Here is a 144,179-nt window from a genome sequence, read left to right as displayed (position 1 = left end):
GAGAGAACAAGCGAGAGAGCGAGAGAGAGAACAAGCGAGAGAGCGAGAGAGAGAACAAGCGAGAGAGCGAGAGAGAGAACAAGCGAGAGAGCGAGAGAGAGAACAAGCGAGAGAGAGAACAAGCGAGAGAGCGAGAGAGAAAACAAGCGAGAGAGCGATAGAGAGAACAAACGAGAGAGCGAGAGATCAGGCGAGAGCAAGAGAACAGGCGAGAGCGAGAGAGAGAACAGGCGAGAGAGAGAGAGAGAACAGGCGAGAGAGAGAGAGAACAGGCGAGAGCGAGAGAGAGAACAGGCGAGAGCGAGAGAGAGAACAGGCGAGATCGAGAAAGAGAACAGGCGAGATCGAGAAAGAGAACGAGCGAGAGCGAGAACGAGTGAGAACGAGCGAGAAGCGAGTGAGCGAGCGAACAAGCGAGCGAGAGAACAAGCGACAGCGAGCGAGAAAGCGAGCGAGAGAACGAGCGAGAGCAAGAGAACAAGCGAGAGCGAGAGAACAAGCGAGACCGAGAGAACAAGCGAGAGCGAGAGAGAACAAGTGAGAGCGAGAACAAGCGAGAGCGAGAGAGAGAGAACAAGCGATAGAGAACAAGCGAGAGTGAGAGAAAGCGAGAGAACAAGCGAGAGCGAGAGAACAAGCGAGAGCGAGAGAAAGCGAAAGAGAGAACAAGCAAAAGCGAGAGAGAACAAGCGAGGCGAGAGCGCGAACAGGCGAGAGTGAGAACAGGCAAGAGCGAGAACAGGCGAAAGCGAGAGCGCAAACAGGCGAAAGCGAGAGGGGGAACAGGCGAGAGCGAGAGAGAGAACAAGAGCGAGAGAGAGAGAACGAGAGAGAGAGAGAGAGAGAGAGAAAACAAGCGAGAGCGAGAGAGCGAACAAGCGAGAGAGCGAGAGTGCGAACAGGCGAGAGCGAGAGAGAACAGGCGAGAGCGAGAGAACAGGCGAGAGCGAGAGAACAAGCAAGGGGAGAGAACAAGCGAGAGCGAGAGAGAACAAGCGATAGAGAACAAGCGAGAGCGAGAGAGAACAAGCGATAGAGAACAAACGAGAGCGAGAGAGAACAAGCGATAGAGAACAAACGAGAGCGAGAGAGAACAAGCGATAGATAACAAGCGAGAGCGAGAGAGAGTACAAGCGAGAGTGAGAGAGAACAAGTGAGAGCGAGAGAACAAGCGAGAGCGAGAGAGAGAACAAGCGAGAGCGAGAACAAGCGAGAGAGAACAAGCGACAGGGAGAGAACAAGCGAGAGCGAGAGAGAACAAGCGAGAGCGAGAGAGAGAAGCGAGAGAACAAGCGAGAGCGAGAGAACAAGCGAGAGCGAGAGAAAGCGAAAGAGAGAACAAGCAAAAGCGAGAGAGAACAAGCGAGGCGAGAGCGCGAACAGGCGAGAGTGAGAACAGGCAAGAGCGAGAACAGGCGAAAGCGAGAGCGCAAACAGGCGAAAGCGAGAGCGCAAACAGGCGAAAGCGAGAGGGGGAACAGGCGAGAGCGAGAGGGAACAGGCGAGAGCGAGAGAGAGAACAAGAGCGAGAGAGAGAGAACGAGAGAGAGAGAGAAAACAAGCGAGAGCGAGAGAGCGAACAAGCGAGAGAGCGAACAAGCGAGAGAGCGAACAAGCGAGAGAGCGAGAGTGCGAACAGGCGAGAGCGAGAGAGAACAGGCGAGAGCGAGAGAACAAGCAAGGGGAGAGAACAAGCGAGAGCGAGAGAGAACAAGCGATAGAGAACAAGCGAGAGCGAGAGAGAACAAGCGATAGAGAACAAACGAGAGCGAGAGAGAACAAGCGATAGATAACAAGCGAGAGCGAGAGAGAGTACAAGCGAGAGTGAGAGAGAACAAGTGAGAGCGAGAGAACAAGCGAGAGCGAGAGAGAGAACAAGCGAGAGCGAGAACAAGCGAGAGAGAACAAGCGACAGGGAGAGAACAAGCGAGAGCGAGAGAGAACAAGCGAGAGCGAGAGAGAGAAGCGAGAGAGAGAAGCAAGAGAGCGAAAGAGCGAGAGAGCGAACAAGCGAGAGCGAGAGAACAAGCGAGAGAGCGAGAGAGAGAGAGAACAAGCGAGAGAGAGAGAGAACAAGTGAGAGAGAACAAGCGAGAGAGTGAGAGAGAGAACAATCGAGAGAGCGAGTGAATAGGCGAGAGCGAGAGAGAGAACAGGCGAGAGCGAGAGAGAGAACAGGCGAGAGCGAGAGAGAGAACAGGCGAGAGCCAGAGAGAGAACAGGCGAGAGCGAGAGCGAGAGAACAGAACATGCGATAAAGAGGACATGCGAGATCAAGAGAGTGAGAGCGAGAGAGAACGAGCGAGAGAACGAGCGAGAGAACGAGCGAGAGAACAAGCGAGAGAACAAGCGAGAAGCGAGAGTGAGAGAACAAGTGAGAGCAATCGAGAGAACAAGCCGATCGAGAGAACAAACGAGAGCGAGAGAGAGAACAAGCGAGAGAGAGAACAAGCGAGAGAAGAAGCGAGAGCGAGAGAGAGAACAAGCGAGAGCGAGAGAGAGAAGCGAGAGCGAGAAGAAGCGACCAAGAGAGAGAGAAGCGAGAACGAGAGAGAGAAGCGAGAGCGAGAGAGAGAAGCGAGAGCGAGAGAGAGAAGCGAGAGAGAAGTGAGAGCGCAAACAAGCGAGAGCGCGAACAAGCGAGAGCAAGAGAGCGAACAAGCGAGAGCGAGAGCAAAAGAGCGAGAGAGCGAACAAGCGAGAGAGCGAGAGAACAAGCGAGAGAGCGAGAGAACAAGCGAGAGAGCGAGAGAACAAGCGAGAGAGCGAGAGAGAGAGAACAAGCGAGAGAGAGAACAAGCGAGAGAGAGAACAAGCTAGAGAGAGAGAGAGAGAGAGAGAGAGAGAGAGAGAGAGAGAGAGAGAGAGAGAACAAGCGAGAGAGAGAGAGATAGAGAACAAGCGAGAGAGCGAGAGAGGGAACAAGCGAGAGAGCGAGAGAGAGAACAAGCGAGAGAGCGAGAGAGAGAACAAGCGAGAGAGCGAGAGAGAGAACAAGCGAGAGAGCGAGAGAGAGAACAAGCGAGAGAGCGAGAGAGAGAACAAGCGAGAGAGAGAACAAGCGAGAGAGCGAGAGAGAAAACAAGCGAGAGAGCGATAGAGAGAACAAACGAGAGAGCGAGAGATCAGGCGAGGGCGAGAGCAAGAGAACAGGCGAGAGCGAGAGAGAGAACAGGCGAGAGAGAGAGAGAGAACAGGCGAGAGAGAGAGAGAACAGGCGAGAGAGAGAGAGAGAACAGGCGAGAGAGAGAGAGAACAGGCGAGAGCGAGAGAGAGAACAGGCGAGAGCGAGAGAGAGAACAGGCGAGATCGAGAAAGAGAACAGGCGAGATCGAGAAAGAGAACGAGCGAGAGCGAGAACGAGTGAGAACGAGCGAGAAGCGAGTGAGCGAGAGAACAAGCGACAGCGAGCGAGAAAGCGAGCGAGAGAACGAGCGAGAGCAAGAGAACAAGCGAGAGCGAGAGAACAAGCGAGAGCGAGAGAACAAGCGAGAGCGAGAGAGAACAAGTGAGAGCGAGAACAAGCGAGAGCGAGAGAGAGAGAACAAGCGATAGAGAACAAGCGAGAGTGAGAGAAAGCGAGAGAACAAGCGAGAGCGAGAGAACAAGCGAGAGCGAGAGCGAGAGAAAGCGAAAGAGAGAACAAGCAAAAGCGAGAGAGAACAAGCGAGGCGAGAGCGCGAACAGGCGAGAGTGAGAACAGGCAAGAGCGAGAACAGGCGAAAGCGAGAGCGCAAACAGGCGAAAGCGAGAGGGGGAACAGGCGAGAGCGAGAGAGAGAACAAGAGCGAGAGAGAGAGAACGAGAGAGAGAGAGAGAGAGAAAACAACCGAGAGCGAGAGAGCGAACAAGCGAGAGAGCGAACAAGCGAGAGAGCGAGAGTGCGAACAGGCGAGAGCGAGAGAGAACAGGCGAGAGCGAGAGAACAGGCGAGAGCGAGAGAACAAGCAAGGGGAGAGAACAAGCGAGAGCGAGAGAGAACAAGCGATAGAGAACAAGCGAGAGCGAGAGAGAACAAGCGATAGAGAACAAACGAGAGCGAGAGAGAACAAGCGATAGAGAACAAACGAGAGCGAGAGAGAACAAGCGATAGATAACAAGCGAGAGAGAGTACAAGCGAGAGTGAGAGAGAACAAGTGAGAGCGAGAGAACAAGCGAGAGCGAGAGAGAGAACAAGCGAGAGCGAGAACAAGCGAGAGAGAACAAGCGACAGGGAGAGAACAAGCGAGAGCGAGAGAGAACAAGCGAGAGCGAGAGAGAGAAGCGAGAGAACAAGCGAGAGCGAGAGAACAAGCGAGAGCGAGAGAAAGCGAAAGAGAGAACAAGCAAAAGCGAGAGAGAACAAGCGAGGCGAGAGCGCGAACAGGCGAGAGTGAGAACAGGCAAGAGCGAGAACAGGCGAAAGCGAGAGCGCAAACAGGCGAAAGCGAGAGCGCAAACAGGCGAAAGCGAGAGGGGGAACAGGCGAGAGCGAGAGGGAACAGGCGAGAGCGAGAGAGAGAACAAGAGCGAGAGAGAGAGAACAAGAGCGAGAGAGAGAGAACGAGAGAGAGAGAGAAAACAAGCGAGAGCGAGAGAGCGAACAAGCGAGAGAGCGAACAAGCGAGAGAGCGAACAAGCGAGAGAGCGAGAGTGCGAACAGGCGAGAGCGAGAGAGAACAGGCGAGAGCGAGAGAACAAGCAAGGGGAGAGAACAAGCGAGAGCGAGAGAGAACAAGCGATAGAGAACAAGCGAGAGCGAGAGAGAACAAGCGATAGAGAACAAACGAGAGCGAGAGAGAACAAGCGATAGAGAACAAACGAGAGCGAGAGAGAACAAGCGATAGATAACAAGCGAGAGCGAGAGAGAGTACAAGCGAGAGTGAGAGAGAACAAGTGAGAGCGAGAGAACAAGCGAGAGCGAGAGAGAGAACAAGCGAGAGCGAGAACAAGCGAGAGAGAACAAGCGACAGGGAGAGAACAAGCGAGAGCGAGAGAGAACAAGCGAGAGCGAGAGAGAGAAGCGAGAGAGAGAAGCAAGAGAGCGAAAGAGCGAGAGAGCGAACAAGCGAGAGCGAGAGAACAAGCGAGAGAGAGAGAGAACAAGCGAGAGAGAGAGAGAACAAGTGAGAGAGAACAAGCGAGAGAGTGAGAGAGAGAACAATCGAGAGAGCGAGTGAATAGGCGAGAGCGAGAGAGAGAACAGGCGAGAGCGAGAGAGAGAACAGGCGAGAGCGAGAGAGAGAACAGGCGAGAGCCAGAGAGAGAACAGGCGAGAGCGAGAGCGAGAGAACAGAACATGCGATAAAGAGGACATGCGAGATCGAGAGAGTGAGAGCGAGAGAGAACGAGCGAGAGAACGAGCGAGAGAACAAGCGAGAGAACAAGCGAGAAGCGAGAGTGAGAGAACAAGTGAGAGCAATCGAGAGAACAAGCCGATCGAGAGAACAAACGAGAGCGAGAGAGAGAACAAGCGAGAGAGAGAACAAGCGAGAGAAGAAGCGAGAGCGAGAGAGAGAACAAGCGAGAGCGAGAGAGAGAAGCGAGAGCGAGAAGAAGCGACCAAGAGAGAGAGAAGCGAGAACGAGAGAGAGAAGCGAGAGCGAGAGAGAGAAGCGAGAGCGAGAGAGAGAAGCGAGAGAGAAGCGAGAGCGCAAACAAGCGAGAGCGCGAACAAGCGAGAGCAAGAGAGCGAACAAGCGAGAGCGAGAGCAAAAGAGCGAGAGAGCGAACAAGCGAGAGAGCGAGAGAACAAGCGAGAGAGCGAGAGAACAAGCGAGAGAGCGAGAGAACAAGCGAGAGAGCGAGAGAGAGAGAACAAGCGAGAGAGAGAGAACAAGCGAGAGAGAGAACAAGCGAGAGAGAGAACAAGCTAGAGAGAGAGAGAGAGAGAGAGAGAGAGAGAGAGAGAGAGAGAACAAGCGAGAGAGAGAGAGAGAACAAGCGAGAGAGAGAGAGAACAAGCGAGAGAGCGAGAGATAGAGAACAAGCGAGAGAGCGAGAGAGGGAACAAGCGAGAGAGCGAGAGAGAGAACAAGCGAGAGAGCGAGAGAGAGAACAAGCGAGAGAGCGAGAGAGAGAACAAGCGAGAGAGCGAGAGAGAGAACAAGCGAGAGAGAGAACAAGCGAGAGAGCGAGAGAGAAAACAAGCGAGAGAGCGATAGAGAGAACAAACGAGAGAGCGAGAGATCAGGCGAGAGCAAGAGAACAGGCGAGAGCGAGAGAGAGAACAGGCGAGAGAGAGAGAGAGAACAGGCGAGAGAGAGAGAGAACAGGCGAGAGCGAGAGAGAGAACAGGCGAGAGCGAGAGAGAGAACAGGCGAGATCGAGAAAGAGAACAGGCGAGATCGAGAAAGAGAACGAGCGAGAGCGAGCGAGAACGAGTGAGAACGAGCGAGAAGCGAGTGAGCGAGCGAACAAGCGAGCGAGAGAACAAGCGACAGCGAGCGAGAAAGCGAGCGAGAGAACGAGCGAGAGCAAGAGAACAAGCGAGAGCGAGAGAACAAGCGAGAGCGAGAGAGAACAAGTGAGAGCGAGAACAAGCGAGAGCGAGAGAGAGAGAACAAGCGATAGAGAACAAGCGAGAGTGAGAGAAAGCGAGAGAACAAGCGAGAGCGAGAGAACAAGCGAGAGCGAGAGCGAGAGAAAGCGAAAGAGAGAACAAGCAAAAGCGAGAGAGAACAAGCGAGGCGAGAGCGCGAACAGGCGAGAGTGAGAACAGGCAAGAGCGAGAACAGGCGAAAGCGAGAGCGCAAACAGGCGAAAGCGAGAGCGCAAACAGGCGAAAGCGAGAGGGGGAACAGGCGAGAGCGAGAGGGGGAACAGGCGAGAGCGAGAGAGAGAACAAGAGCGAGAGAGAGAGAACGAGAGAGAGAGAGAGAGAGAAAACAACCGAGAGCGAGAGAGCGAACAAGCGAGAGAGCGAACAAGCGAGAGAGCGAACAAGCGAGAGAGCGAGAGTGCGAACAGGCGAGAGCGAGAGAGAACAGGCGAGAGCGAGAGAACAGGCGAGAGCGAGAGAACAGGCGAGAGCGAGAGAACAAGCAAGGGGAGAGAACAAGCGAGAGCGAGAGAGAACAAGCGATAGAGAACAAGCGAGAGCGAGAGAGAACAAGCGATAGAGAACAAACGAGAGCGAGAGAGAACAAGCGATAGAGAACAAACGAGAGCGAGAGAGAACAAGCGATAGATAACAAGCGAGAGCGAGAGAGAGTACAAGCGAGAGTGAGAGAGAACAAGTGAGAGCGAGAGAACAAGCGAGAGCGAGAGAGAGAACAAGCGAGAGCGAGAACAAGCGAGAGAGAACAAGCGACAGGGAGAGAACAAGCGAGAGCGAGAGAGAACAAGCGAGAGCGAGAGAGAGAAGCGAGAGAACAAGCGAGAGCGAGAGAACAAGCGAGAGCGAGAGAAAGCGAAAGAGAGAACAAGCAAAAGCGAGAGAGAACAAGCGAGGCGAGAGCGCGAACAGGCGAGAGTGAGAACAGGCAAGAGCGAGAACAGGCGAAAGCGAGAGCGCAAACAGGCGAAAGCGAGAGCGCAAACAGGCGAAAGCGAGAGGGGGAACAGGCGAGAGCGAGAGGGAACAGGCGAGAGCGAGAGAGAGAACAAGAGCGAGAGAGAGAGAACGAGAGAGAGAGAGAAAACAAGCGAGAGAGAGAGAGAAAACAAGCGAGAGCGAGAGAGCGAACAAGCGAGAGAGCGAACAAGCGAGAGAGCGAACAAGCGAGAGAGCGAGAGTGCGAACAGGCGAGAGCGAGAGAGAACAGGCGAGAGCGAGAGAACAAGCAAGGGGAGAGAACAAGCGAGAGCGAGAGAGAACAAGCGATAGAGAACAAGCGAGAGCGAGAGAGAACAAGCGATAGAGAACAAACGAGAGCGAGAGAGAACAAGCGATAGAGAACAAACGAGAGCGAGAGAGAACAAGCGATAGATAACAAGCGAGAGCGAGAGAGAGTACAAGCGAGAGTGAGAGAGAACAAGTGAGAGCGAGAGAACAAGCGAGAGCGAGAGAGAGAACAAGCGAGAGCGAGAACAAGCGAGAGAGAACAAGCGACAGGGAGAGAACAAGCGAGAGCGAGAGAGAACAAGCGAGAGCGAGAGAGAGAAGCGAGAGAGAGAAGCAAGAGAGCGAAAGAGCGAGAGAGCGAACAAGCGAGAGCGAGAGAACAAGCGAGAGGGCGAGAGAGAGAGAGAACAAGCGAGAGAGAGAGAGAACAAGTGAGAGAGAACAAGCGAGAGAGTGAGAGAGAGAACAATCGAGAGAGCGAGTGAATAGGCGAGAGCGAGAGAGAGAACAGGCGAGAGCGAGAGAGAGAACAGGCGAGAGCCAGAGAGAGAACAGGCGAGAGCGAGAGCGAGAGAACAGAAAATGCGATAAAGAGGACATGCGAGATCGAGAGAGTGAGAGCGAGAGAGAACGAGCGAGAGAACGAGCGAGAGAACGAGCGAGAGAACAAGCGAGAGAACAAGCGAGAAGCGAGAGTGAGAGAACAAGTGAGAGCAATCGAGAGAACAAGCCGATCGAGAGAACAAACGAGAGCGAGAGAGAGAACAAGCGAGAGAGAGAACAAGCGAGAGAAGAAGCGAGAGCGAGAGAGAGAACAAGCGAGAGCGAGAGAGAGAAGCGAGAGCGAGAAGAAGCGACCAAGAGAGAGAGAAGCGAGAACGAGAGAGAGAAGCGAGAGCGAGAGAGAGAAGCGAGAGCGAGAGAGAGAAGCGAGAGAGAGAAGCGAGAGCGCAAACAAGCGAGAGCGCGAACAAGCGAGAGCAAGAGAGCGAACAAGCGAGAGCGAGAGCAAAAGAGCGAGAGAGCGAACAAGCGAGAGAGCGAGAGAACAAGCGAGAGAGCGAGAGAACAAGCGAGAGAGCGAGAGAACAAGCGAGAGAGCGAGAGAGAGAGAACAAGCGAGAGCGAGAGAGAGAACAAGCGAGAGAGCGAGAGAGAGAACAAGCGAGAGAGCGAGAGAGAGAACAAGCGAGAGAGCGAGAGAGAGAACAAGCGAGAGAGCGAGAGAGAGAACAAGCGAGAGAGCGAGAGAGAGAACAAGCGAGAGAGAACAGGCGAGAGAGAGAGAGAGAACAGGCGAGAGCGAGAGAGAGAACAAGCGAGAGAGCGAGAGAGAACAAGCGAGAGAGCGAGAGTGCGAACAGGCGAGAGCGAGGGAGAACAGGCGAGAGCGAGAGAACAAGCAAGAGAGAACAAGTGAGAGCGAGAGAACAAGCGAGGGGAGAGAACAAGCGAGGGGAGAGAACAAGCGAGGGGAGAGAACAAGCGAGGGCGAGAGAACAAGCGAGAGCGAGAGAACAAGCGAGAGAGAGAGAGAGAACAAGCGAGAGAGAGAGAGAGAGAGAACAAGCGAGAGAGGGAGAGAACAAGCGAGAGAGGGAGAGAACAAGCGAGAGAGAGAACAAGCGAGAGAGAGAGAACAAGCGAGAGAGAGAACAAGCGAGAGCGAGAACAAGCGAGAGAGCGAGAGAGAGAACAAGCGAGAGAGCGAGAGAGAGAACAAGCGAGAGAGAACAGGCGAGAGTGAGAGAGAGAGCAGGCGAGAGCGAGAGAGAGAACAAGCGAGAGAGCGGGAGAGAACAAGCGAGAGAGCGAGAGTGCGAACAGGCGAGAGCGAGGGAGAACAGGCGAGAGCGAGAGAACAAGCGAGAGAGAACAAGTGAGAGCGAGAGAACAAGCGAGGGGAGAGAACAAGCGAGGGGAGAGAACAAGCGAGGGCGAGAGAACAAGCGAGAGAGAGAGAGAACAAGCGAGAGAGAGAGAGAACAAGCGAGAGAACAAGCGAGAGAGAGAACAAGCGAGAGAGAGAACAAGCGAGAGAGGGAACAAGCGAGAGAACAAGCGAGAGAACAAGCGAGAGAACAAGCGAGAGAGAGAACAAGCGAGAGCGAGAGAGAACAAGCGAGAGCGAGAGAGAAAACAAGCGAGAGCGAGAGAGAACAAGCGAGAGCGAGAGAGAAAACAAGCGAGAGCGAGAGAGAGAACAAGCGAGAGCGAGAGAGAGAACAAGCGAGAGCGAGAGAGCTAGAGCGAACAAGCGAGAGCGCTAGAGCGAACAAGCGAGAGCGAGAGAGCGAACAAGCGAGAGCGAGAGAGCTAGAGCGAACAAGCGAGAGCGCTAGAGCGAACAAGCGAGAGCGAGAGAGAGAACAAGCGAGAGCGAGAGAGAGAACAAGCGAGAGCGAGAGAGAGAACAAGCGAGAGCTAGAGAGAGAACAAGCGAGAGAGAGAACAAGCGAGAAAGAGAACAAGCGAGAGAGAGAACAAGTAAGAGAGAGAACAAGCGAGAGAGCGAAAGAGCGAAAGAGCGAACAAGCGAGAGCGAGAGAGCGAACAAGCGAGAGCGAGAGAGCTAGAGAGCGAACAAGCGACAGCGAGAGAACAAGCGAGAGCGCGAGAGAGAGAACAAGCGAGAGAGCGAGAGAGAGAACAAGCGAGAGAGCGAGAGAGAGAAGAAGCGAGAGAGCGAGAGAGAAAACAAGCGAGAGAGAGAGAACAAGCGAGAGAGAGAACAAGCGAGAGAGCGAGAGAGAGAACAAGCGAGAAAGAGAACAAGCGAGAGAGAGAACAAGCGAGAGAGCGAGAGAGAGAACAAGCGAGAGAGAGAACAAGCGAGAGAGAGAACAAGCGAGAGAGAGAACAAGTGAGAGAGCGATAGAGAGAACAAACGAGAGAGCGAGAGATCAGGCGAGAGCAAGAGAACAGGCGAGAGCGAGAGAAGAGAACAGGCGAGAGAGAGAACAGGCGAGAGCGAGAGAACAGGCGAGAGCGAGAGAGAGAACAGGCGATAGAGAGGATATGCGAGATCGAGAAAGAGAACGAGCGAGAGCGAGAACGAGTGAGAACGAGCGAGAGAGCGAGCGAGAGAACAAGCGAGCGAGAGAACAGGCGAGAGCGAGCGAGAGAACAAGCGACAGCGAGCGAGAAAGCGAGCGAGAGAACAAGCGAGAGAACAAGCGAGAGCGAGAACAAGCGAGAGCGAGAGAGAGAACAAGCGATAGAGAACAAGCGAGAGTGAGAGAGATCAAGCGATAGAGAACAGCGAGAGCGAGAGAAAGCGAAAGAGAGAACAAGCGAGAGCGAGAGAGAACAAGCGAGAGCGAGAGAACAAGCGAGGCGAGAGCGCAATCAGGCGAGAGCGAGATCGCGAACAGCCGAGCGCGAACAGGCGAGAGCGAGAACAGGCGAGAGCGAGAACAGGTGAAAGTGAGAACAGGCGAAAGCGAGAGCGCAAACAGGCAAAAGTGAGAGCGCAAACAGGCGAAAGCGAGAGGGGGAACAGGCGAGAGAGAGAGAACAAGCGAGAGAGAGAGAGAACAATCGAGAGAACAAGCGAGAGAGAGAACAAGTGAGAGAGAGAACAAGCGAGAGCGAGAGAGCGAACAAGCGAGAGCGAGAGAGAGAACAAGCGAGAGAGCGAACAAGCGAGAGCGAGAGAGCGAACAAGCGAGAGCGAGAGAGAGAACAAGCGAGAGAGCGAACAAGCGAGAGCGAGAGAGCGAACAAGCGAGAGCGAGAGAGAGAACAAGCGAGAGAGCGAACAAGCGAGAGCGAGAGAGCGAACAAGCGAGAGCGAGAGAGAGAACAAGCGAGAGCGAGAGAGCGAAAGAGCGAACAAGCGAGAGCGAGAACAAGCGAGAGCGAGAGAGAACAGCGAGAGCGAGAGAGCGAAAGAGAGAACAAGCGAGAGCGAGAGAGAGAACAAGCGAGAGCGAGCGAGAGAACAAGCGAGAACGAGCGAGAGAACAAGCGAGAGCGAGAACAGGCGAGAGCGAGAGAGAACAGGCGAGAGCGAGAGAGAACAGGCGAGAGCGAGAGAGAACAGGCGAGAGAGGACATGCGAGATCGAGAAAGAGAACGAGAACGAGTGAGAGCGAGAACGAGTGAGAACGAGCGAGAAGCGAGTGAGCGAGCGAGAGAACAAGCGAGCGAACAGGCGAGAGCGAGCGAGAGAACAGGTGAGAGCGAGCGAGAGAACAAGCGACAGCGAGCGAGAAAGCGAGCGAGAGAACGAGCGAGAGAACAAGCGAGAGCGAGAGAGAACAAGCGAGATCGAGAACAAGCGAGAGCGAGAGAGATCAAGCGATAGAGAACAAGCGAGAGCGAGAGAAAGCGAAAGAGAGAACAAGCGAGAGCGAGAGAGAACAAGCGAGAGCGAGAGAACAAGCGAGGCGAGAGCGCAATCAGGCGAGAGCGAGAACAGGCGAGCGCGAACAGGCGAGAGCGAGAACAGGCGAGAGCGAGAACAGGCGAAAGCGAGAGCGCAAACAAGCGAAAGCGAGAGGGGGAACAGGCGAGAGCGAGAGAGAGAGAGAGAGAACAAGAGCGAGAGAGAGAGAGAACGAGAGAGAGAGAGAGAGAGAAAACAAGCGAGAGCGAGAGCGAACAAGCGAGAGCGAGAGAGCGAAAGAGCGAACAAGCGACAGCGAGAGAACAAGCGAGAGAGCGAGAGAGAGAACAAGCGAGAGAGCGAGAGAGAGAACAAGCGAGAGAGCGAGAGAGAGAACAAACGAGAGAGCGAGAGAGAGAACAAGCGAGAGAGCGAGAGAGAGAACAAGCGAGAGAGCGAGAGAGAGAACAAGCGAGAGAGAGAACAAGCGAGAGAGCGATAGAGAGAACAAACGAGAGAGCGAGAGATCAGGCGAGAGCAAGAGAACAGGCGAGAGCGAGAGAAGAGAACAGGCGAGAGAGAGAGAACAGGCGAGAGCGAGAGAGAGAACAGGCGAGAGCGAGAGAGAGAACAGGCGAGAGCGAGAGAGAGAACAGGCGAGAGCGAGAGAGAGAACAGGCGAGAGCGAGAGAGAGAACAGGCGAGAGCGAGAGAGAGAACAGGCGATAGAGAGGACATGCGAGATCGAGAAAGAGAACGAGCGAGAGCGAGAACGAGTGAGAACGAGCGAGAAGCGAGTGAGCGAGCGAGAGAACAGGCGAGAGCGAGCGAGAGAACAAGCGACTGCGAGCGAGAAAGCGAGCGAGAACGAGCGAGAGAACAAGCGAGAACGAGCGAGAGAACAAGCGAGAGCGAGAACAAGCGAGAGCGAGAGAGAGAGAACAAGCGATAGAGAACAAGCGAGAGTGAGAGAAAGCAAGAGAGAGAACAAGCGAGAGCGAGAGAAAGCGAAAGAGAGAACAAGCGAAAGCGAGAGAGCGAACAAGCGAGAGCGAGAGAACAAGCAAGGCGAGAGCGCAATCAGGCGAGAGCGAGAGCGCGAACAGGCGAGAGCGAGAACAGGCGAGAGCGAGAACAGGCGAGAGCGAGAGCGCAAACAGACATAAGCGAGAGCGCAAACAGGCGAAAGCGAGAGGGGGAACAGGCGAGAGCAAGAGAGGGAACAGGCGAGAGCAAGAGAGGGAACAGGCGAGAGCAAGAGAGGGAACAGGCGAGAGAGTGAGAGAGAGAACAAGAGCGAGAGAGAACGAGAGAGAGAGAGAGAGAGAAAACAAGTGAGAGCGAGAGAGCGAACAAGCGAGAGAGCGAACAAGCGAGAGAGCGAGAGTGCGAACAGGCGAGAGCGAGAGAACAAGCGAGAGAGAACAAGTGAGAGCGAGAGAACAAGCAAGGGAGAGAACAAGCGAGAGCGAGAGAGAACAAGCGAGAGCGAGAGAGAACAAGCGAGAGAGAGAACAAGCGAGAGAGAGAACAAGCGAGAGAGAGAACAAGCGAGAGAGAGAACAAGCGAGAGAGAGAGAACAAGCGAGAGAGAGAGAACAAGCGAGAGAGAGAGAACAAGCGAGAGAGAGAGAACAAGCGAGAGAGAGAGAACAAGCGAGAGAGAGAGAACAAGCGAGGGAAGAGAACAAGCGAGGGGAGAGAACAAGCGAGGGCGAGAGAACAAGCGAGAGAGAGAGAGAACAAGCGAGAGAGAGAGAGAACAAGCGAGAGAGAGAACAAGCGAGAGAACAAGCGAGAGAGAGAACAAGTGAGAGAGAGAACAAGCGAGAGCGAGAGAGAACAAGCGAGAACGAGAGCGAGAACAGCGAGAGCGAGAGAGCGAACAAGCGAGAGAGCGAACAAGCGAGAGCGAGAGAGCGAACAAGCGAGAGCGAGAGAGAGAACAAGCGAGAGCGAGAGAGCGAAAGAGTGAACAAGCGAGAGCGAAAGAGAGAACAAGCGAGAGCGAGAGAACAGCGAGAGCGAGAGAGCGAAAGAGAAAACAAGCGACAGCGAGAGAGAGAACAAGCGAGAGCGAGCGAGAGAACAAGCGAGAGCGAGAGAGAGAACAAGCGAGAGCGAGAGAGAGAACAAGCGAGAGCGAGCGAGAGAACAAGCGAGAACGAGCGAGAGAACAAGCGAGAACGAGCGAGAGAACAAGCGAGAACGAGCGAGAGAACAAGCGAGAGCGAGAACAGGCGAGAACGAGAGAGAACAGGCGAGAGCGAGAGAGAACAGGCGAGAGAGGACATGCGAGATCGAGAAAGAGAACGAGAACGAGTGAGAGCGAGAACGAGTGAGAACGAGCGAGAAGCGAGTGAGCGAGCGAGAGAACAAGCGAGCGAACAGGCGAGAGCGAGCGAGAGAACAGGTGAGAGCGAGCGAGAGAACAAGCGACAGCGAGCGAGAAAGCGAGCGAGAGAACGAGCGAGAGAACAAGCGAGAGCGAGAGAGAACAAGCGAGATCGAGAACAAGCGAGAGCGAGAGAGATCAAGCGATAGAGAACAAGCGAGAGCGAGAGAAAGCGAAAGAGAGAACAAGCGAGAGCGAGAGAGAACAAGCGAGAGCGAGAGAACAAGCGAGGCGAGCGCGAACAGGCGAGAGCGAGAACAGGCGAGAGCGAGAACAGGCGAGAGCGAGAGCGCAAACAGGCAAAAGCGAGAGCACAAACAGGCGAAAGCGAGAGGGGGAACAGGCGAAAGCGAGAGAGAGAGAGAGAGAGAACAAGAGCGAGAGAGAGAGAGAACGAGAGAGAGAGAGAGAGAGAGAGAGAAAACAAGCGAGAGCGAGAGCGAACAAGCGAGAGCGAGAGAGCGAGAGAGCGAAAGAGCGAACAAGCGAGAGCGACAGAGCGAACAAGCGAGAGCGAGAGAGCTAGAGAGCGAACAAGCGACAGCGAGAGAACAAGCGAGAGAGCGAGAGAGAGAACAAGCGAGAGAGCGAGAGAGAGAACAAGCGAGAGAGCGAGAGAGAGAACAAGCGAGAGAGCGAGAGAACAAGCGAGAGAGAGAACAAGCGAGAGAGCGATAGAGAGAACAAACGAGAGAGCGAGAGATCAGGCGAGAGCAAGAGAACAGGCGAGAGCGAGAGAGAGAACAGGCGAGAGCGAGAGAGAGAACAGGCGATAGAGAGGACATGCGAGATCGAGAAAGAGAACGAGCGAGAGCGAGAACGAGTGAGAACGAGCGAGAAGCGAGTGAGCGAGCGAGAGAACAAGCGAGCGAGAGAACAGGCGAGAGCGAGCGAGAGAACAAGCGACAGCGAGCGAGAGAACAAGCGAGAACGAGCGAGAGAACAAGCGAGAGCGAGAACAAGCGAGAGCGAGAGAGAGAGAACAAGCGATAGAGAACAAGCGAGAGTGAGAGAAAGCAAAAGAGAGAACAAGCGAGAGAAACGAAAGAGAACAAGCGAAAGCGAGAGAGAACAAGCGAGAGCGAGAGAACAAGCAAGGCGAGAGCGCAATCAGGCGAGAGCGAGAGCGCGAACAGGCGAGCGCGAACAGGCGAGAGCGAGAACAGGCGAGAGCGAGAGCGCAAACAGACAAAAGCGAGAGCGCAAACAGGCGAAAGCGAGAGGGGGAACAGGCGAGAGCAAGAGAGGGAACAGGCGAGAGCGAGAGAGGGAACAGGCGAGAGAGAGAGAGAACAAGAGAGAGAGAGAGAGAGAAAACAAGCGAGAGCGAGAGAGCGAACAAGCGAGAGCGCGAACAAGCGAGAGAGCGAGAGTGCGAACAGGCAAGAGCGAGAGAACAAGCGAGAGAGAACAAGTGAGAGCGAGAGAACAAGCAAGGGAGAGAACAAGCGAGAGAGAGAACAAGCGAGAGAGAGAGCGCAAACAGACAAAAGCGAGAGCGCAAACAGGCGAAAGCGAGAGGGGGAACAGGCGAAAGCGAGAGGGGGAACAGGCGAGAGCGAGAGAGAGAGAGAACAAGAGCGAGAGAGAGAGAACGAGAGAGAGAGAGAAAACAAGCGAGAGCGAGAGAGCGAACAAGCGAGAGCGAGAGAGCGAACAAGCGAGAGCGCGAGAGTGCGAACAGGCGAGAGCGAGAGAACAAGCGAGAGAGAACAAGTGAGAGCGAGAGAACAAGCAAGGGAGAGAACAAGCGAGAGTGAGAGAGAGAGAACAAGCGAGAGAGAGAACAAGCGAGAGAGAGAACAAGCGAGAGAGAGAACAAGCGAGAGCGAGAGAGAACAAGCGAGAACGAGAGCGAGAACAAGCGAGAGCGAGAGAGCGAACAAGCGAGAGAGCGAACAAGCGAGAGCGAGAGAGCGAACAAGCGAGAGCGAGAGAGAGAACAAGCGAGAGCGAGAGAGCGAAAGAGCGAACAAGCGAGAGCGAGAGAGAGAAGCGAGAGCGAGAGAGAGAACAGCGAGAGCGAGAGAGCAAAAGAGAGAACAAGCGAGAGCGAGAGAGAGAAGCGAGAGCGAGCGAGAGAACAAGCGAGAGAACAAGCGAGAGCGAGAGAGAGAACAAGCGAGAGTGAGAGAAAGCAAAAGAGAGAACAAGCGTGAGCGAGAGAAAGCGAAAGAGAGAACAAGCGAAAGCGAGAGAGAACAAGCGAGAGCGAGAGAACAAGCAAGGCGAGAGCGCAATCAGGCGAGAGCGAGAGCGCGAACAGGCGAGCGAGAACAGGCGAGAGCGAGAACAGGCGAGAGCGAGAACAGGCGAGAGCGAGAGCGCAAACAGACAAAAGCGAGAGCGCAAACAGGCGAAAGCGAGAGGGGGAACAGGCGAGAGCAAGAGAGGGAACAGGCGAGAGCGAGAGAGAGAGAGAGCGAGAGAGAACAAGAGCGAGAGAGAGAGAACGAGAGAGAGAGAGAGAGAGCGAACAAGCGAGAGAGCGAACAAGCGAGAGAGCGAGAGTGCGAACAGGCGAGAGCGAGAGAACAAGCGAGAGAGAACAAGTGAGAGCGAGAGAACAAGCAAGGGAGAGAACAAGCGAGAGCGAGAGAGAGAACAAGCGAGAGAGAGAACAAGCGAGAGAGAGAACAAGCGAGAGAGAGAACAAGCGAGAGAGAGAGAACAAGCGAGGGGAGAGAACAAGCGAGGGGAGAGAACAAGCGAGGGGAGAGAACAAGCGAGAACGAGAGAGCGAACAAGCGAGAGAGCGAACAAGAGAGAGCGAACAAGCGAGAGCGAGAGAGAGAACAAGCGAGAGCGAGAGAGCGAAAGAGCGAACAAGCGAGAGCGAGAGAGAGAAGCGAGAGCGAGAGAGAGAACAGCGAGAGCGAGAGAGCAAAAGAGAGAACAAGCGAGAGCGAGAGAGAGAAGCGAGAGCGAGCGAGAGAACAAGCGAGAGAACAAGCGAGAGCGAGAGAGAGAACAAGCGAGAGTGAGAGAAAGCAAAAGAGAGAACAAGCGTGAGCGAGAGAAAGCGAAAGAGAGAACAAGCGAAAGCGAGAGAGAACAAGCGAGAGCGAGAGAACAAGCAAGGCGAGAGCGCAATCAGGCGAGAGCGAGAGCGCGAACAGGCGAGCGAGAACAGGCGAGAGCGAGAACAGGCGAGAGCGAGAACAGGCGAGAGCGAGAGCGCAAACAGACAAAAGCGAGAGCGCAAACAGGCGAAAGCGAGAGGGGGAACAGGCGAGAGCAAGAGAGGGAACAGGCGAGAGCGAGAGAGAGAGAGAGCGAGAGAGAACAAGAGCGAGAGAGAGAGAACGAGAGAGAGAGAGAGAGAGCGAACAAGCGAGAGAGCGAACAAGCGAGAGAGCGAGAGTGCGAACAGGCGAGAGCGAGAGAACAAGCGAGATCGAGAACAAGCGAGAGCGAGAGAGATCAAGCGATAGAGAACAAGCGAGAGCGAGAGAAAGCGAAAGAGAGAACAAGCGAGAGCGAGAGAGAACAAGCGAGAGCGAGAGAACAAGCGAGGCGAGCGCGAACAGGCGAGAGCGAGAACAGGCGAGAGCGAGAACAGGCGAGAGCGAGAGCGCAAACAGGCAAAAGCGAGAGCACAAACAGGCGAAAGCGAGAGGGGGAACAGGCGAAAGCGAGAGAGAGAGAGAGAGAACAAGAGCGAGAGAGAGAGAACGAGAGAGAGAGAGAGAGAGAGAGAAAACAAGCGAGAGCGAGAGCGAACAAGCGAGAGCGAGAGAGCGAAAGAGCGAACAAGCGAGAGCGACAGAGCGAACAAGCGAGAGCGAGAGAGCTAGAGAGCGAACAAGCGACAGCGAGAGAACAAGCGAGAGAGCGAGAGAGAGAACAAGCGAGAGAGCGAGAGAGAGAACAAGCGAGAGAGCGAGAGAGAACAAGCGAGAGAGCGAGAGAGCGAGAGAACAAGCGAGAGAGAGAACAAGCGAGAGAGCGATAGAGAGAACAAACGAGAGAGCGAGAGATCAGGCGAGAGCAAGAGAACAGGCAAGAGCGAGAGAAGAGAACAGGCGAGAGAGAGAGAACAGGCGAGAGCGAGAGAGAGAACAGGCGAGAGCGAGAGAGAGAACAGGCGATAGAGAGGACATGCGAGATCGAGAAAGAGAACGAGCGAGAGCGAGAACGAGTGAGAACGAGCGAGAAGCGAGTGAGCGAGCGAGAGAACAAGCGAGCGAGAGAACAGGCGAGAGCGAGCGAGAGAACAAGCGACAGCGAGCGAGAGAACAAGCGAGAACGAGCGAGAGAACAAGCGAGAGCGAGAACAAGCGAGAGCGAGAGAGAGAGAACAAGCGATAGAGAACAAGCGAGAGTGAGAGAAAGCAAAAGAGAGAACAAGCGAGAGAAAGCGAAAGAGAACAAGCGAAAGCGAGAGAGAACAAGCGAGAGCGAGAGAACAAGCAAGGCGAGAGCGCAATCAGGCGAGAGCGAGAGCGCGAACAGGCGAGCGCGAACAGGCGAGAGCGAGAACAGGCGAGAGCGAGAACAGACGAGAGCGAGAACAGGCGAGAGCGAGAGCGCAAACAGACAAAAGCGAGAGCGCAAACAGGCGAAAGCGAGAGGGGGAACAGGCGAGAGCAAGAGAGGGAACAGGCGAGAGCGAGAGAGGGAACAGGCGAGAGAGAGAGAGAACAAGAGAGAGAGAGAGAGAGAAAACAAGCGAGAGCGAGAGAGCGAACAAGCGAGAGCGCGAACAAGCGAGAGAGCGAGAGTGCGAACAGGCGAGAGCGAGAGAACAAGCGAGAGAGAACAAGTGAGAGCGAGAGAACAAGCAAGGGAGAGAACAAGCGAGAGTGAGAGAGAGACAACAAGCGAGAGAGAGAACAAGCGAGAGAGAACAAGCGAGAGAGAGAACAAGCGAGAGAGAGAACAAGCGAGAGAGAGAACAAGCGAGAGAGAGAACAAGCGAGAGCGAGAGAGAACAAGCGAGAACGAGAGCGAGAACAAGCGAGAGCGAGAGAGCGAACGAGAGAGCGAACAAGCGAGAGCGAGAGAGCGAACAAGCGAGAGCGAGAGAGAGAACAAGCGAGAGCGAGAGAGCGAAAGAGCGAACAAGCGAGAGCGAGAGAGAGAACAAGCGAGAGCGAGAGAGAGAACAGCGAGAGCGAGAGAGCAAAAGAGAGAACAAGCGAGAGCGAGAGAGAAGCGAGAGCGAGCGAGAGAACAAGCGAGAGAACAAGCGAGAGCGAGAGAGAGAACAAGCGAGAGTGAGAGAAAGCAAAAGAGAGAACAAGCGTGAGCGAGAGAAAGCGAAAGAGAGAACAAGCGAAAGCGAGAGAGAACAAGCGAGAGCGAGAGAACAAGCAAGGCGAGAGCGCAATCAGGCGAGAGCGAGAGCGCGAACAGGCGAGCGAGAACAGGCGAGAGCGAGAACAGGCGAGAGCGAGAACAGGCGAGAGCGAGAGCGCAAACAGACAAAAGCGAGAGCGCAAACAGGCGAAAGCGAGAGGGGGAACAGGCGAGAGCAAGAGAGGGAACAGGCGAGAGCGAGAGAGAGAGAGAGCGAGAGAGAACAAGAGCGAGAGAGAGAGAACGAGAGAGAGAGAGAGAGAGCGAACAAGCGAGAGAGCGAACAAGCGAGAGAGCGAGAGTGCGAACAGGCGAGAGCGAGAGAACAAGCGAGAGAGAACAAGTGAGAGCGAGAGAACAAGCAAGGGAGAGAACAAGCGAGAGCGAGAGAGAGAACAAGCGAGAGAGAGAACAAGCGAGAGAGAGAACAAGCGAGAGAGAGAACAAGCGAGAGAGAGAGAACAAGCGAGGGGAGAGAACAAGCGAGGGGAGAGAACAAGCGAGGGGAGAGAACAAGCGAGAACGAGAGAGCGAACAAGCGAGAGAGCGAACAAGAGAGAGCGAACAAGCGAGAGCGAGAGAGAGAACAAGCGAGAGCGAGAGAGAGAACAAGCGAGAGCGAGAGAGCGAACAAGCGAGAGCGAGAGAGCGAACAAGCGAGAGAGCGAACAAGAGAGAGCGAACAAGCGAGAGCGAGAGAGCGAACAAGCGAGAGCGAGAGAGAGAACAAGCGAGAGCGAGAGCGAAAGAGCGAACAAGCGAGAGCGAGAGAACAAGCGAGAGCGAGAAGAGAACAGGCGAGAGAGAACAGGCGAGAGCGAGAGAGAACAGGCGAGAGAAGACATGCGAGATCGAGAAAGAGAACGAGAATGAGTGAGAGCGAGAACGAGTGAGAACGAGCGAGAAGCGAGTGAGCGAGCGAGAGAACAAGCGAGCGAACAGGCGAGAGCGAGCAAGAGAACAGGTGAGAGCGAGCGAGAGAACAAGCGACAGCGAGCGAGAAAGCGAGCGAGAGAACAAGCGAGAGCGAGAACAAGCGAGAGCGAGAGAGATCAAGCGATAGAGAACAAGCGAGAGAAAGCGAAAGAGAGAACAAGCGAGAGCGAGAGAAAGCGAAAGAGAGAACAAGCGAACAGGCAAGCGTGAACAGGCGAGAGCGAGAACAGGCGAGAGCGAGAACAGGCGAGAGCGAGAGCGCAAACAGGCAAAAGCGAGAGCACAAACAGGCGAAAGCGAGAGGGGGAACAGGCGAGAGTGAGAGAGGGACCAGGCGAGAGCGAGAGAGAGAGAGAACAAGAGCGAGAGAGAGAGAAAACAAGCGAGAGAGCGAACAAGCGAGAGAGCGAGAGTGCGAACAGGCGAGAGCGAGAGAGAACAGGCGAGAGCGAGAGAACAAGCGAGAGAACAAGTGAGAGCGAGAGAACAAGGGGAGAGAACAAGCGAGAGCGAGAGAGAGAGAACAAGCGAGAGAGAGAACAAGCGAGAGAGAGAACAAGCGAAAGCGAGAGAGAACAAGCGAGAGCGAGAGAACAAGTGAGAGCGAGAGAACAAGCGAGGCGAGAGCGCAATCAGGCGAGAGCGAGAACAGGCGAGAGCGAGAGAGAGAACAGGCGAGAGCGAGAGGAAAGGCGAGAGCGAGAGAACAAACGAGAGCGAGAGAACAAGCGGGAGCGAGAGAACGAACAAGCGAGAGTACGCACAGGCAAGAGCGAGAGAACAAGCGAGAGCACAGGTGAGAGCGAGAACAGGCGAGAGCAAGAACAAACGAGAGCGAAAGAGAGAACAAGCGAGAGCGAGTGAAAACAAGCGAGAGCGAGCGAGCAGAAGCGAGCGAGAGAGAGAGAGAACAAGCGAGAGAACAAGCGAGAGCGAGCAAGAGAGAACAAACGAGAGAGAACAAGCGAGAGCAAGGGAGAAAACAAGCGAGAGCGAGAGAACAAGCGAGAGCGAGAGAGAGAACAAGCGAGAGAACGAGATAGAACAAGCGAGAGAGAACGAGAGAGAACAAGCGAGAGAGAACGAGAGAGAACAAGCGAGAGCGCGAGAGAGAACAAGCGAGAGTGAGAGAACAAGCGAGAGAGAGAGAACAATCGAGAGAGAGAACAAGCGAGAGATGGAGAACAAGCAAGAGCGATAGAGAACAAGTGGGAGAGAGAGCGAGAGAGAACAAGCGAGAGCGAGAGAGAGAACAAGCGAGAGAACGAGCGAGAGCGAGAGAGAACGAACAAACGAGAGCGAAAGAGAGAACATGTGAGAGAGAGCGAGAAAGAACAAGCGAGAGCGAGAGAGAACAAGCGAGAGCGAGAGAGAGAACAAGCGAGAGCGAGAGAGAGAGAGCAAGAGCGTGAGAGAGACATAAGAAATAGGAGCAGGAGTAGGCAATAAGGTCCCTCGAGCCTGCTCCGCCATTCAATAAAATCATGGCTGATCTGATCATGGACTCAACTCCACTTCCCTGCCCGCTCCCCATATAACCCTTTATTGTTGAAGAAACTGTCTATTTCTGTCTTAAATTTATTCAATGTCCCAGCCTCCACAGCTCTCTGAGGCAGCGAATTCTACAGATTTACAACCCTCTGAGAGAAGAAATTCCTCCTCATCTCAGTTTTAAATGGGCGGCCCCTTATTCCAAGATCATGCCCCCTAGTTCTAGTCTCCCCCATCAGTGGAAACATCCTCTCTGCATCCACCTTGTCAAGCCCCCTCATAATCTTATACGTTTCGGTAAGATCACCTCTCATTCTTCTGAATTCCAATGAGTAGAGGCCCAACCTACTCAACCTTTCCTCATAAGTCAGCCCCCTCATCCCCAGAATCAAGTGAACCTTCTCTGAACTGCCTCCAAAGCAAGTATATCCTTTCGTAAATATGGAAACCAAAACTGCACGCAGTATCCCAGGTGTAGCCTCACCAATACTCTGTATAACTGTAGCAAGACTTCCCTGCTTTTATACTCGATCCCCTTTGCAATAAAGGCCAAGATACCATTGGCCTTCCTGTACATGCATACTATCCTTTTGTGTTTTATGCACAAGTACCCCCAGGTCCCACTGTACTGCGACACTTTGCAATCTTTCTCCATTTAAATAGTAACTTGCTCTTTGATTTTTTTCTGCCAAAGTGCATGACCTCACACTTTCCAACATTATACTCCATCTGCCAAATTTTTGCCCACTCACTTAGTCTATGTCCTTTGCAGATTTTTTGTCCTCCTCACATATTGCTTTTTCTCCCATCTTTGTATCGTCATCAAACTTGGCTACATTACACTCAGTCCCTTCTTCCAAGTCATTAATATAGATTGTAAATAGTTGGGGTCCCAGCACTGATCCCTGCGGCACCCCACTAGTTACTGGTTGCCAACTAGAGAATGAATCATTTATCCCGACTCTCTGTTCTCTGTTAGTTAGCCAATCCTCTATCTATGCTAATATATTACCCCGAGCAAGTGCGAGAACAAGCAAGCGCACGAGAACAAGCAAGAGCGAGAGATAGCGAGAGAAAACAAGCGAGAGCGAGCGCGAGAGCAATTAGCATAGCAACACTTAGTGTGTTCGGTTCAATGACCAGCTTATTGAGCAAGACCTTGGGGTTGAAACTTGGAAGTGCTGCCTGAATGTTCAGCCTGTTACGACGACGGCAATGCAACTGTAGCTGTGTTTACTGATGGTTGAAGATGGGAAACACTCGAGTTTGCCGAGGACAAATAGTGAACAAGAAAGCTGCGAGAGAATGCAGGTCTACATTGGACTCTTGGTCCTACTCCGCTGGTAAATTGCTTTTTATGCTGAAGCAATGAATGAAGTGACTGCCACCCACGGCAACTCCTTGTTGCTCCAGCGACCGCAGGTTTATTCCAGAACAGATAGTAACCATGACACATGGGAAAAGTCGGCTTGATGGGAGTCGTGTGTGCCACATCGATTTGAAGCCTGGTACATGAGTAGGCTTGCGGGCCAGGCCAGGCCATCTGGCTTTCAATGTGAGATGTAGGGCCCTGTGCGCGTGTGTGCAGGATTGGCCTCTTCCACCAGGAAACCCACAGCATCCGAGACCCAGCTGTACATTCCATTCATCTTCAAAATGCTGCTTTTATACACGATACAGCTCAAATTGTTTTGCTCCTGTTTATACAGAAGAGATGGTGTACAAGAACTTTAACCTGGAATAAGATCTCCACGAGTTTCCTCAGCCAATTCTTGTCCTCGGTGATTTCAACTAACATCTCAACTCACCTTGTCCTCCCGTCGGGAGTTAACTCCCTCCTTTAACCTCAATCCCACGTAAACTCTCCCCGCACACACTCACCCCACCCCTCCCTCCTCCTCCTCCTCCTCCTCCTCCTCCCCCCCTCGCCCCCTTACTATTTAAATTATTTCTATTCCCATCATCTCAGTCACAGACAAGACCGACTCGGATCATTTCTTTGTGACCCTCGCCAGTCACAACCTAGTTCCTCTGCATCCGCTCCCGGGGAAAAACCCTCTCCCTACAAGTCACATGGGGTGCTTTTTTTTTTAAAGTGCTTCTTTAAGTACTGTATACTTAGTAAATCTGTGACAGCTGATAGTCAATGTTTACAAACCCTATTGATTTCAGGAGTAAATTGTAAGGAACACACCTTTCCTTTCTCAGTGGTTGGTGGTCACAAGACTCATGCACTGCCCTTGTGTCTAGACTAAAGGCACGCGAACTAAGGTAATGAACGATGAAATCAGTCACACAAACGCATTCCTGTGGCCAAGCTGGCAGACGGCTGTTAGCTCAGCTCAGAAAGCTCAAGAGGCAGAACTCCAAAACCTACATACACCCCAACACGTGATGATTGGAGACTACTTAGTGGGAAAGCTACCCACATAATATTCCAGCTTAACACTCTGTGTACTGAACTTAACATTGTTCACCACAGCCAACATATTGTTCTATACCAAGACATTATAAATGGAGCAATAAATTGCTTCCCAAATCACACTATTTTTCTAAAAAGTAGTTTCCTGAACATTATTTTGCTTTCTGTACGTGATTAGGCAATGAATTAAATATTCTAACTTCTCCGACCCGGTTCAGAGTCCACGTGTCTCAGTAAGGATTCTTCAAGCTGATTCATTAAGGAGACACACCGCTGCTTGTCCTGCTCACACAGGCCCCAGATCCCCTGTAGAGGGCACCGCGGGGTTTGGGATTCCGAATCACAGCGAGTTGCAGTGCAAAAGCCCACAGAAAGTCTGAGAGCAAGTGTACGTGTGATGAACACCGAGCGCTGTTTGTTCACCACTGACTGCAGAATCCGGGGTGTTGTGCTACTTATGGCCAGTCGATGTCCGAAATTAGGACCCGAGCTGATGTCTCCACAAGTGTCAAGTGGGCTCAGTAGCACGCTTGCACCCGAATCAGAAGGTCGTGTATTCAAGACCCCTTTTTTTTTTAAAGTCATTGAGCACATGATCCAGCCTGACACTTCAGTGCATTGCTGAAGGAGTGCTGCATTGTCAGAGGCGTGGTGTTAAGCTGAGGCACAGTTCAGATGGACATAAAACTGATTGGCTTGGAGTTCTCCCAGTGTCCTCAACCACCGCCATCAACTGTCATTCACCTTACAGCTGTTACAGCGGAATCTCATAGAAACATATAAAATTCTGACGGGATTGGACAGGTTAGATGCAGGAAGAATGTTCCCGATGTTGGAGAAGTCCAGAACCAGGGGTCACAGTGTAAGGGTAAGGGGTAAGCCATTTAGGACCGAGATGAGGAGAAACTTCTTCACCCAGAGAATTGTGAACCTGTGGAATTCCCTACCACAGAAAGTTGTTGAGGCCAGATATATTCAAAAGGGAGTTATAGATGTGGCCCTTATGGCTAAAGGGATCAAGGGGTATGGAGAGAAGAATGGGGTACTGAAGTTGCATGATCAGCCGTGCTGCAGGCTCGAAGGGCTGAATGGCCTACTCCTGCACCTATTTTCTATGTTTCTAAAAGCAATGAATTGGCTGTGAAGCACTTCGGGACATTTTAAGGACATGAAAGGTGCAATATGAATAGAAGCCTCTTTTTTTCTATCTGCCAAACATCTGTGCAACAACAACTTGTATTTATATAGCAACTTTAACATAGTGAAACATCCCTAGGCGCTTTCACACGAGTATAACGAGATAAAAATTTGATACTGAGCCACATAAGGAGAAATTAGCGCAGGTGACCAAAAGCTTGGTCAAAGAGGTCGGTTTTAAGGAGCGTCTTGAAGGAGGAGAGAGAGGTAGAGGCGGAGAGGTTTAGGGAGGGAGTTCCAGGCAACAGAAGGCACGGCCACCAATGGTGGAGCGATTATAATCAGGGTTGCTCAGGAGGGCAGAATTAGAGGAGCGCAGACATCTCGGGGGGGTTGTGGGGTTGGAGGAGATTACAGAGATAGGGAGGGGCGAGGGCCATGGAGGCCATGGATGAGAATTTTGAAATCGAGGCGTTGCTTAACCAGGAGCCAATGTTGGTCAGCGAGCACAGGGGGTGATGGGTGAGCGGGACTCGGTGCGAGTTAAGACACGGGACAGCGAGCACAGGGGGTGATGGGTGAGTGGGACTCGGTGCGAGTTAGGACATGGGGCAGTGAGCACAGGGGGTGATGGGTGAGCGGGACTGGGTGCGAGTTAGGACATGGGGCAGCCGAGTTTTGGATCACCTCTAGTTTACATAGGGTAGAATGTGGGAGGCCGGCCAGGAGTGCGTTGGAATAGTCCAGTCTAGAGGTAACAAAGGCATGGATGAGGGCTTCAGCAGCAGATGAGCTGAGGCAGGGGCGGAGACGGGCGATGTTCCGGAGGTGGAAATAGATGGTCTTAGTTTATGCTGCGGATATGTGGTCGAAAGCTCATTTCAGGGTCAAAATTTAATCTGTTCAACTCAGTTTTGGCAGAGATTCCCCTCGCAGCCGAAGTTAGAGCAGCAAAACGCCTCGCAAAGTAAACCTAAAGCGTCCTCGAGACAATCAAAGATTCACAGGATTAGGATTCTCAGCTGAATTGCTTGTGACAAAGCTAGTTCGGTTATCCAACGCTTCACAGCAAAATGGGGCCTTTTCAGGTACAACATTGAAAACGCAAATTTCTGCACTGCAATGCTCCCTTTCATTTCGTTTTGGGTGTGCGTGCAGTTTGTTATTTAAAAGCCGGAGAGCCAGACAAAGGCCTCCTGACAAAGGAAACAATGCAAGAGTGACGACACTCCCAAAAAAACAGGGCTTCATTGGCTGAAAAGTGCCAAGACGTCCGGTGGTCGTGAAAGGCGCTATATAAATGCAAGTCGTTCTTTATTTTCCTTACGCTGCTCCTTGGCACTGTACTAGGGCTGACAACAGCAGCCCCATCACCAGCAGTTCTCCAACAATTTGCATCGTCTCACAGGAGTTGCATTAATCCCAGTCCTGTTGTCGGAGCAGCACATTTCAACATGCCAATTTGATTAATTCCCAGTGCTCGTAAATTGTAACAAATAAGCACCACGTGAGATATTTTATACTACACAAAGCAAGATCCCTTCACTCTTGACTTGCAATAAAAATTCTGAAATCGAATGCACCCATTACTTCTCAACCTGTCTTTTTGTATTTCAACAACTTTCATTTATATAGTGCCGTTAATGCAATTAAAAAATCCCCAAGGCGCTTCACAGGAGTGCTTATCAAATAAGATTTGTCAGCGAGCCACAAAAGGAGACATTAGGACAGGTGACCGAAAACTTGGCCAAAGAGATAGGTTTTAGAACGGAGATGAGGAGGAATTTCTTCTCTGAGGGTCGTAAATCTGTGGAATTCTCTGCCCCAGAGAGCTGTGGAGGCTGGGTCATTGAATATATTTAAGGCGGAGATCGACAGATTTTTGAGAGATAAGGGAGTGAAGGGTTATGGGGAGCAGGCGGGGAAGTGGAGCTGAGTCCATGATCAGATCAGCCATGATCTTATTGAATAGCGGAGCAGGCTCGAGGGGCCGAATGGCCGACTCCTGCTCCTATTTCTTATGTTCTTATGTTTAAAGTAGCATCTTAAAAGGAGGAGAGAGAGGTAGAGAGGAGGAGAGGTTTAGGGAGGAGAGAGAGGTAGAGAGGCGGAGAGGTTTAGGGAGGAGAGAGAGGTAGAGAGGCGGAGAGGTTTAGGGAGGAGAGAGAGGTAGAGAGGCGGAGAGGTTTAGGGAGGAGAGAGAGGTAGAGAGGCGGAGAGGTTTAGGGAGGAGAGAGAGGTAGAGAGGCGGAGAGGTTTAGGGAGGAGAGAGAGGTAGAGAGACGGAGAGGTTTAGGGAGGAGAGAGAGGCGGAGAGGTTTAGGGAGGAGAGAGAGGTAGAGAGGCGGAGAGGTTTAGGGAGGAGAGAGAGGCGGAGAGGTTTAGGGAGGGAGTTCCAGAGCTTGGGGCCTCAAGGCACAGATGCCAATGGTGGAGCAATGGGTCCAGAAGTATTCCTGTTACTAGAGTGAACGAAATGGGTGACAGGCGTAGTCAGCGGGTAGCTGTCAGTAGCCTGCCAATATTTTAAAATTTGTCAGTTTGGAAAATGTCCAATTCCAGATTTCACATTTCCCTGGGAGTCCCGGCCACAGATATACTGTACAAACGTTTAAAAGGAAATAACATTCCGATAAAGCACAGATATTCAGTGCCCGGCAATCAGTTGACTCAATAATCGATTAAAACTCCAACCGGACAAATGGTACTAAATTCCATTGCATGAAACTAGTGAAAACGTTTACATCTGAAGGTTCCTAGATATGAACTTTATTTCCCAAACACAATTAAATTCTCTGTCTATAAAGTGTACTATCTCATTTTATTCCAATTTGGCGCAATAGCCAATAAATTACATAAATCATACAGGATCTTGTAGCTCATCAATACAGCCAATAGATGTAGAAATAAATCTTTGCTTGTAGTATTGTCTGCAAATAATAAGTTGACATTAAGAATTACCTTTAAATACCTGTAATTCCAAACTGTTCAAATGTTGTACAGTTATTAACTTTACAACACATGTTTCATGGCATTGTCGAATTTTGAGGGACAGAACACAGCTTTTGACCAAGGTAAAGGCACACTAGATCCTCCCTGGGTGATAGACTGGTGCAAGTCAGAGAGCCAACCAGCTCAGCCACCTAACCAGCACGTGGCCTCGACTCAGAAAGGCCATGAAACTTTGGTGTGCCCACAGATCCAAACTGAAGGCACAATGCCCCCCATACCAACAACACAAAGGTTGGCAATACAGACGCTCCACACCTCGCTCCAACAGCACACTTGATAGGTGCGCAGTGGTTTCTGTAAATTGATAAAATAACTGGTAAAAGGTAGCTATCAAGATTCAATCAGTTCCCTTCACAGAAGCGTTGTGTAGAACATCTAGTTGCCCTGATTATTGGACTGACATTCGGGCCATTTTTCTCCAGGGTCTGCTTTTAAACTCCGGGTTGGTCTGCAACCTCCCACAACAATGCATTCTCTGGGCATTTCTTTCGAAAATACAACATGTTGCAACACTTGATTTAGTTTAGATTTTCGTAAGGCTGCAGGTTATACAAGCATAACTGTAGACTAACGTTTGTCAACTATTCTTCATTCTCTGGCAGGGAGTCTGCGTAGTGTGTGGGGGGCGGCGGGGGGATGCTTTCAATTTATTTTTTCCTTTAAATGGAGAAAAACAACTTTGCTTTGTTAAAACTTTAATGCTTTAAAAATTAAAAGTTTCTGTCCTACCTGGTGAAGGAAAATTCTTTAACTGGTAGAAGATACAATAAACAGATATTTCAAAACCCCGTTCCAAAAAAAAACATCGTTAAGTCTGCTTCTACATTACGCTTTTTGTGGTGAACAAAGCTTTGACCCTCTTTGCATTCTATTGCCCTATTCTGCCTGTGTGCAACTGTAATACGATTCATGCAGTTAGTCTTCGTCGTCATCATCGTCCTCTTGGTCTGCAGACTCCAGGTCATCCTCATCCTCAACCTGTACAAAACAATAGACATCGTTTGCCACGTCATGTATTTGCTTCATGGGTTCTTTGCTTAAGAATTTATAGCAACACATTGCTATTAAGAACTAGTTGGTTTATTAGCAAAGGTTTAACAATCACACCACACATTACCGGTTCATCTACCGGGCTCACAACCACCTGCCCCATCGTGGATCCCCCGAACCCAACTGGTTGGGGTTTTATTGAGTCTTGTGAACATCACATGACTGGTGTGGAAATGTATTTTTATCTAAGCTGATACCATACTGTATTTGTGTGCCCTTTGCAATATATATATATAACAAAATGGAGTCCTGGCCCTTCCAGAACTTTCTGCATTTTAGCAGTCAGCTTGCATAAACAGCTAAACCTGGTTTGAGATGGCTGATGGCCATCAGACAGCTAGGAGACAAGTCATGCTGAGACAAGTACCCCCCCCATGGTGCTCTCCTATTGTCTACATGACAAGAGTTCTATGTCACCCCACCCTTTCTTATGTACTCCATTCCACCAGCCACTATCTCTTGTAGAGACCTCATCCTTTTGATGTAAATGATAAACTGACCAGGAAATTGAACAATCCTGACACAATACAAGACAGGTGATAGCCCATTACCTATGACTCATGGAGTAATGGCCGGCTGGCCAACTGATAACCCTGACAAAAGGAAATATCTGTAAACCATGTCAGGACAGGATATAGTAATTAACTCTTTATCTGTATTCACTGACTGTGAGACAGAGCAATACACAGGGAGAGGCCATAACTTGGGTTTTACTGTATAAATATCTTGTGAAACTGTACCTTTTCGGAGGTGTTCACTTAGCCCTTGACTGAGTGTAACCTGCCCCTTGCTAGCAAGCGAATTAAAGAAGCTTCTGCCGGAGCTGTAAGTGTCGGAGTCATTCTTTTCGGAGCTCGAGATTTCGACAGTTACTTCTTGGAGGTTTCGCCGAGATGCATACTCTCTGTCCTGTGAGTAAAACGGATACAGGCATAGTGCCTCTCCAGTGAAAGGCTTCAGTGGTCAAACAAGGTGAGCCTTTTGCTCACAAGAGGTTTCTTCACTGTTGAATCGCATATGTAATCTGTTGTCCACAGGGGAGGTACTGCAATCTACAAGACTCGGCATTTAAAAGCTAAAGGTATTTTTTATAACCATTTCTTTCTCAGCTCGCCAGAAGAGAACAGGTTCTGGAAAAATCTCGAAACAGCCCGGGGAAGGTTTCAGTAGGTAAGGGAGCGCTAGTCGATCAAAAAGGGTTCCAGGTTCTTATGTGATAAGATTTTTATTGTTTTTAATTCAGAAGGGGTTCTTATGTGATAAGAGTAGAAAAAAAAAAGAAAGCGCAATCGATCAAAAGTTCTTATGTGATAAGAGTTTGGGTATGGAACCATAAGTTTTATCAGTTTTTTTATTAGGATAAGTTAAGGACTCGGTCTGTAGTGGCGTACAACGCAGACTGAGAATATTGTTTGTTGTCCTTGTTATACTGCTGTGTGCAATACCTTTGTGAGAGATTGCCATTAGAGAAACGGGAAGAGTCACTAGGGAAAATTGTGATTCGGGAAAAAAAAAACACAAGGATTGATTAAGAAAAGAAACAGTAACTGATTGATCAACTACGGTTGGTTCGTGCCAACATATCTCACACACCCAGACTGAGCCCGAATTAAGAGCCTTTTCAGGCCACGTAACGGCCAGGAGAAGTGGGCGTAGAGAACTCGGTTGGCCGAAAGGATTGTGAGATCAGAAACTGTGGAAAATGTTGATCATCCAGAATGGGTGCCGGAGCAAGTTAAAACACCACAAAAGGCACACCAGCCTATGTCATGCTCCAGAATTGTGGTCAGTCTTCAATTGACCACCTAAGAGAATGGGTAAAATGGACTACGGGTGAAAACAGGCCATTTCTACTCGATGGTTCATTTAATTTAGAGAGAACAACATATCTAGAGGAGTGTCTTATAAACAGAGATCCAGGTAGAAGAGGAAAAAAAAGGAAAGTAATAGAAAAGGCCTGGGTTCCGATTCTTCAAGCCCATGTAAAATTAACAGAGGAAGTAAATCAAATGTTAAATTTTAAAAAAAGAGAACCTGAAAGTGACTTATGGATTCAAAAAAAAAATAAAGCTAGCCAAAAAAAGCTTTATTGAATGGAGAGAGACTTTTGTGAATGTCTTGTCTTTGAATGAGAGTACGTGAATGTCTTGTCTTTGAATGAGAGTGCTTCTGTGTTTTTTCCTTGTGTCTGGAAACCTGTTTGGAAAGGTTGTGGAGCTGCCTGTTTGTTTTAGCTCCACCCACTTTTTCAAACAAAGTGAAGTTTTTTAACCCTTCATAGTGTTGTCCTGTATGTGGGAAGTTGAAGACATTTTAAGTTAGAAGCGCAGGTGTGGATTTATTCGGATGAGAGGTTACGGAGCTAGGAAATGCACAAAGGATAGGTTTGTTGAGACATGGTCCCGGTGGTTAAAAGTTGTAATGCCTTTTTTTTTCTTAAAAAGCCTTTGTGGGTCTCTCGAGGTGCAGGCTGGGGGAGTACACTCTCATTGTCCTTGGTGTAAAATCTTGGTACAAAAGCTTCTAGCTCAGTAAGAGGATTTGTTTTTGATAAAGAGTGGCAGTACAATAGTTGAATTGGGATTTTGAGATATTTCAGGTGATCAACATTTTGGGTGTATTGGAAAAATCTTGGGTTTGGAAGCCTTTTAATAAGATTAGAAAACAAGTACTTTTCATTCTGTGATCTGTGAATCACTATAAGCATAAATGAGAAATCCGTGTAACACACCGATTCATCCAGTTCAGAAGCCCACACAAATGAAGGTTTGTCCATGACCTACGAGCTGTGAATGAATCTACTATATTCTCACAATGCTTAAAGGATGTGGAATGAAGTATCCTGGAATGCTTTCCAGAGTCTTAAGCAGTCCCTCACTTCAGCACCAGCCTTGGGATTACCAGATTACACTAAGCTATTCAACTTATTTGTGCATCACAAGTCGGGTTTTGCACAATCTGTTTTGACTCAGTTACATGGGGACAGGCAGCGACCAGTAGCATATTTCAGTACCCAACTAGACCCAGTGGCACGCAGACTACCAGGATGTCTTCCTTCGTTGGCAGCAGCTTATTATGCTATGCAACAGGCTCAGACAATAACTCTAAATCATCAGACCATTTTGTATATCCCACACTCTGTCGAGATTTTACTTACTAAATGTGCCACCCAACACCTAACCTCCGCAAGAACCACTAAATACGAGGTCGAACTGTTATCAAATCTGAACCTTATCATCAAAAGATGCACTACCTTAAATCCAGCCACTCTACTCCCCACGGAAGAAGACAGCGAACCCCATTCATGTGAAATGGTAACCGAATTAGTGACTAAACCACGTATCAATCTAACAGATGTACCAATGTGTAACCCTGATCTAGTGTATTATGTTGACAGATCAGCCCTACGAAATGATAGGGGCCAACCTAGAGCGGCTTATGCAATTGTAACTCAGTTTAATGTTGTCGAAACAGCCTCTCTTCCAGACTCCTTTTCAGCCCAACAAGCCGAATTGTTTGCGTTAACTCGAGCCTGTATTCTGGCTGAAGGACACACAGTTAATATCTACACTGACTCCAGAAATGTTTTTGGGGTATCACATGACTATGGACAAATTTGGAAGATTCGCGGGTACCTGACTTCTTCAGGAACCCCTATCAAAAATGCAGAACAAGTGGAAAATCTCCTGCGAGCCATTCAATGCCCCTTGAAACTTGCCATTATCAAATGCCAAGCACATACAGGCCAGTCGAATGAGGTGGCACTTGGGAACGCCAGAGCTGATAATGCAGCTAAGTCAGCAGCTCTGTCAAAAGGGGGGATGCAGGTGTCATTGTTCCCACTAAGGAAAAATAATTGCTCAGACCCGCCACCCACTATTACTCAGACCCGCCACCTACTATTAATGACGTGCTGACTTTTCAGACACAGGCCAGTACGGAGGAGGTGTTGACCTGGACGAAGGATCAATGTTATAAAAATCCAGAAGGAATATGGGTTCACCACGACGGCCGCGTGATGGCGCCCAGATCCTTACTTCCATGGATTGCCCGATGTGTTCATACATTCACACATGCAGGCAAAGGGGGATTGGCAGATTATATTTTGGCAACTTGGTATGCACCAGGTATTTCGGCAATTGCAAAGCAAATCATGTGAAAATTGTGTTACCTGTCAGACAATGAATCCGGGTAAGACGGAAAAAGTAGAATCTGCCTCCCACCCAAATCCAGTGGGGCCTTTTGTACATTTACAAATGGATTTTATTGAATTACCTATGTGTATGGGATTCAAGTATGTATTAGTTATTGTAGATGTGTTCTCTAGATGGATTGAAGCCTTTCCATGTAAAAAGGCCGATGCCACTACTGTTGCTAAATGTTTGTTAAAAGAAATCGTACCATGCTTCGGAATCCCTGCTAAGCTTTCTAGTGATAACGGGTCACATTTCACGGGAACTGTTATAAGAGAAATGTGTAAAGCTTTATAGATTAACCAACGTTTTCATTGCAGTTATCATCCACAATCAGCTGGACTTGTTGAAAGATATAATGGAATGCTTAAAAATAAGCTGGCAAAACTATGCAATGACACTGGACTGAAATGGACAGAACTGCTGCCCTTAGCTTTGATGGTAATGCGATCTGCAACCAACAGAACAGGCCTGTCACCGCATGAGATAGTTATGGGACGTCCCCAACGACTACCTTTTACAGCACCATTTACTGCAAAACAAATGGACATCCACAAAATGGAGGAAAATATGTTGAATTATTGTATTGCACTAACCAAATGTATTTCCAGCTTTCATTCACAGGTAAAGGAAGACCAAGTCAAGCCAGCGGAAGGGAAGTGTCATAACCTGGAGCCAGGGGAATTCGTTTACATCAAGATTTTTAAAAGAAAAAGCAGTCTACAGCCAAGATTCGAAGGACCATACCAGGTCTTGCTGGCGACTAATACTGCAATCAAGGTAAAGGAAAGACCAACATGGATCCACGCATCCCATTGCAAACGGGCACCCGACCAGGAGGAAGGGACGAAGGAATCAGAGGAACAGAAAAAGGAAAACTGAATAAGGAACTGTATGGACTATGGGGACTGATGGTGCTGGGCTTGACAGGGTTTTACTTTACATTATTGATTACACCAGGGGTACAGACCCGCCACCGAAGGGAATTGCACGTAAACGTATTTATGGCACTGAGTCATAGGTATGCTCAAGAAAGAAACTTGTCGAGTTGTTGGATATGTTCCCATGCACCTGTCCACTCCGAAGGGGGTATTCCCCTGAGATCTGTCCCCTTTAACGAATCAGAAATGGTAGAATGGTTGACAGTGCAAAATAGGACAAACCTAACTAAGGGGCCAGAAACGAAGGAGCAAACAGAATGGAGGACCGCAGGGTATAAACTTACAGCCTTCCAGGGATGGTACCAGCCCAATTATGATAATAACCATCAGCCTCCCTTCCTAAGCATTACTCCCAGAATAGGAAATCCCGAAGGTATAATATTCCTAATGAGTAATGAGACTAAAGGACCAGAAATGGGACGCAGCAAGTGTTCCCAAATGATTAAATGGCAAGCCACAACTAATCCCACTGAGAGAAAGATAGCAACCGTTGGCTGGACAACGGCTCATAACAAAGCCCCAGGTAAAGGGTGGGAAGGTGAGACCACTCGAGTAGGGATAGTGCGAAAGGACCAGGAGCTGACGTCCTATAATTGCACCTACTTTATTTATGGCCATAAAGCCTACCCATGGTTACCAGCCAACTGGACAGGGTCCTGTTACTTAGGATATGTGGTACCCCTTATCAGATCAGTAAAGACTCTAAGGGATGCCTATGGAAGTCACAGATTTAAACGGGATTTGACAGGGCTAAACGGAATATTCAAGGTAATGGTGCCACCCTATGGAATAGCATCGACCGAATGGCAGTTACAGGAACTGGCTAACTTAGTCGAATCAGTAGCCAACGCAACTTCCCAAGCCTTTGAAGGGATAAATGACGAAATGGTACCTATTCGAACAGTGGCTCTCTAAAATCGTATGGCCGTAGATTATCTCCTAGCCAAGGAGGGAGGGACATGCGCATTAATAGGTGAAGAATGCTGTACGTATATCCCGGATAAATCAGAAGATATCGGCAGTCTAGCTGAAAACATCAGGAAAAAGGTAATAGAGTATAAAGAGACAGTTGGGCCAGGACGGTATCACATTGTGGGGTTGGGCATCAGGATTGTTGGGAGCCCTGGGAAAATCTGTGGTACAGGGTTTGATCATATTCCTGCTGATAGTCTTCGCCCTGTATCTATTATTTGTCGTCATTAAGTGTTGCTGTGCCAGGGTGGGAGAAACTATGTTACCTACCGAGACCACGGCTAGAGTTATGGTAGCAACAACTGCTGAAGGCTCTTGTGTGGAAATGGAAATGGAGAGACTGCACAAGATCAGAATGGATTGAGTTGTCCTTGTGAAGGACAAAATGGGGGAATGTGGAAATGTATTTTTATCTAAGCTGATACCATACTGTATTTGTGTGCCCTTTGCAATATATATATATAACAAAATGGAGTCCTGACCCATCCAGAACTTTCTGCATTTTAGCAGTCAGCTTGCATAAACAGCTAAACCTGGCTTGAGATGGCTGATGGCCATCAGACAGCTAGGAGACAAGTCATGCTGAGACAAGTACCCCCCCATGGTGCTCTCCTGTTGTCTACATGACAAGAGTTCCATGTCACCCCACCCTTTCCTATGTACTCCATTCCACCAGCCACTATCTCTTGTAGAGATCTCATCCTTTTGATGTAAACGATAAACTGACCAGGAAATTGAACAATCCTGACACAATACAAGACAGGTGATAGCCCATTACCTATGACTCATGGAGTAATGGCCGGCTGGCCAACTGATAACCCTGACAAAAGGAAATATCTGTAAACCATGTCAGGACAGGATATAGTAATTAACTCTTTATCTGTATTCACTGACTGTGAGACAGAGCAATACACAGGGAGAGGCCATAACTTGGGTTTTACTGTATAAATATCTTGTGAAACTGTACCTTTTCGGAGGTGTTCACTTAGCCCTTGACTGAGTGTAACCTGCCCCTTGCTAGCAAGCGAATTAAAGAAACTTCTGCCGGAGCTGTAAGTGTCGGAGTCATTCTTTTCGGAGGTCGAGCCAATCCCAATGCAACAGCTCTACAACTATCCTGTGAGCATCCTCATAGGTGCATACATTACTCCACCGTACGTTATAGTCTCAGTGGATATAAAATTAAGATTTTATTCTATGGTCAACACGTTGCAACTACTCAATTATCAATTGGCTCAATATACCACATTTCAAAAGTACTTCATTGGCTGTAGAGCACTTTGGGACGTCAGGTGCTGGTGAGCATCGCTGCATAAATGCAAGTGTTTCTTTCTTATTCTCAAAAATATTTACCTGAACCAACAATAGGATTGGCCTTATGTACAACCCAACTGTCACTTCTTTTATTAATTCTCAGGATATGGGCTTCGCTGGCAAGGCCGGCATTTATTGCCCATCCCTAATTGCCCCTTGAGAAGGTGGTGGTGAGCCGCCTTCTTGGATATAACTGAGTGTCTTGCTGGGACATTCCAGAGGGCAGTTAATGGTCGACCACATCGCTGTGGGTCTGGAGACACACATCGACCAGACATGGTAAGGGCGGCAGATTTCCTTCCCTGAAGGACGTTAGTGAACCAGATGGGTTTTTACGACAATCCGGTCATTTCATGGTCACCATGACTGGCAGTAGCTTTTAATTTTAGGTTTATTTAAATTCCCCAACTCGTGTCTCCGGATCATTAGTCCAGCCCTCTGCATTACTGGTCCAGTGACATCACCACTGTGCTACTGTACTGGGCACCTAAGCAACAAAGTGTTTTGTTTAAACCAGTGTCATACAATTATGACTAAGATACTGCTGGCACATTTTTCATTTGTACGCCAGTCAGATAGAATTTGAAGCACAGAAACAGGCCATTCGGCCCTACTCGACATGAACCTCCTCCCACCCGACCTTTACATCCTTCTATCCCTTTCTCCCTCATGGGTTTATCTAGCTTCCCCTTAAATGCATTTGAGCTATTTGCCAAGCGGTAGCAAGTTCCACATTCTCACCACTCTCTGGGTAAAGAAGTTTCTCCTGAATTCCCCATTGGGTTTATTAGTGACTGTCTGATATTGATGGCCCCAAGTTTTGGACTCTCGCCCCACCCCCCTCCCCCTTGTGGAAACAGCATCTTTCCTATCAAACCCCTTCATAAATGTTTTAAACATTTAAAATTCTGCTCAACTGCAATGACGATGACTCATACTGCAGCAGGGCCATTTAACTTTAATTCGTTCCTGTATTTGAATAATTTAAACTAATTTTATTTCTAACTGGCTAAGTAATGAAAGACTTGGGATTTATGTAGCGCCTGTCACGACTACCAGACGTCTCAAAGAACTTTACAGCCAATGAAGTACTTTTGCAGTGTAGTCGCTGTTGTGATGTGGGAAACGCGGCAGCCAATTTGCGCACAACAAGCTCCCACAAACAGCAATGTGATAATGATAAGCTAATCTGTTTTTGTGATGTTGATTGAGGGATAAATACTGGTCCCATGACACCGGGGATAACTCCGCCGCTCTTCATCGAAATAGTGCCATGGGATCTTTTACGTCCACTTGAGGGGGCAGACAGGGCCTCGGTTTAACGTCTCATCTGAAAGATGGCACCTCCGACAGCGCAGCGCTTCCTCAGCATTGGACAGTCAGCCTTGATTTTTTGTGCCCAAGTCCCTGGAGTGGGACTTGAACCCACAACTTTCTGACCCAGAGGCGAGTGTGCTGCCCCCACTCAGCCACCGTTGACAAGTAACGTAACTATGATCTCAAGCAACTGTCAAATGATAAATACACAGCTAAATGTGACTAGGGCTTCAGGGGTTTACACTGCATTGGCCTGAACATGTTCATGTGCTTGCCTCGTCTAATTCGAGCAATTTCAGATTTTCTGCGGGAACTGACGAGGCCAGATAAAACATGCTTGCATAGTCTGCACTACACCCGCATTAACTGGCTTCGCAAACGCCCATTTTAGTCACTAAAACATCAACGCTGTTGCATCATACATACTGGCTCGCCAAGCTCTTTGAGCTTGTTCTTCAATCCAAAGATTTTCTGGTCCTGGTCCGCCAGAAGTACCAACAGATCATCCTGCTCCTTCTTTGATTCCACCACCTCTTGCTGGAGCTTGCTCTTGTCAGTCTGAAGAATGGCAACTGTACTGTTTGTCGAGGCAAGCTGCTGATCCAGGGAGCTTCTCTCCTCGCTCAGGACCTTTACCTGGCCCTATGCGTAAAAGCAAAACAGAATGATCCCAATGGAGCTGCAACGTTAACACTCCCCTTGGCCCTCAAACATTTATAAGAACATAAGGAACAGGAGCAGGAGTCGGCCATTAGGCCCCTCGAGCCTGCTCCGCCATTCAATAAGATCACGGCTGATCTTCAACCTAATCTCCACTTTCCCGCCCGATCCCCATGACTCCAAAAATCTATCGATCTCTGTCTTGAATATACTCAATGACTGAGCCTCCACAGCCCTCTGGGGCAGAGAATTCCAAAGATTCACAATCCTCTGAGTGAAGAAATTCCTCCTCATCTCAGTCCCTAAATAGCCGACCCCTTATCCCGAGACTGTGACCCATTTCTTACACTGAGCAGTTAGTGGAGGATGAAGGCTCTTTTCGAGATGAGAGAGAGGAGATCTGATAGAGGTGTTGAAACGAGAAAGGCTGAGAATGTGCGGTGGGTAATAACAGCGAACGAATCTGACCCCAACATCAGGATGTAGCGCACGTGCATCCTAATGGGGAAATCCTGTAGTTGGGGTCTGTCAGTCACCGCTCCGATACTGGCAGCACTGTGCCACCCCCCCAACACCCAACAATTCGTGAAATCAGCGAAACTGATGAAAACTTTAGCTTTTCCGCGGGAATATCACCGCTAAATATCCCATTAAATGTTCGCCACTTTTGGATTAGGTGTAACTGGGATTTTAACAGCGTATTAACTGATTGTAACAAACATTATGGCCCTGAAAAACTCAATTTGAATTTTGTGGCCCTGAAAAACTAATTTTAATTTTGTGGAGTTACAATTTAAGAAACTTAAAAAAAAAAATGTTTTAATAAAGTTTGTTCATCTTGATTTCAGGTTTGCCTTCTCCCCGTGTCAGACCCCGATCTCTGGTCTCCCCGTGTCAGACCCCGATCTCTGCTCTCCCCGTGTTAGACCCCGATCTCTGGTCTCCCCGTGTCAGACCCCGATCTCTGTTCTCCCCGTGTCAGACCCCGATCTCTGCTCTCCCCGTGTCAGACCCCGATCTCTGTTCTCCCCGTGTCAGACCCCGATCTCTGCTCTCCCCGTGTCAGACCCCGATCTCTGTTCTCCCCGTGTCAGACCCCGATCTCTGGTCTCCCCGTGTCAGACCCCGATCTCTGTTCTCCCCGTGTCAGACCCCGATCTCTGGTCTCCCTGTGTCAGAGCCCCGATCTCTGGTCTCCCCGTGTCAGACCCCGATCTCTGTTCTCCCCGTGTCAGACCCCGATCTCTGTTCTCCCCGTGTCAGACCCCGATCTCTGCTCTCCCCGTGTCAGACCCCGATCTCTGCTCTCCCCGTGTCAGACCCCGATCTCTGCTCTCCCCGTGTCAGACCCCGATCTCTGCTCTCCCCGTGTCAGACCCCGATCTCTGCTCTCCCCGTGTCAGACCCCGATCTCTGCTCTCCCTGTGTCAGACCCCGATCTCTGCTCTCCCCGTGTCAGACGCCGATCTCTGCTCTCCCCGTGTCAGACCCCGATCTCTGCTCTCCCCGTGGCAGACGCCGATCTCTGCTCTCCCCGTGTCAGACCCCGATCTCTGCTCTCCCCGTGTCAGACCCCGATCTCGGGTCTCCCCGTGTCAGACCCCGATCTCGGGTCTCCCCGTGTCAGACCCCGATCTCTCTTCTCCCCGTGTCAGACCCCGATCTCTGGTCTCCCCGTGTCAGACCCCGATCTCTGTTCTCCCCGTGTCAGACCTCAATCCCTGCTCTCCCTGTGTCAGACCCCGATCTCTGCTCTCCCCGTGTCAGAGCCCGATCTCTGGTCTCCCCGTGTCAGAGCCCGATCTCTGTTCTCCCCGTGTCAGAGCCCGATCTCTGTTCTCCCCGTGTCAGAGCCCGATCTCTGGTCTCCCCGTGTCAGAGCCCGATCTCTGTTCTCCCCGTGTCAGAGCCCGATCTCTGGTCTCCCCGTGTCAGAGCCCGATCTCTGGTCTCCCCGTGTCAGAGCCCGATCTCTGTTCTCCCCGTGTCAGACCCCGATCTCTGTTTTAACATTTTTTTAAAGTTAGAATTAAAGGAGCTTCTTCACTTCCTGTTTCCCAGTCTGTGAGAATTCTGCATTGTGATTGGCTGCTAGACGACTTGTCTCTGCCACAGCAGCTCGCGTTAGGGATTCCCCATTAACTCGCACCGATCTCAACCGAGCGTCAGAAAAGCCGAACTTCTCGCCGCACAGATCGCAAAATGAAAATGAGATCTTTGCAGGAAGCTTACTTCGGGTGCCAGCAGAGAACAACTTTTGCTTCACAGCTGACCACAAGTTACGGGCAAGTTATAGGGGGAAATGGGCGGACTCTATCGACACTTGTCACTGAGCCAGTAACAAGGGGGCATCAATTTTGAGTTCATCAAAAGAACAGAAAGTGTAGGATTTTTAAAATATTTTAAGCAGAGGGTTGTTAGGACAGAGGTGGAAACAGATCCAGAATAGCTTTTAGAAAAGCAGTGGATATTTTTTTTTTAAATAAGACGGCATGGGACGAAGTGAATGGCTCATTTCGAAAGCTGGTGCAGGCCCCCTGGGCTGAATGGCCTCCTGCTGTGTACCCTTAAAAATAATTTCACTGGCCTAGGGTCTATGTAAAATGATACCGCCGTTCCTTCATGGTCGCTGGGTGGAACTCTCTCCCTGACTGCACTGTGGGAGCACCTTCACCACACGGGACTGCAGTGCTGGCGGTTCAAGGCGGTGGCTCACCACCTCCTCCTCCTCCTCCTCCTCAAGGGGCAATTAGGGATGGGCAATAAATGCCGGCCTTGCCAGCGACACCCACATCTCGTGAATGGAAAAAGATAAACTCAGTACACAGCGTTGGTAACTGAAGTGCATCGCTGTTACGTCATGGTTTTGCTAATCTACTGGAGCTGCTTTGATGCGAAATGCATCACATCTCAAATATCGCAAAATGCTAAAAATATGAATACCACCAAGGCAGCACTTGTCAACACAAATTAATAATTTTCAGAAGGGTATCAGAGTCTTAAATCAGTGAAAGGATGAAGTGTGCAATGGACAGTCACCACAAGACAGATCCAACGTATAAATATATACAACATACATGATAAGATTCAGTTTTTGGTAAAAATTAAACCACAACCATAATGTATAATTCAAGCACCACTCGTGTCATATAAACAGATCGCAGTTTGAAAGCTGTGCAGTTCAGTGAGAGCTGGAGGTAGTTAGAATGGACTCATTTATAACTAACCTTTAATTTGTGATTTTCAGCATCCAGTGCCGATAGCCTGCTTTCCAGCTGTGTGATCTTCGTCAGTGCAGAAGCACCATCATTATCTCCAGCTGCCTCAGCTACGGTTGCAGGCTTTAAATAAGGTAAGTGAACATGTTTAAATAGTTGTACAATTAATTCGCAAAAAGAATGCTGTTGCCATCACCGTGTAGTATTGAACGTAAAAACTTCTCAGTGCAAGTTGAAAGTTTTTTCAATGACGCATTACTTTACAATCATCTTGCACTCGACATCACAACAGCTTTTGATGGAAGGTGCTCTAAAGCTTTATGGTCCCTGCTATCAACAGTCGTAAGCCCAATGCTTATAGTCATGCTCTTGTATCATCATCATCATAGGCAGTCCCTCGGAATCGAGGAAGACTTGCTTCCACTCTAAAAGTGAGTTCTCAGGTGACTGAACAGTCCAATACGGGAATTACAGTCTCTGTCACAGGTGGGACAGACAGTGGTTGAGGGAAGGGGAGGGTGGGGATAAAAATGGGCGCCTGTGTTTGCAAGATTCCTTTGTATATGGAGGTTTACTGAATGAAGACAAATCTAAGCTCATCTATCTTGTTTTTCTTCTTGTATTTTTTCAATGCATTCCTCAATGGGGTGATAACAACATAAGAAATAGGAGCAGGAGTCGGCCATTCGGCCCCTTGAGCCTGCTCCGCCATTCAATAAGATCATGGCTGATCTGATCGTGGACTCAGCTCCACTTCCCTGCCCACTCCCCGTAATCCTCGACTCCCTTATCGCTCAAAAATCTGTCCATCTCCGCCTTAAATATAATCAATGACCCAGCCTCCACAGCTCTCTGGGGCAGAGAATTCCACAGATTCACAACCCTCAGAGAAGAAATTCCTCCTCATCTCAGTTTTAAATGTGCGGCTCCTTATTCTGAGACTATGGCCCCTAGTTTTAGATTCCCCTATGAGTGGAATATCCTCTCTGCATCCACCTTGTCGAGCCCCCTCATTATCTTATGTTTCGATAAGATCACCTCTCATTCTTCTGAACTCCAATGTGTATAGGCTCAACCTGCTCAACCTTTCCTCATAAATCAAACCCCTCATCTCCGGAATCAACCGAGTGAATTTTCTCTGAACAGCCTCCAATGCAAGTATATCCTTCCTTAAATACGGAGACCAAAACTGCACGCAGTACTCCAGGTGTGGCCTCACCAATACCCTGTACAGTTGTAGCAGGACTTCTCTGCTTTTATACTCTAGCCCCCTTGCAATAAAGGTGATGGCTCGAATTGAGCAAAAACCCTTTCATGGAAAGACGTGCTCCAAGTTGTCTCTTACCAGATTCTCCAGCTCTTGTTTCTTGGCCTGCAGCTGGATAATCTCCTCAGCCTGTGTCTGTACTCGAGTCCTCAACGTTTCCAACTCCTTTGGAAAAAGTGCGGAAATCTAGTCACACTGTTGACATGAACGCAATTCCTAAAAATTGCTTTCCACCACCATTGCCGCCCTTCCGGGGCGCTAACAGGGGCGGCAGAAGACGGAAAATCCAGCCCCATGAATTGCTGTTGGTTACATATACAGGCAACTCTTGATTATCCGGGCCCCTCGGGGATTGGGCTATTCCAGGTAAACGATTTTACCCCGAGGGCGAGCGCACGTCTCAGAGCTGAAATTTGATGATAATAGAACCAACCACGAAGACTTAGTTCGTGTTATCATAGCGTGAAGGTAATAAAATACATGACAATGGATTCACCTGCTTCAATTTGTGTGTGCTTGACACTTGAGGTGATCGAGGTATTCACGTGTGCGACAGTTTTTAAAAATGCCGTTAGAGGGTTCTCCGTTAGATCAGTGTACAGATAATCGAGAGTTGCCTGTACTAGATTACAGCGTTCAAAAACTTAATCCTAGTGCCATGCTCTCAAGTTTTAAAATCTACATACACACCAATGTGCACATTTATAAATAAAATATACAGGAAATAAAAACCCACCTTGCGCAGTTCTGCTGTCCATTCACCAGCATCACCCGTGGAAACGTCTCCATCGCGGTTTCCTGCTGTCTGATTATTCCTCTACATAAAACAGATACCACAGACTTCTCTCAGTTCTTTGCATTTCTTCTCTATAGAGCTATAATGCAGTGTTAATAGGTACAGACTGATCAAGTTCAAAAAACAATTTAAATGCACTCTCGGTAATGAATTTAAAATTCATAAAGTCTATCGCCAAACCCTTTGCCTGCCCCTCCCCGCCCCCGCCCGCCCGCCCCCCCTAACCCCAAAACATCAACCAGATACGCAAAAAATGCCACTTTGTGAGTGGAAGCAACAATCACCCGGTCAGGTCAAATGGCCCACAACATGAGGCTACACTGTATATCGTGAAGTCTCAGAGTTTGGAAGCATAAGCAGTAATATGGAATTCTGGTGAGCGAACAGTGGATTAACGTATGTTCAATCCCCCACAGCCTGGGGTTCAGAGCAGCCCAGACCTATATGAACAGAGCCTGACCAGCCGTGATTGAATTTCAACTTACCACGGGCTCACGGCACCAAATGTCCCATAAATTTTTTTTTATTTTATTCGTTGCCAATCTTTCCAATTCTTTGTCAAATCACAAACGCAAGAGGTCACCTTGCACACATCAAGGATCATTCTGCGCCAATGCTCTTAGCCAAAAGGCCTAGAGCCACTGCATCATTCCTGGAAATACTGCAATACCAGGTTCGTGCCATGGAGGTGGATGGGTCAGGCCCCCCACACACCTCCTCCTATATATTAATGTCCCATAAATTGGCAACAGAGTAGCCAACAAAATCACAGAATGGCTGGTGCCAGGCCGGTGCGATAGAAGTATTCTGGTGACTCAAGTCAAACCGTGCATTGAATGAGTGTGGCCACCTTCAAACCAATCCCTCGGAGCACTGTACACAGGTTTGGTCTCCGTATCTAAGGAAGGATATACTTGCCTTGGAGGCGGTACAATGAAGATTCACTAGACTGATTCCTGGGATGAGAGAGTTGTCCTATGATGAGAGATTGTGTAGATTGGGCCTATACTTTCTGGAGTTTAGAAGAATGAGAGGTGATCTAACAGAAACATAGAAGATTCTGAAGGGGATTAACAGGATAAATGCGGAGAGGTTGTTTCCCCCGGGCTGGAGTGTCTAGAACCAGGGGGCATAGTCTCAGGATAAGGGGTCTGCCATTTAAGACAGAGATGAGGGGAATTTCTTCGCTCAGAGGGTTGTGAATCTTTGGAATTCTCTGCCCCAGAGGGCTGTGGAGGCTGAGTCACTGAATATATTGAAGGCTGAGATCGATAGATTTTTGTAGACTCGGGGAATCAAGGGATATGGAGATCATGCGGGAAAATGGAGTTGAGGTCAGTGATCTTATTGAATGTCGGAGTGGCTCGAGGGACTCCTGCTCCTAATTCTTATGTAAACACGCACCACAAAACGATCCATAATTCAGCACTAAAATCGCAGCGTTACTCAAAGAATGGACTGTGTTCATGTTGATGGGCAAGTGTGCTCTTCAAAGATCGGCCAACGGCAGGTTACTCAGGCAAAGTGGTAGGGTTTAGTATGCAGGAGGCCTGTGATTATACCTGAAGTTCCTGTAAGGAAATAAGGGGGGGTGGGGTAGTGTTGATTCCCAGCAGTTGCATCGCTCATCTTGATAATTGGGAGAACTGGAGCAATCACCCAGTGATCCCTTCGCTAGAATCGTGGCATCTTACAGCTCAGAGAGAGGCCCTTTGGCCTGTCGGGAAAGAGCTGTCCAATTTAGTCCCACATCCTAGCTTTTTGCCCCAGAACACTGAAAATTAGACATGTTCAATTGGGTTTTGAAAGCTGCTATGGAACCTATTTCCACCACTCTTTAGTACAGCGTTCCACATCTGAACAAGCCTGTGTGTGTGGATAAAGTTTCTCATTCCCCCTCTAGTTCTTTGCCAATGATGTTAAATCTATGTTCTCTGGTTACTGACTCACTTGTCAGAGGAAATGGTTTCTCCCTACTTGCTCGATCAAAACCCCTCGTAATTTTGAACACCACTGTTAGGTCTCCCCTTAACCTTTGCTGCTGTAAGGAGAACAATCCCTGCTTCTCCAGTCTCTCCACATAACTGAAGTCCCTCATCCCTGGCATCATCCTGGTAAACCTCCTCTGCATCCTCTCCAAGGCCTTCACATCCTTCCTAAAGTGCGGTGCACAGAAGTAGGCATTACTCCAAATGAGGCTTTACCAGTGATTTGTAAAGGTTTAGCAGAATTTCCTTGCTTTTGTATTCAATGGCCCTATTTACAAAGCCAAGTATCCCATATGCATTCTTAATTGCCTTATCAACTTGCCCTGCCACCTTCACCTGTCACCTTCAAAGATTTCCTCTTTTCCATTCAGCGACGAGAAAATACACATTCAGACATCGGGCGAGAACAGGATTGGTCAACTGATATCCCGCATCCTCCCATCAGTCAAGTCGGCCTGTTGACTGTCTCACTAATAAACCCAACAGGGAATTCAGGAAAAACTTCTTTACCCAGAGAGTGGTGAGAATGAGGAACTCGCCACCACAGGGAGTGGTTAAGAACATAAGAAATAGGAGCAGGAGTAGGCCATTTGGCACCTTGAGGTTGTTCCACCATTGAATAAGATCATGGCTGATCTGATCTTGGCTTCAACTCCACTTCCCTGCCTGTTTCCCATAACCCTCGACTCCCCTGTAGTTAAAAAATCTGTCTATCTCCGCCTTGAATATATTCAATGACCCAGCCTCCACAGCTCTCTGGGGTAAAGAATTCCAAAGATTCACGACCCTCTGAGAAAATAAATTCCTCCTCATCTCTGTCTTAAATGGGCGACCCCCTTATTCTAAGACTATGTCCCCTAGTTCGAGATTCCCTCACAAGGGGAAACATCCTCTCTGCATCTATCCTGTCGAGCCTCCTCAGAATCTCATTCTTCTAAACTTCTAAACTCCAATGAGTACAGGCCCAACCTGCTCAGCCTCTCCTCATAAGAGTTGAGGCGAATAGCATAGATGCATTTATGGGGAAGCTGGATAAACACATGAAGGAAAAAGGAATAGAAGGATATGGTGATGGGGTGAGATGGAGAGGGGTGGGAGGGAACTGGTGTGGAGCATAAACCCCGGCACGGACCAGTTGGGCTGAATGGCCTGGTTCTGTGCCATACATTTGATGCAAGACTGAAAATGCCACTGAACAATTAGCATATTCTCAGTTTATAGTCTGCAAACAAACACTCCTTCGGCTCTCACGTATGCAATCTGATCCGTGGCCCAAATCGGAGGCAAATGAGAGCGTTACACTTAATGCATAAAGTAATGTTAAACAGTTTGTACCAGTTTATCGATCACAGAGTCCTTCTCAGCCAGCTGCCCTTGTAATACATCATGCTGCTTTTTCAGTTCTTCAACCTCTTCTCGTAACCTTCCGATTTCTTCCACATCAGCCTTGGGCTGGATACCATTGAACTGCGCTGCCTCATTGTGAATGTGATGTTGGCTGTCTAGGGGTTTACCTAAGGAACAGAAACAATGCGTTAGGTTCCTGAATTTGTATTAATCAAAGCAATATCTACAATGCACGCGTATCATGCCGACAGTGAAGTGGACAAGAACACAATGGCCCAGGAATTGCTGTCAGATGCCTCCCACCTGAAAATTTTCCACAAATCTACTTGGTGGTCCGGTAGATTTGGAGACTCGCAGTCCTGGGCCTCTCGGCGAAGGCCTGCAGAGAGGCCTACGTATGCCAGGAACGCAGGCGCTTCGTACTCATCCCTGGGATCATGTGGGCCAGTCCAACCAATCAAAGCAGGGGCATTCCCATTCATATCTGTGGTGAGTTCCTTACGTTCGGAATGTCCATCAGTATGAATGGGAATCCCCTCAAAAACACGCACACACTTTAAATACATTTTTAACAAACATCACATTTAAAATTAATCAAAATGGAATTTAATTATTTAAAACAAATTCATATTTAAAGGGTCTAAAAATAAACTTAGATCATTTAACAGGATTTTAAATGTTAAAATTAATGAAAAAAAGTGCCTTTTTCTATCTTTTAAAAGTCTTATGCTGATCACTTTTATCAGCCGTAAGAATTCCAAGAGCATTCACTGGGCAGGAGTTAGTCCAACTCATCATCATCATAGGCAGCCCTTCGGAGTCGAGGATGACTTGTTTCCACAGTAACAATGAGTACTCAGGTGACTGATGAGCTCATTTTAAACGGTGGAAGATGCCTGTGCATGAATTCTTTTAACACGGGGTGGTCGTTGCACATCGGCCCAACCTGCTGCCCGCGGAGGCCCTTTACCTTCGAATGCGTGCGATCGGTCAAGAGGATTCTTGACAGATCGCAAGCTCCGGGTTTAGGCGCATGTGCTTCGCATACCGAAACCCAGAACTTGCCCCTCGCACGCGCCTGTAGGGGCCGCGAATAAGGGCCAATGTAATTTTGTAAGTGACGGCAAGCGTTAAGCTTCGCAATGCCTTAATAACACGGACTTGAAACATTCCAACTACTCTGTGAAGTGGGAAGAACGGCCTGGTTTTCATTTCCGTCGCTATCTCCCTCCCTTGCAGCCAAGCTTCTCATCACCAACTTCCAACACACGCGGATCTGGAACAGAAGCTCAGCCCCTATGCCTTTTGCTTTCCTTCCACCAATGCACAACTTGAAAATGGGTCTTAATGAGAAAAAAAGAGAAGATATTCTGGCTCAAAATGCAAAAAAAAAAAATCACTCCCGAAAGAAAAACACACTCCCACTGATTGAGGATTGTGTGACGAAACAACATTTTCTTTGGAGGGGAGGCGAGGACGTCCGACTGGCTTGTTGCTTTAAAATGGTTCAAAGCAGTGTCAACAGTGGATTTTTACTTAGATTTGTGTGGTTGCAAGCTTCAAATGCAATAGTTTTCTGCACAATTATTTACACAATGCTAAAAATGGATTGCAAAAAGTTCCCACAGCTATTGGCAACAGCTGCAAAAACAGCTGGAAGCTCCATAATATTATTGTGCACACATATCGCAGTATGGGCTGGCCCATGCTGCCCCTGGGCCCTCGCCTCTTCTGGGCCCCGAACTCTCGCTAGGTCCGTGCAACAGAGCTGGTCTCCAGTCGTCCTGGTTAACCCTTGCCCCTGGACCAAGACCTCGCTCTGTTAAGCCCGTGTGGTGGCTGGTGTGCAACGGTCACTCCACATTAAAAAAATCCACGCACAGGCATCTTCCACCCTTCAGGATGTAGTTCAGGATCTGGAATATCAGGTCCTTCATTGAAATACCTGTGACTTTTTGGCGTGGAAGCAAGTCATCCTCGACTCGAGGGACTGCCTATGATGATGATAAAAATTATTGATATTCCTTCCTCCCTCCTCCCAAAAAAATCATACTTTACATTTGCCGCTTAGCACTTGTGTTTGTTGCGGCTGCTTGTAATTCTACTAAATCTAGCGGTAAATTAAGAAATCAATTATAAAAAAACTTTAATACAAAAGCAAAATACGGCGGATGCTGGAATCTGGAATAAAACAGAAAATGCTGGAAATCTCAGCGGGTCGGGCAGCGTCTGTGGAGAGGAAGCAGAGTTAATGTTTCGGGTCGATGACCCTTGGTCAGAACTGGAGAGTGTTCGGAAAGAACAGATTGTTAACCAGCCCTGAGAGGGGGCGGGGAGAAAGAGCAAAAGGGAAGGTCTGTGATAGGGTGGAAGACAGGAGAGATTAGAGACAAAAGTGATCATGGCCCCAATTCAAATGGTAATGCCAAGAGTTGGAAAAACATGAGTTGAGATAGGGTGTGAATGGTGGGATAATGACCAGCTGCCATTAGAGACATGGAGAAAGAAAGAAACAGGCTCTAAGGGGTCGGGGGGGGGGGGGGGAGGAGAAGGGAGAGAGAGAGGAAAGGGAGCCAAAGATGGGCAGTGGTTACGCTCTGAAATTGTTGAACTCAATGTTGAGTCTAGAAAGCTGTAAAGTGCCTAAACGAAAGATAAGATGCTGTTCCTCGAGCTTGCGTTGAGCTTTATTGGAACAGTGTAGGGGACAGAGAGGTCAGAGTGCGAGTGGAGCGGAGGATTAAAGTGACAGGCGACCGGAAGCTCGGGGTTACACTTGCGGACTGAACGGAGGTGTTTCGCAAAACTTTACAGTGTATAAGCAGTGTTATTTTTTTAGTGCTTTACTAACAATGGTTGAAGAATTTGTCGCGAGCGAGGGGCAATGTTCCCTGGAAGCTGCGCTTTGCTCTGCGCGGCCCGTTTCTTTCAGTACGCGGGCCCTGTAAATCTCCGCGTACTTACATCAGAGAAGCCAGTGAGCAGCGTGCATGGGGCCCTTCCCATTCACGGCCCCACAGCTTCGAGGAAACGTTGCCGAGGGGAGTAGGAGGAACACCAAGCTATATCGGAATTGTCCATAACCTTTCCTGACAATCTGCACTTCCTAGAGCAGTGTGCCATGTATATTAAAAACGGGGAAAAGTAACAGACAGGATAAGAACATAACATAAGAATTAGGAGCAGGAGTCGGCCATTCGGCCCCTCGAGCCTGCTCCGCCATTCAGTGAGATCATGGCTGATAATCCAACTCAACTCCACTTTCCTGCTCGATCTCCATATCCCTTGAGTCCCTTAATGTCCAAAAATCTCTCGATCTCAGTCTTGAATATGCTTAACGACTGAGCCTCCACAGCCCTCTGGGGCAGAGAATTTCAAAGATTTACTTCCCTCTGAGCAAAGAAATTCCTCCTCATCTCAGTCCTAAATGGGCCAACCCCTTATCCTGAGACTGTGACCCCTGGTTCTAGACTCCCCAGCCCGGGGAAACATCCTCCCTGCATCTAACCTGTCAAGCACTGTGAGAATTTTGTATGTTTCAATGAGATCACCTCTCATTCTTCGAAACCCTAGAGAATATAGGCCTAGTCTGCTCAATCTCTCCTCATAGGACAATCCCCCCATCCCAGGAATATCCCGGGATGGTTTAACGCTGTATGCGATACCTTGTATTTTGAGAAGATTGTACTGGTCCCTCAGCTGTTGAATCTGTGATGCCTGTTGTGTTATAGTGGTTTGACTCTGCTCATTCAGACCAGTCATGGCAGTTACTTGTTTCTTTAATTCGTTCAGCTGTATATCCTGCATTTCAAAGAAAAAAATGACTGTCAAATTTTCATGTATATATAAAAGAGTAGAATCGTACAGCACAGGAGAACATAAGAAATAGGAGCAGAGTTGGCCATTTGGCCCCTTCGCCATTCAATATCATGGCTGATCTGATCTTGGCTTCAACTTGCTATCCATAACCCTTTACTCTCTTATCGCTCAAAAATCTATCTATCTCTGACTTAAATATATTCTGGGGTAGAGAATTCCAAAGATTCACAACCCTCGTGCCCTCAGTACTGCCCCTCCGACAGTGCGGCGCTCCCTCAGTACTGCCCCTCCGACAGTGCGGTGCTCCCTCAGTACTGCCCCTCCGACAGTGCGGCACTCCCTCAGCATTGCACTGGAGTGTCAGCCTAGAATTGTGCACTCAAGTTCCTGGAGTGGGACTTCAACCCACAATCTTCTGATTCAGAGACGAGTGTGCTGCCCACTGAGCCACAGCTGACAGTGATACTGGTGGTTGTACCACCAAATACAGAATTATTTCAAAAGGGAAAAATCGTAAGCTGAACAGTGATGTAGCCAAATTGTTTATGCTGGATATGAATTGCACTGGAAACTGGGAGAATCCCAAGTAAAGTTATTGATTCCAAAGAAAGACTTGACATTAGGGACAGCTGTGTGCCTGCAATTGAACAGCTCAGAGTTAACTTGTACTTGATTTAGTAATACCTCATAGCTCGTCTTCAGAGTAACTAAAGGTTCTTTTTTTTGCTTGCTTGCAATTTATTACACCTGCTGCTATTATCGCAATCTTGTCATTACTACAATTCAACAGCTTATATCTTCTTTGTTACTACAGAATACTCTGCCTCAAAGGCTAGCGCAACATTACGCTTTATTATTTTTATAATCAGTCTTTTAATCCAATTTTGGTTACCAGCAACATAAAAGCCAATATCTTGGGGTAATACAGTAGTTACCAGCACTTTATACCAGGTGAACTATTTATCAGCACTTTATATCAGGTGAAACAATACAGTCAGTATCTTCATCCCTGCCTTTGTTACCTCTAGACTTGACTTTTCTAACACACTCCTGGCTGGCCTCCCACGTTCTACCCTCTGTAAACTTGAGGTCATAAACTCGGCTGTCCGTGTCCTAACCTGCACCAAGTCCCGTTCACCCATCACCTCTGAATTCACTGACAACGACTCGATTTTTAAATTCTCATCCTCGTGTTCAAATCCCTCCATGGCCTTGCCTTGCCCCGCCCCCCCCCCCCCCCCCCCCTCCCTATCTCTGTAACCTCCTCCAGTCCTACAACTCTCCAAGATATTTGCACAATCCAATTCTGGCCTCGAGCATCCCCCGATTTTAGTCACTCCACCATCGGTGGCCATGTCTTTAGCTGCCTCGGCCCCAAGCTTTGGAACTCCCTCCCTAAACCTCTCCGCCTCTCTCTCTTCGTTTAAGATGCTCCTTAAAACCGACTTCTTTGACCAAGCTTTTGGGCATCTGCCTGAATATATCCTTTGTGGCTCGGTGTCAAATGTTGTTTTCTAACTCTGTGTGAAGCACCTTGGAACGTTTTATTACATTAAAGGCACCATATAAAGACAAGCTGTTGATGCTGAGTATTCTAGCACTGGTTGTCCCAGGATCATTCCAATTCCTTTGCGCATCGAATGCATTTCTTCGGTAACATGGCAGCTGAGTTGCAAATGGGCTACACAAGTGGCCGCAATCACACTGCTGACTTCTAGCAAACTTTACCTTTTGTATGGATACAGGTTGATCAGGTCCGACAGTAAAGCTGCGCGAGAGAAAGATGATCATACTTTACTGGTGGCCTTTTAAGAGCGGCCGAAAGGCACAATATCTTCATACCCTTTCCCAACCTTTAGATAGTTTCCAACTATGTCATCTGAAATGTGTGCGAAGTTATCGTTACCTGCTCACGAATAAGTTCCTTGTATTGATTGACTATACTGTCATGTTGCTCCAAAGACTTCTTCACTTCCTCTTCCTTCTTCTCATCCTCACTGGATTTCTGGACAGCCTTTATTATAAGCACTAGATTGGAAACAGAAATGGAAGGAGAAAATTACTCGGCTGCTACAAAGAAAAAACATTTGCAGAGTAGCTTTCACATACCGAGCATGTCACAGAGCACTTCACGTCTGTAATGTATTTGCTTCAAGGGTTCTTTACTTAGAATTCACAGCAACACATTGCTATTAAGAACTAGTTGGTTTATTAGCAAAAGGTTTAACAATCACACGACACATTACCGGTTCATCCACCGGGCTCACAACCACCTGCCCCATTGTGGATCCCCCGAACCCAACTGGCTGGGGTTTTATTGAGTCTTGTGAACATCACGTGACTGGCTAAGGCACTCCCAACTCTACAAGCCTGTGAGCATACTCGCAGGTGCATACATTACAACATCCAATGAATGACTTTTGAAGTGCGGTAACTGGTCCTTTGTAGTCAAAGCCAAGGCCGGAAATGACCACTTATTCTGCTTGAGTGGGATTGGTTGCTGGGTGAGCGGGGAAACGGTGAGGGTGTGATACATAAAGTGAAGGTGTCCTGTTGAACAGCTTCTTCTGAGTACAACAGCTAGCTTTACATGAAATTAAAAGAATGATAACCATAGGCAATGAAGGTTACCTTCTAATTCTTTAACTAACTTGGTGAACTCGTGGTCAAACAGCATTTGTTCCGGGCTGGAGTAACTGGGCTGGGGCTTCTGGCCAGCACGAGAGTACAGCTCATGTTTGCTGATGTAAGCCAAATTCTCAATGAAAATCTCTTTTCCGATCCTCTTCTCTATGAGTTGTTTTAGTTTTTCCCTGTATGAAGAGAAAAATAAGTTGAAGGCCAAGTACTAAATTACCGTATTCATTTACCCCGTTTCAAGTCCGTCGTTATAAACTGCTACATCTAGAAAGTGCAAGCTTCCTCAACACACTCCAGCGAATATTCTGGACAGCATTCACGGCTTTGGTCTTCAATATATTTTAGCAGCACTATTCCTCTCGTTATTGGGAGCTTCATTTCAACACAACAATAAAACATTACGTGTTATAGAGGGTAAACAAACACGGATATGTTAGAACATCCATCAACCATTCAATGGGACCCGAAAGCCCAGAGGAAACTGCAAAAATACTTCATTGGCCGAAGAGCATTGGGATGTCCCGAGGTTGCGGATCGTGATCAACACAACTATTATCAGATCACATAAGAACATTAGAAATAGGAGCAGAAGTCGGCCATTCGGCCCCTCAAGCCTGCTCCGCCATTCAATAAGATCATGGCTGATCCGATCATGGACTCAGCTCCACTTCCCTGTCCGCTCCCCAGAACCCTAGAAACCCTTACCATCCAAAAATCTGTCTATCTCCACCTTAAATATATTCAATGACCCAGCCTCCACAGCTCTCTGGGGCAGAGAATTCCACAGATTCACCACCCTCAGAGAAGAAATTCCCCCTCATCTCCGTTTTAAATGGGCGACCCCTTATTCTGAGACTATGCCCCCTAGTTCTAGATTCCCCCACGAGGGGAAAAAGCCTCCCTGCGTCTACCCTGTCAAGCCCCCTCAGAATCTTAGACGTTTCAATAAGATCACCTCTCATTCTTCTCAACTCCAATGAGCACAGGTCCAACTTGTGGTAGTATTACAGGTTTACCTTTTCTAAACTGTTAATGATCTTGTGTAACTATAAATTCACCTCTCAGATGCCTTGTTTTAAGTTTGAAAAGCCCAAGTTTCTCCAGTCTTTCCTCACAGTTGAGAACACCACGATTCGGAGTGGTGGTGCCTCCAGTGCTTGAACTGGGCACAAAGTGTGGTCTGACCAGACGTACTGTACACGTTCAGCATGACATTCCAACTGGCCATTTACGCTATATATAGTTCCGCACTCTACTGGCTTTGTTAACTGTTATGCTGCATTGGTGGACAGTATATTGAATGAATTGAACAGTAAAGCGAATGAAATTCTTTCAGATGGCAGGCTGGTGATGCTCAAATCCCAGCATGGTGCAGGCAGGTGATGGGAGAGTTCCATGAGGGTTACACACTGCATGGGTTCATTTGTGAAAAAACTGATCACTGATCTGGAGGAAACTAATGTAACAAAAAAAAACGCTTCCATGATGGTAATGTGAGAATTGACAGCCAAAGTGCGAAGAGTTAAAGAGGTCAGATGACGGTCAAGTGCCTAAAAAAGCAACATCTGGTGACTTGAAGGTGGTCTTCATACCTGGAATACTGCGTACAGTTTTGGTTTCCGTATTTACGAAAGGATATACTTGCTTTGGAGGCAGTTCAGAGAAGGTTCACTCGGTTGATTCCGGGGATGAGGGGGTTGACTTATGAGGAAAGGTTGAGTAGGTTGGGCCTCTACTCATTGGAATTCAAAAGATTGAGAGGTGATCTTATCAAAATGTATAAGATTATGAGGGGGCTTAACAAGGTGGATGCAGAGAGGATGTTTCCACTGATGAGGGAGACTGGAACTAGGGGGCATGATCTTAGAATAAGGGGCCGCCCATTTAAAACTGAGATGAGGAGAAATTTCTTCTCTGAGGGTTGTAAATCTGTGGAGTTCACTGCCTCACTGTGAAGCCGTGGAAGCTGGGACATTGAATAAATTTAAGACAGAGATAGACAGTTTCTTAAATGATAAGGGAATAAGGGGTTATGGGGCGTGGGCAGGGAAGTGGAGCTGAGTCCATGATCAGATCAGCCATGATCTTATTAAATGGCGGAGCAGGCTCGAGGGGCCGTATGGCCTACTCCTGCTCCTATTTCTTATGTTCAGTATTTGTAGGAAGAAACCAGAATACAACAGCACAAGCGGCGAGCCATCGAAGGTTAAAGACAGGCGAGTGTTTATACAAGAGAATCACAGAACGGTTACAGCACAGGAGGCCGCCATTGGGCCCGTCGAGCCCGTGCCGGCTCTCAGCCAGTCCCACTCCCCTGCCCTTTCCCCGGAGCCCTGCACATTTTTTTCGTTCAGATATTTATCCAATTGCCTTTTGAAAGCCACAATTGAGTCTGCCTCCACCACCCTCTCAGGCAGCGCATTCCAGATCCTAACCACTCGCTGCGTAAAAACGTTTTCCCTCGTGTCGCCTTTGGTTCTTCTGCCAATCGCCTTAAATCTGTGTCCTCTGGTTCCCGACCCCTCCACCAATGGGAACAGTTTCTCTCGATCTACTCTGTCCAGACCCCTCATGGTTTTGAGCACCTCGATCAAATCTCCTCTCAACCTTCTCTGCTCCAAGGAGAACAACCCCAGCTTCTCCAGTCTATCCACGTCACTGAAGTCCCTCATCCCTGGAACCATTCCCTTAAACCTTTTCTGCACCCTCTCTAAGGCTGTCATATCCTTCCTAAAGTGCGGTGCCTAGAAATGCACAAGAAAACTAGCAGGAAGACTTGCTGACTGCACTGAGCTGGCTAACTCGTGAATATTCGACATTTGCAAGAACTAGGCATGAGAATGAGTCTGGTCACACTGGAGGCTGGAAAGGGCCGACGACAATGCAAGGAGGAGAAAGCTGCTGGAGCCAACAAGGTGAAAGAGCAAAACGACAGCAAAGAGAAAGAAGGTAATCCAGGTGGATGCACAAGATGTGCTGGTGTGTGGAGCCCACAACGGATACAAAGCATAACAGACTGTCAAAGTGTGGAGGGATCGACAATTGTGACTACGGGAGATGTGCGACAATTTTCTTTACAATCAGTGTTGGGAAGTGTTCAGCACAGTCCTACGCAACAAACAACACTTGTATTTATATAGCACCTTTAACGTAGTGAAACGTCCCAAGGCGCTTCACAGGAGTATTAGGAGACAAAAAATTTGACACTGAGCCGCACAAGGAGAAATTAGGGCAGGTGACCAAAAGCTCGGTCAAAGAGGTCGGTTTTAAGGAGCATCTTGAAGGAGGAAAGAGAGGTAGAGAGGCGGCAAGGTTTAGGGAAGGAGTTCCAGAGCTTGGGGCCCAGGCAACAGAAGGCACGGCCACCGATGGTGGAGCGATTATAATCAGGGATGCTCAAGTGTTACTCAGACCCGATTCAAGATCAAGGATGAAGCATTAAAAGAACACAGGCTTCTTCCCCAAAGATCTTGTAATGACTAGCGCGTCATCCTGGGAAGGATAGCAAATATCTCTGACAGCATTTAATGGGGTTCATTCTGGACTATTTTAAAAGCCTGCAGCACTCCAAAAGAGGCTGCAAATGTTATGGTTTTGAAACAATAGGAACTGGACAAGGCTGAAGAGGAACTGGACAAGGCTGAAGTCCCTTTGCTATTGGAAATGATTGGATGGTAAGGGAACGAGATGATAACGTCAGCATCAAATGGCGAAAGACCATTAGTCCTGTAAATTTTAATTGTTTTTTTAAGAACACTGCTCCTACAAGAAACGATTGGAAATCGAGAGGTTTCCCCAAAGGCTGTTCTGAACCTGCCAAAATCTCGCCATTAGCAATACCATGAGGACTAAGACAATGAAGGCTAGCCATCAACATGGAAATATCAGTCTGTAGGGCGATCCTAGGGAATAGGTTGCATTTTTTAAACCATCTGGAATCACCAATAGTTGGGAGCTCAAAGGCGAAGGCAGGAATCAGCAAGGCTGCTGAGACTTTATGGCTTCTATCACGATCTGGATCTTGGGCAGTATTAACCTGAATACTAAACTCAATCTACAAGAGGGACAATGTAGGCAGTGCATGTTAAAAGTCTGGATAGTTAACATAAGAAATAGGAGCAGGAGTAGGCCATTCGGCCCATCGAGCCTGCACCACCAACCAATAAGATCATGGCTGATCTGATCATGGACTCAGTCTCACTTCCCTGCCAGCTCCCCATAACCCACTTTCTACCTCGATCCTCAAAAAGAATCAGGAAGATAAGGGAAGACCACCCAAGTACATATCAGGACTGCACTGGGCAGAGAGGTTAGTCAGCAATACAGAGAATTAAGGCCTAGATATCTGGAACATGTTGAATCTACCCAAGGGTTCCAAGGAAGGTACGAGGCTAAGCCAGAGGACTGCAGGTGATGGGTGGGGAGGTGATAATGCCCAACTTGGAGAAGAAAGATGGAAAAAGATGTGGAGCCTGACACGAGACAGATCCAATCATCTGCGGCATGTTACGCGGAAATATAAAAGTCTGAGAATGTGGAGAGGTTTAGGGAGGGAGTTACGGAGCTTGGGGCCCAGGCAGCTGAAGGCACGGCCACCGATGGTTAGAAACATAGAAACATAGAAAATAGGTGCAGGAGTAGGCCATTCGGCCCTTCTAGCCTGCACTGCCATTCAATGAGTTCATGGCTGAACATGCAACTTCAGTACCCCATTCCTGCTTTCTCACCATACCCCTTGATTCCCCTAATAGTAAGGACTTCATCTAACTCCTTTTTGAATATATTTAGTGAATTGGCCTCAACAACTTTCTGAGGTAGAGAATTCCACAGGTTCACCACTCTCTGGGTGAAGAAATTCCTCCTCATCTCGGTCCTAAATGGCTTCCCCCTTATCCTTAGACTGTGTCCCCTGGTTCTGGACTTCCCCAACATTGGGAACATTCTTCCTGCATCTAACCTGTCTAACCCCGTCAGAATTTTAAACGTTTCTATGAGGTCCCCTCTCATTCTTCTGAACTCCAGTGAATACAAGCCCAGTTGATCCAGTCTTTCTTGATAGGTCAGTCCCGCCTTCCCGGGAACCAGTCTGGTGAACCTTCGCTGCACTCCCTCAATAGCAAGAATGTCCTTCCTCAGGTTAGGAGACCAAAACTGCACACAATACTCCAGGTGTGGCCTCACCAAGGCCCTGTACAATTGTAGCAACACCTCCCTGCCCCTGTACTCAAATCCCCTCGCTATGAAGGCCAACATGCCATTTGCTTTCTTAACCGCCTGCTGTACCTGCATGCCAACCTTCAATGACTGATGTACCATGACACCCAGGTCTCGCTGCACCTCCCCTTTTCCTAATCTGTCACCATTCAGATAATAGTCTGTCTCTCTGTTTTTACCACCAAAGTGGATAACCTCACATTTATCCACATTATACTTCATCTGCCATGCATTTGCCCACTCACCTAACCTATCCAAGTCGCTCTGCAGCCTCATAGCATCCTTCTCGCAGCTCACACTGCCACCCAACTTAGTGTCATCCGCAAATTTGGAGATACTACATTTAATCCCCTCGTCTAAATCATTAATGTACAGTGTAAACAGCTGGGGCCCCAGCACAGAACCTTGCGGTACCCCACTAGTCACTGCCTGCCATTCTGAAAAGTCCCCATTTACTCCTACTCTTTGCTTCCTGTCTGACAACCAGTTCTCAATCCATGTCAGCACACTACCCCCAATCCCATGTGCTTTAACTTTGCACATTAATCTCTTGTGTGGGACCTTGTCGAAAGCCTTCTGAAAGTCCAAATGCACCACATCAACTGGTTCTCCCTTGTCCACTCTACTGGAAACATCCTCAAAAAATTCCAGAAGATTTGTCAAGCATGATTTCCCTTTCACAAATCCATGCTGACTTGGATTGAGCGATTATAATCAGGGATGCTCAAGAGGGCAGAATTATAGCAGTGCAGAGATCTCGGGGGGGTTGTAGGGCTGGAGAAGATTACAGAGATAGGGAGGGGTGAGGGCCATGGAGGGATTTGTAGATGAGAATTCTGAAATCAAGGCGTTGCTTAACCAGGAGCCAATGTCGGTCAGTGAGCACAGGGGTGATGGGCGAACGGGACTGGGTGCGAATTAGGACACGGGTCAGCAAGCACAGGGGGTGATGGGTGAGCGGGACTTGGTGCAAGTTAGGACACGGGGCAGTGAGCACAGGGGGTGATGGGTGAGCGGGACTTGGTGCGAGTTAGGACACGGGGCAGCGAGCACAGGGGGTGATGGGTGAGCGGGACTCGGTGCGAGTTAGGACATGGGATGCCGAGTTTACGTAGGGTAGAATGAGAAAACGTTTTCACCGTAGGCTACATTTGCAAACGACCCCAAATTAAGGATGAGATCATCAAGACTCAGCCTTTTCAGGTGGTAACCTCGTTCCTAATTTTTTTTTTTGAAGTGTTCTGCATAGTGTCTTTGCAATGAACGATGTTCCTTGAACTTGCCCTGCACTCCGGGACAGTGGAATCACTTACTTAGTGTAGTTCTCCAGCGAGTTCTCATTGTAGTAAATGCAGATGCCCAATAAAAGGGCGCAGAGACCTTGCACAAGCTGTTCCTCCTCCCCAAGGTTCTCCGATATCTGGGCCGTTAACTGAACAACGTCGTCAAGGGCAATCTTAAAACCAGCAACTTGCAAATAAAGTTGTTATGAAAGTAAAAATGGTTACAGAAATGAGTGTTTATTCAGGAACTATTTCCCTTCAGCAAATATATAGTGTACAAAATATATTTAAGAGTTCTATTTTCAGATTAGACATCTTCATTATTACCATCTGCTTTTAAATATACAGGGCAACATTTTTCTGCTAAATGCGAATTGAAAAGTACAACATAAAGTAATGAAAAAAATGTTCCCAAATGAGGGAGGAATATGATTCGGTGAAGTATAAGCACAGCAAACTAAAACTGTCAAATACACAACAATAATATGTCGTTCGGGTCTTTGAGGCTCATGCCGGGCTCCCACACACAAGTACACTCTTGAAAAACCTAATGAAGAGCAATCACCACTTAGGGAGTGACATGTGTACATCTGCATTTAACGCACCGCTCAGGAGAACTGTCCTTTCAAAGTGGGTGCAGCCTCGTCTATACCTACCCTCAGCGGAGGCAAACCAATACCAGCTCGGACTTCTCAAACAACATACAAAAGGATACAAAAGGGACATTGGTTTGGTTATGCAAAAAGTGATTCACAGCGATGGGACAATTGGTCATCCACGTCGACAGCAACATCAGCAGGCCAACCCGTGTCTGCACCTTGCTTCCCTGAATTTGAATAGTAAAACGTTAGCAATTATATGGTTATATAATACAGCTTGCAAATTTCAGCTGAAAGCTTTGAGCCGTTAATTGGGTTTGGCACACAGTCTGTATCACAAGCGATTGCAATATTACGACAATATTTAGTACTGCACCAAAAGCAAAGCTGGGAAAACAGAAATACCGCTGGTCTACTTAAAAAAACATGAATTGTAAACTGCACGCAACTTAAAGGAGAGACACCTGATTCAAGTTTGGATCTAGCCTGAGATGCTCTCTGGAGGTACAGCTGCATCTGTCACTTCTCTAAGCATCCTGAGTAAAGGGATGTGCCCCCATACTGCCCAGTATCTAACTAGAAGACAGTGTAACCCAGGAGTGTAGCTGCACCTCTTCTGATCCGAATCAAAATCTTCTGTGTTTCACACTTGTGCCTCTGCTGTCGAATGTGGATTATAAACACGTGGCAAGGCGATGCTATGTACAAATTGTTAAGCTGCTTTATTTCATAGCAAGTGAACCGAGCACCAGTTACGATCAGGCTAACTTCGTTCAATCAGCACAACTTGGCTTCACGCAATAATACAAACTAATGGATACCCTAACCTTCCCCACATCAGTGGATCACTTTGCTTGCCAAACAAAATCATTTCTAACTGTACTTCTGCATTCGAACCTTCTGCCCTTGCAACTTCCTTTTTAAAAACCTATCAGTGAGTATTTCTCTGTCTTTATTTCCATGATCACATCCAGAGGGGGAAGGGCCTCTGTCATCAACACCTGGTATGTGCCCAGGAATAGGGACACCTCAACATCATGGGCTGCAAGTGTGTACAATTACCAAGGCAAGTGTCTTCATACAGATCACATTCCACCACACTACCTCAGTGAGAGATTACTCAGTTACTCGAGTGTCTTGGGACTTTTTACTACGTTAAAGGCACGATATAAATGCAAGTTGTTGTTGTTCTGAATGAGACAGATCATCGCAAGAGTCACCAATGACTACACTGTGTGCAGCACACAACTCCTACAAGAGGACCCAAACAGGAAACAGTACTGGAGCTGGGGAGAATCCAACTGGACGATGACAAATGTGACATCCATAAAAATCGAGTAAAGTCCAGCACAGGAACAGGCCATTGGGCCCCACCGCTCCGTGCCGGGGTTTATGCCCCACCGCTCCGTGCCAGGGTTTATGCCCCACCGCTCCGTGCCAGGGTTTATGTCCCACCGCTCCGTGCCGGGGTTTATGCTCCACACCAGCCCCCTCCCACCCCTCTCCATCTCACCCCATCACCATATCCTTCTATTCCTTTCTCCCTCATGTGTTTATCCAGCTTCCCCTTAAATACATCGACACTATTCGCCTCAACCCCTCCCTGTGGCAAGTTCCACATTCTCACCGCTTTCTGGGTAAAGGTGTTTCTCCTGAATTCCCCAATGGATTTATGAGGGACTGTCTGATATTGATAGCCCACAGTTCTGGTCTCCCCACAAGTGGAAGCATTTCCTTTAAGTCTAACCCATCAAACCCTTTCATTATCGTAAAACCTCCAGGTTACCCTTTAGCCTTCTCTTTCCTGGAGAAAAGACCACCAGCCTGCTCAGCCTTTCATAGGAACATAGAAATTAGCAGGAGTCAGCCATTCGGCCCCTCGAGCCTGCTCCGCCATTCAATAAGATCATGGCTGATCTTTGACCTCAACTCCACTTTCTTGCCCTATCCCCACACCTCTCGATTCCCTTAAACACATTTAAAAAAATTTTTTTTTGATTTATCACGAAGGAGCCTTAAAGTAAAAAAAAATTAACTGCACATTGATCCCAGATGTTCTTTTGATGAAGAAAATTTATCCTAATGAGGCAACTTAAATTTCTACTGTTTTGAAATTGAGAGGCAGTCGCAAAATTCAGCAGGCCCAAAAACAGATTACATCCAGACCTTGAATTACTCTGTTAACCCTGCTGCAATTGTCAGTTTCAACAGTACATTGCCTAAAGGTCGCATGAAATATTTTGAATTAGACCACAAAATTCAACCGGGGAAACTGAGGGAGCTGCAATATCGGAGGGGCAGTGCTGAGGGAACGCTGCACTGTCGGAGGGGCAGTGCTGAGGGAACGCAGCTTTGTCAGAGTGGCAGTACTGAGGGAGTGTTGCACTGTCGGAGGGGCAGTACTGAGGGAGTGCCGCACTGTCGGAGGGGCAGTACTGAGGGAGTGCCGCACTGTCGGAGGGGCAGTACTGAGGGAGTGTTGCACTGTCAGAGGGGCAGTACTGAGGGAGTGTTGCACTGTCGGAGGGGCAGTACTGAGGGAGTGCCGCACTGTCGGAGGGGCAGTACTGAGGGAGTGTTGCACTGTCGGAGGGGCAGTACTGAGGGAGCGCTGTACTGTTGGAGCGCAGTACTGAGGGAGTGCTGCACTGTCGGAGGGGCAGTACTGAGCTGCACTATCGGAGGGGCAGTACTGAGGGAGTGCTGCACTGTCGGAGGGGCAATACTGAGGGAACGTTGCACTGTCGGAGGGGCAGTACTGAGGGAACGCTGCACTGTTGGAGGGGCAGTACTGAGGGAACGCTGCACTGTTGGAGGGGCAGTGCTGAGGGAACGCTGCACTGTCGGAGGGGCAGTACTGAGGGAACGCTGCATGGTTGGAGGTGCCGTCTTTTGGATGAGGTGGATGTAAAAGATCTCATAGCACTATTTCCAAAAGGAGCAGGGGAGTTATCCTCAGTGTCCTGGCCAAAATTAATTCTCAATCAACATCACTAAAAAACAGATTATCTGATCATTATCACATTGCTGTGTGGGAGCTTAATGTGCGCCAATTGGCTGCCGCATTTGCCACATTACAACAGTGACTACACTCCAAAAGTACTTCATTGGCTGCAAAGCACTTTGAGACGTCCGGTGGTCGTGAAATGCGCTATAGAAATCCAAGTCTTTCTTTCTGTATGTCAATACAAAGATTTTCAAGTCCGTACAAGTCTCAGAACCAGGAGGTTCTACAAACTACTACATATATTGAACTCCTTCTAAATAACATTTATTTAAATATGATATAATTGACAATTCCTCCCCTAATTTGGCTCAAATTACATAACTAAAATATTTGAATGGTGAAAAATTAGGAGCAACCTGTAAAGTGCCTTTGTCGTATATACCTACATACGTAGGATTAGGATTTGGCTTAATCTCACATGATTGAAGTTTTGGGTTTCTTGTTACTGAACGAAATGGTTAAAGTTGTTCATCCCCAGGGTGCTCTCGGGTTTGATGCGTCAGGGAACTGTTTTAGCTGATGCTACAGTTCAACTATTTGCTGAGACACAGGATGTAAGATTCGTGACTTGTTTTGTGGCCATTTAAGAGTTAGCCATGATCTGGAACAATGGTTAAACAGGATGAAAACAAGTGGCATCGGTTGTGTTTGAAGGAACGATATCCTTTTCCAGGGGTCTCTTTAAATAACGCTCAACATAGATGTTACTGACAGTGTTTTGTGAGAATCCCACTATAAAGATCCTAAGCTTTGCTGCACAATTTGCTGAGAGAATCAGCAGTGGGAGGATCATGGGTTCGCTACCTGGGGAAAGAGCACACGATTGTTTGTTTTATTTCTATGTCTGATGGTTAAAGAAAGTGTGTATTTGGACTTGGTCTCATACAATAAATGGATTTTTGAATCCATAAGTCAGGTAAGCAAACTTGTTACAAACCTGAAATATAAACGTACATCAGATTACCATCAAACCTCTTTAACAGTGTATTTCCCCTCGCTAACATGCGCCCATTTAAGAACATAATAGGAGCTGGAGTAGGCTACACGGCCCCTTGAGCCTGCTCCGCCATTCAATATCATGGCTGATCATTGATCTCAACACTTTCCTGCATTATCCCTTGATTTTCCGAGAGTCCAAAATACTATCTCTCTCAGCCTTGAATATACTCAGAGACCCAGCCTCCACAGCTCTCTGGGGCAGAGAATTCCACAGATTCACAACCCTCAGCGAAGAAATTCCTCCTCATCTCTATCTTAAATGGCCGACCCCTTATTTTCTCTATGTACAATCAGTGAAGGACAACCCTATAACTAAAACTGGAAATCAATCGAGATAGGACACACTGCTAAATACTGGAGAGACAAGTACAAAGCAAATACTCCAAACTCCCTTGGCCAGCCCTGCAGGCTTACTCTGCAAACTTACATTTGCTGAGTGACTGAGCTGACCCAGTGTTAGTTGGTACAAGTCAGACTGACCTGCATGGTTATAGCGTCCACGAGCACAGACAAATTCCACCTCCGCGGCTGTGAATTTAACACTTGCAGGGAATAAAAGGATTTTGCCAGAAAATCTACAATCTCTTTATCAGGTGTCAATTTGAAGAAATAGCCATTTTTATTTTTTTTAACTAAGCAATAGAACTTTAAAAATACCAGACAGAAATATCTCAATGTCAATATTCTGAAATAGTGGAAATTGCTTCTTTAATCAACTGGGGTTGATTGCATTTAGGGTGAGGTTGAAAGTCATTTCTGCACTAAAACAATTTGAATTATTTCATAATTTTAATGCAGCAAAGTGAGCAATTGAGAGAAAAAACTGTCCAGATCGTTTGAATTATGAGTGGACTGTATTCTGTCTGCAGCTGAGCATTCAAGTATTCTTCAGCAGTTACAAAAAGAGATGTGTGTCTGGAATTCTCTCTCTTCTTGGGCAATCCCTTGGAATCGAGGATGACTTAAACTTACTACATTTATGGTGCACAAGTTGAACTTATGTTCTAACCCCTGAATATCAACAGCTTCATCTTTTTGGCAGTCATTAAACTTTAAATTTCATGGTGCAGATTTTCCTGCACTGGTGAGTTTACCGATGTGCTTCGTTAAGTTTAGCTGTCGAGGGTGTTTCTCTCGCCGTTAGCAAGTCCCCTCCATACTTTGCTGCAATTTTAATGGGAATATACCACAATGGAGGGTAGCGGTGAATCAGAAGCGGCGCGGCCATTTATTCCCCATGATTCGAGAATGTATAACCAGGACGACGCTTGCCAGTTGAAGCAGCAAAGTTCAGCTGACTACCAAATGCAAGCAGCGAAAAATCTGCAAACCAGCACTCCTCAGAAGATTGCACCACAAGCAACACGCACCCAAACCGACATCCAGCCACCGAGGGTTACTGACACACAGCAAAACACAGACTTTTCAAAATGCTGCACAGAAAGTCACAAGGATTTTACAAATACAACTGCAAGCCCAGACATAGGGTGGGGGAATAAGCTAGTGTTCTTAAAATACCTGCCAAACTGGGCTCAGATTGGATGTTAGTGCTGGAGGAGCGTAACATTCCCCAGCATTTTGCGCTGCATTAACCTGCATCAAGCACTTGCACGTCAGGTAGATGATGGGTCGCATAGCGCTGTTCCCCCAACATGCATCAATCTCCGGGACACCAGTGCAACCCACTTCCATTCCCCACAACAACCACCGCCGGTGGTCAAACTGCCCCAGGTGTCACGTATCTCGGGGGGCAGTCTGTGAATTGCAAATGGCAAAACGCTGGGGTTTGGTAACAACCTACGAGTTAGACGGCAGATGATGCACCTTGAATGCAGCAGAGCACACAGAGGCGGACAAGGAGGAGACAGGACCAACATGATGTTAATCGGGATTGTTTGATTGACAGCTGCAATTTGACGAAGAATCAAGGTCTAGTTTATATCTGAATGCACGTGAACTGTACGCAGGGTTATTGTATATTCGCATGTATCTGTGAGGTATTGCAGAGGGGGGGGTTGGAGAGAATATCCATCACCCATTGAGTAGAGTCATACAGCACAAGAGGAAGCCATTTGGTCCAGCATGCCTCTGCTGGCTCTTTGTATGTGAGCGTCGCTGGCAGGGCCGGCATTTATTGCCCATCCCTAATTGCCCCTTGAGAAGGTGGTGGTGAGCCGCCTTCTTGAACCGCTGCAGTCCGTGTGGTGAAGGTGCTCCCACAGTGCTGTTAGGGAGGGAGTTCCAGGATTGTGACCCAGCGACGATGAAGGAACGGCCGATATATTTCCAAGTCAGGATGGTGTGTGACTGGGAGGGGAACGTGGAGGTGGTGGTGTTCCCATGCGCCTGCTGCCCTTGTCCTTCTAGGTGGGAGAGGTCGCGGGTTTGGGAGGTGCTGCCGAAGAATTCAGTCCCACACGACAGCCTTTTCCCCATAGACCCATTATCCAAAAAGCCTGAATGTGTTTTTTTCGGCACTAATAAAATCCCAAATGATTCCTTGTTGCACACCGCCACCTGGAGGAAATGAAGATCAGTGACATCCTCTTTCCCACAATCCACACCGGCTTTAACGTACAGCAGGAGGAACTCAATGTAAACTCCTGTGTTACAGCTGCAACGCCCTAAACATAAAATACACAGACACCCAGGACAGCGTTGAATCACTCAATGCAGTTAAAGAAAAGCTTAAATGAAGGCAAGAGGGAAGAACTCTGCTGCAACAAGCAAATGTTCTCTGTGCCAAATAACTTACCCGTCTGTTGATCTTATCTCCCTGTAAATCACACAGCAAAAATGAATCATATAAAAGATACTTCAAATCAGCATTTTATTCAAGGACTTTTTGAAAAAAAATGTTAAACCTAACATTTAACTGGAAAGATGTTTGAGGATCTATCCATACACAACTGTTTTATTCCTGAGGGTCATAGACTTGAAACATGGACTGATTGACTGCTGTCTCTCCACAGGTGTTGCCTGACCTGCTGAGTATTTCCAGCGGTTTCTGATTTGAGAATTCTGTTTCTGAAGGCAGGGACTCGGTCTGCATGTGGTTCCACAGACCCTGTCATCGTGCCTCAGTCTTAATGCCCAAACATCATCCCTCTTGGTACCACATTCCCATAATTGTGCCATCAGATGATGAATGAGGAACAGTTTGGTGTTACAGTGACTCACTCACTGAGGGGCAGTGAGCGGGCTCCGACACAGCACCATCTTAAACGGGCAGCAGAGTTAGGGATGATCGTGGCTTGGGGATAGTACAGATAAAGGGATGTCCCTCCACACTATAGCTTACTTAACTATTCGGATACTACTGACAAATTTTCAAATGAAAGGCTTCTAGATACAGTAAAACTAAAGGCTACAGGAATCCAGGGAAGAACACGGGACTGGATTGGAAACTGGGTAAAGAAAATAGGGCACACTTTGACATCATTGGGCCGTTTCTGCAGGAGATACATCCACTGGTTTGTGTTGCTGTTGAATGCCGGCTTATACAGTGCACAGTTATACCCAGTCGGGAATACAGCTTGCCCAGTCTGGCTGCAGACCTTCCCTGTCGGGGAGAGAAGTACATGGGGCGGTGCTGGTCTGGTGGGGGGGGGGGGACAGTTAGGTCCCAGGAGGACAAGCCATTGCTGCGCAGTTTACATCAGTCACCACCCAATGGATTGGCGGCAACAAGTGTCAAACTCCATGTTGGGAGGTTCCCGCTGCCTCCAACATCACCAGCAGTGAGACATTTGTCCTGTCGCTGGATGCAAGCCTGTAGTATGAGGAGGGCGAGACTGTTGTGAGTGGGTAGTGCCCGACGTGTGTTGGGTGGGGTAGGGCTGATGGGGAAATTGAACGTCAGTCACACGGGGGGCAGGAGCTGCTCATTACAGCCGCACAACGGCCGATGTTTAGTTTCCTCTTAGTTCCCATCTATAGAAATGATCTGGAAATGACCGAAATAAACCGTAAACTGGTGAAATCTGCTGAGAGTGCAGACCGACTGGACAGAAGATCCAACTGAAGACTTGCACAAGGGTTCTGATTGGTTCTGTAACCAGACAGACACAAGGCAAATTAAATGTAACCAACGGGTGGCAAATAACACACACTCGTTCAAAGCTGACAGGCTGTAACTACAGACTGAATGGAACAGAATTAACACAGGGGGGGGGGGGTTCAGTGAGAGTCCTGGTATCGATAGCAAACTTCACTTTCAAAATCCAGACAATGTGGTGAAGCAATTAAACAGCTAATCGGATGTTTGGGTGCACAGTCAGAACTTTAGCGTGTGGGTGTGGTGTAATCTTGCTAGAGCGTCACAATCACATCAGAATCAGCTAAACAGAGGCAAACCAAAGACATTTGGATAGATTGGAATAAATGGAGGAATAATTCTGTTTTGACTAAGATTAAGTGGCCGAGGATTGTGACAGAAATGCACTTCCAAACTTCCTGCTGCCTTGCCACTTGCCCACACTTTTGCTTCAACCGTTGGCGTTATAGACCCGTGTCTGTTTCCCACTCAATTTCCCCACGGTCTTGCTGCAATACAAGATGTGGCCAGTGAGTGGGGCTGTGGAGCTGACTTTCCAGGAACACCTCACCTTTAGCGACTCAGGTTTCACAGTCTGTGATTTTATTTCACGCAACTGATTGTTTGAGCTTCCAGTACTGTCTCACTTACCGATATCTACAGATTCCCAATTCAAGCTTCTCCTCTGTGTGGGGCTTCGAGGCACTTTTCCCATTTATGCATTTAATTGCTTTAATAGCGACGGACTAATTAAACCTCGATCCGGTTAAATAAACGCAGTATCTCGATGGTTAGTGTAACAGACAGCAAGCCAAGCAATTTAACAGGTAATATAAAGAGTATTTAGGAAATATCTTTAGTTGACAGGACAGTGATATCGTTTATAAACTGCTGTTGGCGACAGAATCATTCATTTGGATGGAACAGTGAGCTACACTTGCTTTGTGTTAACCTGTAATTAAGTCTGGAAATAAATGGGCTTTTCCAGGTCCTGCACAGGAGAATACGTCATGCCCCTTCCCTAGTTAGTCCTGTACCTGGAATACAATTGTTTCCTACTCAATTACTAGCAGCAATAACCACAAAACTTACTCACCTCCAAATAGATGTCCTACTGCTAACCAGTAATTTACCACTCAGTGGGTCGCTCTCTCGCCACCGAGTTAGAAGGTTGTGGGTTCGAAGTCCCACTCCTGAGGGAGTGCCGCGCTGTCGGAGGGGCAGTTCTGAAGGAGTGCCTTGCTGTCGGAGGGGCAGTTCTGAGGGAGTGCCGTGCTGTCGGAGGGCAGTTCTGAGGGAGTGCCGTGCTGTCGGGGGGGCAGTTCTGAGGGAGTGCTGCGCTGTCGGAGGGGCAGTTCTGAGGGAGCGCTGCACTGTCGGAGGGGCAGTACTGAGGGACATTGCACTGTCGGAGGGGCAGTACTGAGGGAGTACCGCAGTGTCGGAGAGGCAGTACTGAGGGAGCGCCGCACTGTCGGAGGGGCAGTACTGAGGGAGCGCCGCACTGTCGGAGGTGCCGTCTTTTGGATGAGACATTGAACCGAGGCCCCGTCTGCTCTCTCAGGTGGATGTAAAAGATCCCTCGGCACTATTTTGAAGAAGAGCAGGGGAGTTATCCCCGGTGTCCTGGACAATATTTATCCCTCAATCAACGTCACTAAAAACAGATTATCTAGTTATCATATTGCTGTTTGTGGGAGCTTGCTGCGTGAAAATTGGTTGTCACGTTTCCTACATTACAACAGTGACTGCACTTTAAGAAAAAAGGTACTTCATTGGCTGGAAAGCGCTTTGGGACATCCGGTGGTCGTGAAAGGCGCTGTATAAATCCAAGTTGTTCGTTCTTTATTAACCAAAGCAAAAATAATATTTTTCCCCTCATTCCTAAACATGGAACAAAATCTTACGAGTACTTTTTCCTGGAAAACCGGTAAACCTCTACCCCCTGGGGTCTTTGGATGCACACCGCGGACTGCGTTGAAAGCACCAAGGCTAAACAAAGCCTCCGTTTCGTTTTGCCCATCCCTAGAATTGTTAATTACAGTGCGTTCAAAACACAATAGAACTCCAATACTTCAGCTGAAATCTATTAGTAAATAGTATTCTCTGCGTAACTTAAGAGTTACATCGAGTGTACGGCACAGAAACAAACCATTGGGCCCCACCGCTCCGTGCCGGGGTTTATGCCCCACCGCTCCGTGCCGGGGTTTATGTCCCACCGCTCCGTGCCGGGGTTTATGCTCCACACCAGCCCCCTCCCACCCCTCTCCATCTCACCCCATCACCATATCCTTCTATTCCTTTCTCCCTCATGTACTTGTGTAGCTCCTAATTAAATCTATCTTTGCTATTTGTCTCAACTTCCGTAAATAAACACGTAAACAAAAGCCTCGAAAAAATCAACATGTTAATTGCGCTGGTTAACTACGATTAATTGACAGGCCTAAAAATATGGTAAAAATGTCTTAAAAGGGATGGGTTATGCAGAAAGATTACAGACGTTTAAGCTATTCATTCTAGAAACATAGCACTTGAGAACCACAAAATATATATTAAGGGGAGCACTCCTGTAGTTCAGAGTGGAGTGCGGTGTTGTGTGTGTTACATATACAGGGTATTATCACTACAGAGGTACAGAGGTCTTGGGTTGAATTCTGGTCCCACCGATGGAAGAGCAAGATGCCCGCTGCACTCATCCCAGAAAGATGTTTTACATTTCCAGTATAAAGGTTTAATCCTCAGACTCTCCACAGCTCCAGCTCTAAGTTTGCAGTTGACACTAAACTGGGTGGCAGTGTGAGCTGTGAGGAGGATGCTAAGAGGCTGCAGGGTGACTTGGACAGGTTAGGTGAGTGGGCAAATACATGGCAGATGCAGTAATAATGTGGATAAATGTGAGGTTATCCACTTTGGGGGCAAAAACAGGAAGACAGATTATCTGAATAGTGACAGATTAGGAAAAGGGGAGGTGCAACAAGACCTGGGTGTCATGGTACATCAGTCATTGAAGGTAGGCATGCAGGTATAGCAGGCGGTGAAGAAAGCAAATGGCATGTTGGCCTTCATAGCAAGAAGATTTGAGTATAGGAGCAGGGAGGTCTTGTTGCAGCTGTACAGGGCCTTGGTGAGACCACACCTGGAATATTGTGTACAGTTTTGGTCTCCTAATCTGAGGAAGGACACTTTTGCTATTGAGGGAGTGCAGCGAAGGTTCACCAGACTGATTCCCGGGATGGTAGGGCTGACATATGAAGAAAGACTGGATCGACTAGGCTTATATTCACTGGAATTTAGAAGAATGAGAGGGGATCTCATAGAAGCATATAAAATTCTGATGGGATTGGACAGGTTAGATGCGGGAAGAATGTTCCCAATGTTGGGGAAGTCCAGAACCAGGGGTCACAGTCTAAGGATAAGGGGTAAGTCATTTAGGACTGAGATGAGGAGAAACTTTTTCACCCAGAGAATTGTGAACCTGTGGAATACTCTACCACAGAAAGTTGTTGAGGCCAGTTCGTTAGATATATTCAAAAGGGAGTTAGATGTGACTCTTACAGCTAAACGGATCAAGGGGTATGGAGAGAAAGCAGGAGTGGGGTACTGAAGTTTCATGATCAGCCATGATCATATTGAATGGCGGTGCAGGCTCGAAGGGTCGAATGGCCTGCTCCTGCACCTAATTTCTATGTTTTGATGTTTCTATGACACAGTCATCTCTCTGGGCTCAATGGCTTTGCAAGTTTTCAATTCACACCCAGTGATGCCAAAATGGCACCATTGCACAGAGTAACATTATTGTGATGGACATGAGCTGTTTCTATCCTCGAAAGCCTCACCTTACCAGCCACATGGAGATTATTTACAGTTTCAAATCACTGGGGAATTTTATCGCAATTCTCAAACAATAATTTGAAGTCTAAAGTTCACGAGAGGCTGAAACACCCGCCCTGTTCATCGCTAACTCACTGAAACCCAGCCCTGCTCATCGCTAACTCACTGAAACCCAGCCCTGCTCATCGCTAACTCACCGAACCCCGCCCTTCTCATCGCTAACTCACTGAAACCCGCCCTGCTCATCGCTAACTCACCGAACCCCGCCCTTCTCATCGCTAACTCACTGAAACCCAGCCCTTCTCATCGCTAACTCACTGAAACCCAGCCCTGCTCATCGCTAACTCACCGAACCCCGCCCTGCTCATTGTTAACTCACTGAAACCCAGCCCTGCTCATCGCTAACTCACCGAACCCCGCCCTTCTCATCGTTAACTCACTGAAACCCGTCCTGCTCATTGCTAACTCACCGAACCCCGCCCTTCTCATCGCTAACTCACTGAACCCCGCCCTGCTCATCGCTAACTCACTGAAACCCCACCCTGGTCATCGCTAACTCACTGAAGCCCCGCTCTTCTCATCGCTAACTCAGTGAAGCCCCGCTCTTCTCATCGCTAACTCACTGAAACCCAGCCCTGCTCATCGCTAACTCACCGAACCCCGCCCTTCTCATCGCTAACTCACTGAACTCTCATTGTTCAATGAAACAAACCGAAATCTGTGAGCAGCAGCAGCTTTATCACCAGTGAAGTCTTCAATAAAGGTGACTTGTGAGCAATATATTCCACCGGCAGGTGACTTTCATCCTCTCACAGGAAGTCTCCCTTTTGAAAATGTTCTGCCGACAGTTTATCCTGCTTACCCCAGTAACCACGTGCCTTCATAGAATGGTAGAATCATACGACTCAGGAAGCCATTCGGCCCATCGAGCCTATGCTGGCTCTGTGACAGAGCGATCCAATCAGTCCCACTCCCCCTGCTCCCTCCCTATAGCCCTGCAACGTTTCCCGATTCCCTTTAACCGATTCCCTTTTGAAAGTTACTATTGAATCTGCTCCCACCGCCCTTTCAGGCAGCGCGTTCCCGATCACAACAACTCACTGCATGACATCGTTTCCTCATGTCGCCCCTGAGTTTTTTTGCCAACCACCTTAAACCTGTGACCTCTGGTTACCGACTCTTCTGCAATTTCTCCTTACTTACTCTATCAAAACCCCTCAGGACTTTGAGCACTTCCACCAAATGTCACCTTCACCGCCTTCTTTCCTGGTTCATTTTGGAAAGACGGAAAAATCTTCCAACTAGTGAGAGCACTAGTGAGAGCAGAAACGTGCACAGAACCCGCAGTAAATTCACACGGTGGGAGTGAGCACAGTGTAGCACCAACACCCTGCTCTACAGCGATTCGGATTTTCTACAGTGACGAACAGCGACACGGGGAAACTCAAACATAAACCTGGACTATCTATCGCTCCCGAGCCCGCAATTCAAAGTACAGTCAGTAAGTTCCACAGCCTGGTACCTGAGAGAGGATGTTGGTGCACTGTTGGAGCAGAGAGACCGGAGGATTCCCCAGACTGGTTGCCAGCTGTACCCTGAGCAGTTGTTCCTTCTGGATGGAGTTATCCTGCAGAGCATGTGCGAGTGCCACGGCAGCACACCAGTTGGAGAGCGAGTCGGTGGAGAAGAGGCCGCCACACAGCAGCTGGCCGGCCGAGATGGAATTGGCTGAACAAAGAAAGCAAAACAGAACGCCTCGTCAAAGCGGAACAATGCCCAAACCGCCAGACTGCAGCGAGAGACAGGTAGAAATGGAACACTATTTTTGACGGTTGAAGTATTCCTTAGCAAACATTTCATGTTAATGACTTATTCAGTCACATAATACATCTGACAAAGCACAATTGTATTGATTTAAGAGTCATTGGTGAGAATTCTGTGACAAATGCAGAATGCACAAAGTCTTCAAGCCTTTATCTGGACTGGCTTTACAGCTTTAATCTCTTCAAACTTCGATCAAACTCTACTGCCAGAGATACAACATCGTGTGGCTGAACTACAAGACACACTCACGCTGCAATTGCTGAATTATAAGTACACAATGTTACCTTATATAAAAAAAAACCCAGAACAACCTCACTCATGCTATTAAGAACATAAGAAATAGGAGCAGGAGTAGGGGGAGGGGGAGGGGGAGGGGGAGGGGGAGGGGGAGACTAACATTTAAAAAGGAAACCAGATAAGTATTTGATAAGAAAAAATGCAAGAGGTTACAGGGAACATGTATGGTAGTGTGATTAGAGTAGGTAGGTCAAATTGAGCAGCTAACATCAGCACACTGGGCCAAATGGCCTTTTCCTGCCCTGTAATTTTTCACGATTTGAAGCAGGATATTATTTTACAGCACAGTACAGGAGAGCGCTATTCGGCCCACTCAGCCCAATTCCCCGGTCTTTCCCCTTGTAGGTTTATCATGCAGATCCCTTTTAAATCCGACATGGATCCTGTTTTCCGTAACTGTTGCAGGTCGGGAATCCCGTGCCCCAATGATCCTGTGTGTAATTAATCTCTGGCGCAGTTTCGCTCTGATGGTGTTTAACTCAACTTTACACGCTCTGCTCACCAACCAGCGGAAAGAGTTTTTGCCCATTTACATTAGCAAAGCCCCATATTATTTTGAGCGCTTCTAAAGGATGTCCTGCGAACCTGTGTGTTCCAATGGAAGATGCCCCAGTTTCTCTGGTCTCTCCTCATAACTAAAGGCGCTCATCCCCATTATCAAACTGTATCTCTTCCAAACCTACTCTATGGCCTTGACATCCTTCCTAAAGAAGGACACCCAAGACTGGTCACAAGTTACGAGGCCTAGCCACTGAGCATCACCGCTTTGCTTTTTATTCTATGCCCCTTTTTATAAAACCTAGGATCCCATCTACACTTCTGTAAAACAAAAGGCAACAGCTTCAGCAACTTGTCCTCTCACCTCAAAGATGTGCGTATTTGCACTGACATCGAAGTTTCTCAGGTGCTTTGGAGTCCAAGGGTTAAATTACACAAACTAGACTTGCAATCACTGGAATTTAGACAGTTTTCAAAATATTAAGGGGAACGGATAGGGTAAGATAGAAAGAGACTATATCTGCTGGTTGGGGAGTCTGGGACCAGAGGGCATAGTCTAAAAACACTTTGACACACAAAGGGTGGTGGAAGTTTGGAACTCTCTTCTGCAAACGGCAATTGATGCTGGGTCAATTGTTCATTTTAAATCTAATATTGATAGATTTGTAAGGGATATGGGGCAAAGGCGGGTATATGGAGCTAGATCACAGATCCGCCATGATCTCATTGATCCTCGAGGGGCTGAATGGCCTCCTGCTGTTCCTATGTTCCTTTATCTTGGACGCTGGTTGCTGTACAGGAGAGCTTACCATCAATAGTTGCTGGCAGAAGTGTGGCCACAATCTCTGCCTGTCCTTTCTGGTTTTTGTACAAGAAGCACTGGAAACAGTACAGCACAGCACAACGCAGAACAAATGGCTGTCTTTCATTCACCATGGACATCAGAAGCACTACAATTGCAGGTCTGTATCAAAAAAAAAGTGTGCAATTTTCAGAAAAGGAGATGTTAAAACACAACACCAAGCATAGGCTGACATGTGACAGGAACGTGGTTGAAATTTAACAAGTCAATACTGCATCTAGCTCAGAAAGCTGCTCCACTCGATAACTCCTTCCTCTGTGGCCTCATTGTTGCTTTTCTTCCTTTAGTGAGGTGTGAATCATCTGGGCACTTCTCCCAATACTCAGGGCATACCCAGAACTTGTATTTATGTCTAAAAATTGTGCACATCCCATCAATTAATGTAGAATCACGATGGGATATCATCATACTGCCATTTGTAGGCAAGGAAAGTGCATTTTACAGTAAGTCAGCGTAATTCATTAACATGTCCTGACTTAAAAATACCTTCTGCATTTTGTAACGGAAGGCCTTATTATTAATACTGACTTACAAAGGCATCCAATCGGAATTCAGTTCATACATCAACTTTACTTAAGGGGCAGTACTCTACATCCACAGTGTTAGCATTAGCACTTTAGCAAATCAACCCAATGCCTGGGTTACAAGTACAGGCACAGATGTGTAGAGGATTAAAAAAAAGAGTGTTCCTGGGATGTGGGCGTCGCTGGCAAGGCCGGCATTTATTGGTCATCCCTAATTGCCCCTTGAGAAGGTGGTGGTGAGCTGCCTTCTTGAACCGCTGCAGTCCGTGTGGTGAAGGTGCTCCCACAGTGCTGTTAGGGAGGGAGTTCCAGGATTGTGACCCAGCGACGATGAAGGAACGGCCGATATATTTCCAAGTCAGGATTGTGTGTGACTGGGAGGGGAACGTGGAGGTGGTGGTGTTCCCATGCGCCTGCTGCCCTTGTCCTTCTAGGCGGTAGAGGTCGCGGGTTTGGGAGGTGCTGCCGAAGAAGCCTTGGCGAGTTGCTGCAGTGCATCTTGTAGATGGTGCACACTGCAGCCACGGTGTGCCGGTGGTGGAGGGAGTGAATGTTTAAAGTGGGGGCTGCAATTTTCAGTCACACTAAACATAGGTTTCACTGTATTCAGTAACTAAAAACTGCAGGAAGGAAGGTTCAGTACAGTAGAAGTAGATACGAATGAAGCAACGTGAACAATAAATTGCAGTCATTTTACAGACTCGGGATGCTTACAATTCCTTTGTATAACTCAATTAATAAAATCACAGTGTAGCAGGAGCATGAAAATGTGCATTACGCCGATTAGGGATCAATATTTACAAGGCAGAAGCATTAGACATTTCACAAAATGTCACATGGCTCTGATTGGGATGGAGTGTAGAATGTTTCAGTATAATGAGTGTCGCAGTTATGTGGGGCGGACTGGTTGGGCTGGGTGCTCTTTGCCTTTCCATCATTGTTCATAGGTTTATATGTAACCTTTAGGGCTGTTGACCAAAAGCCATGCGGCTCTTTGTCGGCCAGCGCGGACATGATGGGCTGAAATGGCCTCCTTCTGCGCTGTAAATTTCTATGTTTCTATGAGCACACGGCTAAACTTTTCAACTATTCTAATATCTGTCTTACCTTGGTGGATTGGAGGGTGCATTCACAGAAGCAAAGTAATCCTGGTTTACCTGGGAGCCTCTGATGACTTCAGACACTGTGTTAATGGTCTACATAAACAGGAAAGCCAAATGTAAAATTCAACAGTCACGGGTACTAGGAATGCACATGTGCACAACAATAATCTGGCTGTCAAAGGCTGTATGTGAATTTAGTGATCCAGGTGATCACTTTCCAATCTCAGCACTGAGCCACGACATCCAGCACAGTAAAATTCTACCCATTCTTACTCGACAATGCAATTCAGCTCCAACCTCAAGAGCTTAATGGCAAAATAGACCATGCCCACCCCACCAGCATTCGTGTGCTCTCGTGGAGCAAGCCTGTCACAATGCTAACCGAGGGCAGTTTCCCTGCTGTGGGCCCATGCCACCGGAAACAGCGAGACTGCCCAAAGTCATTTCTTGCAGCCAGAGTATCAGTTTTATTAGTCGGGGCTGGAATCAGAAGGCAAGCCTCTACTTTAAAGTGCACTCCTTCCTTTTCCATCAAACCCAACATTTTTTGTTTCCCTCTCACTTCCCTGTAAACAAGTTGAAGATGATTAAAAAAACAGAAAATAGGTGCAGGGGTAGGCCATTCGGCCCTTCGAGCCTGCACCACCATTCAATAAGATCATGGCTGATCATTCACCTCAGTACCCCTTTCCTGCTTTCTCTCCATACCCCTTGATCCCTTTAGCCATAAGGGCCATATCTAACTCCCTCTTGAATATATCCAACGAACTGGCATCAACAACTCTCTGTGGTGGAGAATTCCACAGGTTCACAATTCTCTGGGTGAAGAAGTTTCTCCTCATCTCGGTCCTAAATGGCTTACCCCTTATCCTTGGACTGTGACCCCTGGTTCTGGACTTCCTCAACATCGGGAACATTCTTCCTGCATCTAACCTGTCCAAACCCGTCAGAATTTTATATGTTTCTATATTATCCCAGCTGGTCCCATCTCGGTCCTGTCTTCGGGTCAGGCGGGGTGAGAACATACATTTGCCGTTCTCGATATCTGCCTGGGACTGGGTCCTGACTCAGTACTGGGAATGTGCAGCCATATTGCCCTCGGAGTTTCTGACACTGCCCGTGGAAACCTTTCAGGAACACATCTGCACTTTTAAGTTACACTTTCCATCAACAGCGTTAACTCACATATATTTAACAGCACATCCCTGCGCAGACACGATGGGCCGAATGGCCTCCTTCTGTGCCGTTAATTGCGATGATGTTGAATATTGCAGTTCTACCACGAACAAAATGTTGTACTTTTAATGCTTCAAGTATTGCCCAGACAAATCACATTTTAGAGCTTTTTATCGCTCTGCTCATACAGCAAATAATCCTTAGTGTTAGTAATATTCAACATCATAGAAATTTATGACACAGAAGGGGGCCATTCGGTCCATCGTTTCTGCGCAGGGATGTGCTGTTAAATATTTGTTAGCAAACCTTTGGTAAACTATTCCTACCCTGGCAAGTTTCAGAAAGGTCGCCATTATATTTTAAATTTATACCTGCATCACAATCTTATGTAACCCGACAGAGGTCTTTAAAATTATGAAGGGCTAGATATAGAGAAGATGTTTCCACTTGTGGGGGAGACCATAAGAAATAGGAGCAGGAGTCGGCCATTCGGCCTCTCGAGCCTGCTCCGCCATTTAATACGATCATGGCTGATCCGATCATGGACCCAGCTCCACTTCCCCGCCCGCTCCCCATAACCCTTTATCGGTTAAGCAACTGTCTATTTCTGTCTTAAATTTATTCAATGTCTCAGCTTCCACAGCTTTCTGCGGCAGCAAATTTTACAGATTTACAACCCTCTGAGAAGAAATTCCTCCTCATCTCAGTTTTAAATGGGCGGCCCCTTATTCTAAGATCATGCCCTCTAGTTCTAGTCTCCCCCATCAGTGGAAACATCCTCTCTGCATCCACCTTGTCAAGCCCCCTCATAATCTTATCCGTTTCGATAAGATCACCTCTCATTCTTCTGAATTCCAATGAGTAGAGGCCCAACCTACTCAACCTTTCCTCATAAGTCAACCTCCTCATCCCTGGAGTCAACCTAGTGATCCTTTTCTGAAATGCCTCCAAAGCAAGTATATCCTTTCGTAAATATGGAAACCAAAACTGCACGCAGTATTCCAGGTGTGGCCTCACCAATACCCTGTATAACTGTAGCAAGACTTCCCTGCTTTTATACTCCATCCCCTTTGCAATAAAGGCCAAGATACCATTGGCCTTCCTGATCACTTGCTGTACACCTGCATACTAACCTTTTGTGTTTCATGCACAAGTACCCCCAGGTCCCGCTGTACTGCGGCACTTTGCAATCTTTCTCCATTTAAATAATAACTTGCTCTTTGATTTTTTTCTGCCAAAGTGCAAGACCTCACACTTTCCAACATGATACTCCATCTGCCAAATTTTTGCCCACTCACTTAGCCTGTCGATGACCTTTTGCAGATTTTTTGTGTCCTTCTCACACATTGCTTTTCCTCCCATCTTTGTACCGTCAACAAACTTGGCTACGTTACACTCAGTCCCTTCCTCCAAGTCATTAATATAGATTGTAAATAGTTGGGGTCCCAGCACTGATCCCTGCGGCACCCCACTAGTTACTGATTGCCAACCAGAGAATGAACCATTTATCCCGACTCTGTTTTCTGTTAGTTAGCCAATCCTCTATCCATACTAATATAGTACCCCCAACCCAGTGAACTTTTATTTTGTGCAGTAACCTTTTATGTGGCACCTTGTCAAATGCCTTCTGGAAGGCCAAATACACCACATCCACTGGTTCCTCTTTTTCCACCTTGTTTGTTACATCCTCAAAGAACTCCAGAAAATTTGTCAAACGTGACTGCCCCTTCATAAATCCATGCTGACTCTGCCTGACCGAATTTTGCTTTTCCAAATATCCTGCTACTGCTTCTTTAATAATGGACTCCAACATTTTCCCAACCACAGATGTTAGGCTAACTGGTCTATAGTTTCCTGCTTTCTGTCTGCCTCCTTTTTTTTAAAAAGGGGCGTTACATTTGCAGTTTTCCAATCTCCTGTGACCTCCCCAGAATCCAGGGAATTTTGGTAAATTACAACCAATGCATCCATAATCTCTGCTGCTACTTCTCTTAAGAACCTAGGATGCAAGCCATCAGGTCCAGGGGATTTATCTGCCTTTAGTCCCATTATCTTACTGAGTACCACCTCCTTAGTGATTGTGATTGTATTAAGTTCCTTCCCCCCTATAGCCCCTAGACTATCCACTGTCGGAATATTGTTAGTGTCCTCTACCGTAAAGACTGATACAAAATATTTGTTCAGAGTTTCTGCCATCTCCATGTTGCCCATTACTAATTCCCCGGTCTCATCCTCTAAGGGATCAACCTTTACTTTAGCCACCCTTTTCCTTTTTATATACCTATAGAAACTCTTGCTACCTATTTTTATGCTAGTTTACTTTCATAGGGGCCAAGTTTCGGCTTGAGTTGCTCCTGTTTTATTGTAGCAACTGGTTTAGAATGGAGTATCTTAGAAATTGCAATTCTCTCCAGTTCTAGTCAGTTAGAACAGTTTCAGTTTGGAACAGATTTTTTTTTTAAAGGGAGCGTGTCCGGCCACTTACGCCCGTTTTGAAAGTTTAGGCAGTGAAAACTTACTCCAAACTAACTTAGAATGGAGTAAGTGTAGATTTTTGTACGCTCAGAAAAACCTTGTCTAACCTTAGAAAATCAGGCATAGAGAATAGGGGGGGGGCGGGGGTTTAAAGGGAAAGTTTACAAACATTAAACACTTCAGTTTTACAAAAAGAGCCATCATCAATAATAAATGATAAATACATCAATAAATCAACCAATAAATCAATCAAAAAAAATTAATAAAAAATATATATTTTTTTTAAATCAATAAAAAAAACATTTTCTACTTACCGACTGCAGCACCGGGAGCCCTCCAACAGCGTGCTGGGACGCCCCCCCCCCCCCTCACCCGTGTGTCTCTGTCAGTGTCTCTATCTCTCTGTCTGCCTGTGTGTGTGTTTCTGACAGCGAGGGGGGGAGGGGGAGGGGGAGTGGGGTGGAGGGGAGGGGGGGGTGGAGGGGAGGGGGGGGTGGAGGGGAGGGGGAGGGGAGGGGGAGGAGGGGTGGAGGGGAGGGGGACGGGGGACGGGGGTGGAGGGGGGGGGGATGGGGGTGGAGGGGGAGGGGGGGTGAGTTGGGTTAGGGGGGGGAGAGGAGGGGAGTGGGGGAGAGAGGGGGAGAGGGGAAGAGAGGGAGAGAGGGGGAGAGAGGGGTGTGGGGGAGATTGGGGGAAGAGAGGGGGAGGGGGGAGAGAGGGGGAGGGGGGAGAGAGGGGTAGGGGGGAGAGAGGGGAGATAGGGGGAGGAGGAGGGGGGGTGAGAAGGGAGGGATGGGAGGGGGGATGAGAAGGGAGGGAGGGGAGGGGGGGTGAGAAGGGAGGGAGGGGAGGGGGGGTGAGAAGGGAGGGGGGGTGAGAAGGGAGGGAGGGAGAGAAGGGAGGGGGGGAGGAGGGGAGGGTGTCAGGTCGGGAGTGGAAGTCAGTCGGGGGGGAGGTCAGGTCAGGAGCGGAGGTCGGGGGGGCGTCGGGAGCGGAGGTCAGGTCGGGGGGAGGGGGGGGGGGGGGGGGGGAAGAGTCGAGTCGGGTCTGGAGCTGGGCGTGGGAGGCAGCCCCAGTGAAGCCATTCGGCCAGGGCTAGGGGCTGCGTGCTTCGGGCCCCTCCCACAGTTTGGGGCGCCTGGAGCTACTGCACATGCACGCCCACTGTAGCGCGCCTGTGCAGAGGTCCCGGCACTGTTTTCAGCGCAGGGACCTGGCTCCGCCCCCCACAGCTCATGCTGCGCCGCGCCCAGCTCCAGAGGACCAGCAGGGAGCCGGAGAATAGGTGAGTTTTTTTTTAGGCGCACTTTGTGGCGCAAAAAACGGGCGTCCAGGTCGGGGCTGTGCCGTTCTAGGCGCGGCCCGAAACTTGGGCCCATAGTCTATCTTCCCTTTCTTAACCAGAACTAGAGGGACATAAATATAAGACAGTCACTGTTAAATCCAGTTGAGAATTCAGGAGAAACCTCTTTACCCAGAGAGTGTTGAAAATGTGGAACTCGCTGCCACAGGGAGGGGTTGAGGTGAATAGCATTGATGCATTTGAGGGGGAGCTAGATAAATGCACGAGGGAGAAAGGAATATGTTGATAGGGTGTTGCAAGTAAGCAGGGAGGAGGCTCGTGTGGAGCATAAACACCGGTTGAATGGCCTGTTTCTGTGCTGTAAAATTCTATGTAACTCACCTCAGTGAGAATGTCAGCGGGAACTCCAGTTGCCATCAGGATGGTACACAGCTGCTGCAACAAGCCACACTGGAAGGCAGACTTCTGACAACTGCTTGTGGCGCCAGGAGGGTTCACAGGAGACACCAGCACTCTCACCAGCTAAGATTAAAAATCACAGGAAATTTCAATCAACTCTGCAGGTAGAACGGCAGCATACCATGCCAGTCCAGGGACACCGGTTAACAGAATTTGCTTTTTCAACCAGCCACATTTTTCAACTTGAAAGAAAATATGCACTGAAACTTAAGTTGCAAGCAGTGTCCCAAGAGACAAACTTCAGTAAGTCTCCCAAGCAAATAACATTTTCAGAATAAAAACAGAAAATGCTGGAAATACTCAGCGGGTCAGGCAGCATCTGTGGAGAGAGAAACAAGAGTTAACGTTTCAGGTCGATGACCCTTCGTCAGAACTGGAAAAGGTTAGACATGCAACAGGTTTTTAAGCAAGTGCAGAGGCAGGGAAAGGGGAGCGTAAGGGGAGGAAAGAATAATATTTTCATAAATTTGAATTACACCTCTTATGAAAAGCATAAATTCAAAATCATCTGTTCCTTAAACGTATCACCAAATGGATCAGTTCAACTGAGCTCGAAAAGGTGTTGCCATAGAATCTTAGAAGTTTAGTGCAGAGGGTATGCAGGAACTGCGATCTAGAGACGCAGCTGTGGATTCGGGTTTTGTCAGGAAAGGGAGAGGGTAAAGGAAGCAGGCAGGCGTCAGAGAAGGAAAACCAGGTCTCGGTGACGCATCAGATAGGTGCCTGGAGGAGCAGAAGACTGAGCACTTCATGGTTCAACCTTAGCACGCAACCCAGGAGATTGATGCAACTGGACACAAGGAGGTACACGGGATACTTTCTTTTATTAGCCGAGGCATAGATTCGAAGAGCAGGGAGGTTATGCTTGAACTGTATAAAACACTGGTTAGGCCACAGCTGGAGTACTGCGTGCAGTTTTGGTCACCACATTACATGAAAGATGTGACTGCACCAGAGAGGGTAGAGGAGATTTCCGAGGATGTTGCCGGGACTGGAGAATTGTAGTGATGAGGAAAGATTGGATAGGCTGAGGTTGTTTTCTTTGGAACAGAGGAGGCTGAGGGGAGACCTTATTGAGGTGTATAAAATTATGAGGGGACGAGATAGAGTGGATAGGAAGGACCTGTTTTCCATAACAGAGGGGTCAACAACCAGGGATTTGAGAGGAAATTTCTTCACCGAGAGGGCGGTGGGGGTCTGGAACTCACTGCCTGAAAGAGTGGTAGAGGCAGAAACCCTCACCACTTTTAAAAAGTACTTGAAGTGCCGTATCCTACAGGGCTATGGACCAAGAGCTGGAAATTGGGATTAGGCTGGATAGCTCGTTGTCGGCCAGCGCAGACACGATGGGCCGAATGGCCTCCTTCCGTGCTGTAACTTTCTATGGTGCCCTGAAAAACTGCCCCGGCACGACAGCACTGAAACCAAACTACAATCAGTGTTTTAGTGGAGCAGGGTTCGGCATTCTGGAAAAGTTTCAAGTGGCAGGATAAACTTTTCAAACTTTGCACCGCACACATCAATGTGCAAGAGGGCAATAAATTTATTGAAGAAAAAGTCATTCAAATCTCGTTAATTAGACGCAGCAGCCTGCTTGGACTCTTACTGCCGAGCTAGAAAGTTTTGGTCTCGACTCCCACTTCAGGAGCTCAGTACATAATCTCAGATCTTGCTTCAAGGAAGCACGGAGGGACTGCTGCATTGTTGGAGGTGCTGCCTTTCCGATCAGAGGCTGAGCCTAGGCCCCGCCCGCTTGATCAGTTGGAGGTAAAAGATCTCGTGGCACTTTGTGACGAGCAAGGGGTTTTCTCCCAATACCAGTCTTCAATTATGAAAATAGAATAACTCGACTTTCAGGTCACTGTTCCTGGGATCTTGCTGGAGGCTGTATTTGCCTACAACAGAACAGCGACTACACTTGGAAAGGCCATGAAGTGCTTTGGGGTGTCGAGGATATTAAACGGAACTGTATAAAAGTTTCAATGAATTAATACCTGCAGCATCAGGTGAAGATTGGTCACTTTCTGCGCAGACCAGCCAGTGTTGTCTTCCGCAACTTCAAACCAAGGTTTCATGCGCTGAATGTAGGAACCCTCCTTGAAAAAATTCTGATTTGAACTATTGTTCTTCATTAAGTTAAGGAGCAGCAGTAGACAATCTTCAACCACAATCCCTACAACACACAAAACATTGAAGACATTTATTAACAGGTATTTTATAAAGTGCCCCTAAATTCTACACAACTCAATTTACAGCATTGTCATGGAATCGGTTCAGGATTGGCATTTTTTTTGTCACAAAACTCCAGAGGGTGCTTTGCATTGTAAATTAAGGAATTGAAGTTCCTCACACTGCTGTTCAACATTGATGATTAAAATCCCCCATTATTGTGCAAATGTGTATTTTGCCAAAATACAACGTCAGCCATGGCTCAGTGGGCAGCACTCTCGCCTCTGAGTCAGAAGGCTGTGGGTTCAAGTCCCACTCCAGAGACTTGAGCACAAAATCCAAGCTGACACTCCCAGGGCAGTACTGAGGGACCGCTGCACTGTCGGAGGTGCCATCTTTCAGACGAGACATTAAACCGAGGCTCCGTCTGCCAATATTTATCCCTCAATCAACATAACAAAAACAGATTATCTGTTCATTAGCACAGTGCTGTTTGTGGGAGCCTGCTGTTCGCAAATTGGCTACATTACAACAGTGACTTCGTTGGCTGTAAAGTAATTTGGGACGACCGATGGTCGTGAAAGGTGCTATATTAATGCAAGTCTTTCTTTCAAAAGGAGAGTGTTCCTGATGCACAGGACATGGTCAATAGGGCCTGGAGAGATTCAATACTGCAGGTGATTTGAATGATCAGAATCTCAGATTTTACATTAATTGTCTCGCATCAATTGCTGTTTGCTGAAGAGTTTCAAACTTCTACCACCTTGTGTGTGTAGACGTGTTTCTTAATTTCACTCCTGAATCTCCAACTATCCCAATCTATCACTATTAACACAATCATATCCTTTCCATAATCTTTAAAAGGCTTCTATCCGATCGTCCGCCAACCCAGTGAACAAATCCCTAACTCCTCAAATCTCTCCATTACTGCAATCCCATATCTCTGTAAAATCCAAGTCAATCTACATTGCAATTGGTCTATTCTTCCTAGAATGGAAAGTACACAATACGCCAACTGCAACTCAAGGTCTTATACAAGTTCAGCCTTGTGTTCTTGCTTTTTCACTCTACGCCTGGAGATCTAAAACCAAGGAATCCATTTGTACTTTGATTTAAAAATCAATACCGACTGGTCTCGATTAAGTGCTTAGTAGTGTTATCCCCATCATTTTTTGGCTTATCCTCATCTTTTATTTTTGAAGAGGGTTGTCACACATTTCCTTTCCACAGAACTCTGGAAAATCTTAGTTAGATCCTCCTCTATTTCTTTCCTAGATTACAACAGTGACTACACTCCAAAACTACTTCATTTGGCTATGAAGCGCCTTGAGACGTCCGGTGGTCGTGAAAGGTGCTATAAAAATGCATGCCTGTCTTTAGATTCCCTTGGATGTAAATGATCAAATCCGTGTGATGTGTCTGCGGTGTGTGAGTAGCCCCATTGATCCTGAAATACTCGCCTCCACTAACAGTTCTACACCCACTTCTGATGTTTCTGCAATCGCAGTGCCCAGCACCTCTGCAAAAACCGCGGCGACGTTCGCATTTAGTGTCTGCCATTCCCTCGCACTCCTCTGCGAATTTGTTAAATTACAGCTATTACCTGGCATGCAGTACAGATTCTACAAATGAAATGGACAAGGTAAGTCATGTGTAGCAGCAGCTCCAACACTTTCACAGTCAGCAATAGTTTGATTGAATGTGGGAATGTGGGAATACGACTGTAATGTCATTCAACTTTTAACAACTTATTTTTTTTTAAAATGAAGTTTTTGCAATGGAAGGCAAAATCACCAGCAAACTGCATTGCGACTTCCGTGAAGATATTTATAACTATGCAGCTAAAAAATAAAATAGTGCCGCGGCTTTTGATCTGTAGATAAACAAACATTGTTCATTGACTGATCAAGTCCGTTTAGAATCAGGAATACCTCCGTCACTCATCCCTTCTTCAGTGATAATATCCAGCAGGCGTTCAAAGGCATTTTCAAAAGCGACAATCTTCTGAATGGCTGCATTGGCTTTCGTTAGTTGTTGCAGCAACAGCAGGCCCTGGGGGGAAAAAAATATACTTTTACTTTTCGAAGGCTACCATTCTCTCCCTCTCCCAGCTATTTTAACAGCCCCACCAACCTAGAGCTGAAACAACAGTACAGGGTGTCTCTGCTTTAATATTCGATCCTGGGATGTGGGTGTCGCTGGCAAAGCTGGCATTTATTGCCCATCCCGAACTGGTGAGCTGTCTTCTTGAACTGCTGCAGTCCATGTGGATCATTTCAGAGGGCCTAAAAGAGCCAACCACAGTGCTGTGGGTCTGGAGTCACGTATCGACCAGACCAGGCAAGGGCAGCAGATTTCCTTCCCTGAAGGACATCAGTGAACCCGATGGATTTTTACGACAATCAGGTAGTTTCATGGTCACCATTACTGACTCTGGATTTTTAAAAATTCCAGATTTATTTAATTAAATTCCACAGCAGCCGTGGTGGGATTTGAACTCGTGTCTCCGAATTATTAGTCCAGGCCCGTGGATTACTGGTCCAGTAACATAACCACTGTGCGAACGTTCTCTCAATTTGGCAGAAGTCCCAAAGCAGATTGACATGGACTAGATTCAGCCACATTTAATTTATGTTTATATCATCATCATCATAGGCATTCCCTCGGAATCGAGGAAGACTTGATTCCACTCCTGAAGTGAGTTCTCAGGTGACTGAACAGTCCAATACGAGAGCCACAGACTCTGTCACAGGTGGGACAGATAGTTGTTGAGGGAAGGGGTGGGTGGGACTGGTTTGCCGCATGCTCTTTCCGCTGCCCGTGCTTGGTTTCTGCATGCTCTCGGCGTTGATGTTTATATATATATTTAAAAATCTGGGCTATGATGTGACAGATTAGTCAGTACGCTATCCCTTAGAGCTATAAAGACACAGATCTCTGCCTCACTGCGGCAGTATTGCCTGAAGAGAAATCTGAGGGACAATACTTTGAGCAATTGCTGTGCAGTTCCTCACCACCGACAAGAGCCATCTTAAAAAGGTGGGGGAAACAATCATTTAAAATGGGACAATTATTTTTATTTTTTAAATGGACAAACTATGAATAACACATTTAATATATTCTGTGACTGCGTGTGATTGAGGTTTCGAGAGCATGGGAAACACAGACAGCACAGAGGGGTTGTTCAGTGCAAGCATGTGAACACCCATACAAATAAAGTATGAGAGTAAGCTTGCAGGGAACATAAAAACTGACTGCAAAAGCTTCCATAGATATGTGAAGAGAAAAAGATTAGTGAAGACCAACGTAGGTCCTTTGCAGTCAGAATCAGGTGAATTTATAACAGGGAACAAAGAAATGGCAAACCAATTGAACAAATACTCTGGTTCTGTCTTCACTAAGGAAGACACAAATAACCTTCCGGAAATACTAGGGGACCAAGGGTCTGGCGAAAAGAAGGAACTGAAGGAAATCCTTATTAGTCAGGAAATTGTGTTAGGGAAATTGATAGGATTGAAGGCTGATAAATCCCCGGGGCCTGATAGGTTGCATCCAGAGTACTTAAGGAAGTGGCCCTCGAAATAGTGGATGCATTGGTCATCATTTTCCAATATTCTATTCACTCTGGATCAGTTCCTATGGACTGGAGGGTAGTTAATGTAACACCACTTTTTAAAAAAGGAGAGAGAAAATGGGGAATTATAGACCGGTTAGCCTGACATCGGTGGTGGGGAAAATGTTGGAATCAATTATTAAAGATGAAATAGCAGCGCATTTGGAAATCAGTGACAGGATCGGTCCAAGTCAGCATGGATTTATGAAAGGGAAATCATGCTTGACAAATCTTCTAGAATTTTTTGAGGATGGTAACTAGTAGAGTGGACATGGGAGAACCAGTGGATGTGATGTATTTGGACTTTCAAAAGGCTTTTGACAAGGTTCCACACAAAAGATTAGTGTGCAAAATTAAAGCACATGGTATTGGGGGTAATGTACTGACGTGGATAGAGAATTGGTTGGCAGACAGAAAGCAGAGAGTCGAAATAAACGGGTCCTTTTCAGAATGGCAGGCAGTGACCAGTGGGAGTGCCGCAGGGTTCAGTGCTGGGACCCCAGCTATTTACAATATACATCAATGATTTAGATCAAGGAATTGAATGTAATATCTCCAAGTTTGCAGATGACACTAAGCTGGGTGGCAGTGTGAGTTGTGAGGAGGATGCTAAGAGGCTGCAGGGTGACTTGGACAGGTTAGGTGAGTGGGCAAATACATGGCAGATGCAGTATAATGTGGATAAATGTGAGGTTATCCATTTTGGTGGCAAAAACAGGAAGACAGATTATCTGAATGGTGATAGATTAGGAAAAGGGGAGGTGCAACGAGACCTGGGTGTCATGGTACATCAGTCATTGAAGCTTGGCATGCAGGTACAGCAGGCAGTGAAGAAGGCAAATGGCATGTTGGCCTTCATAGCTAGAGGATTTGAGTATAGGAGCAAGGAGGTCTTACTGCAGTTGTACAGAGCCCTGGTGAGGTCATATCTGGAATATTGTGTTCAGTTTTGGTCTCCTAATCTGAGGAAGGACATTCTTGCTATTGAGGGAGGACAGCGAAGGTTCACCAGATTTGATTCCCGGGATGGCGGGACTGATATATGAGGAGAGACTGGATCAACTGGGCTTGTATCCACTGGAGCTCAGAAGAATGAGAGGGGATCTCATAGAAACATATAAATTTATGACGGGATTGGACAGGTTAGAGGCAGAAAGAATGTTCCCGTTCTGGGGAGTTCCAGAACTAGGGGTCACAGTCTAAGAATAAAGGGTAAGCCATTTAGGACTGAGATGAGGAGAAACTTCTTCACTCAGAGAATTGTGAACCTGTGGAATTCTCTACCACAGAAAATTGTTGAGGCCAGTTCGTTAGATCTATTCAAAAGGCAGTTAGATATGGCCCTCACGGCCAAAGGGATCAAGGGGTATGAAGAGAAAGCAGGAAAGGGGTACTGAGGTTGAATGATCAGCCATGGTCTTATTGAATGGCGATGCAGGCTCGAAGGGCCGAATGGCCTGCTCCTGCTCCTAATTTCTATATTATATCTTCAGGTAAAAGTGCAAGAAAGTCGTCATTGGCTCTCATTGAGGACTTAAAGCTTTGGCTCCGTGCACCCCAAGAGCTGTGGCCAAAACAGGGGCTTCAGTGGCAATCTCCCCAAAAAAGACAAGACTTGGATTTAAAGTAATTGGGGGGAGGTTTAGAGGGGAGTTGAGGAGAACGTTTTTCACCCAGAGGGGGGTGGGGGTCTGGAACTCACTGCCTGAAAGGGTGGTAAAGGCAGAAACCCTCACCACATTTAAAAAGTACTTGGATGTGCACCTGAAGTTCTGTAACCGACAGGGCTACGGACCGAGAGCTGGAAAGTGGGATTAGGCTGGATAGCTCTTGGTCGGCCGGCACAGACACAATGGGCCGAATGGCCTCCTTCTGTGCTGTAAATTTCTACGATTCTATGAAAACAATGTTAGCAAATTTGAACTGTGGGTCCTGCTCCATCAGGGTAGATAATAACTAACCAAGTCAAGATTCTATCTGATACCAGCCAGTAGAATTTCAGCAATATTCCCAAGGTCACCTACTTTCACTCTAGTTTCAATCCCTCTCCACTACTTCAAATGTTGTACAGGTGTGACACGTCCGACATCTGGAAATCTCGGGACTGAGGCCGTTCCGGATTTCGGAAAGTCTTTGCCTGGGCCAAGGAAGGAGGTAGGTAGGGGAGCGTCGGTCAGGCCAAGGAAGTTGGGGGGGAGGGGGGGAGGGGCTGGGGAGACATGGGAGGTCGGACCAAGGACAGGGGATGTCAGGAGGTCAGAGGGAGGTCAGACCGAGGCCGGGGGAGGTCGGGCAGCCGGAGCGGGTGGAGTCCAGATTTCGGAATATTTTCCCGTTTGTGGAAGACCCCGCCACGGATCGGCCCGGTGTCCGGAACTTCGGATTTTGGATGTTGCACCTGTACAAATCTACACAATTTCTTAGTCAAGGAACATTACTCTAAACACACACTTTAGTGATTGCATAACTAGGTTTGAAAATTTTTGTTCAGTTTTGACAGGCATGTTCAAGGCACAGAATTATTGGCAGAGGATACTTACATCATTACGAATCACCTCTCTGGAATCTGCGAGCAAATCCATCATCCTCGACACACCTGTACGGTTAAGATTCACAGTTAAACTTGCTGAAAAGGTATCCTCATACAAAATGGTATTGGAATCATGTCTCCTTCAATAGACAACATACTTATATAGCTTTCTGAGCTGCTCACACTCCATTCAAAGGTGCATTCACACTAACACACAGTTACACACTAACACACACACAGTCTCACACACAGTGACACGAACACACACACAGCCCTCCGCATTGTTCACAACCAAAAATATTGAACTTAAAACAGATGAAAAATACCACCTAATCATTTGTGGTTTTATTTTTTCATCGTATTTAAATTGACCAATTTTTTTGTCATGATCCAGTTTATTTTAACGTTGTCATTATGCTTCGTTCAAAATGTCTTCTGTGGCTTAAATTGGTTAAATTGTGCAAATCTACGTGTCCTCGTATTTAACCACCCGTCCGTATGCTTTTAAAACATATATATGTAATTACCCTACAACAGCATAGAATCACAGAACGGTTACAGCACAGGAGGCCATTCGGCCCGTCGAACCCGTGGGGGCTCTCAACCAGTCCCACTCCCCCGCCCTTTCCCCGGAGTCCTGTAATGTTTTTCCTTCAGGAACTTATCCAACTCCCTTTTGAAAGCCACGATTGAGTCTGCCTCCACCACCCTCTCAGGCAGCGCATTCCAGATCCTAACCACTCGCTGCGTAAAAGCGTTTTTCCTCGTGTCCAGACTCATGATTTTGAGCACCTCGATCAAATCTCCTCTCAACCTTCTCTGCTCCAAGGAGAACAACCCCAGCTTCTCCAGTCTATCCCCGTCACTGAAGTCCCTCATCCCTGGAACCATCTGGCAAATCTTTTCTGCACCCTCACTAAGGCCTTCACATTCTTCCGAAAGTGAAAAGCATAAATTGTGATCTAATCTCTAATTTGTATTAAACAAATTGATTTGCTAACATTTTATTTTTGTAAAAAAAAAGGAGACAAATCAGTGAATGTTGGGGATATAGTCGGCTACAGTTTGTAGCAGCACAAAGGCAGGACAGTTCAGACCTGAGGTTCACATTGGGCCAGAAGGCGATGGGAGAAGGAGTGCGAAGGGATCGGGTGGGGCCAGGGATTCGAAAGGCTGATTTGGTAGCGGGAGAACCTAAGAAATAGGAGCAGGAGTGGGCCATTCGGCCCCTCGAGCCTGCTCCGCCATTCAATGAGATCATGGCTGATCTTCGACCTCAACTCCACTTTCCTGCACTATCCCCAGATCCCGATTCCCTTAATATCCAAAAATCTATCGAATATACTCAAAGACTGAGCCTCCACAGCCCTCTGGGGCAGAGAATTCCAAAGATTCACCACCCTCTGAATGAAGAAATTTCTCTTCATCTCAGTCCGAAATGGCCGAGCCCTTATCTTGAGACTGTGACCCCTGGTTCTAGACAACCCAGCCCGGGGGAAACATCCTCCCTGCATCTACCCTGTCAAGCCCTGTAAGAATTTTGTATGTTTCAATGTGATAACCTCTCATTCTTCTAAACTCTAGAGAATATCGGTCTAGTCTGCTCAATCTCTTCTCTGGGAGGCAGCCAGGCTAATCTGGTGATGATTTCTGGAGGTTGTGCTTCAGTTTCCAGGTTATTGAGTCTCTGCCTCACAATGCAACTGCACTCAGTGTGCGTGTCTCACAGTGGAGCAAACACCCACCATCACACCCCTGGGTCTGCCACTACCCTGCCACTCTCACTACCTGCTCACAGGCCTCTGCCCCTCAGCCCATGAACAATGACACAGGAGAGATTATTTATATACGATACACGTCACAGTCCAAACTTTTGCTCACACTTTACGCACATTTTCATCACCATTTTTGCCTTCCTGAATTTTGAAAACACACTTGCGATTAAAAGAAACCTTGTCTGGCTTTACTTTCTAAAATTGCTCATTTATGCTCATCGATGCAAGGACATTAGCTTTCCATTTGGACACCCACCAGCAGCATCTGGCACTCCCGGGTGAGGTTAGATGCAGAGAAAAGCTCCCTTTATTCTGCCCCTTCTTCAGAAGAGCACGCAACTGCACCACTGGGGGATATTTCCTCCCTTTGACTGGAATTGGAAATTAGGGGGAACTTTACGCTCTTGGTCTCTTCTGACGAGGAATGGATTCCTGCTGACCATCCTTTCAGGGTCTCTGACCACAATTGACAACTGGGGGAAAGTTTGTGCTGTAGACCCATCAGCATTGGGAGTAGCTTCAGGCTCCTTCCATATAGAACCCTGACAGCCACTTTCACGAGTACCCAGACTCCAGGTGAGACAGCCAAGTGCCTAACTTGCTGTTCCTCCCAGTCCAAGCTCTGGTTTTCTTCATTTATACAGTAGTTTTTGTAAAACTCGTTCCTGGGATGTGAGTGTCGCCGGCAAGGCCGGCATTTATTGCCCATCCCCTAATTGCCCCTCGAGAAGGTGGTGGTGAGCCGCCTTCTTGAACCGCTGCAGTCCATGTGGTGAAGGTGCTCCCACAGTGCTGTTAGGGAGGGAGTTCCAGGATTGTGACCCAGCGACGATGAAGGAACGGCCGATATATTTCCAAGTCAGGATGGTGTGTGACTCGGAGGGGAACATGGAGGTGGTGGTGTTCCCATGCGCCTGCTGCCCTTGTCCTTCGAGGTGGTAGAGGTCGCGGGTTTGGGAGGTGCTGCCGAAGAAGCCTTGGCGAGTTGCTGCAGTGCATCTTGTAGATGGTACACACTGCAGCCAGGGGGCGCCGGTGGTGGAGGGAGTGAGTGTTGAAGGTGGTGGATGGGGGCCGATCAAGCGGGCTGTTCGTACCTTCTCTATGCTGCCCTCCAGGAAACACAAGCATGTAGCCTACTCTGCTAAGTAAAGGGATGTTACTGTGAAATAGGACTGCCCTATTCTCCCCAATAGAAGAACTTTGATTAATCCCTATAATGCACCTTTATTAACAAAATGCTAGTGCAACAGTTCCTTTCTATCCACAAACTGCATTTACATTTCCACACAAGGGTGCCCAAACGTTTTCTCTTCATGGGCAAAGAGTTGTGAACCGCAGAACCCATGGGCCAGATATGTAAAGCTTGCCTTATATAGCACTTTCCACATTCACAGGCACCAAGTTCTATGTTTTAGTTTCACATTGCTAAGCAAATTATACATGATTCAGCAAAAATTAAAATTACTTGTATTAAAATAGATCAGCAGACAGTGCATAGCTAGGAAATACAACTCATGTTTTGTTGAACCTTTAAAAAGACAGCGCTTTATTTTGGCTAAATGTTTGGCCACTTAATTTTGTTGTGTATTCTTTCTGGAAAAAAATTGTAAGACAATTTTGACATCAGATATCGACAATGCAGCAGGATTAGACTTCGAAATCGACAAAGTGAATTTTATCTTGATCTAGATTTGGAAAATCATTATGAGTGAAAAGACTGCTGGTTAAGTTTCATTTAGTCCTGGGTTTATCAGGCGCGTTACTTTTTACTTGATGCAGTGTTCAGAGTAAACCGCGTACTTACCCATTGGGCTGACGAGGATAATCTGCTGAACTTGAGGACCTTGGTTTTTTAAAAGCGCAGTCAGAAGTTTCACTGCAGGCCAACGCACATGAAAATCAAACTCCTGAAATGAAAGGACTGACATGTCAAAAATCCCGACAGTTTGCAGTCAATCGTGAAGTGTAATCGGCATAGGAAAGCCTTTCACGGAGCTACATTAAGCAGAAAGCGAGTGGTCTGATGGCACAATAGCTAGTGGCAGACAGGGTCAAATGCCAGAGAAAGAAAAGAAAGACTTGCGTTTCTATAGCGCCTTTCACGACCACCGGACACTTCAAAATACTTTACAGCCAATTAAGTACTTTTGGCGTTTGTCACTGTTGTAATGTGGGAAACGCAGCAGCCAATTTGCGCACAGCAAGCTCCCACAAACAGCAATGTGATAATAACCAGATCATCTGTTTTTGTTATGTTGATTGAGGGATAAATATTGGCCCCAGGAAACCGGGGATAACTCCCCTGCTCTTCTTCGTAATAGTGGCCATGAAATCTTTTACATCCACCCGAGAGGGCAGACGGGGCCTCGGTTCAACGTCTCATCCGAAAGACGGCACCTCCGACAGTGCAGCGCTCCCTCAGTACTGCCCCTCCGACAGTGCGGCACTCCCTCAGTATTGGCCCTCCGACAGTGCGGCCCTCCCTCAGTACTGCCCCTCCGACAGTGCGGCGCTCCCTCAGTACTGTCCCTCCGACAGTGCGGCGCTCCCTCAGTACTGCCCCTCCGACAGTGCGGCGCTCCCTCAGTACTGCCCCTCCGACAGTGCGGCGCTCCCTCAGCACTGGCCCTCCCTCAGCACCGCACTGGGAGTGTCAGCCTAGCTTTATGTGCTCAAGTCCCTGGAGTGGGACTTGAACCCACGATCTTCTGACTCAGAGGCGAGTGTGCTGCGCACTGAGCCACGGCTGACACAGAGATGTCGATTGGGGGAAGACTGAGCTACAGACATGAGGCGATGGTGAGTGGGAGCTGCGGGAGTTGGGGGGGGGGTGCCGGCGGAAGAGAAGAGGAGGAGGTAGAGGGAATAACACGATGATAGCAAGAGGGGAGCAAAGAGAAAAATGAAACACATCCGGCTGGATTCACAGCACAGTCAAAACATCAGTTAACACAGACTCTTCATTAGAGGCAGCAACACAATAGACATGAACAAAATCTCATGGGAAAATTAAGCCAGCTTCTCTCCCACCCCACTGCAAGTAGATAACATTTTTCTACATATTCTACAAATACAGAGGGAAAACCCAAGCTTTCTTTCTCTTAAAAAAACACACTATTTCCTCCTCGTATATGGAACTGCACAATTGCTTTTTTCTGTACCTACTGATTAAAAACAGCAAATATTTAGATTGATCCAAAAAACAGATTGCATGGGAGAGAGAATCTGCTCTGTAATTGCTGTGCATAGTTAGAATTGCACAAGATGGGGTAATAGCAATGTACTAGTATTTTAAAATGAGATGTTTTAGAGCGATGATTGCATACATTTAATTCCCCCCCCATAAAAGTTTACTTTGATGATATGTTATAGGTTAACTGCAGGAACAAAGCAAGCGTACTCAAATGTCCCACACCAGCAGAGAGTCCTGCTGGGTCTTGTGAGTGATGGGGCAAATTTGGATCTCCTTGCTTATTTTAAGCCGTTTGCTTCAGATGAAAACTCACTGAAGAGTCCCACTCTCCCAGAATTTCTCTGACTTTGCAGAATAGTTAAGCACCGTTACCCCCTTCAACTACAATATACTTTTTCAATCTAATGGAAGATATGCGAGACAAATTGAGCGGTCATAATGTAGAGACGACAGATGACCATTTCATTCAAGGCGATTTGTCATTGAATATTAGAAGTCATCAGACCACCAAAAGTGACTAACAGGCAGGCGGGCCCATCTAGAGAGGTAGCTCTAACAGCACACTGCACCTCACTCATCAGTGAAAGCAAAATATTCCTTCCTCAGCCCCCTTCAGATACAGCACCATAAACTTATGATTGGCATCTAGCATTTTCTTGTTTCTCATCCCTTCCCCAATGGCACTCCCTCCTTGCTGGAGTTGTTCAACTGCAGGTAACATCACTGGCAACTCAAGTACTGTCCTCACTGAGCCCCAGGGATCACCGGATAGTTATCAGGAGTAGGAATCGTGGATGGTATTCCCCTCGTTAACCTCGGGCACTGGAGCTCCAACAGTTCCGAACTCTCACCAACCAATTCAGCATGGTGAAGTGGAATCAACCCTCTGGTCTCCCTGGTAAATTCACCCAGCTATTGGGGAGCTGGCAACGACAATCGAAAAATAGACTCAAAAACTCAGAGTCACTGTTTGAACCCCTACTTATAGTCAGTGGCAGAGCTTGGGGGGAGACGGCAGGTCAGTGGCGGGGTGGGGGGGATCACAATCTCCCAATCATTGACGTTTTACAACATGGCTTTGGAGGGTGTATGCTCACGGGTTGGGAGAACTGTTGAGTTGTGAGTGCCTTAGCCAGTCATGTGATGTTCACAAGACTCAATAAAACCGCAGCCAGTTGGGTTCGGGGGATCCACGATGGGGCAGGTAGTTGTGAGCCTAGTGGATGAGCTAGTAATGTGTAGTGTGATTGTTAAATCTTTTGCTAATAAACCAACTAGTTCTTAATGGCAATGTGTCGCTCTGAATTCTTAAGCAAAGAACCCATGAAGCAAAGACATTACAGAGGACCACTTCCATTTTGCCCCAGGAACCTGTATCACCTGTCTCAGTTCAACCTTCGGACCACCGTATTTCTGTAACTTCCTCCAGCCCCACAACCCTCCGACATCTCTGCACTCTTCCAATCCTGGCCTCTTGAGCATCCCCGATTTCCATCGCTCCATCGGCGGCCATGCCCTCAACTGCCTGGGCCCTAAACTCTGGAATTCCCTCCCTAAACCTCTCTTACCTCTCTCTCCTGTGTTAATACGCTCCTTAAAACCTACCTCTTCCACCAAGCTTTTGGTCAGCTGTCTAAATATCTCCTTCTGTGGCCCGGTGTCAAACTTTGTTTGATCATGTTCCTGGTGAGGCGCCTTGGGACGTTTACTATGTTAAAGGTGCTGTATAAATCCACGGAGGTAAGTGGGCCTTCCTCACTTTCCAGCTCAGTCCCCTCCCTGTCAAGTCGGCCAAATATCAAGCTCCTCCTCCCCCCCCCCCCACCCGGCCAAACCCATCTCTCCCACTGCTAACTGTCCTGATTAGCAGCACCATATAGTGAATCCACACATCAATTTCCCCAAGATTTTCAGACCCATCTGATCTCCTTACTCCACTAAAGTGTTGAAATGGAAACAGAAACTCACCTCTAACAGGGATAAAAGCAGGGTTAGGTTTTCTTGGTGTTTGATATAAATCTCTGTGAACTGCCCAGCTAGTTCATCAAAGCTCGGCTTCTGAGCATTCTCCTCTGCAAAAGGGGGGGAAAAACTCAAATGTGTAAATCGGAAGGGATGTTGTCAAGCGAGAACATTTGCGCAGAACCACCAGAATCTAGAGATGAAGCAGGTACAGTTAGAAGCGAGAAGCTGTTAGGGTCGGAGATTATAAACACGAGGACAGCAATGCTAAAAAGACTGAAGGAGGTAGGAAAAGTTAACATATGGCCACAATTTAACGGACACATAATAGATAATTCACCTGGTTTTAACAATCAAGGTCTTTGGATTTCAGGTTGGGAGGAAGTCAAATTTACATTATTAAAACATGTCTACTGTATCTGAAAAAAGTGGTACAAAGGTACCAGTTAGCACACAATTTTTTGATTTCACTACAGAAAACCTTTGTGTCACCTCCAAATGGGACAGCAGAACTGCTCTCAGGGAATTATTTTAAAGATACTGGCTGTCTAAAGCCCATTAACACAGTTAACGATCATTAAAAAGGTAATTACTTGCACTGAGGACCACAAGACTCAACCGTGTCGAACAGGAGGCGGCCATTGGGCCCATCGAGCCTGTGCTGGCTCTGTGACAGAGCGATCCAATCAGTCCCACTCCCCTCGCTCTTTCCCCACAGCCCAGCAAATGTTTCCTTTTCAAGTATAGATCCAATTTCCCATTGAAAGATCCTCTTGAATCGAGCCTTTGACAGTGCATTCCAGACCATCACAACTTGATGCGTAAAAAAGTTCTCATCGCCCCTCTGATTCCCTTGCCAATTATCTTAAATCTGTGTCCTCTGGTTATCGACCCACTCGCCACTGGGAACAATTTCTCCTTATTTACTCAATCAAAACCCTTCATGATTTTCAACAACTCTATTAAATCTCTTAACCTTCGCTGCTCTAAGGAAAACAATCCCAGCTTCTCCAGCCACACATTCCTGATACCATTCTGGTAAACCTCCTCTGCACCCTCTCCAAGGCCTTAGCATCCTTCCTAAAGTATGGTGCCCAGAACTGGACACAATACTCCAAGCTGGGGCCTAAGCAGTGAGTTATAAAGGTTTAGCGTAACTTCCTTGCTTCTTAGCAAAGCAGTCATTCTCACCCAATTTAGAATTATGACTGCAACCCCATTTATAGTGAATATTGGGTTTATTGCAGGCCATATTTATAAATAATATATATATATATATATATATTATTTATAATGGGATCGTTTAATCCATAACTACCAGTGTATACGAAATACAAAGGTCATGGACCTGAAACGTTAACCCCCAACTTCCGCTCTCCAGATACTGCCTGACCTGCTGAGTGCTGGCAGCATTTTCGATATTTATTTCCGATTTACAGTATTTTATTATGTAAGATTGTACACTGGTTTAACCACAGATTAGTCTCAGTGTTACAACAACCTCCTCAGGTTTACACAGGTCCATCAACTCTCCTACGTTTTTAAAATGGAAACTCGGGCACAAGACTGCATTATCCCAACTTCCTGCCTCAGAATCATAATGTAACTTTTATAGGCAAGGCAGCAGTAATTCTCGGCAGTTCTACACATTACAGGAAAGATTTGATTGCACCAGAGAGGGTACAGAGGAGACTTACGAGAATGTTGCCTGGACTGGAGAATTTTAGCGATGAGGAAAGATTGGATAGGCTAGGGTTGTTTTCTTTGGAACAGAGGAGGCTGAGGAGAGACCTTATTGAGGTGTATAAAATTATGAGGGGCTTGGATACAGTGGATAGGAAGGACATATTTCCCTTAGCAGAGAGGTCAACAACCAGGGGGCATAGATTTAAAGTAATTGGGGGGAGGTTTAGAGGGGATTTGAGGGGAAATGTCTTCACCCAGAGGGTGGTGGGGGTCTGGAACTCACTGCCTGAAAGGGTGGTAGAGGCAGAAACCCTCACCACATTTAAAAAGTACCTGGATGTGCACCTGAAGTGCCGTAACCTACAGGGCTACGGACCGAGAGCTGGAAAGTGGGATTAGGCTGGATAGCTCTTTGTCGGCCGGCACAGACACGATGGGCCGAAATGGCCTCCTTCTGTGCTGTAAACTTCTATGATTCTATATTGTTTTTGGTCAAGAAAAATGAAGATAATGTTATGGAGGCGGGACGACCCCAGCATTTCCAACTGTACTAAAGCAGTATTTACAACGATATAAATATAACTTGAAAAGGAGTAAATTGAAAGTGAAACAGAAGATACAAGAGAAATGAGGTTGCACAGGGACAGCTGCCGTTGTCCAATTGAAGGAGGTTTATGGGTGAGTGCTTGCTCCGGACAGCTAACTCAGATTCCAAGAGTTAGTCCTGATCTCTATATTATATTATCAATATTTATTTTAAAGGCTTTAACATCCATAACTCCCCAAGCTTTCTCTTAGTATTGGTGTGCCAGGATATTTTCAGATTGCAATTACTCAAATGCAAATCTCTCCCTCAATTTGCGCTCAAAATGTTTACCCGACGCACATACATCAAATCAAAAACAAGTGTTCTGAAGCAGTCCGTCATCACGCACAATGCGGCAACAGTCAAGTAAAGGCCGAATTCTCAAAACACAGACCAGCTTTGATTTATGTCGGAGGTTTTGATCTGTGTTAACATTAACGATTAAGTTGCTTCTGAAGATGATGCCATTTCAAATTTTTTTTTAAACTGATTAGCCTTTTAGCCTTTCAAACCAGGAGGAATATTTTAGTATGAGAAAATGTTTGGATAAGTTGTGCATGTAGCACACAGCTGCCAATTTAAAAATGTGCATTTTATTCATGGTAACTATCTGTCTCTTCTGCTATTAGGAATATATGCATTCCCACCTTTATAAACAAATACAATTAGTCCAGCTAATAAGCATGCATTCAAGATTTAGGCAGATTTTTAAATTTGAAATGTCATTTTTCCATCTGCAAACTTATTGGAAGCAGCGCCGTGCAAAAGTAATGAGAGTTTTACCTTCAGATGCATCTGCTGAATTACACATGAAAAAGAAGAGAGACATCAACTGAGACAAAACAGGTGATCACAAGTGCAATGCACTGTACGCAGCAGACATGCAGGAGCACTGGTGCCCGAAACAAAGCACGGAGATAAGGCATGCTGGAATACACATTCAAAATTAGATGGCACCATTTGTGTGATTGCCTTTATTCTGGCACAAGTACACTGTCCATCTAAAGAAGTGCATTAACATGTGTGCGTGCTGTTTCACGGATGAACCACATTCCTGTTAAACGCACGCTACAAAGACGCATCATCCCAAAATATCCCCCATTTGTGCTCATAGCTTTTTCTGCCACAAAGGTTACACATGGGGGGGGGGGGGGAAAGAGAGGGTAAAAATGGCTTCAAGCCATGATGCACATCTAACCTCTGATGCCAAGCTGGGATCTTTTTTTAAGACGAGAACAAAAATCTCAAATGCTACCGAACACAAGCTGCATAAAAGTTAAGTGGGAGATAGGAACATAAGATCCCAAGAATTAGGAGCAGTAGCTGGCCATTCGGCACCTCGAGCCTGCTCCGCCATTCAATAAGATCAAGGCTGATCTTTGACCTCAACTCCACTTTCCCGCCCGATCCCCATATCCCTCGATTCCCCCAGAGTCCAAAAATCTCTCGATCTCAGCCTTGAATCCCAATGTTTCTATCCCAATGTTGGGGAAGTCCAGAATCAGGGGTCACAGTCTAAGGATAAGGGGTAAGCCATTTAGGACTGAGATGAGGAGAAACTTCTTCACCCAGAGAGTGGTGAACCTGTGGAATTCTCTACCACAGAAAGTTGTTGAGGCCAATTCACTAAATATATTCAAAAAGGAGTTAGATATAGTCCTTACTACTAGGGGGGGTCAAGGGGTATGGCGAGAAAGCAGGAATGGGGTACTGAGGTTGCATGTTCAGCCATGAACTCATTGAATGGTGGTGCAGGCTCGAAGGGCCGAATGGCCTACTCCTGCACCTATTTTCTATGTTTCTATGTTTCTTGAATATACTCAAAGACTGAGCCTCCACAGCCCTCTGGGGCAGAGAATTCCAAAGATTCACCACCCTCTGAGTGAAGAAATTCCTTCTCATCTCAGTCCTAAATGGCCGAGCCCTTATCCTGAGACTGTGACCCCTGGTTCTAGATTCCCCAGCCCGGGGGAATATCCTCCCTGCATCTACCCTGTCAAGCTCTAAGAATTTTGTACGTTTCAATGAGATCATCTCTCATTCTTCTAAGAATATAGGCCTAGTCTCCTCAATCTCTCCTCATAGGACAATTCCCCCATCCCAGGAATCAGTCTGTTGAACCTTCGCTGCACTCCCGCGATGGCAAGTATATCCTTCCTTAGGTAAGGAGACCAGAACTGTGCACAATGCTCCAGGTGTGGTCTCACCAGGGCCCGATATAATTGCAATAAGATGTCTGTACACTCATACTCAAATTCTCTTGGAATAAAAGCCAACATACCATTTGGTTTCTTAATTGCTTGCTGTTACCTGCATGTTATTGTTATCTTCATTGCAACAAGCGGTCAAGAAACCCTAATATCAAACAGTGGCAGCAACCTCGCTTGTGTGTAGCTAAAGGCGATATGTGCTAACGAATTTACACAATGTTTAACTACAGGCAATTTAACATCTGTTGCAAGGAAATTCCTTAAAGTAAAGACGAGATCTCCCATGGACAAACATTTAGAAAAACACGCAGTTTGATGAAGGACTGTCGGCATGGATTCAGAAAAGGGTAGGCCGTGTTTAATTAACCTGCCTGATTTTCCAAAGACATTCATTGGACAGTGCACAGGAAAATCCAATGGCAAGTATATACTTGGGTTTTCAGAAAGTTTTTGACAAGGTAAATCAGCAACTAACGGACAAGATACAGGAATCAAGAATACAAGTAAGTCACAGTGCTGGCGAGACAATTGGCTTAAAGACAAATCAGGCAACAGTGATAAATGGGATCTCTTTATAGCAAGAGGTCTGAGCAGAATACCCCAAAAGGTCGGTCTTTGGAAATGTGCAGATATCCTGTGGTGTTGTTCAGTCAGGTAATACATGAATGTACAGTCGCTGTTATTCTACTGCTGGAACAAAGCTATGTTTAGGATGGCCTACATATAATAAAGATTCCCATGTATTTCCTAATCACATTATCCTTACTTCCTGTGTCACAACTTTGAGTCATGTTTTTAATGTCAACATTTATAAATGCAAAAATCTGATGTCAACATTTGCATATTAACATTTATAACGGGAAAGGCCGCATCAACTGTTGTCTGATGCATTTTCTTTTAAACTCGGGATCCCCGATCTGTTTGTGGCTGCCTGATTCCAGGCCTCAGAGCCCCCGGCCCAGGGCTCACTGAGCCCCCGGCCCAGGGCACAGGCCTCACTGAGCCCCCGGCCCAGGCCTCAGTGAGCCCCCGGCCCAGGGCCCAGGCCTCAGTGAGCCCCCGGCCCAGGGCCCAGGCCTCAGTGAGCCCCCGGCCCAGGCCTCACTGAGCCCCCGGCCCAGGGCCCAGGCCTCACTGAGCCCCCGGCCCAGGGCTCAGTGAGCCCCCAGCCCAGGCCTCACCCGGCCTACGTGGTCTGGCTTCAAACTTAGCACCGTATCTGCCCACCCAGCCCAACTGCTGCTGAATTAGCCTCGAGCCCGTCTCCCACTCAGTCCTAAGCACCAAGTTTCACATTCCTCTCAGCGATGGGAACTTAGACCCACCATCTCACAGCCTGCGACCCTCTCTCACCCTTGACCTCATGCCTCCATCTCTCCAAACACCTACAGCTCCCCCCCTCCTTTCTCTCCCCCACCCCCGACCCACCCACAGGCTCCAACCTTCAGTGCCGGTTAAACCACTACTGGAACCTTTAACAAGTTCAATCCTACACAGACATGATACTAGAGCTTGATATGGTACAATCATTAATTCATTAAGGGTCTTAGCAAATGTAAAGCTTTTTGTTTTAAAAAAAGTCATTTTTAAAGAGGCTTTTTAAAAAAAACTTACCTTTCACATCATTGCAGGCAGCACAAGGAATCCTGCCATGGTGCACCATGTATTTAGTAGACAAATGTACAGTACGGATCCTAAACGCCTTAAACTAAGAACCTTTTTTTATACTTCAGTAATTTTGAAGTGACTTTGTTATTTTTTAAAGCAGACCGATTGTTCCACTGTGAGTCCTACATCAATTCAGCACAATGAAAATAGAGGTAGACACAGGGGTGTCAACTCACCATGTGCAATGCCACAATGCATCTATTCAATATATTGAAAGTTTTACACACTTCTAACAAAGCTTTCTCGAATACACGATGTCTACCATCCCTGTTATTAAACACCACAGTTTTACCCAGCGCTTTCCTCGCTCATAAAAGGTTTTTCTAGTTTATATTGAGAGAAAAAGAAAGAGAGGGAACTGTATTATGGTTATATTTATTGAGATAAAATAACCCCATTTTATTTCAGGTCAATCTCACCGAGTCATACATTCAGGGGCGTAATCTGGGTCCTCATGGTCACATACGAGGTGCGCACGCCCGTAGGGGCTGCACATGTTGTGGGTTTCAGCATGCGGAGCACATGCGCTAAAACAGATCGCACGCATCCCCGGGAAAAGGCCTCCTCGGACAGAGAGTCAGGCTATTTGCCAACTTCGGCCCAGTGAATGCCCGTGAAATTCTTACACCTGGTAAAAGCAGCCGTAAGGCATAAGGCCTGCTTTTTACCAGCGTAAGGCTTTTAAAGGACAGAAAAATACATTTTTTTCAATAACTTATACATTTAAAAACCTGTGAAATAAGGTAAGTTTATTTTTAGATGCTTTAAAATATGTAAATCTATTTCAAAAAATTAATTTTGTTTTAAATATTTAAATAAATGCCATTTAGAATAAATTTTAAATATGTGATTCTTAAAAAGATTATTTTAAGTGTACGTGTAATTTTGAGGGTATGCCCCCGCACATACAGAATCCCCATTAGTATGAATGGGGATTACTTTCTGTCATTGGTTGGGCCGGCCCATGTGACCCCAGGGGCGCTTGCAAACTGCCTGCACCTCTGGGGTACGTGGGCCTCTACCCACGAGGACCTGGAGAGGCCTAGGACCACAAATCACCGGGACCAGCAGGTCGGGAGGCCTCCGCTCGCGGGAAGCCTCCGATCACAATCTCTATCCTGTAAAAGTTGATTACAGACAGGGAGTGATACAGACCTAAAGTTTATTAATTCAACAATCTGACTTGCACAATGTATCACTCTCCTTTCATGTGGCAGACTTCTCAATCAGTGGTATATTTTCTTGAAATGGTATATTTTCAATCAATTATAATGAAGCGATTTATAAAGCCAAGCACACATTATTGAATTGAAAGACAGATTTCAATGCAGTTTACTAGCTATAGTAACTGCTACCGTACAATCAGACTGCTTATCTGAAAAGTGGTTGAGTACTGAATGCTCCACTGTACCTGGCTCCTCCTCTTCTACATCATTGGAGATCAGATTGTAAAGAGTATCCAATGCATAGCCAATAATTTCAGAGTCGGCGCTGCAGAGGGAACAGAATAAAGTATAAATATCCTTTCAAATCCACACATGGAAAATCAAAGTGGTAACACTGCTGTTCTTTTTAATCTTGCTTTTTAAAAAAGATTTGTATTTATATAGCGCCCTTCACGACCACCGGACTTCTCAAAGTGCTTTACAGCCAATGAAGTACTTTTGGAGTGTAGTCACTGTTGTAGGAAACGCAGCAGCCAATTTGCACACAGCAAGCTCCCGCAAACAGCGATGTGATAATGATCAGATAATCTGTTTTTTAATGTTACGTTGATTGAGGGATAAATATTGGCCCCAGGACAACGGGGCGAACTCCCCTGCTCTTCTTCGAAATAGTGCCATGGGATCTTTTACGTCCACCTGAGAGAGCAGACGGGGCCTCGGTTTAACGTCTCATCCGAAAGACGCCACCTCTGACAGCGCGGCGCTCCCTCAGTACTGCCCCTCCAACAGTGCAGCTCCTCAGTACTGCCCCTCCAACAGTGCAGCTCCTCAGTACTGCCCCTCCGACAGTGCAGCTCCTCAGTACTGCCCCTCCGACAGTGCAGCTCCTCAGTACTGCCCCTCCGACAGTGCAGCTCCTCAGTACTGCCCCTCCGACAGTGCGGTTCCTCAGTACTGCCCCTCCGACAGTGCAGGGCTCCCTCAGTACTGCACTGGGACTGTCAGCCTAGATTTTTTTGTGCTCAAGTCTCTGGAGTGGGACTTGAACCGACAACCTTCTGACTCAGAGGCGAGAGTGCGACCCACTGAGCCACAGCTGACACAATTAGTATATGAAAAGTTATCCATAATATATCCATGAACTAACGTCCAGTTATGATCCTGGTATCTAGCAGACAATGTAGAAGAATGACCAGGTAATTCCCCAAAAAAAGCAACATAAATCTAACTCGGACAATTACTGCCCGATCAGCCTGCATCCAAACATTAGTGAAATGCAGAACAAGTCATCAACATTGCCATTAAGCAATACCTATGCACCTAAACCACTCTGCTGCAGACCATGATCTAGACATGGCCAGTGGAGGGGCAAGCGCAGCCATCCACGACATCGAGGTAGCAATGAGCCAGTGAGCAGCTACATGTAATACAGGAATCATTTTATCCAAGATAACTGAACACAAGGCCTGTTTTTCTTGGCACTTTCCATCTGCGTCATTCAGGTGGGATAGTTCAGTACAAGACACAACGCGCCTGAACTGGCCCAATAACACATGCTCCAAAAATTCGGCACATGGCATCTTGTGCCCTTTTTTTCCCCGGGTACCACAAGAGTACTCATTGGTAAAGGATCACAATTCCAACAGCGACTCGCACAAGGGCTGTTCTCACCAACAACTCCACGTAAACGTGCTTTTAAACAACAGCACTCGCTCCAGAAATCGTTCAAAAGAAGATCGGCAACAAAAATCCAGAAACGTCAAAGCGTGAATGCGAGCAGTTTTTGAACTTAGTTTAGAACCACTGAAGTTTACAGCACAGGAGATTATTTGTCCCAGCCTATCGCTACCGTCCGGTAGCACTGGGTCCAGTATTTTAAGTACATTGAACTACTTTTTCATGAGTTGTCTGAAGTTTGGTTGATTCTGCAAGTCTTAACAGAAACAGTGTCCAGAGAACTTTCGAAGTTCATTTCTGATGGATGAAGGTAAATTTCTCTGCGTACCAGGCAGCATCTCACCCACGTGCCAAGATGGCAGGCTGCGTCAGCTGTGACTGAGTGACTGCTCCCTCGCCTCGGAATCAGCAGGGTGTGGGTTCAAGTCCCACTCCAGGGACTTGAGCACAAAAATCTAGGCTGACATTCCCAGTGCAGTGGTGAGGGAGCGCTGCACTGTCGGAGGAGGGGCAGTACTGAGGGAGTGCTGCACAGTCGGAGGGGCAGTACTGAGGGAGTGCCACACTGTCGGAGGTGCAGTGCTGAGGGAGCGCCGCACTGTCGGAGGGGCAGTATTAAGGGAGCACCGCACTGTCGGAGGTGCCGTCTTTCGGATGAGACGATAAACCGAGGACCTGTCTGCTCTCAGGTGGACGTAAAAGATCCCATGGCGCTATTTCGAAGAGCAGGGGTGATATCCCCGGTGTCCTTTATCCCTCAACCAACATCACTGAAACAGATTATCTAGTCATTATCACATTGCTGTGTGTGGGAGCTTGCTGTGTGCAAATTGGCTGCTGCATTTCCCACATTACAACAGTGACTACACTCTAAAAAGTACTTCATTGGCTGTAAAGTGCTTTGAGACGTCCAGTGGTCGTGAAAGGCGCTGCAGATATCTAAGTCTTTATTTATTGTCACCACAGAGCCGTCTCAACTTTGGGCTCCCTGCAGTAACTCGTTCCATATGGTTTGACGACCTTATGCCCTCAGTACCACTCAGAAACATCACCACTGGAACATTTTCTAACAATTGGACACTGACTGTTAACCCATTGAGACTATTAACTGTGATATTAGTCCAGCAGCAAGGTAAACTATGCGGTTGCTTTGTGCTGGGTGCCATTTGTGACCAGGTAAATTCTGGTGTCTGGTTTCATAAGATTGAAATGGCAAGTGCTCCTTCACTGGGTTTAAAATGTGTGTAAGCAGGCAGGGTTTGTTAGATCATGAAGGAACCAAGATAAAGGCTTTCCTTGATCGGACGGAATGACTAACATGCAAACAAATGCAGCATTCAGCAGGCCAGCGTTATTTCCAATCACTGCTATGCATGGTGATAATCTAAGGCAAATGTGGAGACGTCACAGGGATGAGACAAATCGCAAACCATTATCTCATTGATTACTCAAGTGTTAGGACTATTGACATTTTGCTTGCTGTAGAATCTGCAAAGATATTGTTTTTTGATTTCAATAAAATGCATCCCAGGGTATTAAAAGAGATGGCGGAAGTTATAGCAGATGCATTCGTTATAATCTACCAAAATTCTCTGGACTCTGGGGAGGTACCAGCGGATTGGAAAACAGCTAATGTAACGCCTCTGTTTAAAAAAGGGGGCAGACAAAAGGCAGGTAACTTTAGGCCGGTTAGTTTAACATCTGTAGTGAGGAAAATGCTTGAAGCTATCATTAAGGAAGAAATAGCAGGACATCTAGATAGGAATAGTGCAATCAAGCAGACGCAACATGGATTCATGAAGGGGAAATCATGTTTAACTAATTTACTGGAATTCTTTGAGGATATAACGAGCATGGTGGATAGAGGTGTACCGATGGATGTGGTGTATTTAGATTTCCAAAAGGCATTCGATAAGGCGCCACACAAAAGGTTACTGCAGAAGATAAAGGTACGCGGAGTCAGAGGAAATGTATTAGCATGGATAGAGAATTGGCTGGCTAACAGAAAGCAGAGAGTCGGGATAAATGGGTCCTTTTCGGGTTGGAAATCGGTGGTTAGTGGTGTGCCACAGGGATTGGTGCTGGGACCACAACTGTTTACAATATACATAGATGACCTGGAAGAGGGGACAGAGTGTAGTGTAACAAAATTTGCAGATGACACAAAGATTAGTGGGAAAGCGGGTTGTGTAGAGGACACAGAGAGGCTGCAAAGAGATTTAGATAGGTTAAGCGAATGGGCTAAGGTTTGGCGGATGGAATACAATGTCGGAAAATGTGAGGTCATCCACATTGGAAAAAAACAGGAAAAGGGAATATTATTTGAATGGGGAGAAATTACAACATGCTGCGGTGCAGAGGGACCTGGGGGTCCTTGTGCATGAAACTCTATCCCAAAAAGTTAGTTTGCATGTGCAGCAGGTAATCAGGAAGGCGAATGGAATTGCGAGAGGGATGGAGTACAAAAGCAGGGAGGTCCTGCTGCAACTGGTTATAGGGTATTGGTGAGGCCGCACCTGGAGTATTGCGTGCAGTTTTGGTCACCTTACTTAAGGAAGGATATACTAGATTTGGAGGGGGTACAGAGACGATTCACTAGGCTGATTCCGGAGATGAGGGGGTTACCTTATGATGATAGATTGAGTAGATGGGTCTTTGCTTGTTGGAGTTCCGAAGGATGAGGGGTGATCTTATAGAAACATTTAAAATAATGAAAGGGATGGACAAGATAGAGGCAGAGAGGTTGTTTCCACTGGTCGGGGAGACTAGAACTAGGGGGCACAGCCTCAAAATACGGGGGAGCCAATTTAAAACCGAGTTGAGAAGGAATTTCTTCTCCCAGAGGGTTGTGAATCTGTGGAATTCTCTGCCCAAGGAAGCAGTTGAGGCTAGCTCATTGAATGTATTCAAATCACAGATAGATAGATTTTTAACCAATAAGGGAATTAAGGGAGCGGGCGGGTAAATGGAGCTGAGTCCACGGCCAGATCAGCCATGATCTTGTTGAGTGGCGGAGCAGGCTCGAGGGGCTAGATGGCCTACTCCTGTTCCTAATTCTTATTCGAAACACAATAATCTTTCAGCGGTCTCCATTTCTTTCAGTAATCAGTTTCCGTTAACGAGTATTTGGGGCTTCACTTCTTTCATGTGTAACACCTTTAGCCACTTACCTGGATGAGTGCAGCTCCAACAAGCTCGACATCAACCAGGACAAAGCAGCCCGTTTGATTGGCACCCCATCCACCAACTTCAACATTCACTCCCTCCACCACCGGCGCACCGTGGCTGCAGTGTGTACCATCTGCAAGATGCACTGCAGCAACTCGCCAAGGCTTCTTCGGCAGCACCTCCCAAACCCGCGACCTCTGCCACGTAGAAGGACAAGGGCAGCAGGCGCATGGGAACACCACCACCTCCACGTTCCCCTCCGAGTCACACACCATCCTGACTTGCAAATATATCGGCTGTTCCTTCATCGTCGCTGGGTCACAATCCTGGAACTCCCTCCCTAACAGCAGTGTGGGAGTACCTTCACCTCACGGACTGCAGCGGTTCACGAAGGCGGCTCACCACCACCTTCTCAAGGGGCAATTAGGGATGGGCAATAAATGCCGGCCTTGCCAGCGACGCCCACATCCCAGGGACAAATAAAAAAAAAACACTTGGGACAGCATTCTGTTAATCAAGCAATTAGAACAGTCTCATTTGCTTTATCTGAAAAGCCTGTCCCAATCAAAAGCCCAGTTATGTGCTGTTTGATTGCATTCATTAAAAACAGAAGCATTGAAAAGTGTTAATTAATCCCTCATGGGCTACTTTCAAAGTTCACACATTTATTGCAAAGTACAGATTTGGATAGTTTCTGCTTTTGTGAAATAAATGACATTAAGTGTTAGCCCTGTACAGAGCAGTCTCGTGCTGATATTTTCCATCTTCTGGACTAACAGATGTAGTAGGCATTTAGATGCCTTTTGTAAGAAATTTTGAGCAGAGTTGATTGCTACTCCTGCATTTAACACGGTCTGTACTTAAAACAAGCTGTCAGGGTAGCAACTTCAGCACCCAGTGTCAGCCATGACTCAATGGGCAGCACCCTCGCTTGAGTCAGAAGGTTGTGGGTTCAAGTCCCACTCCAGAGACTGGAGCACAAAAATATTGGCTTCACTTCCAGGGCAGTGCTGAGGGAGCGCCGCACTGTCAGAGGGGCAGTACTGAGGGAGCGTCGCACTGTCAGAGGGGCAGTACTGAGGGAGCGCCGCACTGTCAGAGGGGCAGTACTGAGGGAGCGTCGCACTGTCAGAGGGGCAGTACTGAGGGAGCATCACACTGTCAGAGGGGCAGTACCGAGGGAGTGCCGCACTGTCAGAAGGGCAGTACTGAGGGAGTGCTGCACAGTCAGAGGGGCAGTACTGAGGGAGTGCTGCACTGTCGGAGGTGTTTGGATGAGACGTTAAACCAAGGCCCCATCTACTCTCTCACTTCAAAAAGTACTTCATTGGCTGTAAATCGCTTTGGGACTTCCGGTTGTATATAAATCAAGTCAGTCTTTCTTTTCTTTCATTTCTCAAACAATTGTTCAGAAGCATGAAAATAACCCTCGTGGTATTTCTCCAGTTTTATTTTACAAGTTTAGATAATGTTACTTTATTACTAACTTTAAAATATAAATATTTTTTCTCCATCAGGCATTATTGTTATTTGATGAGCTGGTTAAAATTTTAAAATATACGAACAAATAAAAACTATTTATAGTTCAGAAACATTTTTTTCTCCCTCAAGATTTCAACGTTTCCTCCATTTAGACCCTTATATCTTTACTTTTTGACGGCTACAGGCCCAACATTGGGATATCCATCACCATCTCAAGGCAAGCTTTGCCCAAACCATGTCTGCTCTTTTCCTTACTGTACAAGGCTGCTCTGGCTCATCAGCATGTCAGGTAGTTGCAGCGACTAACTGATCGCTTGCATTAAACAGTGTGAAATATATTGTCTTCAGGGAACAACTTCTTAGGCAGTCCCCCGGGATTGAGGAAGACTTGCTTCCACACTAAGAGGAGTTCTGAGGTGACTGATGCGGGATCTGCAGTCTCTGTTACAGGTGGGGCAGGCGGTGGTTGTGGGACTGGTGGATGGGGGAGGGGCTTGGGTTGTCGTGCGCTCCTTCCGCTTGGCTTCCGCCTGCTCCCGACAAAGAGACTCGAGATATCCGCTGCCTTCTCGGATGCTTCTCCTCCACAATGAGCGGTCTTGGGCCAGGGATTCCCAAGAGTCGGTGGGGATGTTGCATTTTTTCAAGGAAGCATTTTCTCTGCCCTCCTGGGACTCGCTTGCCGTGACAATATGCTGATAATACTAGAATCTGCGCACGTAGCTGAATCACTACCTCATCAAAAGCTGCAGAATTCGACGCACTTAACCAGGATGTACGTTAAACCAGTGTGAATTTGACCCAAATATTTACCAATGGATGATAAAATTGTGAAAGGAGTGCACTTAACCAACATGTACTAGTGTGGGCTTTGTCTGGAAACAAATCCCATGTTCTAACTCCCGTTCCTAATGCAGAATCACATCAGAGAAACAGAGACTGTTGTTAGTTCAAGCTACCATTGGCATTATCTCGATAACAATGATCGTATTCACGTCCTCGTTACACCTTAAAATTGATGAATGCAATATTGTCTCAAAGACGCACAGCATTTGCCTTCAATGGACACCTTTTCTTTTGCCCCTTTTTAAAATTAAGACAGGCACAATTTCTCGACGCAGAATTTTCGGTAGAAGGTGACTGAAGCGTACTTATTGCATTCGCAAGTTCCACACATTTCCAAGTGCATTATTTTTTTAAACATACAGGAAGAGGCACTTACCGATCTGTCTGCAGGACATTAACAAGGTGTTCCATGGCTTGGCTGCCCACTTCAAGACGATATTTCTAAACAAAACATTTAAAACAGGCATTTTTTGGACTTAAAAAACTCATCATATCCTCCTCCAGATAGTAGCATATTGGTCTGCAGATTTTTTTTAAAAAGACTCAGAGGAATAAGGAGTCGAGCTACAAGAATATCTACTCCTTGTAAAGTCAAGAGTCTAAATGGGGTAGAGACGCAAAGGGATCTCGGGCTATCGATTCAAATATCATTAAAAGTAGCAACACAGGTTAACAAGTGCATGCAAAGCACTGGGGTTCATTTATAAAGGAATAGAATTAAAAAATTATGTTAAACTTACACAGAACTTTGCACAATTATGGTCTCCACGTGAATAAAAGGATATAGTGGCATCGGAGACGGTGCAAACAAGATTTACAAGGATGACACTACCGATCCAGAAAGACTGAGCAGGGCAGGGCTCTTTTCTTTCGACCTAATAGGGATCTTTAAAATGATGAAAGGGTTCGATAGGGTAGATGTAGAGAAGATGTTCCCACTTGCTAGGGAGTCCATAACTAGGGGGCATAAATATAAGACAGTCACTAATAAATCCAACGGGGAATTCAGGAGCAACATCTTTACCCGGAGAGTGGTGAGAATGTGGAACTCGCTCCCACAGGGAGTGGTTGAGGTGAGTAGTATTTCCCTCATCTCAGGAACCTCCTGTCAAGAAGAACAGGCATCGACAACGAGATCCAACACCGCCTCCAGTGCGCCAGTGCAGCCTTCAGCCGCCTCAGGAAAAGAATGTTTGAAGACCAGGCCCTCCAAACTGTCACCAAGCTCATGGTCTACAGGGCTGTAGTAATACCCGCCCTCCTGTATGGCTCAGAGACATGGACCATGTACAGTAGACACCTCAAGTCGCTGGAGAAATACCACCAACGATGTCTCCGCAAGATCCTACAAATCCCCATGGAGGACAGACGCACCAACGTTAGTGTCCTCGACCAGGCCAACATCCCCAGCATCGAAGCACTGACCACACTCGACCAGCTCCGCTGGGCAGGCCACGTTGTCCGCATGCCCCGACACAAGACTCTCAAAGCAAGCGCTCTACTCGGAACTCCTTCATGGCAAACAAGCCAAAGGTGGGCAGAGGAAATGTTACAAGGACACCCTCAAACTCTCCCTGATAAAGTGCAACGTCCCCACTGACAACCTGGGAGTCCCTGGCCAAAGAACACCGAGTGGAGGAAGTGCATCCGGGAGGGCGCTGAGCACCTCGAGTCTCATTGCCGAGAGCATGCAGAAACCAAGCGCAGGCAGCGGAAGGAGCGTGTGGCAAACCAGTCCCACCCACACCTCCTTCAACGACTGTCTGTCCCACCTGTGACAGAGTCTGTGGCTCTCGTATTGGACTGTTCAGCCACCAAAGAACTCATGTTAAGAGTTGATGCAAGTCTCCCTCGATCCTGAGGGACTGCCTATGATGATGATGATAGAGGCATTTCAGGGGAGGCTATGTAACCTTCAGGGCTGCTGACCGAGGGCCGTGCGGCTCTTTGTCGGCCGGCGCAGGACACGATGGGCGGGAATGGCCTCCTTCTGCGCTGTAAAAATTTCTATTTAATTTCAATTAATTTTAAATATGTAAGATTGTTTTTTAAAAAATGTATTATGTTGTGTTTCCTGTTTTAGGGGGTTATTCTCATTGATACTAATGGGAGCCCGTAGAAACAGAGTTCCCATTTTTATCAATGAGAATACTGCCTATTGATTGGTGGTCCAGGCCCATGTGACTCCAGCATTTCCGTACGCACGGGGAAGTTATCCCCTCGTACGCTGCGCATCGAATGAAGGCCTCCGACTGCGATCGCAGGCCTCCATGACCACCGGGTATTTGTGTTAAATTTTCTCAGGTCGGAGGCATTTGTCCGAAGGAAGCCTCCGACCGCTATTTTCCCCCAAAAATGTTTAAATTATTGTATTAGCGCTGGCCTTTCAGATGTAGAGCTGTTTTTTTCAATTAGTTGCACATCGTTCCAAATATATTTAAATTGGACACTGGGCCGTGAGGCTCAGCAAGCCAGTGAGCTCACTGTCTTCCCCGTCAGGAGCCACACGACAGCGAATAGATTTTAGGTACCAATAATATTATAATGCAAATAACTTTTGCTGTTGCTTTATTTTGACCTGTTTGTTAAATTAACGGTGACCGAGGGGACTTACTATACTGATTTACTGCTTCCGTTTCGTGACACTGGGGCACCCCTGTAGGTGGCCCATCAGTGAAACAAACTAATTGGAGGGAGGGAGTGGGAGAGGAGGCGGGGAGGGAGAGGAGGCGGGGAGGGAGAGGAGGCGGGGAGGGAGAGGAGGCGGGGAGGGAGAGGAGGCGGGGAGGGAGAGGAGGCGGGGAGACGGGGAGGGAGGAGGCGGGAGGGAGGGAGGGAGGAGACTGGAGGGAGGGAGGGAGGAGACTGAAAGGAGGGAGACTGGAGGGAGGGAGGAGACTGGAGGGAGGGAGGGAAGGGCGGGAGTGGACAAGATGGGAGGGAGCGAGAGTGGAGGGAGGGAGGGGGCGAGAGTGAAAGGAGGGAGGAGTCGAGACAGGAGGGAGGAACTACATGTCACTCAATGATTGATCCTCATTTTCCCTATTCCCCTGCTTTCCTCTCCTCCCCCAAGCCCCACTTTACCTTGAAACATCGTGCGATTATATCATGCAAGTTTCATTCAAATCAGTGTGCCTCAACTGGGTGAGGTGTGTTAGATCAAATGACAGACCGCACAAGCATCTCCTGCTGGAAGTCAGCAGCTAACCACTTGGCCACAAAGTTATACTACTACTCATTACACATTCCACATAGCAAGACCCTACAGCTGAAAAAGAGTGAAACAGAGTCAAGCACATACCTTAGACAGCGCTTTGAGTGCACGGACGGCATCTCTGCGGTCATCCAACAGAGTTGAAGAGGCAACTCGGTCACACAGCTTCTGAACCTGTGCCAGGAAATGAAAGGGTGACACGTTGAACGCTGAACATCGCCAAGATTACAAACACATTTTAGTTTAACTGTCAAAAGACATTAAGGATTGAAAGCCTCGGCTAGAATCCAAATAAGATTAGCTTCCTATGGCGATTAACCTTTCGCCGACAAATACAATCTGTGCATACTGATCAAACATTATAAATGATTACACTTCACAAAGTCGGCTTTAAACTCAGATAAGTAACACCGCTTGGCACAACTGCTGCAATTGTGGTGCAAATATTCCTTCAGTGAACTGAATCCAGACTTTATTATTTTGCCTCACAATATACAAGCAGGGCTGCAAGTTAACTCTATAGTGAAAGTCTTCAGCTCATTCAACCTGGAATGCCGCAGAATGAATTCAGGTTGACAGTGTCAGCAGTGGTGCAGTGGATAGCGCTCTCGCCTCTGAGTCAGGAGGTTGTGGGTTCAAAGTCTCACTCCAGAGACTTGAGCACAAAATCTTGACTAACACTCCAGCGCAGTGCTGAGGGAGCACCGCACTGTCGGAGGGGCGGCACTGAGGGAGCGCCGCACTGTCGGAGGGGTGGCACTGAGGGAGCGCCGCACTGTCGGAGGGGCAGTACTGAGGGAGCACCGCACTGTCGGAGGGGCAGTACTGAGGGAGCTCTGCACTGTCGGAGGGGCAGCACTGAGGGAGCGCCGCACTGTCGGAGGGGCAGTACTGAGGGAGCGTCGCATTGTCGGAGAGGCAGTACTGAGGGAGCGCCGCACTGTCGGAGGGGCAGTACTGAGGGAGCGCCGCACTGTCGGAAGGGCAGTTCTGAGGGAGCGCCGCAGTGTCGGAGGGGCTGTACTGAGGGAGCGCCGCACTGTCGGAGGGGCTGTACTGAGGGAGCGTCGCATTGTCGGAGAGGCAGTACTGAGGGAGCGCCGCACTGTCGGAGGGGCAGTACTGAGGGAGCGCCGCACTGTCGGAGGGGCAGTACTGAGGGAGCGCCGCAGTGTCGGAGGGGCTGTACTGAGGGAGCGCCGCACTGTCGGAGGGGCAGTACTGAGGGAATGCTGCACTGTCAGAGGGGCAGTACTGAGGGAGCTCTGTACTGTTGGAGGTCATTCAGATAAGACGTTAAACTGAGGCCCCGTCTGCTCTCTCAGGTGAGCACAAAAGATCCCATGGCACTATTTCGAAGAAGAGCAGGGGAGTTATCCCTTGTGTCCTGGGGCCAATATTTATCCCTCAATCAACATCACTAAAACATTATCACATAGAAACATAGATAGAAACATAGAAAATAAGTGCAGGAGTAGGCCATTAGGCCCTTCTAGCCTGCACCGCCATTCAATGAGTTCATGGCTGAACATGCAACTTCAGTACCCCATTCCTGCTTTCTCGCCATACCCCTTGATTCCCCTAGTAGTAAGGACTTCATCTAACTCCTTTTTGAATATATTTAGTGAATTGGCCTCAACAACTTTCTGTGGTAGAGAATTCCACAGGTTCACCACTCTCTGGGTGAAGAAGTTTCTCCTCATCTCGGTCCTAAATGGCTTACCCCTTATCCTTAGACTGTGACCCCTGGTTCTGGACTTCCCCAACATTGGGAACATTCTTCCTGCATCTAACCTGTCTAACCCCATCAGAATTTTAAACGTTTCTATGAGGTCCCCTCTCATTCTTCTGAACTCCAGTGAATACAAGCCCAGTTGATCCAGTCTTTCTTGATAGGTCAGTCCCGCCATCCCGGGAATCAGTCTGGTGAACCTTCGCTGCACTCCCTCAATAGCAAGAATGTCCTTCCTCAGGTTAGGAGACCAAAACTGTACACAATACTCCAGGTGTGGCCTCACCAAGGCCCTGTACAACTGTAGCAACACCTCCCTGCCCCTGTACTCAAATCACATTGCTGTTTGTGGGAGCTTGCTGTGTGCAAATTGACTGCTGAGTTTCCTACATTACAACAGTGACTAAACTTCAAAAGTACTCATTGGCTGTAAAGTGCCTTGGGACATCCAGTGGTCTTGAAAGGCGCTATAGAAATGCAAGTCTTTCTTTCTATGCGTTAGAGCAAATTTACTTCTCTGCACTATTTTAACAAAGTCGCTAACCTTGTCAGTTTCCCCTTCTGGTACATCATCATTCAAAGGTACATATTTGTTAAATGAGAACCCACAATTATTTACACAATCTGACACCACCAACACGGGCATCAATAACAGTTGCAAAGGTTCAGGCAGGTCGATGCTTATGCAGCAGTTGCATTACTGTTGCGGGGCTGGCTCGAGGGGCCATATGGCCTACTCCTGCTCCGATTTCTTATATTACACCACATATGCTAAGGTTTTTTTGCCGTGAATCCTTGATGTAGCCAAGTCTGGAAAACATTTAGCACTTGCTGAGGTATGTGGGACAACGAGGCTGTGAGAAACACACTTCAAAGTTGGCAAGTCTGCACTTTCAAAACTCCTTAATTGTCTGGAGCAGGCACGACCAGGTAGCTGTGTAACTGACTGAGTCTCCATCACAGGCCACGAAGGGGGCCAGCCACACAAAACTATTCCTCAACTTTTGAACACCAGAAAATATATTACAAGCTACAGTGAGATTCACTTCTCCAACAGCCTTCAAGAAAAGGAAGTTCAGGAACTTCCTCGTAAGTCCAGGAACTTCCTCGTAAGTCTCTCCTGCACAGATGACAACAACGTCAAATGGAAAATTTGTTCTGGAACATGTGCATTCTGCTTTGGTATCTAAGTTCAGACAATACTTTGACAGCCAGAATGCGATAAATATCAGCATTCTGAAACGCTGAGCCTGCAGAGGAAAGAAAGGATTCCTAGAAATTTACAGCACGGAAGGAGGCCATTTGGCCCATCGTGTCCGTGCCGGCCGACAAAGAGCTACCCAGCCTAATCCCACTTTCCAGCTCTCGGTCCGTAGCCCTGTAGGTTACGACACTTCAGGTGCACATCCAGGTACTTTTTAAATGTGGTGAGGGTTTCTGCCTCTACCACCCTTTCAGGCAGTGAGTTCCAGACCCCCACCACCATCTGGGTGAAGAAATTTCCACTCAAATCCCCTCTAAACCTCCCCCCAATTACTTTAAATCTATGTCCCCTGGTAGTTAACCCCTCTGCTAAGGGAAATAGATCCTTCCTATCCACTCTATCCAGGCCCCTCATAATTTTATAAACCTCAATAAGGTCCCCCCTCAGTCTCCTCTGTCCAAAGAAAACAACCCCAGCCTATCCAAACTTTCCTCATCGCTAAAATTCTCCAGTCCCGGCAACATCCTCGTAAATCTCCTCTGTACCCTCTCCAGTGCAATCACATCTTTCCTGTAATGTGGTGACCAGAACTGCACGCAGTACTCCAGCTGCGGTCTAACCAGTGTTTTGTTCCCGTGCCGCATGTTGATTATTAGTGCCGATGCTCTGTTTAAATATTCAGTTGATTAACTGATTTATGATTTACAAAGTGTCCCAGATTGAATGCACTCTGATGACTGCTGGTCCTTTCTGGAATATTTGTTCCGTAAACGACAAGACGCAGGAGATGAGCGGGATGCAAAGTGAACAGCATTGTTAAAATAGTGCAGAGAAGTAAATTTCCTCTCCAGCATAGAAAGAAAGACTTGCATTTCTATAGCTGCAATTCCTCTAGAGAAACTTATGGGCACAACTTGGAGTATTTGAAGAGAATAAAGTATGTTTAAAGTGACCATTATCTAACTGGACCTTGATCAGCGTAATTCTCTTCAGCCTTGCCAGTCAGCGCTCCCTTGGATTTGCGCACTTTTACACAGATACAAATGCACGTCAGTCGGTCCAAGTCAGCATGGATTTATGAAAGGGAAATCATGCTTGACAAATCTTCTAGAATTTTTTGAGGATGTAACTAGTAGAGTGGACAAGGGAGAACCAGTGGATGTGGTGTATTTGGACTTTCAAAAGGCTTTTGACAAGGTCCCACACAAGAGATTGGTGTGCAAAATTAAAGCACATGGTATTGGGGATAATGTACTAACGTGATTAGAGAACTGGTTGGCAGACAGGAAGCAGAGAGTCGGGATAAACGGATCCTTTTCAGAATGGCCGCAGGGCTCAGTGCTGGGACCCCAGCTATTGACAATATACATTAATGATTTAGGCGAAGGAAATGAATATAATATCTCCAAGTTTTCAGATGACACTAAGCTGGGTGGCAGTGTGAGCTGTGAGGAGGATGCTAAGAGGCTGCAGGGGGACTTGGACAGGTTGGATGAGTGGGCAAATGCATGGCAGATGCAGTATAATGTAGATAAATGTGAGGTTATCCACTTTGGTGGCAAAAACAGGAAGGCAGAATATTATCTGAATGGTGGCAGATTAGGAAAAGGGGAGGTGCAACGAGACCTGGGTGTCATGGTACATCAATCAGTGAAAGTTGCATGCAGGTACAGCAGGCGGTGAAGGCGGCAAACGGTATGTTGGCCTTCATAGTGAGGAGATTTGAGTATAGGAGCAGGGAGGTCTTACTGCAGTTGTACAGGGCCTTGGCGAGGCCACAGCCTCAATATCGTGTATAGTTTTGGTCTCCTAATCTGAGGAAGGACATTCTTGCTATTGAGGGAGTGCAGCGACGGTTCATCAGACTGATTCCCAGGATGGCAGGACTGACATATGAAGAAAGACTGGATTGACTAGGCTTATATTCACTGGAATTTAGAAGAATGAGAGGGGTTTCTATGGGGTATGGAAGAAAGCAGGAAAGGGGTGCTGAGGGAATGATCAGCCATGATCATATTGAATGGTAGTGCAGGCTCAAAGGGCCGAATGGCCTACTCCTGCACCTATTTTCTATGTTTCTATGTTTCTATGATCTCATAGAAACACATAAAATTCTGACGGGATTGGACAGGATAGATGCAGGAAGAATGTTCCCGATGTTGGGGAAGTCCAGAACCAGGGGTCACAGTCTAAGAATAAGGGGTAAGCCATTTAGGACCGAGATGAGGAGAAACTTCTTCACTCAGAGAATTGTGAACCTGTGAAATTATCTACCACAGAAAGTTGTTGAGTCCAGTTCGTTCGATATATTCAAAAGGGAGTTGGATATGGCCCTTACGGCTAAAGAGATCAAGGGGTATGGAGAGAAAGCAGGAAAGGGGTACTGAGGTGAATGATCAGCCATGATCTTATTGAATGGTGGTGCAGGCTCGAAGGGCCGAATGGCCTACTCCTGCACCTATTTTCTATGTTTTTATTACTGGCAGCACAGGAGCGGTTCAATCTACCAATCAAAATAGCACAGTCAGGGAGAATTAAATGGACTAAGAGCTTTTTCTGGTTACAGGTTCTTTTCCTCAATTACTGCTGCCGGCCAGTTCTGCTGCTGGGGTGGAACTTTTTTTGGTATGATGATCGGGGTGTGGGGGGGGGGGGGGGGGAAGGTGGGGGATCAGTCAAGAGAGGAGAACGAAAAATTGTACTGCCGCTAGGAATGACGTAGGATTGCTGGCACAGTTTTATACTCTGACCAATTAGTGTCAAATCATCCGACATAAATCAACTTAGTTAAAAGGACCCGGTCACTCAGAAGCCAAGTGCAGCATTGGCTAAACTCACTTAACTCTTCAATAGCCCCAAAGATATGAAGGGCTGAACATCATACATGATAGCTACCTTATTACATTACTTCTATGTAGTCAAGGATAAGATCATGATGAATTTATTCATTACAGTATATAATTGGGCTTCAGAAATATAAAACTGTATTTAATTAGACATAACAATTTAGAATTACATCACAACCTTTGTTGGGTTCAGTGTAATATAGTATTTCATTATATTTCAGTTTTGATGATTGAAGTGCATGCTCCTCAAACTTGATTCTTCAAGGTAAGGTAGCACAGTGGTGATGTGACTGGGCCAGTAATCCAGGGGCCCTGGACTAATGATCCAGAGACACGAGTTCAAATCCCCCCACGTCAGCTGGGGAATTTAAATTCTGTTAATTAAAAAAATCTGGAATAAAAAGCCAGTGTCAGTAATGGTGACCATGAAACTACTGGATTGTCATAAAAACCCATCGGGTTCACTGATGTCCCTTTCGGGAAGGCAATCTGCCGTCCTTACCCGGTCTGGCTGATATGTGACTCCAGACCCAAGCAATGTGGTCGACTCTTAATTGCCCCCTGAAATGGCCCAGCGAGAGACACAGTCGTAATCAAGATGGCGGCTCACCACCACCTTCTCAAGAGCAATTAGGGATGGGCAATAAATGCCGGTCTTGCCAGCGACGCCCACATCCTATTAATGAATAAAAAGTATATATAGCAAAAGAGAGATAGGAATCAGGTGTTGTTTTAAGCCTATATCTTGAACAATCCATATAAAAGTTTTTAAATATGACCATCATGCCCCATCACGATATGTCAAATATTTCTGTAACACTTATTTTTCTTTAGAAAGAGGTACCACCAATCATTTTCCATCTTTGGAGAATGTTCCCAACCAACAGAAAATAGCTTTCGATTATCTTCAAGAATCAAACATTTAAAAGGATTAGAGCCAGTCTGACTTCGAATTGACCTGAGGATCTGCACAAGGCCACAGTTATGCACAACTCTGCAGCAGCAGAATGCATTGTACATTACTTACTAAAATGCTCCTCTCCTTAACAAATAGGAATGCAGGGGAGATCCACATGCATTATCAGTTTTTTCCAAAAAAGCTTGTTCCTAGCACTTCCTTTGGGTATGATTTGTACACATGCACCTTTCTGTACTGCACTACATTTGCACCCAATAGCCTGAAATGTCATCTCCGCGGAATAAATGATTACTCAACAGGTTAATACTAAGTGTGTAAAGGATGAACAGAAGCAACTGCAAAGAAACAGAAACAATAAGCACCCAACAACCTGTATTTATATAGCGCCTGTAACATAGCGAAACGTCCCAAGGCGCTTCACAGGAGTAGTGACCCAAAAACATTTGACACCGAGCCACATAAGGAGAAATTAGCGCAGATGACCCAAAGCTTGGTCAAAGAAGTAGGTTTTAAGGAACGTCTTGAAGGAGGACGGTAAAGTAGCAAAGCGGAGAGGTTTAGGCAAGGAGTTCCAGAGCTTGGGGCCCAGGCAGCTGAAGATACGTCTGCCAATGGTGGAGCGATTATAATCAGGAATGCTCAAGGCGGCAGAATTAGAGGAGCACAGTCATCTCGGGGGTGTGGGGGGGGGTGGGGGGTTGTGGGGCTGGAGGAGATTACAGAGATAGGGAGGGGTGAGGAGTCATGGAGGGATTTGAAAACGAGGATGAGAATTTTAAAATCGAGGCATTGCTTAACCGGGAGTCAATGTAGGTCAACGAGCACAGGGGATGATGGGTGAGTGGGACTCGGTGCATTGAGCACAGGAGGCGATGGGTGAGTGGGATTCAGTACAAGTTAGGACTCAGACAAATGAGTTTTGGATCACCTCTAGTTTACATAGGGTAGAATATAGAAACATAGAAAAATAGGTGCAGGAGTAGGCCATTCGGCCCTTCGAGCCTGCACCGCCATTCAATAAGATCATGGCTGATCATTCCTTCAGTACCCCTTTCCTGCTTTCTCTCCATACCCCTTGATCCCCTTAACCATAAGAGCCATATCGAACTCCCTCTGGAATATATCCAGTGAACTGGCATCAACAACTCTCTGCGGCAGGGAATTCCAGAGGTTAACAACTCTCTGAGTGAAGAAGTTTCTCCTCATCTCAGTCAGAACGTGGGAGGCCGGCCAGGAGTGTGTTGGAATAGTCAAGTCTAGAGGTAACAAAGTCATGGATGAGGGTTTCAGCAGCGGATGAGCTGAGGCAGGGGTGGAGTCGATAGCTAGGGAACCAAGTTTGTGGCGAGGACCGAAGACAATTGCTGTTAAACATGTAAAGTTAGTCTCGAAAATCAGTGAAGTCAAACACTGCGATAAATGGCCTTTGGACGAATATAACCGAGAACCATTCACTTATCAATATTAATTTACTAATTCATAAATTACTACACCAATACTGAAGTTTTCATTCAAACTGAACAAACACACCTGAACAAGTAGCTGTTTAAAATAACTATTTCTGGACAATCAATGAGGAATTGTTCAATTCAGCTTCAAAACTTGGGAATTCTTGCTGTCTGCTGATGACCAGTTATCTTATTCAAACTTTACGGACAATACTTCAGTCAATTTTTAAGTGAAAATACATCGGAGGGTTGCAACAGCTTTTCCTACATGGTCTTATTTCTGTATCTACTCGTCTTGCAATATTTTACCGAGCTGCTTCTGTGGGTCTTGGGTGTTTGATCAATTAACATTGATAAAAAATATATTTGCTGGAATGCTATTGTTGGGAGTTTTCGCATTTATAGAATCATAGAACGGTTACAGCACAGGAGGCGGCCATTTGGTCCGTTGAGCCCGTGCCGGCTCTCTGCAAGAGCACCTCAGCCAGTTCCACTCCTCCGCCCTTTCCCAGTAGCCCTTCACATTTTTTGCTTTCAATTACTTATCCAACTCCCTTTTGAAAGCCACGATTGAGTCTGCCTCCACCACCCTCTCAAGCAGCGCATTCCAGATCCTAACCATTCGCTGCGTAAAATGGTTTTCCTCATGTCGCCTTTGGTTCTTTGCCTATCGCCTTAAATCTGTGTCCTCTGGTTCTCCACCCTTCCACCAATGGGAACACTTTCTCTCGACCTCCCCTGTATAGCCCTCATGATTTTGAGCACCTCGATCAAATCTCCTCTCAACCTTCTCTGCTCCAAGGAGAACAATCCCAGCTTCTCCAGTCTCTCCCCCGTAACTGAAGTCCCTCATCCCTAGAACTGTCTTCCAAATCTCCTCTGCACCCTCTCTAATGCCTTCACATCCTTCCTAAAGTGTGGTGCCCAGAATTGAACACAATACTCCAGTCATGTATATTTGAAGAGTAATAGACTTAATTTAGGAATTAAGCAACATTACTGTAAAGTTATCAGGTTGAGCAATCCAGTAAATGATTTCTATAAGAAACTTGGATTTACAAATTCAAGGAAACATTCCCATCACAGAATCAACCCCACACACTTGCTGTCTTCAGTATATATAGATTTCCTCTTCCCTCTGATCAGGATACAATGCAATGTAGAACACGTCAGATCTTGTCACGTGCATATTTCATAACCTCTACCATCCTATTGGGTAAAGAAAATTGTCAAGCACTTCCCCAAAGACATAAAACTGAATGGACTTGGATTGTGTCTGTGATCATTGCTGACTCGGTGCCAACAGCCAAGCAGATCACTTGCCTGCCCCTCAGTAAGGGAAAGACATATGGTCTACAGGTACCTAAAAATAAAATGAACACTGAACAGATGGAAGGAACCTACATTTTTCAAATTCTACTTCTGACAATTTATTGAACCCACCATGCAAGCAGTACGTCCCTTGACAATAAGGACAGAAACTGTTCTCTTCACTGAATGAGTGCTGGAATGAACATGTAATATGAAACCATGACAATCTCTGCCAATTCAGTTTCAGGTTATTCACAAACCGTACAATGCTGTCGCTTGATCAACCAAACTGGAGACAGATCGACCTCACCCAAACCTTAATACTTCGACATGTTGTCGGACTTGCTGTGGATTGCCAGCTTTTTAAATTTGACTTCAAATGTTCAGTGCTCAATTTATGATCTGCTGAGATTACTTATAGTTTCCTAAATAGCAGAAAAGGATCTGTCTCATCTGGTCACTCATAGCCAACCCAACACCAGGAGAGAGAAAAAAAAACTTGCATTTACAAAGCGCCTTTCATGACCACCGGAAGTCTCAAAGCGCTTTACAGTCAATGAAGTACTTTTGGAGTGTAGTCACTGTTATAATGTGGGAGAGCGAGCGAGATACATACCCTAGATCTATCGTGGCTGATTGTGGAAATTCAGGGAATGCAGATGTGGTGTGGTGTTGCTTACAGTGATTTGGGGGGCACAATATTTTGTTCCAAGGAATGCAGAATATATCACGGTCACCGATTTACAACGGCTGTAAAAGTGACTTTGCTTTTGATTTCAGAGCATTGAGATAGTATTTCTGGGCTGAAATTGTGCAAAATCGGCCTGACTGCATGGAAACTGCAAATGGGTGACCTTGTTTATCAATTGCCCTTTTACCGAAACATAGAAAGTAGGTACAGGAGTAGGCCATTCGGCCCTTCGAGCCTGCACCACCATTCAATATGATCATGGCTGATCATGCAACTTCAGTACCCCATTCCTGCTTTCTCTCCATACCCCTTGATCCCTTTAGCCATAAGGGACACATCGAACTCCCTTTTGAATATATCAAATGAACTGGCCTCAACAACTTTCTGTGGTAGAGAATTCCACAGGTTCACAACTCTCTGGGTGAAAAAGTTTCTCCTCATCTCAGTCCTAAATGGCTTACCCCTTATCCTTAGACTGTGACCCCTGGTTCTGGACTTTCCCAACATTAGGAACATTCTTCCTGCATCTAACCTGTCCAATCCCGATAGAATTTTATATGCTTCGATGAGATCCCCTCTCATTCTTCGAAATTCCAGTGAATATAAGCCTAGTCGATCCAGTCTTTCTTCATATGTCAGTCCTGCCATCCCGGGAATCTGTCTGGTGAACCTTCGCTGCACTCCCTCAAAAGCAAGAATGTCCTTCGTCAGATTAGGAGACCAAAACTGTACACAATACTCAAGGTGTGGCCTCACTAAGGCCCTGTACAACTGCAGTAAGACCTCCCTGCTCCTATACTTATATCCTCTCGCTATGAAGGCCAACATGCCATTTGCTTTCTTCACCGCCTGCTGTACCTGCATGACTGACGTACCATGACACCCAGGTCTCGTCGCACCTCCCCTTTTCCTAATCTGTCACCATTCAGATAATAATCTGCCTTCCTGTTTTTGCCACCAACGTGGATAACCTCACATTTATCCACATTATACTGCATCTGCCATCTAACTATCTAGCTTTACAACCATCTAAGCATCTAACTTTTTATCTTTAAGCCCAAGAAAAACATTAAGATGGCAGCCAAGATATTCAAGAGCGTGGGTAGACGAGAGGTGTGCGGCAGCAGTGAGAACCGGGGATGATTTCTGGGGTTTGGCAGTAGTGCTGGTGCTGGTCTTGCATTGTGCTAACTCTGGGAGAACTGGAGTGGCAAGTGCAGAGGCCTGCTTGTACTGTAGTCAGGGTGTGAAGATTGTGCAAGATGGGCTGAGAAACAGAGTCCTTGCAGTTCAGGCACTTGGGAAGAGATTTACTGTGGGTTGAAAGTTATTCAGGGAAGATCTTCGGATTTGGGACGATGATATTCAGATCTCAAAGGATGGCATCTGGGATCACTGGGCTTAAGGGTCTTAGGCACGAGGGAGGCAGAAAAAGCAGCTCTTGTGGGATAGGGGCTGGCTCTGGCAAAAGGCCCCAGGCAAGAGAAAACAAGAGAATCTGTCAGATCGTGGAAGACATCAGTTCAAGCAAGATATCCACTAAGGGAGGGAGGCAGGTGAGCAAGTTTATCAGTTGAAAACAACAACTTGTATTTATATAGTGCCTTTAACATAGTAAAATGTTCCAAGGTGCTTCACAGGAGTATTACAAGTCAAAACAGATAAATTCAACACCAAGTCGCATAAGTAGAAGTTACGGCAGGTGACCAAAATTACCTGAATGGTGACAGATTAGGAAAAGGGGAGGTGCAGCGAGACCTGGGGGTCATGGTACATAGTCATTGAAAGTTGGCATGCAGGTACAGCAGGCGGTGAAGAAGGCAAATGGTATGTTGGCCTTCATAGCTAGAGGATTTGAGTATAGGAGCAGGGAGGTCTTGCTGCAGTTGTACAGGGCCTTGGTGAGGCCTCACCTGGAATATTGTGTTCAGTTTTGGTCTCCTAATCTGAGGAAGGACATGCTTGCTATTGAGGGAGTGCAGTGAAGGTTCACCAGACTGATTCCTGGGATGGCAGGACTAACATATGAGGAGAGACTGGATCAACTTGGCCTTTAAACACTGGAGTTTAGAAGGATGAGAGGGGATCTCATAGAAACATATAAGATTCTGACTGGACGGGACAGGTTAGATGCGGGTAGAATGTTCCCGATGTTGGGGAAGTCCAGAACCAGAGGACATTGTCTCAGGATAAGGGGTAGGCCATTTAGGACTGAGATGAGAAACTTCTTCACTCAGAGAGTTGTTAACCTGTGGAATTCCCTGCCGCAGAGAGTTGTTGATGCCAGTTCATTTGGATATATTCAAGTTGGGAGTTAGATATGGCCCTTATGGCTAAGGGGATCAAGGGGTATGAAGAGAAAGCAGGAAAGGGGTACGGAGGGAATGATCAGCCATGATCTTATTGAATGGTGGTGCAGGCTCGAAGGGCCGAATGGCCTACTCCTGTACCTATTTTCTATGTTTCTATGTTTAAAAGCTTGGTCAAAGAGGCAGGTTTTAAGGAGCGTCTTAAAAGGAGGAAAGAGAGGTAGAGAGGTAGAGAGGCGGAGAGATTTAGGGAGGGAGTTCCAGAACTTGGGGCCCAGGCAACAGAAGGCACGGTCACCAATGGTTGAGCGATTATAATCAAGGATGCTCAAGAGGGCAGAATTTGAGGAGCGCAGACATCTTGGGGGGGGGGGGGGGGGGGGGAGATTGTGGGGCTGGAGGAGATTACAGAGATAGGGAGGGGCGAGGGCCATGGTTGAGAATTTTGAAATCGAGGCGTTGCTTAACCGAGAGCCAATGTAGGTCAGCGAGCACAGGGTGCAGATCGCCATTTGGAGCGTGGGCAGGAGCATCGGCAGGGCCCTGGTACAGCAGAGGAGCATGGAAGGTCGCGGCGGACTTGCGACGAGTGATCGGGGCGGAGGTGTGATGAGGGATCGTGGCTGATTGTGACAGAGGTTCGACGAATGTTTGGTGCAGAGGGAGATCGTGACAAAGGTGTGCCGAATGAGGGTACAGGGCCCAGGGGCAGCACGGGCCAGCCCATACTGCGACGTGTGCGCGCACTGGGTCCGTGCAACAGAGCAGGTCTCCAGTCGTCCTGGTTAACCCTTGGCACTGGATAAAGGCCGAGTTCTGTTAAGTCCAAGTGGTGGTTGATATGCAACGGTCACCACACGTTAAAAAAATCCATGCACAGGCATAAGAACATAATAGGAACAGGGGTAGGCTATACGACCCCTCGAGCCTGCTCCGCCATTCACTAAGATCATGGCTGATCTGATCATGGACTCAGCTCCACTTTCCCGCCCGCTCCCCATAACCCCTTATCGCTCAAGAAACTGTCTATTTCGGTCTTAAATTTATTCAATGTCCCAGCTTCCACAGCTCTCCGAGGCAGCAAATTCCACAGGTTTACAACCCTCAGAGAAGAAATTTCTCATCTCTGTTTTAAATGGGCCGCCTCTTATTCTATCATGCCCTCTAGTTCTAGTCTCCCCCATCAGTGGAAGCATCCTCTCCGCATCCACCTTGTCAAACCCCCTCATTATCTTATCCATTTCGATAAGATCACCTCTCTTTCTTCTGAAGTCCAATGAGCAGAGGCCCGACCTACTTAACCTTTCCTCATAAGTCAACCCCCTCATCCTCGGAATCAACCTAGTGAACCTTCTCTGAACTGCCTCCAAAGCAAGTATATCCTTTCGTAATTGATGGGATTGAAGGCCGATAAATCCCCAGAGCCTGATGGACTGCATCCCAGAGTACTTAAGGAGGTGGCCTTGGAAATAGTGGATGCATTAACAGTCATTTTCCAACATTCCATTGACTCTGGATCAGTTCCTATAGAGTGGAGGGTAGCCAATGTAACCCCACTTTTTAAAAAAGGAGGGAGAGAGAAAATAGGGAATTATAGACCGGTCAGCCTGACATCGGTAGTGGGTAAAATGATGGAATCAATTATTAAGGATGTCATAGCAGTGCATTTGGAAAGAGGTGACATGATAGGTCCAAGTCAGCATGGATTTGTGAAAGGGAAATCATGCTTGACAAATCTTCTGAAATTTTTTGAGGATGTTTCCAGTAGAGTGGACAAGGGAGAACCAGTTGATGTGGTATATTTGGACTTTCAGAAGACGTTCGACAAGGTCCCACACAAGAGATTGATGTGCAAAGTTAGAGCACATGGGATTGGGGGTAGTGTGCTGACATGGATTGAGAACTGGTTGTCAGACAGGAAGCAAAGAGTAGGAGTAAATGGGTACTTTTCAGAATGGCAGGCAGTGACTAGTGGGGTACCGCAAGATTCTGTGCTGGGGCCCCAGCTGTTTACATTTTTTTTTAATGATTTAGATGAGGGGATTAAATGTAGTATCTCCAAATTTGCGGATGACACTAAGTTGGGTGGCAGTGTGAGCTGCGAGGAGCATGCTGTGAGGCTGCAGAGCGACTTGGATAGGTTAGGTGAGTGGGCAAATGCATGGCAGATGAAGTATAATGTGGATAAATGTGAGGTTATCCACTTTGGTGGTAAAAACAGAGAGACAGACTATTATCTGAATGGTGACAGATTAGGAAAAAGGGAGGTGCAAAGAGACCTGGGTGTCGTGGTACATCAGTCATTGAAGGTTGGCATGCAGGTGCAGCAGGCGGTTAAGAAAGCAAAAGGGCTGTTGGCCTTCATAGCAAGGGGATTTGAGTACAGGGGCAGGGAGGTGTTGCTACAGTTGTACAGGGCATTGGTGAGGCCACACCTGGAGTATTGTGTACAGTTTTGGTCTCCTAACCTGAGGAAGGACATTCTTGCTATTGAGGGAGTGCAGCGAAGGTTCACCAGACTGATTCCCGGGATGGCGGGACTGACCTATCAAGAAAGACTGGATCAACTGGGCTTGTATTCACTGGAGTTCAGAAGAATGAGAGGGGACCTCATAGAAACATTTAAAATTCTGACGGGGTTAGACAGGTTAGATGCAGGAAGAATGTTCCCAATGTTGGGGAAGTCCAGAACCAGAGGTCACAGTCTAAGGATAAGGGGTAAGCCATTTAGGACCGAGATGCGGAGGAACTTCTTCACCCAGAGAGTGGTGAACCTGTGGAATTCTCTACCACAGAAAGTTGTTGAGGCCAATTTACTAAATATATTCAAAAAGGAGTTAGATGAGGGCCTTACTACTAGGGGGATCAAGGGGTATGGCGAGAAAGCAGGAATGGGGTACTGAAGTTGAATGTTCAGCCATGAACTCATTGAATGGCAGTGCAGGCTAGAAGGGCCGAATGGCCTACTCCTGCACCTATTTTCTATGTTTCTATGTAAATATGGAAACCAAAACTGCACGTAGTACTCCAGGTGTGGCCTCACCAATACTCTGTATAACTGTAGCAAGACTTCCCTGCTTTTATACTCCATCCCCTTTGCAATAAAGGCCAAGATTCCATTGGCCTTCCTGATCACTTGCTGTACCTGCATACTATCCTTTTGTGTTTCATGCACAAGTACTCCCAGGTCCCACTGTACAGCAGCACTTTGCAATCTTTCTCCATTTAAATAACTTGCTCTTTGATTTTTCTTCTGCCAAAGTGCATGACCTCACACTTTCGAACATTATACTCCATCTGCCAATTTTTTGGCACCTCACTTAGCCTGTCTATGTCCTTTTGCAGATTTTTTGTATCCTCCTCACACATTGCTTTTCCTCCCATCTTTGTATCGTCAGCAAACTTGGCTACGTTACACTCAGTCCCTTCTTCCAAGTCGTTAATATAGATTGTAAATAGTTGGGGTCCCAGCACTTATCCCTGCGACATCCCACTGGTTACTGATTACCTACCTGAGAATGAACCATTTATCCCGACTCTCTGTTTTCTGTTAGTTAGCCAATCCTCTATCCATGCTAAAATATTACCCCCAACCCCATGAACTTTTATCTTGTGCAGTAACCTTTTATGTGGCACCTTGTCAAATGCCTCCTGGAAGTCCAAATACACTACAACTCTTTTGGTTCCCCTTTATCCACCCTGCTCGTTACATCCTCAAAGAACTCCAGCATCTTCCACCCCCTCAATTGGAGTTCAAGACTGGAACATCGGGTCCTTCATTGAAACATCTGTGAATTCATGTGGAAGCAAGTCATCCTCGTTCGAGGGACCGCCTATGATGATGATGATGGGCGAACGGGATTTGGTGCGAGTTAGGGCACGGGCAGCTGAGTTTTGGATCAGCTCTAGTTTACATAGCACTGCACGAGTATTGATGAGTTTGGGCAAAGAGGACCAGCACAGGATTCCAGGGTCTGGCGGGACAAGAGGTCGAATATAGGTCAGCTTATAAAGCACCAACAAACGTAATACTTAAAACCAATATGGAGGGAAACGTTGAAGTTACAAGAATTTAATCCCATTTCAGCCAGAGCTGAGCTTCCACCTCTATATTTGCTGCATCACTGTTGCCTCTGTGACTTCACCAGTCTCTGCATTTACCTCAGCTCATCTGCTGCAGAAACCCTCAGCCATGCCTCGGTCATCTCCAGACTCAACTATTCCAATGCTCTCCTTGCCGGCCTCCCATTCTCCATTCCATCAACCTCAGCTGATCCAAAGCTCTGCTGCCCACATCCGCTCCCGTACCAAGACCCACTCACCCATCACGCCTGACCGACACAGGCTCCTGATCCTCCAATGCCTCAAATTTAAAATTCTCATTCTTGTCATGGAATCTCTTCACGGCCTCATCCGTCCCTTTCGCTACAACCTTCTCCACGCCGACAGCACTGAGAAATCTGCGGTCCTCCAACAGTGGCCTTTTTTCGACCCACCATTAGCAACCGACTAATAACCAGATCATCTGTATTGGTGACGTTGATTGGAAGGATAAATATTGACCAGGACACGGGAATAACTCCCCTGCTCTTCTTCGAAATAGTGCCATGGGATCTTCGTTTAAACCTCTCATCCAAAAGACGTCACCTCCGACAGTGTGGTGCTCCCTCAGTACTGCCCCTCCGACAGTGAGGCACTCCCTCAGCACTGCACTGCGAGTGTCAGCATAGATTCTTGTGCTCAAGTCTCTGGAATGGATCCACAACCTTCTGATTCCGAGGCAAAGAGAGGGTGCGACCCAGAGCCACTGGCTGATGCTTAACAGTTACACATGTAAACACGCTCATTTACTGCATGGGTCATAATTAAGAAGAACATGCATTTCGAGAGCGATATTCACATGATCAGGACATCCCAAAACGCTATCCAGCCAATGAATTATTCTGAATTGCAGTCAGTGCAGGCAAACGCAGCAGCCGGGATTGTGCACAGCAAATCCCACAAACAGGAAATTAGCTCATCAGAACATGCTCACTCACTCACTCCGATGTTGAGAGTCCAGAACCTGGGCACACAGTCTAAGGATAAGGGGTAGGCCATTTAGGACTGAGATGAGGAGAAACTTCTTCACTCAGAGAATTGTTAACCTGTGGAATTCCCTGCCGCAGAGTGTTGTTGATGCCAGTTCATTGGATATAGAAACATAGAAACATAGAAACATAGAAAATAGGTGGAGTAGGCCATTCGGCCCTTCTAGCCTGCACCGCCATTCAATGAGTTCATGGCTGAACATTCAACTTCAGTACCCCATTCCTGCTTTCTCGCCATACCCCTTGATCCCCCTAGTAGTAAGGACCTCATCTAACTCCTTTTTGAATATATTTAGTGAATTGGCCTCAACAACTTTCTGTGGTAGAGAATTCCACAGGTTCACCACTCTCTGGGTGAAGAAGTTCCTCCGCATCTCGGTCCTAAATGGCTTACCCCTTATCCTTAGACTGTGACCTCTGGTTCTGGACTTCCCCAACATTGGGAACGTTCTTCCTGCATCTAACCTGTCTAACCCCGTCAGAATTTTAAATGTTTCTATGAGGTCCCCTCTCATTCTTCTGAACTCCAGTGAATACAAGCCCAGTTGATCCAGTCTTTCTTGATGGGTCAGTCCCGCCATCCCGGGAATCAGTCTGGTGAACCTTCGCTGCACTCCTTCAATAGCAAGAATGTCCTTCCTCAGGTTAGGAGACCAAAACTGTACACAATACTCCAGGTGTGGCCTCACCAATGCCCTGTACAACTGTAGCAACACCTCCCTGCCCCTGTACTCAAATCCCCTTGCTATGAAGGCCAACATGCCATTTGCTTTCTTAACCGCCTGCTGCACCTGCATGCCAACCTTCAATGACTGATGTACCATGACACCCAGGTCTCTTTGCACCTCCCCTTTTCCTAATCTGTCACCATTCAGATAATAGTCTGTCTCTCTGTTTTTACCACCAAAGTGGATAACCTCACATTTATCCACATTATACTTCATCTGCCATGCATTTGCCCACTCACCTAACCTATCCAAGTCACTCTGCAGCCTAATAGCATCCTCCTCGCAGCTCACACTGCCACCCAACTTAGTGTCATCCGCAAATTTGGAGATACTACATTTAATCCCCTCATCTAAATCATTAATGTACAGTGTAAACAGCTGGGGCCCCAGCACAGAACCTTGCGGTACCCCACTAGTCACTGCCTGCCATTCTGAAAAGTACCCATTTACTCCTACTCTTTGCTTCCTGTCTGACAACCAGTTCTCAATTCATGTCAGTACACTACCCCCAATCCCATGTGCTCTAACTTTGCACATCAATCTCTTGTGTGGGACCTTGTCGAACGCCTTCTGAAAGTCCAAATATATTCAAGAGGGAGTTAGATATGGCCCTTACGGTTAAGGGATCAAGGGGTATGGAGAGAAAGCAGGAAAGGGGTGGTGAGGTGAATGATCAGCCATGATCTTATTGAATGTTGGCGCAAGCTCGATGCACCTATTTTCTATGTTTCATCCACCTCAGGGGGCAGACACTGATTTAACCTTTGATCCAAAAGACGGCACCTCCGACTGTAGCGCTCCCTCAGTACTGACCCTCCAACAGTGCAGCACCATTCAGTGAGATCATGGCTTATAGAAACATAGAAACTAGGTGCAGTAGGCCATTCGGCCCTTCTAGCCTGCACCGCCATTCAATGAGTTCATGGCTGAACATGCAACTTCAGTACCCCATTCCTGCTTTCTCACCATACCCCTTGATTCCCTTCTACCTCAACTCCACTTGCTTGCACTATCCCCATATCTCTTGTTTCCCACGTTACGACAGCGACTACACTTCAAAAGCGCTCTGGGACTTCCGGCGTTCGTGAAAGGCGCTATAGAAATGCAAGTCTTTCTTTCCTCACAACTTACATTCCCACCTAGCTTTGCATCATCAGCTCAATGATGAATTAATTTTTGCTGGTGTGTGTGTGTGTGTGTGTGTGTGTGTGGCGGGGAGGCGAGCAGATGGAGGGATAAATGTCATGTGGGATAACGGAAGGACTCTGATGCTGTGCTGGGAGACTCTCATCCATTTTTCCCCGGGGAGTGGGGGGCAGTGACCTGTAACCTGGACTCCGAGCCTCAGACACCCAGCAGCCGGTCAGGCGGCTGCGGCGCTGAAGAAAGATGTGCATTTATAGAGCGCCTTTCACGACCACCGGACGTCGCTTTACAGCCAATGAAGTACTTTTGGAGTGTGGTTCCGTGTTGTAATGTGGCAGCCAATTTGCGCACAGCAAGATCCCACACACAGCAATGTGATAATGACCCAGATCATGTGTTTTTTTTTGTTGTGTTGATTGAGGGATAAATATTGGCCCCAGGACACCGGGGAGAACCCCCCTGCTCTCCTTCACAATAGTGGCCCCTGGGATGTTTCCGTCTGGTGACCCTGGCCCAGGGCCCTCACAGGCCACAATCTGACCCCGAGCCCCACAGGGCCGGACCTGGGACAGCTGAGCGAAAGCCGCGTCAAGCAGGCGGCCCTTGGGGAGCGGAGAGAGGCGGAGAGGTTCAGGGGAGGGAGTCCCAGAGAGCTCGGGGCCCAGGCCGCCCACGGCGGTGCGCTGGAAATCGAGGTCGTGGCTCGGGGCCCGCAGCACCCGGGTTGAGAATGAGCGCGGGCAGACGATCGGTGGGCCGGCGGTACTCACGGTCTCCGCCCCGCTGGGCTGCGGCCCGGCGCTCTGGCCGCCCATCACCCCTCTCAGGAAGTTCATGGCCGCCCGACTCCCTCCCTCCCGCACTCACTGCCGTCCGTCCCGTCCGTCCGCCTCCCGCCTCGGGCCACCGCGCCTGCGCACCGCGCCGGCCCGCCCCACCGCGCCTGCGCGCAGGGGAGGCCAGGGGGCGGGGCTGCCTTCGCCCGCCCCACTGCGTCTGCGCCGCCCCTCCGCCCGCCCCGCGGCGCCTGCGCAACCCCCGGATCCGAGGGGGCGCGGCGGCGACCGCGCCTGCGCACCACAGCCAAGCAGGCAACCGCGAGGAGAAGGGGGCGTGGCCTCTCCAGCCCACACTCTCACACAGACACATTGCGCCTGCGCGGAGACGTGGCAAACACACGTGGCCGCTCTCGCATCGCTGTCACCCCCCCCAGTTAAAGGGACAGGCCCGCTCAGCTGGCTTCAATTTAAAAGGGCAGTGTTGGAGACTGGACTATTCCAATGCACTCCTGGCTGGCCTCCCACATTCTACCCTGCGTAAACCAGAGGTGATCCAAAACTCTGCTGCCCCGTGTCCCAACCCACACCCAGTCCCGCTCACCCATCACCCCCTGTGCTCACTGACCCCGTGTCCTAACTCACACCCAGTCCCGCTCACCCATCACCCCCTGTGCTCACTGCCCCGTGTCCTAACTCACACCGAGTCCCGCTCACCCATCACCCCCTGTGCTCACTGCCCCGTGTCCTAACTCACACCCAGTCCCACTCACCCATCACCCCCTGTGCTCACTGACCCGTGTCCTAACTCACACCCAGTCCCACTCACCCATCACCCCTTGTGCTCACTGACCCAGTGTCCTAACTTGCACCGAGTCCCACTCACCCATCACCCTCTGTGCTCACTGACCCAGTGTCCTAACTCGCACCCAGTCCCGCTCACCCATCGCCCCCTGTGCCCCGTGTCCTAACTCGTACCCAGTCCCACTCACCCATCACCCCGTGCTCACTGACCCAGTGTCCTAACCCACACCCAGTCCCACTCACCCATCACCCCTTGTGCTCACTGACCCAGTGTCCTAACTCACACCCAGTCCCACTCACCCATCACCCCCTGTGCTCACTGTCCGTGTCCTAACCCACACCCAGTCCCACTCACCCATCACCCCCTATGCTCACTGCCCCGTGTCCTAACTCACACCCAGTCCCACTCACCCATCACCCCGTGCTCACTGACCCAGTGTCCTAACCCACACCCAGTCCCACTCACCCATCACCCCTTGTGCTCACTGACCCAGTGTCCTAACTCACACCCAGTCCCACTCACCCATCACTCGCTGTGCTCACTGTCCGTGTCCTAACTCACACCAAGTCCCACTCACCCATCACCCCCTGTGCTCACTGTCCGTGTCCTAACTCACACCAAGTCCCACTCACCCATCACCCCCTGTGCTCACTGTCCGTGTCCTAACTCGCACCGAGTCCCGCTCACCCATCACCACCTGTGCTCACTGCCCCATATCCTAACTCACACCGAGTCCCACTCACCCATCACCCCCTGTGCTCACTGCCCCGTGTCCTAACTCACACCCAGTCCCACTCACCCATCACCCCCTGTGCTCGCTGACCTACATTGGCTCCCGGTTAAGCAACGCCTCGATTTCACAATTCTCATCCTTATTTACAAATCCCTCCGTGGCCCTCGCCTCTCTCTATCTCTGTAACCTCCTCCAGCTCCACAACCCCCCCGAGATGTCTGCGCTCCTCTAATTCTGCCCTCCTGAGCATCCCCTGATTATAATCACTCCACCATCGGTGGCCGTGCCTTCAGCTGCCTGGGCCCCAAGCTCTGGAACTCCCTCCCTAAACCTCTCCGTCTCTCTACCTCTCATTCCTCCTTCAAGACACTCCTTAAAACTGTTGTGTATGGAGAAAGAGACAGTCTGAACACTGTGAGCTCAAAGTAAAGTGTGACCTTAGTCTTTTATTGCAGGTCTCCAGAGTGCCTCTCCAACCTGTGAAGCCTCCTTAAATACCTGTGCTCCCAAGGGATTATGGGATCCCTTGGGACTCCAGGGAATGAGTCTTCTGGTGGCTGTACAGGGTAAATACAAGTCCACATAGATAACAAAAGCCGAACCAAGTTTTTGGTCATCTGCCCTAAATGCCTATGTGGCTGGCTTGTTGTCAATCTTTTGTTTGATTATCACTCCTGTGAAGTGCCTTGGGACGTTTTACTACATTGAAGGCGCTATATAATTGCAAGTTGTTGTTGTAGTGTAGCACTGAATTCATTTAAGGGGACAGTGTTAGTGGATCAAACACACCTCCGAGGTGAAACAGCGATTTACTTGAACTTCTTGCAATTTAGTATATACTTCTCACACGGCAGCTGTTGATGATTCTGCTATTACCATTTCATCTCTTCTAAGAAAGAAAGAAATACTTGCATTTATATAGCGCTTCTCACGACCACCGTAGGTCCCAAAGTGCTTTACAGCCAATGGAGTACTTTTGGAGTGCAGTCACCGTTCTAATGTAGTTGCCCCCTTACCATCTCCTTTTGCTTTGCACCCTAACGCAGATTTTCCCCTTGTGTTATTTCCTCCCCTCCTCTCTTTCCCTGCCTCTGCACTGGCTTAAAACCTGTTAACTTCCCCTGCTCGCCTTCAAATTAGCACGGTGGGATATTTTACATTCTCCTGAGAGGAGCAGGAGTCGGCCATTCGGCCCCTCGAGCCTGCTGCGCCATTCAATGAGATCACGGCTGATCATCGACCTCAACTCCACCCGATCCCCATATCCCTCGATTCCCCGAGACTCCAAAACTCTATCGATCTCAGCCTTGAATATACTCAAAGACTGAGCCTCCACAGCCCTCTGGGGCAGAGAATTCCAAAGATTCACCACCTTCTGAGTGAAGAAATTCCTCCTCATCTCAGTCCTAAATGGCCGACCCCTTAACCTGAGACTGTGACCCCTGGTTCTAGCCAGAGGGAAACATCCTCCCTGCATCTTTTGGTTTCCATATTTACGAAAGGATATACTTGCTTTGGAGGCAGTTCAGAGAAGGTTCACTCGGTTGATTCCGGGGATGAGGAGGTTAACTTATGAGGAAAGGTTGAGTAGGTTGGGCCTCTACTCATTGGAATTCAAAAGAATGAGAGGTGATCTTATCGGAACGTATAAGATTATGAGGGGGCTCGACAAGGTGGATGCAGAGAGGATGTTTCTACTGATGGGGGAGACTAGAACTAGAGGGCATGGTCTTAGAATAAGGGGCCGCCCATTTAAAACTGAGATGAGGAGGAATTTCTTCTCTGAGGGTTGTAAATCTGTGGAATTCGCTGCCTCAGAGAGCTGTGGAGGCTGGGTCATTGAATAAATTTAAGACAGAAATAGTCAGCTTCTGAAACGATAAGGGAATAAGGGGTTATGGGGAGCGGGCAGTGAAGTGGAGCTGAGTCCATGATCGGATCAGCCATGATCTTATTGAATGGCGGAGCAGGCTCGAGGGGACATATGGCCGACTCCTGCTCCTATTTCTTATGTTCTTATGTTCTTATCTACCCTGTCAATCCCCCTCAGAATGTTGTATGTTTCAATGTGATCACCTCTCATTCTTCTAAACTCCAGAGAGTATAGGCCCATTCTACTCAATCTCTCATCATAGGACAGCCTCTCATCCCAGGATTCAATCTAGTGAACCTCTGTTGCACCGCCTCCAAGGCAAGGAGACCAGAACTGTGCACAGTACTCCAGGTGTGGTCTCACCAGAGCCCTGTACAATTGTAGCAAGACTTCCTTACTCTTATACTCCAACCCCCGCAATAAAGGACAACAGGCCATTTGCCTTCCTTATTGCTTGCTGCACCTGCATGCTAACTCTATGTTTCCTGCACAAGGACCCCCAAATCTTTCTGAACACCAAGGTTTAATATTCTGTTTTTCTATTCTTCCTACCTGTTAGTGTTAGTGTTTTGTCAGAAGAATCACTCAACATTCAGAGTCGGTTCCAACGCCAATGCGGCCTTTATTAACGCCAGCGGGGAGGAAGCCTCAGGACTGGATCCAGGCACTCCACTCCCCCGAACAAAGAAATTCATCGATATTTATATGTTTTACAATAGTTCATTACAGTTACTCAGCCCACTTCGGCTGGACACAATCCAATCATAATGATTAGCGATTACATATAGGTTTAAATGGGCCAATAGAATTAACCCTGGTACATCAGGGGGCTGCATGATCAGTTTGTGACAGTTGGGGGTGGATCCCTATCCGTTTGATGCTCTCCAGGCCCCCCTTAACTTCGTTGCTCATGGATTCTGCTGGTGCCTAGCTCCTTATCTCTATGGTTGCTAGGCACCCTATATGGGGGTCACTGACTTGAGGACATTCCGTACTAGGTACCGCAGTGTTCTATATACTATCTTGTCTCAAGCTGTTGATTCAAGACATTCCTGAGACCAGGCTCTGCAGGGTCAGTGCTCAGTCAGCAGCTTTAGCTAACTTGGCTAACCGAGCTCCCATCATGCTTGGGCAGCCATTTTATATGTGGCCACTTTAAACCGATATGAGTTTAGATATACTCAGCAGGTGCCTAATGCCTACAACAATTCCCCCCTTTTGGTAAAGGGGCTAGTCCTAGTCCCCCTTTAACCGACCGCCCTACCTTTATTAGATTCTGTGCACAGCCCGGTACTCCCTGCCTCAATGTGCTGGCCAGTCACGCGGTTTCAGGAGTCCTGGTTGCTTAAATCAAATTGATAAAGGCCAAATCCTCCTGCCCCTTTATTAAACAGGCTTGTTTAGTATCCGGGGACCGGTCATGGGTCCCTCTTCGTTGTGCGTGGTGCCTGGCAGGCCATTATGCCCCATGTTATCACTAAGATCAATTGTATCCCGACCAGTATGTGTGAAATTATTCGAATCCAAGGATGGATGTTCACATTTATTCCCCGGTCCCAGACCTTTCTCCACCAACTCTGACTTTGTAAGTCTACATCGATATCTTCTTCCAGTACTTTGATTTTAGTTTGCAGTTGGTGGTAGAGCTTTACGGATTGACCCACTCTGAGCCTCAACTCTCGTAATACTTCGGTTAGATGTGGGATAGGGACCTGATCTGGCTCGTCATAATCCTGCAAATGATCGTGGAGCTGATCGGTTACATCAATAACTTCAGACTTCCGGCACCTAACCTGGGTGATATGCGCTTGCCCGATCGTGACAGGTTGTAGTGGCGTAAAGCAAACGTTTGGCTGTGGTATTGGGCACTGCAGGTCATTATACTGGTATGAACGCTCTGTGGTAGAGACGCAGTATCTTCCCTTCCCTCCGTAGCCTGCTCTCGCGAAGTGCCTGTGTGCGGGCACTATTTCTAGTACGCACCCGTCGGTTCGGTTAAACCCGCACTCGTCTAGCTCACCTCGGCCTACCGGGTGAGGGCATACTGTGATCTCCCCTCCTTTGCTTGCATTCTGTTTGGGAAATCCCAGTAAGTATGTCGTTTCGACGAACGGCGGAGGTGGTGGTCAGATAAAACTCCATAATTCATGTGATTTTCCCCTATTACTCCGATATTCTCTAGTTGGTACAGGGGGAACGGTCCTGAGTCCGGTGTGGCTATAGGGATCATCAGGACTATCACTATCCCAGTAGTCCTACCCATCTGGCAATCTGGAATTGCTGGGTATACTTGGGTCAGTCCCTTCAGAGTACAATTATCCAGTGTCCCCCTCTGGTTAGCCAACTGAGCTAAATGTGAACTGTCTATCCAATTGGGTACTTCCCCGCGTTGGATCTGGTCGAGATTGTGGCGGATCTGTCCCACCATCCACAGACCATAAGCGTGACAGAGTTGCCCCTGTCTTTGCTTTCCCGTATCTTCCTTTTCTCTATCAATGAGGTGATTGATGGTTTTGGCGTGAACCTCCAAGACTGAGATGCCATCCAACTGGATTTCGGCACCCTCCTTTCCTAGGTTGGCTTGGTCTTCCTGGTTTTGCTCCACCCTCTCTAATAACCCCTTCATCACCCCTCTAAGCTGTTCCACCTTCTCATTTATCCCTTGTATGTCTATCGAGTTTACTACGGAGGTCCCTGTATTGAAAACGGTGGCAACATCATTAACTATTTCCCTCTTTATCCTGGGGGCTGACCCCTGTCCTCGGAACCTACTGGCACCCATTGCATCGGCAGCCTGCTGCATTACAACTTTACTGAATACATTGTACATCTTCCTTGACTGTTCTGTGCAGTATTCCGGCATCTGGCTGCCTGAAATATTGATCAGGACAGGCACAATTTCATGTTTAACATTATCATACAATAATTCCCCTTCATTGTACATTACAATCCCATTTTCTGGTCCCTTAGTAGTTATGGGACAAGGCAGTTCCTCAGGCAATGTAGTGGTTATGGGGCGCGGTGTCGGAGGGGGTGAGAAGCATACATACAATGATATTGCAGCCGCCCCCACCTCCTCGTAGTACCCACACAGCCCCACTCCCTTTTTGCAGATGACTGATTGCTGGGACTGTCCCGGAGGCGCTCAAATTATGCCGAAAGTACATTCATCGGGCCCTTTGACATCCCTCCGTTTAATGCAGCTGCTCCTTATACCCGTGGAGCACTGTACACACACCCGGTTCTTATTAGGATTCACTTGTAATCATGCATTGAAATAAGTCCTGTCCTTGCTCCAGTCCTTGGCTGCTGGGATGCACATTCCATCCGTTAAATTAAACAAGACTCCATAATTCATGTAGTTGTTTATTTCCTGAGTGTGCTGCAATCCGTTGGTATCATCCAGTGTTTGCGTGGGTCTTGAGGTTCCCAGTATACATGAGTCCCCAGAGTCGGAGTCACCACTGCGGTCCCATCTTGGTGAGTTTTATCTGAAAATTTTAAACAGACAGCCTGGTCATCACCAGGTGTTAGGTTCTGGTCTACTTGTGTCGCTGTCACTCTGTGGAATCGAAGGTAAGGATTAGGTTAACCATATTCTTTATAGTCGTACCACCTCTATCACTTCATGTCCCTATCTGGGCTGCCGTCGGTTTTGCGTTTGAGCCTGCTGTGCTCGAGACTGCACGATGACCCATCTAAATATTATCCAAACTCCAATCAACACCAATGCCACCATTATTCCTCCAAACATCGCTGTCTGCTTTACTGTTAGGTTGGGTTTGTGGACTACACCTACCCACCGTGGGGTACATTGGC

General features: G+C 47.7%; 1 protein-coding gene across 4 annotated transcripts; it reads right to left on the bottom strand.

Moving 5' to 3' along the window:
- Positions 1-28,579: 28,579 nt before the first annotated feature.
- On the bottom strand, positions 28,580-137,079 carry uso1 (USO1 vesicle transport factor). 4 transcript variants are annotated; one of them, XM_070873131.1, is made up of 26 exons: positions 136,944-137,079; positions 116,837-116,923; positions 113,912-113,976; positions 106,608-106,687; positions 102,102-102,116; positions 99,053-99,156; positions 95,696-95,798; positions 92,124-92,179; positions 87,902-88,022; positions 85,796-85,974; positions 83,724-83,864; positions 78,393-78,481; positions 76,709-76,863; positions 74,803-75,008; positions 68,169-68,189; positions 61,524-61,634; positions 60,839-60,957; positions 54,303-54,484; positions 53,578-53,699; positions 51,518-51,653; positions 47,841-48,019; positions 44,458-44,538; positions 43,800-43,886; positions 42,464-42,577; positions 39,003-39,218; positions 28,580-29,767 (listed from the first exon to the last, which is right to left on the bottom strand). In XM_070873131.1, the coding sequence occupies exons 1-26, from the start codon at positions 137,007-137,009 to the stop codon at positions 29,705-29,707; spliced, it is 2,898 nt and encodes a 965-aa protein (XP_070729232.1). In that variant the 5' UTR covers positions 137,010-137,079; the 3' UTR covers positions 28,580-29,704. The 4 variants fall into 4 exon arrangements, with proteins under 4 accessions (XP_070729232.1, XP_070729234.1, XP_070729233.1 ...); XM_070873133.1 differs by lacking the exon at positions 68,169-68,189; XM_070873132.1 differs by lacking the exon at positions 102,102-102,116.
- Between the last annotated feature and the right edge of the window lie 7,100 nt (positions 137,080-144,179).

This window comes from Pristiophorus japonicus, chromosome 2, assembly GCF_044704955.1.
Source record: "Pristiophorus japonicus isolate sPriJap1 chromosome 2, sPriJap1.hap1, whole genome shotgun sequence".
NCBI lineage: Eukaryota > Metazoa > Chordata > Chondrichthyes > Pristiophoridae > Pristiophorus > Pristiophorus japonicus.
Note: the sequence above shows the minus strand (reverse complement) of the source record. Positions and strands in the feature narration are given on the sequence as shown.

Bases quoted from the DNA above. Each gene is read 5' to 3' on its own strand.
- uso1 (XM_070873131.1), bottom strand. From the start codon at position 137,009: ATGAACTTCCTGAGAGGGGTGATGGGCGGCCAGAGCGCCGGGCCGCAG. The intron at 78,482-83,723 runs GTGAGTTACATA...CTGTTTATGTAG, and splicing joins CCGCTGACATTCTCACTGAG to ACCATTAACACAGTGTCTGA. The intron at 42,578-43,799 runs GTAAGAGACAAC...CCTTATTTAAAG, and splicing joins AACAAGAGCTGGAGAATCTG to CCTGCAACCGTAGCTGAGGC.